The 132,747-nt window shown below is 39.3% G+C and overlaps 1 protein-coding gene and 1 long non-coding RNA gene across 4 annotated transcripts; one reads left to right on the top strand and one right to left on the bottom strand.

Annotated features, from left to right (window-relative positions):
* Nucleotides 1-12,212: 12,212 nt before the first annotated feature.
* Nucleotides 12,213-108,606, top strand: MIB1 (MIB E3 ubiquitin protein ligase 1). The gene is made up of 21 exons (XM_070361832.1): nt 12,213-12,591; nt 30,620-30,791; nt 32,598-32,727; nt 39,362-39,466; nt 40,760-40,826; nt 42,142-42,346; nt 46,858-47,041; nt 48,288-48,432; nt 50,549-50,682; nt 55,611-55,718; nt 64,898-65,095; nt 66,190-66,341; nt 83,188-83,320; nt 85,271-85,357; nt 86,995-87,156; nt 89,248-89,429; nt 90,917-91,109; nt 95,474-95,552; nt 98,427-98,540; nt 99,924-100,024; nt 102,389-108,606. Exons 1-21 carry the CDS (start codon nt 12,363-12,365, stop codon nt 102,527-102,529), a joined length of 3,021 nt encoding a protein of 1,006 aa, XP_070217933.1. The 5' UTR covers nt 12,213-12,362; the 3' UTR covers nt 102,530-108,606.
* On the bottom strand, nt 69,167-76,283 carry LOC138985426 (uncharacterized). Of its 3 annotated transcripts, none has more exons than XR_011462484.1 (4): nt 76,012-76,281; nt 75,310-75,475; nt 73,918-74,149; nt 69,167-70,116 (listed from the first exon to the last, which is right to left on the bottom strand). It is a non-coding gene; the product is annotated as an uncharacterized lncRNA (long non-coding RNA). The 3 variants fall into 3 exon arrangements; XR_011462485.1 differs by lacking the exon at nt 69,167-70,116 and adding an exon at nt 70,150-73,575 and having other exon boundaries at nt 76,012-76,283; XR_011462483.1 differs by lacking the exon at nt 69,167-70,116 and having other exon boundaries at nt 70,150-74,149; nt 76,012-76,243.
* Nucleotides 108,607-132,747: the final 24,141 nt, after the last annotated feature.

Below are 132,747 nucleotides of genomic sequence, written 5' to 3'. Positions count from 1 at the left end.
GGAATAGCTGGGTGCCTTCCCAGCTGGTGCTAGTGGTAAAGAACCTGCCTGCCAATGCAGGAGAGTTGGGAGATGTGGATTTCAGCCCTGGGTCAGGAAGATCCCATGGAGAAGGGCATGGCAACCCACTCCAGTATTCTTGCCTAGAGAATCCCATGGACAGAGGAGCCTGACAGGCTACAGTCAATTGGGTTGCAAAGAGTCGGACACAACTGAAGTGACTTAGCATGCGCACGTGGAATTGCTGGATCATATTATAATTCTTGTTTCATTATCTTTTTATTGTGTCAAATGCACATAGAATAAAATTTATCATTTTAATCTTTTTTTTTCCATTCTAACCATTTTTAACTGTACACTTTAGTGGCATTAACTTCATTTGGATTGTTATTCAACCATCACCATCACCTACCTCTAGAATTTTCATCTTCCTATTAGAATTTCCAGTGAAATAGTGTAAGTGTGGCAGATCATGGAGGTAGAGAAGTAACAGATAAGATAAAGTTTGTACAGTTTAGCACTTGGAATTATAATTGGACTCACTGTCGATTGGCAACTTTTTCTGTGATGGAATGCTTGAGAGGACTCCAAGGGTTCATGGGAACACAAAATACTGCTGGAATTTATGTTCCCAAGCCAACAGGAAGGTAAGGATTGCTCTCTCATCTTTCTGGGAAAACAAAACAAAACACATCTTAAGATTTCACAAGAGTCTTGTTACTTGACTCAGGTTCTCATGGTTGGTGAACCTAATTTGGGAGGACAAAGGAAAAGCAGGGGTATTTGTGGGCTGGGATTGGAGGGGACATGGGAATGATGCAAGTGTGCTTCCGCTCCCAAAGGCATTTTTTTTTTAATTTATTTATTTTAAATTATTTTTGGCTGCACTGGGTCTTTGCTGTTGCTCATAGACTTAGTTGCTCCAAGGCATGTGGGATCTTCCAAGACCAGGGATCAAACCTGTGTCCCATGCATTGCAAGGTAGATTCCTAACCTCTGGACCACGTCGGAAGCCTCCAAAGACAGATTCTGACTGGCAACAGATGTGTGGCAGCTGATATTGTCCTTACTTGTGAGTGTAGGGACTCACAAGTAGAGGGCCTTCAACCCAGCCTGACACACAGGTCAAAGATTTTGGCTCCCTGGAACTTCCCTGGTGGTCCAGTGGTTGAGAATCCACCTGCCAGTGCAGGGGACGTGAGTTCAATCCCTGATCTGGGAAGATCCCACATATTGTGGAAAAAATAAGCCCGTGCACCACAAGTGTGGTACTGAGCCCACACACTGCAACTGCTGAAGCCCGCAAATCTAGAACCCGTGCTCTGCAACAAGAGAATCCACAGCAATGAGAAGCCCACTCACTGCAACTACCGAAAGCCTGCATTTAGCAATGAAGACAGTGCTGCGAAAGGTAAATAAATAAATAAAACATTTTTAAAAAGGATTATGGCCCCTAATATGTGTGCGTTTCTGATAAGTTTGGCCACAGAAATGCTTGAGCTGACTCCTCAGACACCAGCCTTTGGTGTTTCTCAAACCTAAGCATGTTGGGATATATTTTTTAAAAAAGAATCAAAAGCACTATTATGTACAAAGATTATTAACCCTTTTATCTTACATGTGAAGTAACTGAATCAGAGGAGTTAGGTGATTCGCTGAAGCTCATAGAGTGGGTAACCTCATTGTAAGCTTGAATCAGTGCCTTGAGTTCAGTGCTCATTTCATTCTATCACATTGTTTCTCTTCAAAAGGCTGGCCCTATCTAAAATGTCAGATGATTTCCTCTAAATCTGTTTCAGAATGCAAACAATTTCAGCTTAAGCACTGGCATGATAAGTTCCAACAGAGTCATTAGTATTCATTTTCCAAAACATTTTTTTCTTGAGCATTTATCCCATTTTTCTTTGGCACTGGTATCCTTGCTTCTACTGCTTTGGGTAGGGCTGACACCCATCTAACTTATGAGTGACATGACATCCAGATGGATCATGACCTCAGCATTTGATTCAAGGATAAAGTCATTGTCCCACAAGGAGACTTTTGCTGAGACTGTTGGGAGGGGGTGGGGAACCTCTTTTCTGGCTGAACTTCTAGCAGCAAGGATGAATGGAGCCAGGAGCTTGAGGCCACTTTCACTACAGAGGAAGCCAAGAAAAGGAGAAAACGAGAGCTGGAGAAAAACTGAAGAAAGAAAATGAGAGCTGGAGAAAAAACTGAATTCTGAAGATGTAGTTTGAGCTCCTAAGTCAAAACACATATTAATCTAGAACTTTTGCGTGTTGTTTTTTTTTCCCAGTAATATGATCTAAGAGATTTTCTCTTTTGGTTAAGCCAGTTCAAGTTGAATTTTCTGTCTTTTGAGATGAAAAGATCCCAACTAATATAACATTGTTTTGATTGTTTAAAAATAATTTTAGGAAGGAAGAGAATGAAAGTCACTAGAGAGTAACATTTTAAAGTATTGTATCTATTTATGAGTCAAGAGCTTGAATTAGTTAGGGCTGCTTTCAGCTTAAGTTACAAAAACAACTTAAACAAGAAAGATATTTATGTCTTCATAGAAAAAGAAGTCTGTAAGCAGAAAAGCAAGGAAGGGTTGGTTAACTCATCACACCACACCACTGAGGGCCCAGAATCCTTTCTACGGGCATAGATTGGGAATCTCACTTAAGTACTTCTATACAATCAGAGTCTCTAGCTCTGCTAGTCACAGATATGAGTCATCACAGTGAAAAGCCATGGCTTTGCATCCAGTGTGCAGATATATGCCATTTTGCAGGTTCTTGAATAAAGAGGAAGTTGTATCTTCTTGAGAAAGCCTTGGAACAGCCAAAAAATTATCTTATAATACTCCCCACTATTTTCTCTCCCACTCCCCCTCCCAAAACCAGCAGCCATTTTCCCAATCAAGTGGGCACTAGGAAGGGGAAAGTTCTCTTTAACGAACTCCTGTATACTGGCTATGAGTAAGCCCATCCGCGTGGGCACCCAAGAGGACACTGAGACCCACTGATCAGAGCGGTAGCTTATGAAGGTCACGTGGTTAATCAACTCTCGTCTAGAGCTCATTGTACAAATATGTTAGCGAACCATCTATATAGTTCATTCCCTGGTTCCTGAATACATAGTTGGAACAGACATGCTTGGCAACTAGAAGAATATGCATATTGGCCGCCTGATCTATGGAGTGAAACATAACGGTAAGGAAGTCCAAACAGAAGTCCTGTAACTGCCCTTCCTTGTCAAAACAATAAACTCAAAGCAAATCACATCCCTAAGGGAACTGTAGAGATTAGTGCCACTATCAGACTTAAAAAAGGTGGAGACAGTGATTCCTGTCACCCCTCTATTGAACTTTGCTCTTTAGCCTGCAAAGGAAGGTGCCTCTTGTGTATTATTACAAAATTAACCAGGTAGTGACTGAATTGTAGCTACTGTTTTAGATGTGGTCTCTAGTGGAGCATACCATTGTGTAACTCCAGCTATTGCTGATCTACAAAGAGCTTTTTTCTCGGTACCGTTTGACAAGCATCATTGCAAACACATTGCTCATATCCAGCAGGAGCAGCTGCACCCCTTTCATGTCTTTCTTCAAGGTTATATAAAGTCTACTGCTCTCTGTCATAATCTAGTTTATAGAGACATTGATTGTCTCACCATCTTACAGAGAATATCGTGCTGGTCCACTCCAATAATGTCATTACATTAACTTGATTTGGAGGGCCAGAAGTGGTAAGAACCCTAGATGCCTTAGTAAGACACATGCTTACCAGTGGATAGCAGATAATCTCTAGGAAAATTTACATCTTATCACTTTAAAGAAGTTGCCAGGAGTCTAGTAGTCTGGGGCACATCAGAATATCCTGTCTAAAATATAAGGCAAATTGTACCTTTAGCTGCTAAAAAAGAGGGAGAAACACTGGAGCCTTTTTGTCTTTTAGACAAGGTATATCACTTTTATATTGCTTTGTATAAGCCAGTCTTGAGTAGTTCCTAAAACAAGAGAAAACTCTGCAGGGCAAGCTTCTCTGTCATGTGGCCCATATGACCCAGCAAAGCCTGTGTTGTCACGTGTCTGTTACAGACTGTCATACAACATGGATCCTCTGTCAAATGTTAATGGTAGAATCCCAGTGCGAAACTCTGAGAGTTTAGTTCAAAATTAAGTCCTCTTCTGTTGATAAATATTTTTCCTTTTGAGAAATAGCTTCTGCTTTCTCCTGAGTTGTGGCTGAAATGAAATGCTTGACCATAGAACGCAAACTGAGGTATATGCTTTGAACACGTGACCAACATATGGTGCTCCCATACTCAATAGGTTCAGGAACCAAGGCATCAACATGGCTTTACTCATTTTTATACTATTACATAAACATCCTGGAAAAACTGTTTTGATTCCCATTTCTACACCTGTGTATTTTATTGGTTGAAATAACTTATTTTTCAAGTGAGGAATGTTTCCACCAGAGAATACCAAAGTATCTCCACTGAATTGGAGGTTGAGACAGACACTTGAACACTTGGGGTTTTTCAAGACTGAAGACAAAAGGAGAAGGGGATGACAGAGGATGAGATGGTTGGATGGCATCACCAACTCAACAGACATGAGTTTGAGCAAACTCCTGGAGATAGTAAAGGACAGTGAACCTGGTATGCTGCAGTTCATGGGGTCACAAGGAGTCGGACACAACTTAGCCACTGAACAACAACAACCAGTTGACAAGCACAGAAGAGGGTTACTGTATTGACTGAGTCATGGGTTCCGATTACCAAGTGGAAATGGGATTCTTGCTACAGAAAAGGTTAAGAAAGAACTGCGTTTGGAATCAAGAGATTCTTTGAGGCATATTTCAAAACAGTACACATAAATTCTAGTAAAATTTAATGGTAGACTACATGCATTAGGGCTCTCCAGAGAAACAGAGCCAACAGGATGTATATACATGTAAACACACACACACAGCACAGTTCTCAGGGGTGTGGTGGGTCAAAGAATCTGCCTGTCAATGCAGGAGATGCAGGTTTGATCCCTGGATTGGGAAAATCCCCTGGAGAAGGAAATGGCAACCCACTCCAGTATTCCTGCCTGGAAAAGCCCATGGACAGGGGAGCCTGGCGGGCTACAGTCCATGGGATTGCAAAGAGTCTGACATGACTGAGAGACTGAACACACACACACACACACATTTGTCTTCATATAGATAACATATACAAAAATATAAAATATATTATTAATATATGACAATGTGTAATAAAAATACACATCTTTATAATAAAGAGACCGATTATGAGGAATTGGCTTATGGATTATAGAGGCTGAGGAGCCCAGAGATCTTCAGTCAGCAAGCTGAAGATTAAGGACAGTTAATGCATTCAGTCTGAGTCCAAAAGCTTGAGAACTAGGAAAGTTGATGATATGTGTCAGGTCCAGTTTTAAAAGTCCACGGACTCTAAACCCAAGAGAAGTTGATGTTTTGAGCTAAGTCCAAGGACCAGGGGTAAAAAAAAGCAATGTCGCAGCTGAAAGTAGTAAGGCAAAAGGAGTTCCCTCTTATTCAGACTTCTTGTTCTATTCAGGTCTTGAATTGTTTAAAAGAGACCCGCTCACATTAGGGAGGGAAGTCTGCTTAACTCAGTCTACTGATTCAAATGTTAGTCTTATCTGGACACTCCTCACAGAGACAGCCACAATAATGTTTGATCAAATGTCTTGGTGCCCTGTCAACAGTCAAGATGACACATGAAATTAATTATCACAGTAAAATGACCCACTAAGGACTGAGAATAAAGTCCTTCAAAAATGAATACTTGAACCACCTGCCAGGTATGGGACTACAGTCAGTTGACATGTTGGCAGAGGGAAAAGGAAATATGAACTGTGTAATGGAAAGAGGGGAGTTGTAAACATCAAGTATGGTCTTGTGACCAGTAACAGAAATGAGGACAGTAACAGCTATGCTTATTTTCATCCTTGCTTGTTGCATTAATTTCCAAGAGATGCCATAAGAAAGTATCACACATTTGGTAGATTAAAACAACAGGAATTTATTCTTTCACAGTTTTGGAGGCTAGAAGTCCAAAATCAAGGTGTTGGCAGGGCTCTGCTCTCTTTGAAGGGAGTAGGGAAGAATCTTTGCTGGCTTCTTCCTGGTGGCTGGCAGCCTTTGACCTTCTTGTCTTGCAGGGCATCACTGCATTCACCCTCTGCGTCTCTTGTCACAAGGTCTTCTTCCCCATATATCTGTGTGTCCACATCTTCTTTTCTTTCCTTTTGTAAGGACACCAGTCATTGGATTCAGGGCCAACTCCATTCCAGTAGGACCTAATCTTAACTTGATTACATCTACGAACACTCTTTTTTTCAAATAAGATTGTTTCACAGGTATCAGGGGTTATGTTTTTGGAGGACATAGTTCAGTCTGCAACACTTACATATGAAACCAATTATTTTCCTCCTTTTCATTTCCCAGACTAATTTTTTTTATTGAAGTCTAATTGCCATGCAACATTATATTAGTTTCAGATGTACAACCTAGAGATTTGGTATTTGTACATAGTGTAACGTGTGCTAAGTTGCTTCAGTCATGTCCGACTCTTTGTGACCCTACGGACTGTAGCCCTCCAGGCTCCTCTATCCATGGGATTCTCCAGGCAAGAATACTGGAGTGGCTTGCCATGCCCTCCTCCAGAGGATCTTCTCGACCCAGGGATCAAACCTAGGTCTCTTGATTCTTCTGTATCGGCAGGCGGTTCTTTACTACCAGCGCCACCTGGGAAGCCCTGGTGCACCTGGTGCAAATGATTATCAAAGTAAGTTAACATCTGTCACCACCCAGTTACGTTTTCTTGTGATGAGCACTTTTGAGATCTATTCTCCTAGCAATTTCAAATAAGCAACACGATATTCAAAAAGTTTTAAAAATTTATTTAGTTATTTTTGGCTATGCTGGGTCTTTGTTGCTGCATGCGGGCTTTCTCCTGTTGTGGTCTGAGGGCTTTTCATTGAGGTGGCTTCTCTTGCTGAGGACCACAGGATCTAGGACTCAAAGGGCTTCAGCAGTTGTGGCTCAAGGGCCCAGTTGCCCTGAGACATGTGGGATTTTCCCAGGCCAGCGATCAAACCCATGTCCTCTGCACTGGCAGTTGCATTCCTAACCACGGGACCACCGATGACGCCTGCAATATGGTATTAAACCATAGTTGTTATGCTGTACGTTACATCCCCATGACATTTATTTTATAACTGGAAGTATGTACCTGATGCTGGGAGGGATTGGGGGCAGGAGGAGAAAGAGAAGAGGATGAGATGGCTGGATGGCATCACTGACTCGATGGACGTGAGTCTGAGTGAAGTCCGGGAGTTGGTGATGGACAGGGAGGCCTGGCGTGCTGCAATTCATGGGGTTGCAAAGAGTCGGACACGACTGAGCGACTGAACTGAACTGAACTGATGTACCTTTGACCTCCTTTACCCAATACACTCACCCTCCAATCACTGTTTTTGGCAACCTCCAATTTATTTTCTGTACCTATGAGAGCTTGTTTTTCTTCTTCTTTTTTTAAAATTCCATATATAAGTGAGATCACATATTATTTGTCTTTCTATTTAATTTAGCATAATGTTCTCAAGATCCATCCTTCTTGTTGCAAATGGCAAGATTTTATTCTTTTTATGGTTGAATACTATACCATTGTGTGTGTGTATACACACATCACACTTTCTTCATCCATTCCTCCATTAATTGACCTTGTGCTATGTTATATTACACAACTGCACAGACACGGCTGACTAAGCACAGCACGTGTTGTATTGTTGGGTCTGTGTGCTAAGCTGTGTCCAACTCTTTGTGACCCTATGGACTTTAGCCTACCAGGCTCCTCTGGTTATGGAATTCTCCAGGTAAGAATACTGGAGTGGGTTGCCATTTCCTCCCCCAAGGGATCTTCCTGACCCAGGGATCAAACCCAAGTGTCTTACGTCTCCTGTCTTGGCAGGTGGATTCTTTATCACTAGCGCCACCTGGGAAGTGGTGGTGGTTGTCTGAGTCTTCTCTCTTTTCTCTTGGTCTGTATAGGAAAATGTGAATTTCATTGGTGGTTGTTTACATTAAAATGTAGGTTACAGGCTATCTAGGAGGAACTGACTGAACTGGAATTAATATCTCTCAGATACAAATACGGCAATAGACGGGAATTTGTGTCTTCTCTTCTTGGGGGAGAGAGAGATGGTGCAGGTATCTTCATGTTCAACAGAATAGTTGCATCCTGTTAGGCAGATGCTTGATGTTACTTCTTTGTTACCTGTAAGTATTTAAATACAGTAGCGTGAGAATGGTCCTGAGTACTCCAGAGGGTAGACTATTCCTATTATTTGTTGGAGATCACTGATGAGAGAAGTCATTTTGGTTTCCTGCTTCTGAGATGGAGCTTACAGCAGCTTCTGGGTTCCTCCTCAAGCAGGGCGGTCTCAGGGGTTGCAACAGCAGAGTGTGCCTTGCACTCATGGAGCTCTGACTTTGGCAGTGGCAGAGACAACGGTAGGCGACTTTGGGCTCCTGGTCTCCTGCAGCTTCAGTGAGCGTGGGCCCCTGACTTCTTGCAAAATAGCAGTTGTTTCAACACCAATAGCTTCAATGGCACAGTGGTCATGGGTCCTTGGTAACATTATTTCCTCTTCTAGTCCTGAGCGATAGTGTTCTCCAGTATTTTCTAATCTCATCTTGCTTCTGTATCCCTTTGAAAACTTTTGCAAACAATTGACTACATTCATTAAATTCCTTGTTTGAGTATTTAGCATGTTCTGTGTTTTCCTAAGTGGACACTAGCTGATACACTTTTCTTCTTGGGCACCCAACTAAGCTACATTTTTCCTCCCTTTAAGTTACATGTGGCTGACTTCTAGGCGATGGTATATAACTGAGTGATATATGCTATTTGGGTCCAAGACTTTTGAAAAGTGAGTATGCAACCTTCTCTACTTTTCCTCCACTTTCTTAAGTGTGACATAGATAACTTTAGGGGGTGGTAGAATAACAGAATAAGTCTCTGGATGGCCATGTGGAGGAAAGCATTAGGCTATTATATGAATGGTAAACAAAAATTGTATTTGAACCTTTATGTGCTTTGGTGTCCATGAGAACAGATGGTGTTACTCTAGCTGATAAAGTTATTCTCCAAATATTATACATTTTTGCTGACTATAAAGCAGCCACAAATGCATTCATAGTAATAGAGTAGTAGGTGAACAGCAAAATTAGTACATTTCTGGAACAAGGATTTATTTCTCTTACTTATGGTTGGAATAAAAATTGTACTATTTTTGAATACCCCTAAATGTTTCTGAACAAATGGGAAGATAAGCCTACATATGTGCAAAAATGCGGAGAAGGCAATGGCACCCCACTCCAGTACTCTTGCCTGGAAAATCCCATGGACGGAGGAGCCTGGTGGGCTGCAGTCAATGGGGTCACCCGCTAAGAGTCGGACACAACTGAGCGATTTCACTTTCACTTTTCACTTTCCTGCATTGGAGAAGGAAATGGCAACCCACTCCAGTGTTCTTGCCTGGAGAATCCCAGGGACGGGGGAGCCTGGTGGGCTGCCGTCTATCGGGTCGCACAGAGTCGGACACGACTGAAGCGACTTAGCAGCAGCAGCAGCAGCAGCTTACTTTACAAAGTCAACCACAGTGTAACATGCTGTGGCTATATTTTTTTCTAAAATCTTTTTATCAACTTATTAATGCATGTCATGTGATCAATTTAACTGGTTAACAAGAAAAGAAGGAAACCAGTAAAGATCCCAAGAGAGGAGAGTTGGCAGAGAGAGAATAGCACATTTAACACTTCCAGGATGAAAACACTTTAAAATAGACTAGATATTAGGCTGGTCTATTTTGAACAAATACTGTAACTGTTAATTTTCTAAAATAAGCTCTTTTTGGTCTTTGGCATTCCATATTGGTATTTTCCTGTTTTGAACATGAAAAAGTAAGAATATTTATTTTGCTACATTGCTATTCATTGGTTATACTTTACATCTCATTATTTGATTCAGCCGGAGTACTCCTTGCTCCCTTGACTCTCAGGAAAAGTGACAGCAGGCTGACTTCGCATTCTTGCTGGGCTGTGAACCACTTATTTTAAATCCCGTACACCATAATGTCATTTAAGTAAAAGCAGCCAGAGACCACTCTTACAGCCCTCTTATTTTGCTGTGTTTTGTGACTGGGGGCCACATTATGTAACGGATAGGGGTTGTTACAATGGGCAAGGTGCTTGTAAACTCTTTCCAGTAACTTGTGCTGTTTGGGGTCTACTTACCCCTCTGACTCCGTATAAAGGTAAGACACATGTCATTCAGAACCATTCTGGTCAGTTTAGAAACACACCACTAATTACCCATGGTGAACTGAAATGCTTTCAGTTTACATAAACAGAAATATAGGTCACCCTTAATCTGTGTTGTAATCTGTCCTATTCCTCGCCCTGTAAAAAGGAAGACTAAAATGTTCAGTTCAGTTCAGTCGCTCAGTCTTGTCCAACTCTTTGTGACCCCATGAATTGCAGCACGCCAGTCCTCCCTGTCCATCACCAACTCCCAGAGTTTACCCAAACTCATGTCCATCGAGTTGGTGATGCCATCCAGCCATCTCTGTCGTCCCCTTCTCCTCCTGCCCCCAATCCCTCCAAGCATCAGGGTCTTTTCCAATGATTCAACTCTTCACATCAGGTGGCCAAAGTATTGGAGTTTCAGCTTCAGCATCAGTCCTTCCAATGAACACCCAGGATGGACTGGTTGGATCTCCTTGCAGTCCAAGGGACTCTCAAGACTCTTCTCCAACACCACAGTTCAAAAGCATCAATTCTTTGGCGCTCAGCCTTCTTCACAGTCCAACTCTCACATCCATACATGACCACAGGAAAAACCATAGCCTTGACTAGACGAACCTTTGTTGGCAAAGTAATGTCTCTGCTTTTGAATATGCTATCTAGGTTGGTCATAACTTTCCTTCCAAGGAGTAAGTGTCTTTTAATTTCATGGCTGCAGTCACCATCTGCAGTGATTTTGGAGCTGAAAAAAATAAAGTCTGACACTGTTTCCACTGTTTCCCCATCTATTTCCCATGAAGTAATGGGACCGTATGCCATGATCTTCGTTTTCTGAATGTTGAGCTTTAAGCCAACTTTTTCACTCTCCACTTTCACTTTCATCAAGAGGCTTTTTAGTTCCTCTTCACTTTCTTCCATATGTAATCCCAAATTCACACGTAGTACAATCAGGCCACGCTAGAACTTTAATGAAAGACTGACCCACAAGGACTCCGTTTCAGCAGCCCGGGCGGCATCCAGAGCCTCACTTCCTCCAGCCCCACCTCCAAGCTGTCCAGACGTAGTTCCCTGCCCCGCCCCTCCCCTCACAGCCAATGGGAAACGCCGCACCACCCGGGTCCGCCGCGACCACAGGGAGCCGCCTCTCCTTTGCCCCAGACTGGGGCGGGGCATCTACCCCTCCCGCCTCCAGGCTGTGCGCGTGCGCAGTCTCACTGGGCCTGTGCGAGACGCTTAGGGCTGGATTTTCCTCTCCTTCCTTCCCCCACCTAGTCGCGCGACTTTCCCAAAGCCTACATCGCAGTGTTACTGAGGGTCCCTTTCCTAATCCCTCAGAGGACGTGCTGCTCCGGCCTTGGGTGCGCCAGTACCCGGATGTGGAGCCGCTCTCGCCCGGCGGGGACTCTGTGGCGGGGCGGAGCGCGGCGGCGTGCGCGGGGGCAGAGAGAAGGGGGCCCCTGGGCCCGGGCGCTCGCCGGACGCCGGGAGGTACCATCACCGCCCACGGGGGAGGAGGCGGCGCCGGCGCTCGGGCGTCCACCCCGGGGCGAGGGCCCGGGGGAGAAGATAGGCCGGCAGTTAAGCTTGCTCCCCGCCGCCCGCGCCGTCTCCCCAGGGCGAGCCTCCCCCGGCCCCCTCCGCTCCCCGCGCTCCCGGTCGGGGGAGAGCGTGGTTTCCTGGCGGCCGTCGCTGTAGCCCGGCCGGGGAGCCCGGAGGAAGCGGGGGAGTCCCCGCCCACGGCCCCCTCCCCTCTGCCCGCCCGCCGCCGCCTCAGCCTCAGAGCCGCTGCCGTCCGGCCTCCAGTCCGAGAGGGGGGCGCGGCGGCGGCGACGACGGCTGGGGAGCGGCTGCGGGCTCGGCGGGGACCGCGCCGCCGCCCCCGTGAATTATTCCCACGTCCCCCGGGGCTCGCTGCCGCCCCCGCCGGCGCCGAGAGTCCGGCCCGGGCCCAACTCCCTTACGGGCCCCCCGGCGGCGGCGGCGGCGGCGGCGGCGGCGGCGGCGGCGGCGGAGCCCGCAGCTCGGGCCCCGATGAGTAACTCCAGGAATAACCGGGTGATGGTGGAAGGAGTCGGGGCCCGCGTAGTGCGCGGCCCGGACTGGAAGTGGGGGAAGCAGGACGGCGGCGAGGGCCATGTGGGCACGGTCCGGAGCTTCGAGAGCCCAGAGGAGGTGGTGGTGGTGTGGGACAACGGCACGGCTGCCAACTACCGCTGCTCCGGGGCCTACGACCTGCGCATCCTGGACAGCGCGCCCACGGGTAAGGGCGGCCCCCGGGGCTCGGGGCCTGCGCGTGGAGCAGGGGCGACGCGGAGTGGGTGGGGGGCGTCGGGCGGCCTGGGCGAAGCCCCGCGGTCCAACGCCTCCCCCGCCGCGCCCGGCCGGAGGGAGCGGGTAGGGAAAGAGCCAGAGGGAATTTTAGGTTCCTTACCTGGTAAACACAAACTTACAGAAAAAAAGACTCCCCTGCTTCCCTTCCCTCCGCCCAGTCCCCAAGGGAAATGATGGCTGCACCAGTACAAGGATGCTTTCAAACCTGGAAGGCACAAAGCACCGGGAAGACAACAGACCCCTCCCCTCTTCCAGGGAAGGGATCTGGAGAGGCCTGTCCAATTGAATTGAAATAATCAGCCTCCAAGTGATAAGTGTCTGAAGGGAGGCTTGCCTTGCCATATGGTGTTTCGTTGGCCGGTAACAATTACCGAGGGGCCGTTGGTACCTCGGTTTTGTTGCGATTCCCTTTCTTCTTCATCTGACATGCAGAAAGACTTGGAGTTCTGTAGCTGAATGCCACTTGATACCCTGTGGGCTGATTTTTCATCTAAATTGTTTCCTTGTGTATCTTTATAGCAATAGAAGGAAAAACAGTCTCAATATTGAACCCTTTCTTTGTGTTAAATACTCTCTCAAGTGGAAGATAGGCGTAGGGTCACCTGGTATCTTTTAACATCTCAGTTCATCTGTAAGGTTAAGGCAGAGACTTATCCATTAACAAGGCTCTGAGTCATTGTCTTTCTCGATTCATCACATTTCAGGGAACTGTTGGTTACTGATTCTAGAATTTTTCTGTAATGTAATCACCTGAAAGCTTGTTCTCAGAATAATTTAATCGAATTCGTTTTCACGTAGATTTATCCTTGGGACCCTGTTCAGTAGGAAATAGTTTCAGATTTCATATTTGATAGTTTTCAGCATGCTTTAGCTATTTCTAAAGCTTTATGATTGAGTTTGGCAAAATCTAACAGATCCTGTAATGGGTACATAGTTATTATTAGCAGCCAATAGAAAGGAAATTAACACAAAGGCAATTCAGTTATTGAATAGATAATGCCTAGAATTGTGTTTCTTAGCTGGTTGTTTAAACGTTGCAGAAGATTTATGTGCAGGGCCAAAAGAAAAGATTTCCCGGTACAGGAAGGGACCACCAGTGTGTTCTTACAGAATACTCACTGGAAGCATATGTAAATATCAATGTATTGTAAATCTGCAACCCTTTTAAAACAGTGTTAAGAAACTACTGTATTACTCTCTTCTGTACTTCTGCTTCTTATCTTAATAGTACCTATTATTGATTGTTATACTATGCTATGCTAAGTCGATTCAGTCGTGTCCCACTCTTTGCAACTCTATAGACTGTATAGCTTGCCGTGCTCCTGTGTCCTTGGGATTCTCCAGGCAAGAATACTGGAGCGGGTTGTCATGCCTGTCTCCAGGGGATCTTCTCCATCCAGGGATCGAACTTGCATTCTTTATGTCTCCTGCATTGGCAGGCAGGTTCTTTACCACTCGCGCCACCTGGGAAGCCCCTTGGTGATTGTTCCATGTTAGCAAATATAGGTCTACCTTATTATTTTATAGCTGCATAATATTCCAGTGATTGTATGCCGTACTTTATTTAACCAGTGGTGTGTTGATGGACATTTGTATTGTTCCAGGTCTTATTTACAATGATGTTTTGAATGAGTCCTTGAACATGTATATGGATGTGTATTGAGCGCTGCGGAAGTGGAATTGCCGCATCAAAGGGTACATATATGTAACATTTTGGTAGATGTTGACTAAATGCCCTGCAGAGACATTTTTACCAATTTGCCCTCCTAACAACACTATGGGGCATATTCTTGTTTCTGGACACTCTTAATTAAAACTTTATCCTGCTGGCGCAAGCTAATCTTTGACCACAACTCAACAATTTGAAGGCATCTTGGGATCCGTAATGGTAGGTTTATGGGAAACTTTAAATATCTTTCCAGGGTAAAGGTAAAGTGTAACAAATCCTCTACTGCAGCAGGTTTTGAAGGGATATTCCTGTTCCCTGCATGCTTTATAGTATGGGATATATCTGTCCTATAAATAGTTTCATTATCTTATGTAAAAACAGGTATTTTTCAGAGGTTTAAAAATCTTAGTTTACAAGATAATTTTACACATTATTTAATCTATTGGTATGTATCAGTTCATCTTGTTCATCGGATGCTGTTAGCAAACGTTTTTAAAACCCCTATAGAAAATTAGTGTTGCAAATAAAGCAAGAAAGTAAAGTTTCTTAAAGGAGGCAGCGTCTGCTCTGTTAAGATGTGGAGCAGTCCTGTTGACTGTCTGGGACGGGGTTTCTCAGTTTTGGCACTGTTGCTGTTTGGAACTGATTAGATAATTCTTTACTGGAGGGGCTCCCCTGTGCACGCGCCTCTGCCCACTGGTAGTAGCCATGATAACCCAGAATATTTCAGACAGTGCCAGGTGCCCCCTAGAGAGCAGGGTTGCCCCCAGTTGATACTCATTAGTTTCAGGATATGTGCTTATGTGGTAAAAGTATACCAAAAAGTAATAATAAATGCCAAACTCAGGGGAGTGGATATCTTTACATTGAAGGAAGTGTAGTGTGGTAATTTTTTTGGTAAATTTTATGTCGTAAACTGGGTCGTGGGTATGTAGGTGTTTGTTATATTTTTATGCCTTTTGTGTTCTTAAGCTTCATTGTTTTTAAAATTCTTATAATATTTACCAGGACAACTGAGATTGATTATTCAAGTTTTTGTTTCTTATGTGTACTCACAGTATATGAATAGAAAATTTATTGAAGTCTGGGAATTAAGAAATGGGTACGTTTTAAAATAAAATTCTGTGAAACTTCCTAAGAATTAAGGATTCTGGAGTGGTTGAGTCATTTTGAATCTTTCTGTTATTCCTTTACTGTGTTTTGGAGATTTTGTCCAAGGGTTGTATGTGGGGTCTGTCACGTTTTGGCACATAAGCTTTATTTTATTTCTTTCGGGTGTCATATGATAAGTTTGAATTTATGGCTAGGATAGTCAAGCTTTGAAAAGAGGAGCATTTAGTGTATATTTGAATGATATAACTTCTGTCTTGTATCCAGATATATTTGGTTAATTTGTAGTGAGTAAGAAGGTTGTGGAAATACCTAGGTTATTGAATTCGTTGGGAGTTCATTTTGGGAACTGTGTAATCAAGTAGGTATAGTCAACATTTTATCATTTAGATACTGACTTTATAGGATTGGGGAGAAATGTCTTTTTACTCACTGCTCGTTTTTTGGTCACTTGACCTCAGTGTTGTATTGTTACCAGAGAAAGAGTGGAGAAGATAATTTGCGTTGCCCATTAAGGTTCTGTCTACCCTCCTGAGTATGGATAGTGAAAGTTAGAAGTATAGATGATTTTATTTAAAATCAGCTTCTGGTATTGTTGGTCCAGGCTGTCTTGGGGTGGTTCTTTGTCGTTTTCTTCCACCTCTGGCAAAGAGTGCTTCTTGGTCACACGTGGACCAACTCCTTAGACATCATGACTCAGTTGAAGGCCTAGCAGTGCTCACCCTGGTTAAAAAGTGAAGTCAATTAATAACCCTCAGCATTTCCTTTCCGAGCCCCCTTATTTCTCTTCTGATCTACAGGAGAAAAGAGTGTTATCTGGGGAGAGAGCCTTGGGAAAAAACAGGACTTTTGTGAACAGTGTTTGGAGAGTAGGATGCCAGACCTGAAAAGGATGAGATATTGTGAGATGAAAGTGAAAGTGAAGTCGCTCAGTCGTGTCTGACTCTTTGCGACCCCGTGGACTGTGGCCCACCATGCTCCTCTGTCCATGAGATTTTCCAGGCAAGAGTATTGGAGTGAGTTGCGATTTCCTTCTCCAGAGGATCTTCCCGACCCAGGGATCGAACCCAGGTCTCCTGCAGGATGCTTTACCGTCTGAGCCACCAGGGAAGTCCTAACCATTGTGAGATGGTTTTTGCTAAAGGCATCTGTAAGGAGAGCTTGATTTTCCTAAAGAGCCTATCTATTTTGAAGACTTAGATAACATACCTTTTCCTTTTTTATCTTCATCTACTAAAACGATGTTCTAAATGATGAAAGTCCATCTAGTTTTAATACTCCCTGTAGATTGCAACTTGGTTGAACGAGGACCTCAAGAAATCAACTTGAAGTTCTCAAAAATAGTTACCCCTCTATCAGTACTTGTCAGAGAATAAGCATGGCTATGGTTTTTCCAGTGGTCATGTATGGATGTGAGAGTTGGACTGTGAAGAAAGCTGAGCGCCAAAGAATTGATGCTTTTGAACTGTGGTGTTGGAGAAGACTCTTGAGAGTCCCTTGGACTGCAAGGAGATCCAACCAGTCCATTCTAAAGGAGATCAGTCCTGGGTGTTCTTTGGAAGGAATGATACCAAAGCTGAAACTCCAGTACTTTGGCCAGCTCATGGGAAGAGTTGACTCGTTGGAAAAGACTCTGATGCTGGGAGGGATTGGGAGCAGGAGGAGAAGGGGACGACAGAGGGTGAGATGGCTGGATGGCATCACCAACTCGATGGACATGAGTTTGAGTGAATTCCTGGAGTTGGTGATGGACAGGGAGGCCTGGCATGCTGCAATTCATGGGGTTGCAACGAGTCGGACACAACTGAGCGACTGAACTGAACTGAAGCATGCAGGTCACCTGGGAACCTTTAAAAATGCAGATTCTGATTCACTAAGTGTGGAATTCAGCAAGGGTAGTTTAAAAGCTCCCAGGTGATGGAGATGATGTTGGCCCTTGGACACACCTGGTCTTAGTTGTGGCATGTGCTTAGTTGCTCAGTCGTATCTGACTCTTTGCGACCCTGTGGACTGTAGCCCACCAGGCTCCTCTGTTCATGGGATTCTCCAGGCAAGAATACTAGAGTGGGTTGTCATGCCCTCCTCCAGGGGATCTTCCCAACCCAGGGATCTAACCGGGGTCTCCTGCATGGCAGGCAGATTCTTTACTGTCTGAGCCATCAGGGAAGCCCTAGTTGTGGCATGCGAACTCTTGAATTGCGGCATGTAGGGTCTAGTTCCCTGACCAGGGATTGAACCCAGGCTCCCTGCATTGGGAGCACAGAGTCTTAGCCACTGGACCACCAGGGAAGTCACCTGTAATGCTGTCTTAATATATGGTGGTGGTTTAGTTCCTGCTGCTGCTGCTGTCACTTCAGTCGTGTCCAACTCTGTGTGACCCCATAGACGGCAGCCCACTAGGCTCCCTGTCCCTGGGATTCTCCAGGCAAGAATACTGGAGTGGGTTGCCATTTCCTTCTCCAATGCATGAAAGTGAAAAGTGAAAGTAAAGTCGCTCAGTCGTGCCCGGCTTTTAGTGACCCCATGGACTGCAGCCTACCAGGCTCCTCCGTCCCTGGGATTTTCCAATTCTTACAACCCCATGGACTGTGTGGCCTGCCAGGCTCCTGTGTCCATGAGATTTCCCTAGGCAAGAATACTGGAGTGGGTTGCCATTTCCTTCTCCAGGATCAAACCCAGGTCTCTTGCATTATAGGCAGATTCTTTACCAACAGAGCCATCAAACTACAGGCTTATCTCTGTGGTTAGATTAGATATTTCTTTTTGGATGTGTCTCCAGGTAGCCTCCCACAGGTTCTCTCCTCCACCTTTAATTGCTAGACAGTGTGATTGCAGTGTTCCCTGTGCTCCTTTCTGCTGCTCCAGGGATGCTGGTTGTAATTGTCTTTTGCATGAGATGATTAGTTGGGGGGGAAGGAATGTGTGTGTGTTTGTTCCTTGTATCTCCATTTTCTATCAAAACCATAGCTCTGGATGAGTATTTTCTGAATAAATCGCTCTTCTCAAAGAGCTTTGGACTCATTAGATGTACAGGTGGATTCCTAACACAGATAAAAAGAAACTCACGCTTGGAGAGATGAAGAAACTTGTTCAGTCCCAAAGCTGGTGAATGGCAGATTATAGGGACGAAAACTCAGTTAATTCATTGCTTTTCCTCATCATCCTCTCTTCTGTTTATAGTAGTTCAGAAATGATCACCATTTGTACCACTTTTCCTGAGGGAAAGTTGACTAGAAAACTGAGATAAATTGTTCTAGTCTGTGATATGGTTGTTTGATTAACTTAATGTAACACTATGGTTGGACATTAATGGTTTACATGTATCCCACATGTAACATGTAATCCAGCCCTATGGGACCCCTCCTTTAAGCCTCTTACATTTAAATAATCCTGTTTTTTCATTGTTTTCCCATTTTTAGAAGTGGTGGATTTGCGTGGTTTCCTGTCTGCTGACTGGACCCTGATTAATGCAGTGTGTTTACCTAAGTCAGTCTTATGTTTCTATTTCATTTACCAGTTAAGTAAACATTTTTATTGAAATTTAGCTGGTAGTTTTCCATCTTTTCTGATCCTGATCATTTCTTACAAACGAATTGGAAGGTGTTTCATTTTTATATTTTGAATAAATGAATTCAGAATCCACTGAATTTAAGATGAAATAAAATGATTTTCTTTTATGGATGCAGATATTAGAGTTTATTGGTGACACACAGTGTTTCAGCACTAAAGACCACATAATGAGGGAAGTATCTTCAGATGTCACTTTTCACCTTGCTTACTCTAGTTCCCTTTAGACTGCATTTATTTTCTTATTTCTTGTCAGACATCACCTTTACCTGGAGGGACAGATTAAATGGTATAATTAAAAAATATATGTATCTTCTAGGAAGCATACTGTTAGCAACCACTTTTCATTCTAGAAAAGGTGTGCAATTTGGGAATACTTACTCTTATTTTGTAGGAAAAAAAAGAAACTTTAAGCACTTTATCTCAAGATAATCAACGTGTGGTTTCATATCATTAAGATGTATTCTGCAAGTCTGCCTAGCTATGTCTTAGTGTGCCAGAAGTGAGCGACATTGTTAGACCCTCAGCTGTCAAACTCCCACCCATCCTCACTACACCTTGTATTGTGTGTGTTGTATGATTTTTTTTTGTTTTTTAGTGACGCACTGAGGGTTCTAGTATCAGCTGAGTAATGTATAATTACTAACCTAATTTAATTCTTAGATTTTTAGAAAATAGTAAATGTGAACGTTTTAATGGAAGTCCATACCCTTTTTCAGAATGCTTGGGACTGAGTTTATAAACTTTTGGAATTTAGAGCTGTAATATGGTATTCCACAGCATACATATCACCCACTTCCAGGTTCAGAGCAGCACCTGTCATATCAGATACACCAGTATTTCTGCAGAAAGCGTATGAATAATTATACTAAGGGAAAAACATCTGCTTCACTGAATACACCGAAGCCTTTGACTGTGTGGATCATGACAACCTGTGGAAAATTCTTAGAGATGGGAATATCAGACCACCTTACCTGCCTCCTGAGAAACCTGTGTGTGGTTCAAGAAACAACAGTTAGAGCTGTACATGGAACAATAGATTGGTTCAAATTTGGGAAAAGGAGTACATTAAGTCTGTATATTGTCACCCTGCTTATTTAACTTATATGCAAAGTACATCATGCAGAATGCTGGGCTGAATGAATCACAAGCTGGAAATCAAGATTGCTGGGAGAAATTTCAACAACCTCAGATATGCAGATGATATGACTCAAATGGCAGAAAGTGAAGAGGAACTTAAGAGCCTCTTGATGAGGTTGGAAGAGGAGAGTGAAAAATCTGGCTTAAAACTCAGCATTCAGGAAACTAAGATCATGGCATCTGGTCCCATCATTACATGGCAAATAGAAGGGGAAAAAGTGAAAACAGTGGCAGATTTTATTTTCTTGGGCTCCAGAATCACTGTGGATGGTGACTGCAGCCATGAAATTAAAAGATGCTCCTAGGAAGGAAAGCTATGACAAACCTAGACAGCGTATTGAAAAGCAAAGACATCACTTTGCTGACAGAGGTCTATATAGTCAAAGCTACTGGTTTTTTCTGAATATGCATTGGAAGGGCTGATGCTGAAGCTGAAGCTCCTGATGTGAAGAGCCGACTCATTAGAAAAGACCATGATGTTGAGAAAGATTGAAGGCAGGAGGAGAAAGGGGACGACAGAGGATGAAATGGTTGGATGGCATCACTGACTCAATGGACGTGAATTTGAGCAACCTCCAGAAGATGGTGAAGGACAGGGAAGCCTGGCATGCTGGAGTCCATGGCGTCGCAAAGAGTCGGACACAACTGAGTGACTGACTGAACAAAAAAACAACAACATAGCCTTTTGTTCATTCAGATCAGGATTTACCACTCAGTTTGCTGCTCATTTACAAACAACTTGAGAATTTTGGGATTTTGGAATAGATAAGAGATTGTGAGCCTGTCTCTTCCATTTCATAGCACATTCTTTTGTATTTCCTGGGTCATGTACCTCACTTTGGAGACTGTTGTACTGAGTCACCAGACAAGAGCTTAAGCATGTGAAGTATCTGTGGGAAAATGGCTCTTTTAGAACATTGCTCATTCTCCTAAGCCTATTTCTTTGCTCATATACTTTCAGATGTCCCCGTGGCCAGTTTAGCTTGCCCCCCACCCCCTTTTAAACTGGGATGTTTGCATTACAATAAACCACCTCCTCGGACTGAACTAGGAACACAGAAACAATTTGATCTTTTTCCCATAGATTAGCTCTGTGTAAATAGGTTCTTATGAAATAGTCTGGTATCTAAGTTATCTTTACAAGTTCATTTCTGAGGGAAAATGATCCTGAATTCTAAACAACCAGCTTTTAAATGAACTTGTAGAACACAACTAAGATAAGGTGGGGTTTAAACTAATGGAGGAGATAATGGAACGTAGCAGGTAGTCCAGACACTCACTCCTGGCTTGGAGTGACTTTGGGAGTATATTTACTTTAGTAGATGCTTGCTGTGGTTAGGATTAGTTTATATTCTCTATGCACACTCATGATAAGAGTATATGGCTTTCTCCCAGGCGTGGGTTTATTGTCTTGATGATAATTTTGTTCCTAAAAAAGCAAGAAATGGGGTGGAAACTTCTGATATTAAAAAAATCATTATTTGGACTTTGGGAGTTTTGCAGGGCTGCTGCTGCTACTGCTGAGTCGCTTCAGTCATGTCTGACTCTGTGCGACCCCATAGACGGCAGCCCACCAGGCTCCCCCATCCCTGGGATTCTCCAGGCAAGAACACTGGAGTGGGTTTTGTAGGGCTAGTAGTAATAATAAATCGTGAAAGCTTGGGATTGTGATGTTTTACATTATGGTGCCTTGCTTACCTCCCTTTGCCAGCCTCTCTTCATGGAACAGTGGAAAATGCACCGGGTTAGTAGGGAAGTTAAGGTGTTTGTTCATTCTCTGTTTCCTCATGTGGACTTGTTAACTAGAGGATCAGACATTTACCGGACTTGCATCATGTGTCAGAAATTATGCCAAGCTTTTTACATACTTTATCTCATTTAGTCCTCATAAAAGTGTTATTTGATAGCCTTCATTTTACCGATGAGAAAACAGGCTATGGGAAATGAACAAGTTTGCCCAAGATTTCATAAGTAATTGGTTGATGGTTGAGGTTCACATCCAGGCTTGTCAGTTCTCCCCCACCCCCCATACTTTATAACATTAATCTCTCTAAACTTTAATTCTTCATCTGTCAAATGAAGTTGGAGTAGGTAAAGTTACGTAGATGTTTTGCTTCTAAAATGAAATAATGAAGTTTTATCTGTTAGGAGGGAAAAAAGTGGATGAAGTTCTCATTTTTGTTTCATTTCATTTTCTACTCTTGTGTAACAAGTGCTAAAATAGATAGCAAATATATTACTGAAATTGCTAGTTGTGTGCCTAGTTTGATACCTTGTTTCTTTTGTTTGAATTGTGTGAGGCATGATTGTTATGCAAGCTTTTAATAAAGTAGAGTAGAAAAAATAGATGAGAGAATAACTTGTCCAACAGAAAAGATGAGAGAATCGTAGATTTTGAGTGAGACACTTTCAAAGACATCTCCTTAACTCAAAATAAGAGTTGGTTGGAAGTCGATGGTGTTTCACTCTACTACACTATTGAAATTAACTAAGAAATAGATAATTTTTTCATTTTCCCAAGGGGCACTAGTGGTAAAGAACCTGCCTGCCAATGCAGGAGACCTCAGTGACAAAAGTTCAGTTCCTGGATGGGGAAGATCCCCTGGAGAAGGGCTTGGCAACCCACTCCAGTGTTCTTGCCTGGAGAATCCCTTGGACAGAGGAGCCTGGTGAGAGGAGTCCATGGGGTTGCAGAGTCAGGCACGCAGACAATCTTTTCAGTTTTTAAAATGTATCTCTCTGAGATTTATTTGGTTATTAGAATGGGATTCAATAGCTTTTATTTTGAGTGTAGTATGTTAAATGAGAAACATGATGCCCTAGATATGTAATTATTCTTCAAACAAAATCAGAGCTAAGTAAAGAAAAAACCCAGGTGGAGTCAAGAGCATAAGAGGCCAAGCTTTGTAATCAGACTCACATGGTTTGAATTTGAGCCCACATATCCTCAATTTCTTCATCTATAATTGAGAATAATAATGCCTACCTTTTAATATTGTTGGGAAGGTTATGTGATATATGTGAAGCACCTAGCTTGGTGTACTGATTTAAGTAGTAATTAGTATTAATAATAATCTTATTTTCACTAATTTACTGTTTCTCAAGAGTAAGGAATGTGGAGTATACCAAGCAGCTGGCAGGTCACAAAGGCCTCACCCTCATCAGGAATTTTAATTACATTTCAGTCAGTTTCTAAACAATAAGTACTTTGATGGTTCAGGGAGGATAAGATGCATATTCTAGTTGGTTAACCCTCTTTAATCTCTGTAAACTTTTTGTCACCCTGATTTGGCTTAAAATTAAGTGAATCCATAAATCAGAAATAGGAATTCCTGGTTAGTTGAGTTACATCAGCAAATAGTTACGCCACAATAAGTAATTGCGTTTAAACACAGGTTGATGGCTTGTATATTACTTCTTACTGTTAGGTGAAATCTTTTAATTAGGGCAAAAAGGTAGAGGGTTAACTAGGCACTGTACTAGTCTAGGAATGCTTATCTTTTATTTTAAAAGTTTATTACACAGTATTTAAGATATGAACACTGTACTTCTTCCCAATTTCATTCCCTTCCTCTCATAAAGTAACCACTCTGTAGAAATTCTGCTACCACTGTGTAGAAATTAGTAGTTCCTATGGATTTCTTTACATTTATGCTATGTTGTATATATCTGTAAACAATCAACATTTTTGTATTCTTGTATAATTTTAAAATGGAGCATTATGGTTGAAGAGTTCATCCATGTCGAATTGTGTGGCTCTTAAAGGTTCATTTTAGATACTCCATTATATACCTCATATATGTCTGCACTCTCTTGTTAATGAACATTTACATTATTTACTCTTGCTTCACATAATGAACTGCTTATAGTGAGAAACTTCTCTATTTCGATCATCTTTTCTCTCTAGAAATTTAGCAGTTTACTTAAATCAATGCTTTGTGGATTTGAACTGTTTTCCTTGCCTCTTTTAAGAACTTGTGGTTATTGATTTCAATTAGCATGTTTTACCGTTTTCATAAAATTAGCCAACAAAAAGACTTAAGCTATGTAAATTCTCTAAGTTACTGAATTTAGGCGAGATGTCATTAAATGTAGAGCAGATGGTCATTTAAATATTAGAATGAGTCAAAAGCTATCATCAGGTGGTTCATTTAACAGTGGCAGATGTCTTCATAAAGCTTAGCAAAGGGAAAGAGCGTTACTCTCTAGGGTGATGTGGTATTCTATAAGGAGAAAAAACACTAATGGGGTTAGTTAAGGAATTAAATTTCAAGAAAGGGAAATTTTAAGGAATAACTCTTGCTAGGGCTGAGATTTTGAATGGAAGAGGACAGTTTTAGGTGAGAATGAATTGGGTGGATGAAGTAAGGGCAAACAAAAAAGCTACCACAGTAAGAGGTTACTAAAATGTTGGCCTTCTCATTTAAGGCTCTTTCTCCTTTTTAATGTTTTCTTTAAATATCAACTTTTGTTTTAAAGTCAATTCATTGCATTGTCATTAAAAATTCTCTCCTGCTCATTTTGGTGTTGGAGCAGCTGCTTTGTTGACTTTCTCCAGTTCTCAGCATTGGTCAGTTTCACAGCTGTTCGGTAGCTTTGTTGGCATTTGAACTGTGGGAACCAAAAAAGGATTTGGATGTGCTTTTGTGTACGTTAATGGTTTTCTTGAAGTATTCTTAAAACCATGAATTGTAGGAGGGTGTTTTGTTTTTAACCAGTTATCATTGTGTGTTTAAATGGTTCCATTTAAAGAAAGTGTATACTCAGATTATGAGCTGATGAATGTTATCCTTGTACGTGTGGAAAATGCACTTAGAGATGAAAAATATGTAAGTAGGGGACTAGCTGAAACCTGGACTTGTCTTTTTTTGGTCAGGTGGTGATACGTTTTCCCTTTGGCTCTCATCAGTCCACACTGCTTTGAAGAGCTGGGCCAGTAGTTTAGGGTGTGCCTCTCAGTGTGTGTGGGGCCAGTTTGTTTAGTATGCTTGGCTTTTTGTGATGGCATAGGAGACCTATCTTAGACCTTGTTCAGAAATGTAACTGTTGTGTGGACATTTACTGTCACTGCTCTTTGATATTATGCAGTTTTGGGTCCTGGTGTTTTCCTGAGTTAAGACAGATTAAGGAGTGTACGTGTTAGGTATGCATTTTATTTTCATAAGCATGGAATAACTAGGTTAGGCTATGGGTTAAAAGAAAAAAACTTTGAGTTGTTAGGTACCACATTGCTAACGTAACAATTTGAAAGTTGGTTTCTATAAATCATTGGAGTTCCTCGTATTTTTATTTTCAGCTTTTATTTTAATTGTAAGGGACATATACCAGCATTTCTGATGCTTATACTGCATATTAAATGCCCCTTCTTACCCAGCTGCTTCCTACAATTAATATACACTGAGTGTAGAAAACTTGAAAAACCACAAAGGGGAATGAATCCCATCAAGCACATTTTGGGGGTTATCTTTCTAATTTTTCTGTGCATATGTGTTATACATACAATTTATTTACCAAAGTGCTGTATTGTAATTCTTAGCAAACTACTTTATAAAATAATAATATTGTTTACCATCTCAGTAATGTTTCTTCTGCAATGTAGTTTAATAACCACAGAGAATTTTCCTTTATGGATTACCTTAGTTGATGCATAAATTGTCTCATATTTTCAACATCAGTTATGTTAAATTTTTATTTACTACAAAAAATTTGGTATCACTGGGTGTACCTTTTTAAAATTTTCAAGGCGGGGTCAAAATCTTTAAAAAGCATTTAAAACATTTTGCAGGTACCTTCTCTGTAGATACTGTATCAATTTCTGTTTCCCTCGCAACAGTATCCACCTGACTGGCTTTCTTGACACCATCTTCACATACATGGATGTGTTATTTGTAATGTGTGCTGATTCAGGAAGATAAAGTTGGTATCTCTTGTACTTCCTTTTTAAAGTTATGAAATTATAATAAACAGACACTTCTCCAAAAAAGATGTACAGATGGCTAATAAACACATGAAAAGATGCTCAACATTGCTCATTATTAGAGAAATGCAAATCGAAACCACAATGAGGTATCATCTTACGCTGGTCAGAATGGCTACCATCAAGAAGTCTACAAACAGTAAATGCTGGAGAGGGTGTGGAGAAAAGGAACCCTTTTACACTGTTGGTGGGAATGCAAACTGGTTTAGCCACTGTGGAGAACAGTGTGGAGATTGCTTAAAAAACTGGAAATAGAACTGCCATATGACCCAGCAATCCCACTGCTGGGCATAGACACCGAGGAAACTAGAAGAAAGAGACCCATGTACCCCCATGTACATTGCTGCACTGTTTACAGTAGCTAGGACATGGAAACAACCTAGATGTCCGTAGGCAGATGAATGGATAAGGAAGTTTTGGCACATAAACACTATAGACTGTTACTCAGCTATAAAAAGGAATGCATGGGGCTGAGTCAGTTTGAATGAGTGGATGAAATGAGCCTCTTATACAGAGTGAAGTAAGTCAGAGAAACACCAATACAATATATTCATGCATATATATGGAATTTATAAAGACGATAAATTTATAATGATGATCCTATATGCAAGGCAGCAGAAGAGACACCGATGTAAAGAACAGACTTCTGGACTATGGGGGAGAAGGCACAATCATTATATGTGGGATGATTTGAGAGAATAGCATTGAAACGTGTATATTACCATATGTAAAATAGATGACCAGTGCAAGTTCGATGCACGAAGCAGGGCACTCAAAGCCGGTGTGCTGAGACAACCCAGAGGGATTGGGTTGGGGAGGGAGGTGGGAGCGGGGTTCAGGATGGGGGACACATGTACACCCGTGGCTTATTCATATCGGTGTATGGCAAAAATCACCACAATATTGTAATTATCTACCAATTAATTTAAAAACCAAAAAATAAATAATTCAAAAGTGTACAAACAGCAAACAAATGTGGAAGCGCCCTCCCCTTCCTCATCTGTGCTGCCTCGACCCACTGTGTGCAGTTGGGAGGAGTGGCTTGGTTTTCTCCGTTTGTACACTTTCTGTATGGGTGTGCTTACATGGTTATGTGTGTGACTTCTACATTTTGTGTCATGCTTAGACTTTACTCAAGATTATAAAAGATGCTGTTCAACTATTTTTTCTAGCACTTTTATGATTTCCTTTTTTCATATTTAGCTCATTATCCTTATTTTTGCTACACTGTACTCCAGAGAACTATAACAAAGATTGTATCTTATTTTTAACTTGCTTTGTTTTAGTTGCAATGGTTGCATAACAAATAGCCCAAAACTTTGTATTGTGGAAGATATTTGTGTGCTCGAGGCTTAGTGGGGAATGGCCTGCCTCTGTTCCGCCGTTGTCTGGGGCTTCAGGGAGAAGAGTCAACAGTGGAGGGGCTGGCCCAGCCAGGCTTCCTTGGGCATGTCTTTCCACCTCTCTGTGGCAGCTTCAGGTAGCCAGACTTAGTATGAGAGAGTGCCCATGACATGGCACAGTGGGGGCGGTGGGCGCCATGAATCTTGAAACGGGGAGAGAGAGACACATGGACAGACAAATGGCACAGAAATCATGCAGTGTCACTTTCGCCACCTTCTGTTAACCAAGGCAAATGTCCCCTCTGGTTCAGGGGGGGAGGAAAACAGACCTGCCTATTGATGGTCACTTGTTATTCATTGTCCTGTTGTCAGAGGAGCACTTGGGGTGGATATAGTTGGTGAGATTTTCTTTAGAAAATAATCTGTTACACCTTTCCTCCATTTTAAGTATACACTCAGTTTTCTAGGAATGTAACTGATATAAAATCTTAAATCAGGTGTATATCTGTATTTCAGTATTAAAATGATGAATTAAAAAACTGCTCATATAGTGATTTTTGCCATTATTAAAAAGTGCGATTTTTATGAAAATTTAAAATTCGCTTTAGTAGCCTTGCATCAGATATGACAGTTGTTCAAAGTCTTTGTTGATAGGTTTTAAAATTTACCTTAAAATCTTAATGTGAGCCAGGATAATTTCTTTCTTAACTCTGTAGACTTTTGCTATTTGTGTTGGGAGATAATAATTACAAGAATATTTACAAAATTATGTTTTCAAAATGAACACTTTAAGGAAAGGTTATATATTGGTTTAAATCAAAATATAGCAGACTCTTAGTAACCCTTGTGATTAGCCAGATTATGGATTCCTTGCTACTTAGGGGAAAAAAAAAAAACAACCCTCTTCATATGATTGAAAAACACCAAACAAATCCTTTCTCTGTACACATTTATACACCCCAAAAGGAAGAATAGATGCAAATTGCATTTGGCTTTCTGATTTATATTCTAAAAACACTAAAGCGTGCAGTACCAGTGAATGCTGGTAGCTCTGAGTTGTGCAGCCATAAATTTGGTTTTTAATTTTAGTTTACAGTCTGTTAAGCTGGAGTCTAATCTCCTTTGAGCCTGTGGCAGATGATCACTTCCATGATTGAGGCAGTCAGAATTAAGTAGGCTAGAATGGGAAGGGCCGGATGAGCTACCCTTGAGTAGGTCTGTCTCGAATGGCAGGTGTGCCCTCTGTTGCTATCGTGGAGTGAACACAATGAAAGGAACCCAGGGGATAGGTACAGCTCAGGGAAGCTATGAGCTTTGGGGAAAAACCAGAGATAAAATAGTAATTAGTGCATGGAGAGGGTGGGTAATTTGCTAAAATGAAGGTCATCCACACATGAATTAATTGATTATTCTCCATATGTAGTCTCTGGGAAATTGAGAAATTTGTTCTTTAATTTTTGTATAGAGTATTGCTATATTTGCCAAGGATATATGGCAGCTTTGATCATTAAATTAGAATTGGTTGACTAGTACATTTAATATATCTCTATTAAGGTTAAGTGCAGTCTAATTCCTTATATTTGCCTTTTTACTCTAAATGCCTTTCTAAGTATGTTTACCTCTGTTATATCACTTCAGCTTCACAATCTCTCTTTCCATATTGTCCTGGTCTGCTTGGGCTGCCATAACAATCTATCACAGACTGGGGGATTTGTAAACAACAGGAATTGATTTCTCAGAGACTAGGTAGTCTGAGTTCAGAGTGGTGATGGCTAGTTCGGTTCCCTAGTGAGGGCTCATTCCTTCCAGTGTTCATTTCTCCCCACCCCATCCCTCCCTCGCTTTTACATCTTAACCATCTCAGCGTAGGCATTTAATTTAGAATCTGGTTACCATCCTTATAGAGATTTTAAACTTGGATATAGACAAGAGTTCAGTAGGGTTTTTCTCTTTTCCGGGAAGTAGCAGTAGTGTATGAGTTCTTGTTTAGTTACAGCGGTACTACTTTTGTGTTATAGTTCTTGCGTATTCTGCACATTCTCATTTTATTCTTAGAACATACCTTTCCTTTAAAGATCATATCACTTCCTCCAAAGGGAATGAGGTTCTGAGAACTAATAGGACTCATTTTTAATTTAATTATTGGAAATTTTTCTAAATTTATACAGAACAGAGAGTATAATGAACCCCCGTGTTAACTGTTACCCAACTTCAAATGAGCAGTCTTGTTTCATCTCAGCTCACCGTACTTCCCCTCCTTCTCCACTGTGTGTTTTGAAATAAATACTGTAGTTTTACATGTAAATATTTTAGTTAAAATGACTTTTGTGGACACAGAGAAAGCTATTATTGACAGAGCCAGAATTTGATGTAGGAGGGTGTCAGCATCGGGCGTGACCACACAGCATGTCATAAAGTAGTGACACTGATGTTCACAGGCCACACATTGTTTAAAAAACCCCTGGTTTTAATTTACGTGAACAAGTGATCTTAGTGTAACAGAATAGTAAAGGAGCAGTATTCCCTCGTCTTCGTACCATACAGTGTCAGTAGTGGTATTTTTGGTGGAGGTTGTTTTACCAAGTGCTTGTTTTCTTTTTCTAGCATTTATTACTTCTTTTTCCTTAAGGAAACAACAACAACAAACTCAGCTATGTTATTTCCCATTAAACTGGGAAGCAAAAAGTTGTCATTACCTAGGGATAAAAGCTTAAGTTAATTGACTGTTTCTGGTATTATGAGAATAAAACTGTCTTCTTCTTTGGAATTATTTACCTGGAGAATAGGTTTGTGTTGCTCAAAAAGTTTTTAATGTGTTTGAAGTCTGAAACATCTCCTTGATGATAAAGAATTTTTCCTTCTCTCTCTGGATTGAATGTAAGTTTCAGGTTTGGATGAGAGCAAGGAAAGTGCTACTGAGAAGTGTTCTTACTAATGACAAAAGAAGGAATAGAAAAGGTTTAGTCTGTAATTTGTACTCTTTAGAATATTTGCTGTTATCTTGAAACCGTATATGGTTCATTTGAAATATTGTTTCTTGCTTTATTGAGCTATTTTGTAAAATGCTGTGTTCCTATTTTTTCCCTCAGGGAATACTGTTCAAATAAACAGTACTTGAAATTAATGTCAGCATGCATCTCTGTTTTAACAGGCATCAAGCATGATGGAACCATGTGTGATACCTGCCGCCAGCAGCCTATCATTGGCATTCGGTGGAAGTGTGCGGAGTGTACAAATTACGACTTGTGCACCGTTTGTTATCATGGAGATAAACATCATTTAAGGCATCGCTTTTATAGAATTACCACACCAGGGAGTGAGCGGTATGGGAATCAATTTTTCTTTTCCAATTGCGATTCTTTGTCTCTGTTACATTTTTTGTACCATTCAGCCTTAAAAATAGGATTAGGAAATAGCTTCTGACAGCTGGTTTAGTAGGAAGTAGCAGATACCAGGCTAGATGGGGCCACCACCAGGGCCACCACAGACAAGAAGAGAACTGGTGCAGCGGAGCTAGGTGCGTTTTTCCAGGATAATCGGGGCTGTTTGTTCTCTTGTATAGAGACGTGGCCCTGCTCAGTGTTTGGATGTGCAAGGGTGGCCCAAGGAAGGCTGATGGTTTTCTCCATATGCATTCTATCCTGTGAACACTAGGGCACAGTTACGGAATCAAGAGACATTTATTCAGACTATAGAGCTTTAAGACTGTACTTGGGTAAATCTGAAGATAAACAGGGCATGTTATTCTTAAAGCAGTTTACAGGTTAAGGGATTGTCATTGATCAGCAGTGATTATCATGTGATGTTTCGGACTGTATATACAGATACATAAAAAGTGTCTTAGGAGCAAAGAGAGGAGTGTTGAGTGTGAGTGGGTGCAGAGGTTTCGCTGATGGAGTATTCTCAGGGAGCTGTGACTAATGCAGAGAAACGAGTCAAGTCGGTGAAGGGAGGCGGCAACAGGAGTAATAGAAAGATGGATTTTTGTGTCATACTGTCCTGGTTCAAATCCTGGCCCTGCCATTTGTTGAGTCATTTTCTGCAAATTGTTTAGTTTTGTCTTTTGCTTACAGTTTTTAAAGTTGGAGTGTAGTAAAGACATTTTGAAAATGAATAGTGAGATGAAAGTAGAATTTAAAAATCCCAGTTCTGTTTGATTCTTTAGGAATGAGAAAGCTGTAGGAAAATAAGGGATGGAAGGCTTTGGAGAACCATGCTTGTCTAGGTAGCTGCATGTACAGTCTCTTTCAAGGTCCGTAGTCTTTTGTAGGTGTACACTGCTTTAGAGACAGTTTGGTGTAGATCAGATCCAGGCCACAGGTGTATTTTGCTTGACTTGCTCTCAATTTTTGAGCAATTACTTACCTTGTAAAACCTGTGAAAGGTGACTTTCTGTGAAAGGTGATTTCACAGAAAGATCACTTTATGAATTCTAACTCCCCCTCCACCCAGGCTGTCACCGCAGGGCCTGCATTTGTTCCTGGCAGCAGCTGGCTGAAGCCCAGGAGCATCTGTCCCCTTTAGACAAAGCGTCCTCTGGCACTCACCAAAGTCCCTACCACTCCTTATTGTCTTCCTCTGCCCAAGGTCGAGTGCCATTCGTCATTTGCCATTGCCGTGGTGCTGTCTCTCTCAGGCCCTCGTTTGCAGTGTGTGCCTGGCAGTTGTTGGGTTTTGTATAGGCCATCTCTAAAGTAGTGAAGAGTTGCAGTGATACCCTGCAGTGGTCAGACTGGATTCATGTGTTGATTCCATTCCAGTTTAACTTTTGTGACCTTGGGCAAGTTATGGATGCTTACCTCTTTGGGACTTTTTGTAAAATGAGTAATGTAATAAATAGTACCTTTATCTTAAGGTGGGTAACAGAGTTTATATCTCTGTTTTTATGTATAGGAAAAGCTAAGTGAGTATAAACTGTTGTTATTATTCCAACTACTAATGTCTTCATCAGCATACCTTAGGGAATGTGGAAAGTATTCCTGTTACTTTTATGGTGTTAACCAGAGCAAAGAAAAATCTTTTGTATTTTCAAAATAACCTTTTATATAGTCGTTATTTTAAAAAATAAATTGCCACCCATTACCAATTTTATTTTTATATAAAATTGAAAATAGATAATCTTCTTTTAGGGTTCTGTTAGAGTCTCGTAGAAAATCGAAGAAGATCACGGCCCGAGGGATCTTCGCAGGTGCCAGAGTGGTACGAGGAGTGGACTGGCAGTGGGAAGATCAGGACGGAGGGAATGGACGCAGGGGAAAGGTAAAGGTTGTTTCTGATCCGTCATGTTATTCTCGAATACTGTATATTCAGTAGATGTTAAAACTACTGTAATTGAATTTCGTGGCCCATTTTCTTTAAGGCCAATAACAGTTTCTTAAACTTTTTATTTTTTTCCCCTGGGAAGAAAAACGATTGTTCCCTCTCTGCTGTACACGTTGGTGTTCAGTGAGAAGATTGGTGGGTAGAAGGTTTTCTTTTCCTCCTTTAGGTTTCACGTTGCTGTTTTGCTGTCCAGAATGCCTTTCCGAACATCCTTTTTGGGCCAGTCCTCCTTAAGCAGTATCTCATGCTCTAGGCTTTCTTGTTATTAACATTTCATGTGAATTTACTTGCTTTATGTTCCATTCCCTCACAGATGCGTTTCTGAGAGATCATAGGTAGAGTGGTCTGGGGGTCAATTACGGCAGTTATTCTGAAGGGAATTTTGTAGTCTCTTTAATGGGGTGGGATAACCAGAGATATCAGGGTAAGTGGGTTGTTGGTTTTGCTTATTTTGGATTTCGTGTTGCTTTTGCTGATGATGCAGTCGTTGATCAGTCAGCAAATCCTGAACGTATGTTCTGGGTGTTTTGCTCGGTGTACTGAATGTGTTTTCAAATCCTGAATGTGTGTTCTGGGTGTTTTGCTTGGTGTACTGAAATTAATAGCATTTCCCTTTGAGACTTCAGCATCAGTCCCTGTTCCACTGTTACCTTCTGTAAAATATTGTTCTTAGCATTAAGGAATGATGACTTTAAAGTCTGTGTCATCTGAGGAATTCTTCCTAGGGACTTGAAGGCCTCTTGTACTACTTGATGCTATGTAAATTCTTTTGAATTTAAGATTTTTAAACATTTGTCAAATAAAATGTTTTCCAAATTCAGAGTATTGCTGTATTGATTTCATTTTTAAATGATAAGGTCTAATGTTTAACGTTTGGAAGTCAGACAAATAATTTAGTCTTTTATCTTTTAAGTACTTTGATTTTTATTAGGAAGCAATGCTTTTTAAGAAAAACTTCAGTAAATACTTACTGACCACATAGGTGCAGGACTGCAAGGAGATCCAACCAGTCCATTCTAAAAGAGATCAGTCCCGGGTGTTCACTGGAAGGACTGATGCTAAAGCTGAAACTCCAATACTTTGGCCACCTCATGAGAGGAGTTGACTCATTGGAAAAGACTCTGATGCTGGGAGGGATTGGGGGCAGGAGGAGAAGGGGACGACAGAGGATGAGATGGCTGGATGGCATCACCGACTCGATGGACATGAGTTTGGGTGAACTCCGGGCTTTGATGACGGACAGGGAGGCCTGGCGTGCTGCGGTTCATGGGGTCGCAAAGAGTCGGACATGACTGAGTGACTGAAGTGAACTGAATTAGGTGCAGGATTCTGTTCCAGGCGTGAAGGTTGTAGGAATAAACAGAAAAGACGAGGCTCCTACTCTTGGGAGGCCTGTGTTCTCATTAGAGGAGATGGAGAGCCAGAATTCAAATCTAAGTTCTGTGACCAGCAGCATTAGTGTCACCTGACAGCTTGTTACAGGCATGCTAGGTAATAGGTCACCTTCCTCCTGGACTTTCCAAATTAGAATCTTCATGTTAATAAGATACCGAAGTCACTCAAGTGCACGTTAAAGTTTGAGAAGCACATTTCTTTCTTTCTTTCTTTCTTTTTTTGTATTAGGGTATAGTCAGTTAACAATGTTGTGAAAGTTTCAGGTGGACGGCAGAGGGACTCAGCCATATATATACATGTGTCCATTCTCCTCCAAATTCTCTTCCCATCCAGGCTGCCACATAACATTGAGCAGAGTTCCCTGTGCTGTGCTATACAGCAGGTCCATGTTGGTTATCTGTTTGAAATACAGCAGAGTGTACATGTCCATTCCAAACTCCCTAACTATCCCTCATCTCCCCTCCCCACCCGCACCCTGGGCAACCATAAGGAGAAGCACGTTTCTAGAAGCAACACTAGACCACAGACCAGTGTGAGTTTGGGGAAGACACCATCTGTGGCTGAATGGAGTGCTATGGGGGCATGCTTGGCAAGCCAGTGGCAGAGCAGAGGTATCCCTTGGGGGGTGGGCACAGGAACAGCCTTGTCCCAACGCAGAGGGTCTTGGTGAGTGGAACTCAGGCTGGATGTAACCCTCTGCTTTCCTCTTTGGCAAGGCCTTTTGTGCAGTAAACAGCTTCTGCAGTTGTTTACTGCAATCCTGTGTCACATGGGGTGTATAAAACATATGTTGAAGCTTGAAGAATAGTAGTGAAATTTTAAAAGGTAAATTTTATTCCTACTCTACGGATTAAAAAAGAGTGTTACGAATACCTGTAAAAGCCTTCTGTTTACTCTTTCCCAGCTGCAAAGCCCTGCGAGGTAACTAATTCTTCCTGTCATTATTCCCTTGTTTGTCTTTATTACTGTATGACTTAGTGCTCTGTATTACAACATTTAGGATTTAAGTTTTTGAGAAACCAAGTAGCAAGCAGAAATCTAGCCTTTGTAAAGACAGAGCAGAATTGTGCTTTTAGACGAAAGCTTCTAGGGAGAAGATAAACTGAATTTAGTCTCTGGATAATGACATCCCTGGGAGCTTGTAAGAGTCTTTCTGGGGTAGTCAGTAGACACGGTCATTAGTAGGTCCTGGAAAACACGGGGCTCAGCACGGTCAGGACACCAGGAAGGGCAGAAGTATGGACCGCGTGCTGTACACTGAACAGGAATGTAGTCAGAGGGCATGTGTTGTTTGCTTCCAAGCTTACCATGATACACCTCAAAGTTTTAGGAATAAGGCAAAGCAGAATATTCTGTTGAGTGGGATGAGAAACCTCGGCTGGTTTAGGTGGCAGGGAATGGGGGAATGCAGGGGAGAGTGGGAACCTCATCATTACATAGTCCAATAAGCCAAGTTCAGTTGAGAATTTGGGTCCGGCTCACTCAGGCAGTGTGTCCTTAGGTCGATAAAGTGATATGATGGCAGTGGACATCTTGGTAATGAAAGCCTTCAGCATGTCTGGCCCGTGAGTCCCGTGGCTGCAGTCAGATTGCCCTTGACACCTGGTACCCAGCAGGCATCTTGGCAGCCTCTGATGGATGCCTTTGTCTCTCTCCTGGCTGGATCTTGTGTTTTCTGTATCCCATTACATCATCTTCCTTAGTTACTCTTCCTTTTGTTGGAGTACATGTCCTATTAATGTTTTTTGAAAGAGTGCATGAGAAGTAAATTTTTTAATACTTTCATTCTGTAAAGTGGTTTAGCTTTATATTCTTCCTCACACTTAATTATGTGGTCAGAGGGTTAAAAAAAACTGTTTTTCATCACCTTTTCAAAAGCAGTTGCTGCTAAAGCCTGAAGCCACGTAAATGGCACTTTTCGGGATTTGTGTTATATTGACACTTCTTAGGTGAAATACAGAGTAGCAATTTTGAAGCTTTGAGTCATCAGTATTACATTTTTGGTTTGTTGATTTAATACTTGTTACATTTTAGGAACAAAAAGAAAAATAAATGAAACCATCTTGCACATATGACTCTGAGTGAGGGAACTTAATGTAATAGGAAGTCTTCAGGGTAACATTATTTAAGCACATGTTTGAAATGGAATATAATTTTTGTCTGACTCTTTCTGACCCTGTGTGTGAATGAATAAAGTTTTTAATTCCCCCTTTTCCTTCATGGCTGGCGCCTCTCTCTCCCAGTCCTCTGGTGTAACCCACACAAACCTGGTGTAACCCACGTGAAGGTGGTAGTGTATTCTTATCTTTTTTCCTTGGGGTTCAAGATTCCCCATTCTCATTACTCTGTGTTCTCAACTGTAGGGTTAGTTTGAGCCATATTAAGGGATAGATACCAAATTGGGTGATGTTGTATTAGTACTGATACCGTCTATGGCCTGTCAAATGCCTGCATGTACCATGGTGTTTTGCATGGTGACAACAGCGTTAACACAAAAATAAGCAGGTCAAGTGCAGGCTTTGACAGACATGATGTAAGGATAGCATAGAAATGTGTAGTATGGTCTTAACTATCTGTGTTAGTATTTCAAGACTGTTTTCATTTTACACATGCTTTAAATATATGTTAATTGCGTCATACACATACACTAGATATATTTTCTTCTTTTTAAAAAACATTATTATGGAGAATTTCAAACATACACCAGAATGGAAAGCATAATATAACAAATACCTGTGCACCCAACATCCAACTTAAGAATTTATCAGTGTTTTAAAAACTGCCATTTATTTGTTGAAGAAATCTTTGTATTTTTCTGATTGATTCTTTATGGTATTGTTTAACGTGTTCTTCTAACTGTTGTATTTCTTATAACTTGTTAGATGTAGAGAAATGAGTAGATTCAGGGTCAAGTTTATTTTGGCAAGAGTACCTCACTTCTGGTGTGTGTACTTAGATCGCACATGAAGAAGGCCTATAAAGTCTTGATTATCCTATTAGTGGTGTTAAGATTGATCAGTGCACATCTTGTCAGTTTGATCTTTACAGAATTTCTCAGCGACCTTCTACCTAATGGTTTTAGTAGCCATTCCACACATATTTATTAATCAGAATCGAAAGTAAGAAATTAATGAAGTTATTTTCCTATGCTTTCCACTTTATTTCCTCCTTGATAAACTGAATCACATTAACAAATGAAGTGATTTCATTTAGTGATTCACAGTTTGAGTAATGAACTTGCTTATGTTCCAAGTAATTTGAAATTTAGGATGAATTCGATTTAAACAAAATTTGTTTTTTAAAAGTTGATCAAATGCTTTTTTGTCCCTCTCATAAAAGCACAGGCTTATTTCATCTAGCACTGCATTTGTAAAAATAAATGAAATAGAATCTGACTGTATTATAATCAAAAGCGATTTTCTTCCCTACCAATTGCATGTTTCACTTGAGAATGTTAGAAACTCTTGCTTTTGGAGATTATTCAGTGGTTACTTGTGAAAATCATAAAGCAGCATGGCAGCGGCGGACCCCACAGTCAGGATGCTAGTTACCTCTGCTAGGAGGCAGCGGGTGGCATCGATGAGAGGCACGCAGGGGACTCACAGTCAGGATGTTAGTTACCTCTGCTAGGAGGCAGCGGGTGGCGTTGATGAGAGGCACGCAGGGGACTCCACAGTCAGGACGCTAGTTACCTCTGCTAGGAGGCAGCGGGTGGCGTCGATGAGAGGCACGCAGGGGACTCACAGTCAGGATGCTAGTTACCTCTGCTAGGAGGCAGCGGGTGGTGTTGATGAGGGGCACGCAGGGGACTCCACAGTCAGGATGCTAGTTACCTCTGCTAGGAGGCAGCGGGTGGCGTTGATGAGGGGCACGCAGGGGACTCAAAGTACTGGTAGTTTTCTTTTTCTTAGTCTAATGTTCGTTTCATTTTTTAATTATTTTTAAAGTTTGTGTTAGATTTTTATAACATATAATTTATTTTAAAATTAGAAAGAATACTTATTTACTAATGCTTTGAAATATTATTCAAGTATTTAATTAAGTCCTAAGTATAAACACGTTTTATCTCACAAAAGCACTGTAAAATACGTGGCATGCAAAATTGTTTCTTTAGCACAGGGTGAAAATGAAGCGGTCATTATGTGTCTTATTTGAAATAGTAGTTTGGTTTTAAGGGCATACCTTAAAGATTACGCTCAGTATCAGCCTGGCATTCTGAGAAACTATGAAGGGTGGTTGGTAAGTGTCCAGATGGAGAGTCCTGAGTTGCCATGTACAGCCTCCCAGTCTGGGCTGTAGACTGGGTCACTTGAAAACCCCAAGTTCAGTGCGCACTGTGTGTCGTTTTTGTGTAGTTGATTCTTCGCCCTAGATCAATGGCAACTCCAGTTTTTGTTTTTTTGTTAAATATTGACTGCTCTAAAGAATCCATCTGGTCTGGTGGCATGTGGGGCCTGGAGGTGGTGTCTGGGTTTCTGTTGTAGTCGGGGCGTTTTAGCTTGGATGGCCTGCTTTTCAGGGCAGCTGAGGGGCACTGCTGGAGGAACCAGATCTCTCAGGCCTTCTTTAAACACGACCTTTGAGCCTGTGCTCATCCGCGTTCAGCTAACCAGAGAGCTGGGTTATCTTAAATTGTTCTAGGTATTTGGTCAAAGATTTTACATTTTGTATCAAAAAATAGGTTTAAAAGAATAACACTGCTGTTAGAAGGAACCCTTTAAGAGTACAGATTTTAAATTTTGAATTGAATTATGTGTTTGCTGATAATCCATCACTGTAATCACTAAGCCTCTCAATATAAAATTTCTGCTGTAGTTTTAGGGACTTCCCTCGTGATCCAGTAGTTAGGACTCCATGCTGTCTCTCACTGCTCTGGCCCCAGGTTCAATTCCTGGTCCAGTAAACTGAAATACTGCAAGCCATGCAGCATGGCCAAAAATAAATAAATAAATAAAGTTTCTATAGTGCTTTTAGAAATAACCTTATAATATTCTGGAAAAATATCTGTAATTCAACTATATGTTAGAAGTGACATATATTTGGCAAGTAAGTGTTTTTCATGATCCTGTTACACAGGATTGTAACTGAAGTAATTTTAAAGATTTAAATATAATTAAAAGAATCAGCCTTTTCTCTCTTCTTAAAGATTTTTTTTTCCCTCAAAAATTTCCCTTAGGTAACAGAGATCCAAGACTGGAGTGCATCAAGCCCACATAGCGCAGCCTACGTTCTCTGGGATAATGGTGCTAAGAACCTGTACAGAGTTGGCTTTGAGGGCATGGTAAGTGTAAGAACCATAAAAGATGAAAATATTGGATGGGTGAAAGAAAGGAAATTAAAAATAGCCCTTATTGTAATCTTTCATTTTTTGTTGTGTCATTTCCTTTTATCATAATACAGCCATCTGAATCATGAGTATGCAGTAGGAAGGAACATCTGTAAAGTGAGAATTTAATATAATAGGTGTTAACATTATTTTTAAGGCGTTTTTTCCCTGTATTTTTAAAGTATACTGTTGATAATTGAACATGACTGACCTAGAAACATTACTCAAGTGCTTAAGGAGTAGTATTTATATATTGGTTGATTCTCATTCTTTTTTGATGGCTGAGTAGCACTCCTTGTATGGTTATGCCATTGTTTATGATATTTCTGTTGATGGGTGTCTGGGTTGGTTTTTTGTTTTTGTTTTTCATTGTTGCAAGCACTGTTTCAGTGACACACATCCTTGTGCATATGTCTTTGTACATTTATGGGTATATTTTCTTAAGATAGATTCCTAGAAGTGGAATTGCTAGGTTAAAGTACCATATTAAAACAGCTTGACCCATGACTCTTTGGCTAGGATTGAACTAAATGTGAAATCCAGTGGCAAAGGAGGCTGTAACTAACAGAGAGTTGGATTGTGTGTGTGTGTGTGTGTGTGTGTGTAAAGGAGCTCATTTCCTTAATATAGTAAGTATATATTGGTCACTTTATACATATATATATGTGTGTGCATATATATATATATATACATATACACTAAGTCACTTCAGTTGTGTCCGACTCTATGCGACCCCATAGACAGCAGCCCACCAGGCTCCCCCATCCCTGGGATTCTCCAGGCAAGAATACTGGAGTGGGTTGCCATTTCCTTCTCCAATATATATATATAAAATGAGTCAATGCCTACCTTGTATATCTCATAAAATTGATTAGAAAGATCAAATGAGTTGACCTCTTTTTGGTAAAAGAATGGAATATATTTTAAATGGAATGTATTATGTACTTTTTAAATACAAGATTTTTGTTTTAGTTCTTTTTTTCCAACATGTATTTTTGAAAATATTTCAGTGGTAAAGATCCAGACATTTTAATTTTGAACTATAAAGGAAAGCTTAAAGTATGACATATCTGAAGATCAAGTTTATAGTTGTTGATGGGTGTTTATGAAAGCAGTGTTTAGTGTGATTATTAACCCGGAGCTACTTCTGCTGAGGATATGTTCTGAATGAACATTTTTGCCTATTGTAGGTGTTGAGCTATACTTGAAGCTTTCAAGGGTGATTTTTTTGGTTTCTTTTCTTTGTAGTCTGATCTGAAGTGTGTCCAGGATGCTAAAGGAGGTTCTTTCTACAGAGATCATTGTCCTGTGCTAGGTGAGTTAGCAGACGAGAACGTTTCTAAATAATGGGTCAGAGTTCATGGAATCAGAAAAGCGTTTCAACTGGGCTTTAAGAAAATTAGTTATCATTAAAGATTTTTAAAGGCACGCTCTTGGTTATGTTTGGTTTTAAAAGCATTTGTTCCTTTTTAATGATTTATTTAGTCTCTGAAAGAGTTGTCATGTCTTGCTAAATTGATACATCATTTATAGGGCATACCAATACTGTATGAAACTTTTTTGTTTTAATCATGAGCTTGTTGAAAAATTTTGTGTTGTATTACCATACTTATACATACTTACACTGCTGAGAATAAGACCTAACAATTTAATATTTATAAATTCCTTAGAATTTAATTCCTTTGAAAATATAACAGCTCCAAGATTAAGATAATATGATAAATATAATGTATGATTAAAATAAAGAACAAGAAAACCAAAACTACTTTCATTTTATAGATTCTTCATTGTTGCTACAATGAACATTTGCCACATTCTTCCGATTAAGCCTTTAGGCTCTTCTGATTTAGCTGTTTTGGTGTGAACTCTGTGTTCTTTTCAAATCATTTGTTTTCCCTTATTGCCCCAAAGTGCTGTTTTCTTGCAGCATACCTTAATTTTTTAGAAAAAAGGAGAATATGGAAGAAAATCTTACGGTTTTGATGAGAGATGAGATCATCTCTCTTGCATTCAGAAACATTCTTCTTTTGTATTTGGGCTTTACAAGAAAAGTGTAGAATCAACATACACATTTAGGATCCCTCAGCATAGTGTTTGATGATCATGCATCCTTTGTCCCGGAAGTAGCTTTGAAAATAATCTTGGAAATGGGCTTTTAAAATATTTAAAAATTCTCTTGAGGCAAAAGTCACAAAAACCATTTGGTAAATAATAATAGTAAGCACTTCAGAGAAAACAAAATTCCAGGAGTCTCTTTCATATTCTTTAGTTAGCTATTCCGACTCTTCAACAGGTCATCCAGGCAGAAAGGTGAATATTACCAATGCCCAGAGCTTTGTGTTCTGATAGTCAGTGTCTTGTCATCTGTAGATGCTGCTCCTCTTCAGTCATTGTTATAAATCATTACTTTATTTCTTCTTTTGAGTCTGTTTGTTTTCTTTTCTTTCTTTTTTAAGGCTGTATAATTCTAGATTTTTATACTCACATTTTATTCTCAAAACGTTTTAAGATTAGATAGTAACTGAAACTCAACTGTCTGGGGCTTTTTTTTTTTTTAATTTAAAACAGTGCAGTTGCCTGTTGTTGCTGTTGTTTTCCTTGTCCTTGGTCACCTCCCTCTGCAATTACAGGTGAGCAGAATGGCAACAGGAATCCTGGTGGACTGCAGATTGGTGACCTGGTCAACATAGATCTCGACCTTGAAATTGTACAGTCTTTGCAGCACGGTCATGGCGGATGGACTGATGGCATGTTTGAGACCTTGACTACAACTGGAACAGTTTGTGGCATTGATGAAGATCATGACATTGTAGTACAGTATCCAAGCGGCAATAGGTTGGTTGTATTTCTTAATTTTCAGTAATGGCAAGTGAAATTTGTCTACAGAGGAACTCTGAGCCTACAAAAAGCAAATAATGTGACATCACAAAGACTTCTTACAGCTAACTCTTCAGTAGTAGAAGAAAACCCAGAATACCTTGGTAAAGTGGAAGGAAGCAAGTAAGAACTGTGTGTGTGTGTGTGAGAATATTCTGTGCACTTTTTTCTCCCTTTAGTGAGCAGAATACATTGTATCAGTATTGTGTCCAAGTGTAGCTAAAAAGTTGTCTGTTCCTGGTGGACTGTATCAATCTACCCTGAATGAATAGGGTAATAACAGTGAACTCCTCTGGTCCCTGTCTCGTGTTGTCTCATGGTGACACAGCTCTACCTTGCCACACACTCATCGGTATCAGCAACACAGCACTGTGTGCATTTAGTCATTTCTGTAACCTTCCTTACACACCATCCTTCCACGCTCCTTGTCTTCCTCTTCTCTGGATAACTCCTCTGCCTCTGTAAATACTGAATATATGCCTGCCTCCTCTCTCCAGCTACCCTCCCTGGTACATGCATACAATATTTGTCTGTTTAAGCCTCCTGTTATCCACTAAAATGGTTATTTATTTGATCTCTAGGTTTCAGGTTTCTTGGAGACTTGGGCCTGTGCCTTTTATTTTTTTATCCCTAGGGGCCAAAATGTATCCAGTTTACTAATATGTTTATAGTATTTTAGAGAAAAAATAATAGTTAATTGTCAAATCTTTATTACTGCCATGTACTTAAACTAACTCTCCAAGTTTCTTTAGGGGAGGGTTTATATATAGAATAAGAAAAATAAACAAATTGCTAACCAAAGTATAGAATTAGCTCTAATTGTGTTCAGATCTGAAGAATATACGTGATCATATCAAGAGATGCACAAAAAACATTTGACAAAATCCAATATCCTTCATGGTAAAAATACTAAATAAACTAAGAAAAGAAGGGAAATTCTTCAGCCTGATAAAGGGCATCTCTGAAATCCTACAGTGAACAGCATCCAGCATCCTCAGTGGTAAAAGACTGAATGCTTTCTCCTTTAAGATCAGGAACAAAACCAGAATGTCTGCTCTCCCTGCTTTTATTCCATCTTGTCCTAGAGGGTCAAGCTGTGGCAGTTAAGCAAGAAAAAGAAACAAGAGGGAGAAGAAAGAGAAAGAAGAATTTAAGCCACCTCTGTTCACATGTGATGTGATCTCGTGCATAGAAAAATCTAAGGAATCAACAAAAAAAACTGTTAGAAGTAATAAATGAATTCAGCATAGTCATGGGAATATAATATTAATATAGAAAAATAATATAAAAAGTGTATTTCTCTACACTACAAAGAACAACCTGAAAATGAAAATAAGAAAACAATTCTGTTTATAATAGCATCAAAGAATAAAATACTTAAGAATAAATTTAGCCCAGTAAGTACAAGATGTGTACACTGAAGACTATAAAACATTATTAAATAAATTAAAGACCTAAATGAATGGAAAGATGTTTCATGTTTATGGATCAGAAGACCTATTATTGTTTAGATGGTGCATTCGTTTCCTAGAATTGCCACAAATTACCACAGAGTGGCTTAAAACAGCAGAAGTTTCTTCTTTGACAATCCCAGAGGCTAAGAGTCAAGGTGTTGGCAAGACTGAGTCCTTGTGGAGACTGAGGAGAGTCTGTCCTGTGCCTCTTTCCTGGCTTCTGACGTGGCTGTAACCCTTGGTGTTCCTTGGCTGGCCAGTGCGTCACTTGTTTCTCTGCCTCTGTCACTTGGCCTTGTCCCCTGGGAGTCTGTCTGTCCCTTTGTCTTCACATGACCTTCTTTTTTGGGGTGAGATTCCCTGTGTCTTCACATGACCTTCTTCTTTTTTGGGGTGAGATTCCCTGTGTCTTCACATGACCTTCTTCTTTTTTGGGGTGAGAGTCCCTGTGTCTTCACATGACCTTCTTCTTTTTTGGGGTGAGACACAAATTTATTTTTAAATTCATTCAAATTAATCCCTGGTTAGTCAAGTTCAGTATCAAAGATTATCTGCTTCTGAGAGCCACGTAAACTGTCCTCCGGCCCACTATTTTCTTTTCATCAAGCCAACACTTGTAGCTTAGCCATCCGTGAGGAAAGAACCCTAGGGAGGCGTAGAAGAAAGTTAATTGAGCTCATGGAAATTCTAAAATGTTTTACATAGAAAATTATGAAAAGATGGTTGTATATGACCTTTTAAGGACACCAGTCATTGGATTTAGGGCAAAGGATTTAAAAAGACGTTTTTTAACAGAAGATACTAATGTTGCTCAGTTGTATCCGACTTTTGCAACCCCATGGACTGAAGCCCACCAGGCTCCTCTGGCCCATGGGATTTTTCAGGCAAGAATATGGGAATGGGTTGTTATTTCCTTCTCCAGGAGATTTTCCAAACCCAGGGATTGAACCCTGGCCTCCTGGCAGGCAGGTTCATTACCATCTGAGCTACTAGGGAAACTTCTTACAGAAGGTACAGAAATGGTCAATGAATGCATTGCATTAGTCTGCTAGGGCTGCCTTAACAAAATATCACAGACCGGTGGCTTAAACAACAGATGTTTATTTATTTATTCTTTTTTTTTTTACTGTTCTGGAGGTTAGAAGTCCAAGATTGTGCCAGCAGGGTAGGTTTCTGGTGAGACCTCCTCTGGGCTTGGAGAGGATTGCTTTCTCATTGTCCTCACATGGCACCTCGCCTTTATGACATCATTTAACCTTACTTTTCTCCCTAAGGGCCCTGTCTCCAAATACAGTTACATAGAAGCCATAGAGCTTTACCATGTGAAATTTGGAGGGACACAATTCATTCTGTATCACCCTTGAAGAGATGCAGGACATTATTAGTTACTAACATTATTAGTTCACAACCACAATGAGATATCACTTCACATGCTAGAATGGCTAGAATAGAAAGGTAGGATAATTACCGGTGTGGTTGAGGGTATAGAGAAATTGTAACCAAGCCCTCCTACATTAATGATAAGTAGGTGAAGTGGTCTAGATGCTTTGGAAAACAGTAGTTTCTCAAAATGTTAAATAAAGAGTTAACTATGACCCAATATGTCCACTTCCAGGTTTATATCCAAGAAAATTACAATGTGCCCACACCAAAATCTATACACGAATGTTTGTAGAAGCATTATTCATAACAGCCCACATGTGAAAATAAGCCAAATGTGTATTGACTCCTGAATGGATAAGCAAGTTGTGGTATATCCACCCAATGGAACATTTTATTTGGCTATAAAAAGGGATGGAGTACTGACATATGCTGCAACATAGATAAATCTTGAAAAAATTTGTTGAGTGAAAGAAGCCTGTCACAAACGGTCACATACTATCTTATTTTATTTATAGAAAATGTCTAGAATAAGGAAATTCATAGAAACAGAAAGTATATTACTGGTTGTGAGAGGCTGGGAAGAGAGAGTTGATTTCACAGTGACTGCTGATTGTTATGGGGGTATCTTTCTGTGATGATGAAAATAAAATTATTATAGTGGTGGTTGGTTATACAGCTGAATATACTAAAGCCACTGATTTATACACGTTAAATGAGTGAATTGTATGGTATGTGAATTACATCTCAATAAAGAAGGGAAAAAAAATCTTAATTTAAGTTCAGAATAGTGTGTATTAACACATGTTGTCTTAAATGGCCTCTTATTTGGAAATGGTAAATTAACACAGATTAGGATTATTACTTGCAGAATTCTTCCTTGGTCCAAATTCTCTTGGGTACTAGTGTTATTAGTAACATAACATTTGACTTTTAGAAAGAAAATGTTTTTATTCTTTAAGAACATTTTATTAAGTACTTATCCTGTATTAGGGCCCGTGATTAGTGTTAGAATTACAGAGACAGTTAAGACATGGTCCTCTACTTTGAAGAAGTTTCCCTTTAAATTTGGATAGATAAAGTCTGAAATAGCTGCATTGAAATGTTTTAAGTAGTTGTGAGAAGTGAATATTCAGGCTGTTCTGAAGCTACAAAAGAAGAGCGATCATTTCAGCTGGGCAGATTAGCTCTCTGTTACAACCATCACTCAGCATATTAATAGAAGATCTGCATTCCATATACAATGGAATATTAACCGTGGTGTCTAGTGGTGTGCAGAATGGCGATCCAGGTGTGTTTGTGTGCAATGGAACTTTCACTTTACATGTTTCTGACATGTTTTAATCATTAACAACGAGTGTGTATTACTTTTATAACAATTTTTAAAGCATGCAAGTGATAATAAATCTAGACAAAAGGGTATCATACTAGTATGGTAAGATTACGGATGACTGTTCTCTCAAATTTGTGTAATAAATTCTAAAAAGAAATACAGATCATTCAAGATGTAATTGTAGAGGATTGTTTTACACTTTGGATGTGTTATAGTGCTTTTCTCCCTCCAGTGGTTAACTATGAATGTTGTGCTGAAGTTAAGTAAACTTACCGATTTTGAATTTTGGCTTTGGTTTTTAGGTGGACCTTCAACCCTGCTGTTCTCACTAAAGCAAACATTGTCCGAAGTGGGGATGCTGCTCAGGGTGCAGAGGGAGGCACCTCTCAGTTTCAAGTGGGTGATCTTGTGCAAGTTTGTTATGATCTGGAGAGAATTAAACTTCTACAGAGAGGACATGGAGAATGGGCAGAAGCTATGCTCCCAGTAAGTGTATATTAAGTCCTTTGGGAGTCGGAACTATAGCTTGCTTACGTAGTTTTGAAAAGCTTTGATGACTTTAATTTTAGAAACTATAAATTAGCTTAATCCTTTGAGAATTGTACTCTTCACTGGCAGCTTAACATCTGTATGCCTTTTATTTTCTAAATTTACTTCAGTTAGAGTAACTTTGTTGTTGTTGTTTAGTTTTTGAATTTATTATTTTTATTGAAGGGTGATTGCTTCATAGAATTTTGTTGTTTTCTATCAAACCTCAACATGAATCACCCATAGGTATACATATATCTCCTCCCTCCTGAACTTCCCTCCCATCTCCTGCCCCTTCCCACCCCTCTAGATTGATAAAGAGCCCTGTTTGAATTTCCTGAGACATATAGCAAATTCCTGTTGGCTATCCATTTTACATATGGTAATGTAAGTTTCCATGTTACTCTTTCCATACATCTCACCCTCTCCTCTCCTCTCCCCACGTCCATAAGTCCATTCTCTATGTCTGTTTAGTTGGTAGGTTGTATCCAACTCTTTGTGACCCCATGGACTGTAGCCCACCAGGCTCCTCTGTCCGTGGGATTCTCCAGGGAAAAATATGGGTAGCCTTTCCCTTCTCCAGGGGATCTTCCCTGACCCAGGGGTTGAATTCGGGTCTCCTGCATTGGCAGGTGTAGTTGTTGCTGCTAAGCCACCAGGGAAGCCCTTAGATTAGCCTGGGAAGATCCTTAAAGGGCTATAGTTAATATATGATAGATAAATCTAACTTGATAGAGCCTTTAGTGGAGAATGTAATGTTAAGGTGAGACAAAGAGGCTTCCTGATCCTTCACCCCAGAATGACAGTGACTTTCATACTTCTGTCTTGAAATTAGGCTTGATTCCAAAAAGGATTTAAACATAGATGTAAGCTTTGAGCCCTTTTTGGTTTAAGTTTTTTTTTTTTAGAAATCAGATTTTCTTTAGTTACAAGTTTTCTAGAGGTATCTTAAAAGGTTACTTTTTTGAATAAGATTGTCATGATTATTTTTATAATCTTGTGGAAGGGTAATAGTTTTATTAAAATATTTTTTAAAGATACTCTATAAAGTTTGTGGCTAGTAAATAACCCATTTGAATATGATTGTTCTTTAAAAGTTTTTAAAATTAGGAATCAAGTAAAATGAATACTTCAAACATGTAAAAACTGATGATTGATTTCTATAATGTAAACTTGGAAACATAAATCTAATCTTGTTGTTAAGACTTTAGGTAAAGTTGGCCGGGTACAGCAGATTTATTCAGACAGTGATTTAAAGGTGGAAGTATGTGGAACATCTTGGACGTATAATCCAGCAGCGGTGTCCAAGGTGGCGTCCGCGGGATCAGCCATCAGCAACGCGTCTGGTGGTATGTTCTGTTTTGTGTTTCTTTAAAAGCAATGTGGTTTACGTTAGAGCCTGTCCTCATTCCCCAGTTCTGGTACACAGATAATGTTGTATGTAATCTTAATTTTCTCTCAGATCACATTACCTCACTTGTATATTAACTACCTTTTCAGTTCACTTCACTTCAGTTCAGTTGCTCAGTCGTGTCCGACTCTTTGCGACCCCATGAATTGCAGCACGCCAGGCCACCCTGTCCATCACCAACTCCCGGAGTTTACCCAAACTCACGTGCATCAAGTCGGTGATGCCATCCAGCCATCTCATCCTCTATCGTCCCCTTCTACTCCTGCCCCCAATCCCTCCCAGCATCAGGGTCTTTTCCAGTGAGTCAACCCTTCGCATGAGGTGGCCAGAGTACTGGCGTTTCATCTTCAGCGTCAGTCCTTCCAATGAACACCCAGGACTGATCTCCTTTAGGATGGACTGGTTGGATCTCCTTGCAGTCCAAGGGACTCTCAAGAGTCTCCTCCAACACCACAGTTCAAAAGCATCAATTCTTTGGTGCTCAGCTTTCTTCACAGTCCAACTCTCACATCCATACATGACCACTGGAAAAACGTTTTAAACTTGCGCTAAATGTCTCTCTCTTTTTTTTTTTTTAATATGATGAACCACCTTTGTACTGGCTGAGGTATACCCTGTGAAAATTCCATAAACATGTTCTTTTTCTCGGATATATCAAGGGCTTCTCCATGTCAAAGAGGAGATACCTGAAATTCAGCATGCTACTCTTTAGTCAGAACATTTGTTTTCTGCCACAGAACCATCACTTTCTTTGACTGCCTTATTTATTTTTTTAATTTCCAATACTATTGCTAGCAGATGGCTTTCTTTCAGATATTTTTATGTATCAGCCATACCTTTTCTCTTGTCATTTTATGAGAGGTATTGTACAGGCCACAGTGGGTAGAGAGAGCTGTGCTGAGATGTGAGTATGCTGGATGCTTGGGTAGACTCAGGCCCAGAGCTTTTCTTCTCATAATCCAGCTGTATATCTACACTCAGTTCATTAGACAACTGGTTACAACTCACTGTATGAATATAGCTGACATCCAGAAGAGAAGATGGAGCCATAACTGTGCACAGTAAGAAAGTAAAGGAAAACATTGGCTGACCTCCAGCTTTATTTTGTACTGCCTCTACTTCCTCTGCTTGTGTCTCATCTTTCCTGCTGTAATTTGCTAATGTGTTTGAGGTTAAATCAGGTGGTGTTTATTTTTACCTTGTGGTTAGATAGCATCACAGTAGGCTGACTTTTATCAGGCTGGCCCAAAATTTCATCCATAACATCTTACAGAAAAACCCAAATGAACTTTTTGGCCAACCCATTACATATTGAAAGAGTGAAAAATTGTTAATATCCTTTTCTCAAATAATGTGGATTTGGTGTTGGGCCTCACTTTGTGACTTCTTTCCTTTCCAATAAGTAGATCCTAGAGTTAAGGAGAACTGGGTAGATTCTCTACTGATCAATGCTATTTGGAGAAAAAAAAAAGCCTTATGAAAGGGTTTATATAAGCACATATCTGGTTCTTTCTTGTTTTAGTCAGAACCAGTCAGTTGGCACCTTTGAAGTATTTTATTTTAATATTTTCAACTGAAAATTGGTTTGTCCCTAAAATATTTCCCCAGAGACTATAGAGATTATATTGCTTTTGTATCATAATCACTGATTTGTTGCATTGAGGTCTGAGAGCAGTAAGATACGCTCAAGACCTGAAAGGCAATTTGTATCATTATGATACTCCTGTGGTAGTGTGTTCATTTATAATATTTTTGGTATGACTCCAAAATCTTGAATCATAGTTTATGTGTGACTCTTTTTCTGAAATTTTAACTTGAAGTACATGAATTGGAGTAAACCAGGAATAATTGTGGGCTCAGATTGAAAGCAGTTTTATATGGTAGTAATTGTAACTTGCGAGGGTAGTATCTATAGCTTAGTACCAAAGTAATATTAATGATAGACATAATAAAACAGGAAAAGTGTGTATTATAGGCATGTGGGTAATGCTTGTCTGTTAGTAGTTAAGATTTGAGATCCTCCTATATTAGCAGCTTTATTTGATGCTTTACAGAAAGACTCTCCCAACTCTTGAAGAAATTATTTGAAACCCAAGAATCTGGTGACCTCAATGAAGAATTAGTTAAGGCTGCTGCCAATGGAGATGTTGCTAAAGTGGAAGATTTGCTAAAAAGACCAGATGTGGATGTGAGCATTTTAAAATTTATTTGAAGCATATGCAAAAATAGAATAGTTAAAACAAACCTTTTACTCAGCAGTTATTAAGATATTGCCACATGTGCTTCATCTATTCCTTCTTCCTTGTTTTTCTAAGGTATTTTAAAGATGACACTGGGCATTATTTCTTCATTGTGCATTTCTAGAAGATATTGACATTTTCTTATTTTAGTACTGACTTTTGAACTTTATGACGTCAAAATTTACTTTTAGGTTTTTAAGTAGTTGGTGTCCTTTGGGGAAATTCAGTGAAATTTTCTCATGTAAATGTTACAATGTTTTAACAATATATTTTAGTAAATTTTATAAGCAATTATCCATCCTTCTTTTCAAAACATTTAACCTAAGCTTTCCCCCTCTCCTCCTTGTGAAAGTTGACTGTTTCATGGTTCATAATGCAGTTGAATTAGGAGTCATGCATTTTGTACATCTTAATAGTTTGTGTTGTAATGTTACCATTCACCAAAGCCATAGTTTAAATGGGTTCAAACTGCAAATTGTGGTTCTCACTTAGTTATTCACTGGCTTTAGCATCGCTACTGTTCTGGAACCAATACGATGTCAGTCAGTGCTGGCCAAAGGATTGTAGGTTGAGTGTCACTTTGAATCATTGTCACTGTGCAGTCAGGGCTTTCGTTACCATATCTTTGTATGTAAGTATGCCAGACAGTTTGACAGAGATCAGATCTATAATTTATAAGGTGAAAGTGAAAGGTGCTCCATTGTGTCTGACTCTTTGCCACCCCGTGGACTGACTATACAGTTAATGAAATTCTCCAGGCTAGCATACTGGATAGCCTTTCCCTTCTCTGGGGATCTTTCCGACCCAGGGGATCAAACCCAGGTCTCCCGCATTGCAGGCAGATTCTTTACTGCCACAAGGGAAGCCCAAGAATACTGGAGTGGGTAGCCTATCCCGTCTCCAGCAGATCTTCCTGACCCAGGAATCGAACTGGGGTCTCCTGCATTGCAGGCGGATTCTTTACCAACTGATCTGTCAGGGAATCCTGAAATTATTCCTATGATCTCATGTGGCATTTCAGGTTTGTTGGGGATCAGTTGCAGCAGCATGGCACAGTAGTTTCTTGATTGGTTGTGAGCTATGTCACAAATAGTTTCAGATATTAAAGTACCAGATGTTTTTTTGTGTTTGGAACGTAGAGTCAGACTTCTTTTATATTCACTTATGCAGATTTACATTTTATTACACTTAATTTTTTCTTCATTACATTTAGAATGTAGTACATTCTAAAAACTTAAAGGGAAAAATAGTTCTCCAAGATTTGTTAGGAAAAGCAGCATCTCCTTCTCAGTGCTATTTTCCTTTTCTTCAGAGGCAACTATTTTTACCTCTTTAAGCTGATTTCCTTCATACAATTACCTCCTCATCTTTTAGTAACATACTTCTATTGTTATTTCTTGACTTGAAGTTATATTTTGATACTGCTCTGTGAAGGCGAGGATTCCACTTTCCTTCTCCACTTTTAGCCCATCCTTTCCACACACATGCATACCTCTTCCAGGTTCTTAATGTGGTATTGCATTGTAATTTTGTTGATGTTAGAATTAATTTTGCATGTTGTTATTCAAATGGCATGCATATCTGAGCTGTGGAGGATACTCGATTGCGTTTTCTTGCACAACTTTTTGCTTTCCTTGGTGTTCATCAGATCAGATCAGTCACTCAGTCGTGTCCGACTCTTTGCGACCCCATGAATTGCAGCACTCCAGGCCTCCCTGTCCATCACCAACTCCCGGAGTTCACTCAGACTCATGTCCATCGAGTCAGTGATGCCATCCAGCCATCTCATCCTCTGTCATCCCCTTCTCCTCCTGCCCCCGATCCCTACCAGCATCAGAGTCTTTTCCAGTGAGTCAACTCTTCGCCATGACGTGGCCAAAGTACTGGACTTTCAGCTTTAGCATCATTCCTTCCAAAGAAATCCCAGGGCTGATCTCCTTCAGAATGGACTGGTTGGATCTCCTTGCAGTCCAAGGTACTCTCAAGAGTCTTCTCCAACACCACAGTCCAAAAGCATCAATTCTTCGGCACTCAGCCTTCTTCACAGTCCAACTCTCACATCCATACATGACCACAGGAAAAACCATAGCCTTGACTAGACGAACCTTTGTTGGCAAAGTAATGTCTCTGCTTTTGAATATGCCATCTAGGTTGGTCATAACTTTCCTTCCAAGGAGTAAGCGTCTTTTAATTTCATGGCTGCAGTCACCATCTGTAGTGATTTTGGTGTTTATAATTGTTCTTTAAAAAAAAAAAAACAAACAACACCTGAGATGTAATTTACATATGGTGAAATACATGGATCGGTCAGTTTTGACAAATGCATACACCTACATAATCCACAGCCCTATTGAGATGTAGAACACTTCCATTGTTCCAAAGGGTTCACTTGTTTCTGTTAACCCCAGGACATAATCTAAACACTTTTGTTTTCATTTGTTAGTAATCTGTATTGTTATTATTAATTCTTCTGCAGAATTCTCTCTTAACTGTGTAATCTCTTAAGACATTTAGCACATCAGATTATGTATGTGTTTCATCTGAGAGAGATTTCTCTCAGTGCCTCTGACGGGGTCCATCTGGAATGTCTCTTACTCATCATCCTCCAGGTTCCTTTCCCCTCTCTCCTGTGCTGGATTTCTTGTTTTCTTTATCCTCTGTCCCTCTGCCTCTAATTTTATTCTGTTTTTTGTGAAGTATGGCTTTCAGTAGCTTCTTCAGAAAAAGGGTGATGAGAAATACACCTTCAGTATATAACTTTTTTAACCTTACAGTTAAATTTTAGATGGGAGGAGAATTCAAGTTTAGATACCATTTTCCTTCAGAATAATTCCATTTTCTTCCAGCGTTTAGAGTTGCCCTCTGATTCCTCATCCTTCATGTGAGCTGTTTTATGTTTTCAAGCATGAAGATCTCTTTTTTCACCAGTGTCTGAACTTGTACAGTGTTGTGGATCTATCTTCATCCGTTGCTTTTAATGTTTGATCCTTTTATCCTGGAAATCATGTCTTTCATATATGGAAATTTTAGAAAAGTTTTTAATTTTGGATTTTAGTTTTAGAGCAGTTTTAGGTTTTATAAACTGAAATTGAAAGATATAGCGATTTTCCATCTGTTCTGTTTGTTGAGATTGTTTTTGCTCTGTTGTATTACCTTTGCTTCTTTGTTAAAAATCACTTGACTGTATTTATGAGAGGCTGTTCCTGGGCTTCCTGTTCTTTTCCTTTCTTCTGTTGGTTTATTCTTCGGCCGGTACCACACTGTCATGACTACCGTAGCTCTGTAGTATGCCCCGGAGTCAGGCGCCACACTGTCGTGACTACCGTAGCTCTGTAGTATGACTAGTCAGGCGCCACACTGTCTTAGTATGCCCCGGAGTCAGGCGCCACACTGTCGTGACTACCGTAGCTCTTAGTATGCCCCGGAGTCAGGCGCCACACTGTCGTGACTACCGTAGCTCTGTAGTATGCCCCGGAGTCAGGCGCCACACTGTCGTGACTAGTCGGGCGCCACACTGTCGTGACTACCGTAGCTCTGTAGTATGCCCCGGAGTCGGGCGCCACACTGTCGTGACTACCGTAGCTCTGTAGTATGCCCCGGAGTCAGGTGCCACACTGTCGTGACTACCGTAGCTCTGTAGTATGCCCCGGAGTCGGGCGCCACACTGTCGTGACTACTGTAGCTCTGTAGTATGCCCCGGAGTCGGGCGCCACACTGTCGTGACTACCGTAGCTCTGTAGTATGCCCCGGAGTCAGGTGCCACACTGTCGTGACTACTGTAGCTCTGTAGTATGCCTCGGAGTCAGGCAGTGTCAGTCCCCCAGCTTTGTCGCTCTCCTTTAATACTGGGTTGACTGTTCTGGGCCTTTTGCCTTTCCATATAAACTTCCATCCAGTAACTTGCTGGGATTTTGATAGTGATTATGTTGAATCTGTGGATCAAGTTGGGAAGAACTGACATCTTGACATTATTGAGTCTTCTTATCCACGAACATGGAGTATTGCTCCATCTATTTAGTTCCTTAATTTCATTTATCAGAGTTCTGTACTATTCCTCATGTACATTTTATACACATTTTGCTAGAGTTATACCTAAGTGCTTAATTTTAGGGGGTGATAATGTAAATGGTATTGTGTTTTTACTTGCATTTCCTTGTTTTATTAGTAATATTGAACATCTTTTTTATGTTCATGTCACCCATTTGAAATGTCTTCTTCAGAAAAAATGTCCATTTTTCCATGTTGCATTTCCATATCCATTTACACAACACCTGAAGTGAAGAAAAGATTGGATGTTACTGCTTTATAGTAGAACAGTTGTAGAACAGGAATTGGATATTGCTGCTTTATAGTAGAGCAGTTGAACAGTTGTGTATAGCTACCCTGGTAGCTCATTTACGTACCCTTTGTGGTAGTTTGGTTACCATTGACATTTGGCTGTATTTGTTGAATTTATTTATACTATACTAGACAGTATCTTTTCTAAAAGTCTTCCATTCACCTCATTACTTTTTTTTTTCATTGAAACAGACTCTGAGGTTTAATAATAATTAAAGTAGACACATATTTAAAATAAATGTAACTTCCCTTTGTCCCTCCTTCCCTCTGATCCTTTTCTGTTTTCAACTTTGCAGATTGGCTAAAAGTTCTTCCATAACTCTTTTAACAGTGGAACTCTCAGAGTGCCTGAGTCCCTCCCTAACTTAGAAATGTGATACAGATCACGTTTCTGGTGATCTGTATCAGGAAATACAGAACACTAACCTAAATTGTTCTCATAGGATCATTCAGTTTGTTGGGTTTAAACCTACGCCATGTGTATGTATTGGCTCTTCCCTTTTTGTGACATTCCTTCATCCTTTCTTTTTGTGTTTAGGTGAACGGACAGTGTGCTGGTCACACAGCTATGCAAGCTGCTAGTCAGAATGGACATGTTGACATTTTGAAGTTACTTTTGAAGCAAAATGTGGATGTAGAAGCAGAGGTAATTAAGTTTTAAAAATATTTAAGTAAAAATTAATGTCCTAGAAATGGTCCTTCTGTATCATTGAGATGGATTCTTTTTCATGTTGAAATTTAATATTAACTCAAGGCTCTTCTGATTAAAAGGAAAAAAATTTGAGAAAAGACAACGTGAAGCATTTTGTGTTTTTCTGTGATCTCTTGATATTCTAGGCATAACCCTAAGTGAAGAAGGTTGAGTTTCCTTTTGCTTTCGTAGGACTCCTATGCTGTTGAGAGCTCAGCGGTATTTACCCATGACTCATACTGGGGAAATTGAGGAAAGAGGAATATAAATCACATGGGGCAAGATTTTCCCTGATCTATGACACACAGAGGGCTTTCCTTATTTTTTTGTTTTTTCACTAGGGAACCAGTAAATTAGAATTTGTTTAGTCTTACTGCTTCTTAACCTTAATATGGGTTTTAAAAGATTTTACAGTGTGTGTTTATCACACTATGTGTGTATATGTGCTTAATTTAATGTAGAACATGTTCTTATTAAAGGAGAAATTAATGATTCTTACTGGCATTGAAATTTCATTGGCTGGTGTGGGCAGAGGGCTTCCCTTGTTGCAGTTAACTATAACTACATCACTTAAAAATATATTAGAATTGTATTTGTTTTAGTCTAATGCAGAATTATTTAGGAATAAGCCAAATTCTATCAAATTCAAACTGGGCAAAATCTTGCAATTTTGTCCAAGTGACACTCCCATCTGAGGAAGCTATTTAATAAGGATTTCAATGTTAGAGGGCAAAATTTGTGAATCAGCCTGGTTTTACTAATTATAAAAATTTAAAGACATGTTTGAAAATAGAAGTCTTACATTCTTTTTGCCTTTTTCCCCCAGATATGTATATCTTGAGTTGCTGAATAGCTACTAAAGAACCAGTGGTATTTTAGGTCATCCTTGGTGTTAGCATTTTCTTTTGCCTAGAGCTTGAGTTTTACATTAGCATATTAGACATTTGTAAACTATACACTAGTTTTATTACTGTGATGTATTTCTAAATGAGATTATATAATTTGACTTTGCGTTTACAGAGTAACTTTAAGTCACATCTATCTTGGTTGTCAATTTAGGAGCCCAGTATGTGTTATAAGGATTTTTTTTTTTTGGTGATGCAAGAGAGACTTAGTATCATGTAATATTTTGTAAATATTACATTTTGAACATCCCATTTTTTAATGAATCCAGAAACTACAAACTAAAATATTACAACCCTTCTGACTTTTTTTTGGCCACGCCTTGCAGCATATTAAAAAGCAGACATATTACTTTGCCAACAAAGGTCCGTCTAGTCAAGGCTTTGACTGTGTGGATCACAATAAACTGTGGAAAATTCTGAAAGAGATGGGAATACCAGACCACCTGACATGCCTCTTGAGAAATCTGTATGCAGGTCAGGAAGCAACAGTTAGAACTGAACATGGAACAACAGACTGGTTCCAAGTAGGAAAAGGAGTACGTCAAGGCTGTACATTGTCACCCTGCTTATTTAACTTATATGCAGAGTACATCATGAGAAACACTGGACTGGAAGAAGCACAAGCTGGAATCAAGATTGCCAGGAGAAATGTCAATAACCTCAGATATGCAGATGACACCATCCTTATGGCAGAAAGTGAAGAGGAACTAAAAAGCCTCTTGATGAAGGTGAAAGTGGAGAGTGAAAAAGTTGGCTTAAAGCTCAACATTCAGAAAACGAAGATCATGGCATCTGGTCCCATCACTTCATGGGAAATAGATGGAGAAACAGTGGAAACAGTGTCAGACTTTATTTTTGGGCTCCAAAATCACTGCAGATGGTGACTGCAGCCATGAAATTAAAAGACACTTACTCCTTGGAAGGAAAGTTATGACCAACCTAGATAGCATATTGAAAAGCAGAGACATTACTTTGCCAACAAAGGTCCGTCTAGTCAAGGCTATGGTTTTTCCTGTGGTCATGTATAGATGTGAGAGTTGGACTGTGAAGAAGGCTGAGCACTGAAGAATTGATGCTTTTGAACTGTGGTGTTGGAGAAGACTCTTGAGAGTCCCTTGGACTGCAAGGAGATCCAACCAGTCCATTCTGAAGGAGATCAGCCCTGGGATTTCTTTGGAAGGACTGATGCTAAAGCTGAAAGTCCAGTACTTTGGCCATGTCATGCCAAGAGTTGACTCATTGGAAAAGACTCTGATGCTGGTAGGGATCGGGGGCAGGAGGAGAAGGGGATGACAGAGGATGAGATGGCTGGATGGCATCACTGACTCGATGGACGTGAGTCTGAGTGAACTCCGGGAGTTGGTGATGGACAGGGAGGCCTGGCGTGCTGCGATTCATGGGGTTGCAAAGAATCGGACACGACTGAGCGACTGAACTGAACTGAACTGAACTGAGTCAAGGCTATGGTTTTTCCAGTGGTCATGTATAGATGTGAGAGTTGGACTGTGAAGAAAGCTGAGCACTGAAGAATTGATGCTTTTGGACTGTGGTGCTGGAGAAGACTCTTGAGAGTCCCTTGGACTGCAAGGAGATCCAACCAGTCCATCCTAAAGGAGACCAGTCCTGGGTGTTCATTGGAAGGACTGATGCTGAAGCTGAAACTCCAGTACTTAGGCCACCTCATGCAAGAGTTGACTTGTTGGAAAAGACCCTGATGCTGGGAGGGATTGGGGGCAGGAGGAAAAGGGGACGACAAAGAATGAGATGGCTGGATGGCATCACTGACTTGATGGACGTGAGTTTGGGTAAACTCTCGGAGTTGGTGATGGACAGGGTGGCCTGGCGTGCTGCAATTCATGGGTTCGCAAAGAGTTGGACACGACTGAGCGACTGAACTGAACGGAACTGCAGCTTGCAGGGTCTTAGTTTCCGGAACAGGGATTGAAACTGGGCAATGGCAGTGAAAATGCTGAGTAATGACCACTAGACCACCAAGGAATTCCCCAGACTTTTCTGATTAAAGAAAATCAGCTGAGAGGCTTTAAAAATCAAAAAAATTTTTACCTGATTTTTAAAAAAAGCTATACTTTGTGATTCAGCATTACTAAACCTTACAAAGTGAGACTATCCATAAATCTGTGTTTCTAAAGACCTGCTCACATGAGAGGTTGTGTAGAGTAGGGCTGCGGCTAGGGGACTGGGAGTGAAGTTGGCACTATTTTTCAAGAATAGGGTTTTTTTTTTCTTTCTTAATTGAGCTCAAATAAGCAAAACAGTTAGTACTCTCCACGTAAGATTGGAGTTGGAGTGAGGCCAGTAGTTTGTAAATAACATCATTCAATTTGGAAACTCCATCTGTTACTAAACAGATATGTGTGGCCTTCTACCATACTGCCTCTTTTATTTCCATTCTGAGCATTTTCTGTTATAAAAACCATTGTAGGAAGATGTAATTTGTAGAGATAGTGTGAAAAAGGGGTAATTACACATCTGATTAAGTTAATAACACAGTTTCCCAGTGGGTAAAGGGAAAACTACATTTAAAAATTGGGTTGAAATATAAATCATTGCCTAAGACTAAAGCAAAAGTTCAGCAAAGTTTCATATTTCTAGAATGTAAGATTCAACATTGTAATAAATAGCAATATAATTTACTTAAAACAGTGATTCTTAATTGGAGGGCATTTCTGTCCCACAGGGGACATTTTGTGGGCACATTTTTGACTGTCCCAACTGTTTGGTGGGGAGCAAGGGACTGACAGGCGTGTAATGGATAGAAACTGAGGCTGCTACTAAACATCCTTGAATGTACAGGGCAGTTCCCACAGCAAAGAATTATCCAGTGCAAAATGTCAGCAATGCTGATTGGAAATCCTGGTTTAAAAGAGAGAGAAAATAGTTAGTTTTTCAAATGCACTTAAAATTGTGATTCATCGTTTATAAATTAATCAATCTGTTTGTAAATTTATTATTGGAAATTTAAAACATTTGTAAAAATAGAATAGTTTAATGAATCCTGTGTACTCATTATTCCACTTGAGTTATTTTTTCTGGCCAAGTCTGTCTTATCAGTACCCTCTTAACTCTCATTTCCTCCACTGAATTATTTTGAAGCAAATCCAGATATCATATTATTTCATCTGTAAATAGTTTTAGTATGTATCCTAGAAGATAAGTGCTCTTCTCTTAAAACCTTTATTATACCTTTAACACACCTAGACAATAATTTAACAATGATTTTTTAAAAATCCAGTTTTATTAAAAGCTTTCAAGTTAGCTGAAGAATAAAGAGAATAATATATTTTGTTCTCTGGGAATCTCATTGTGCATCCTTTAATTTTATTCTTCTGCATCAGGAAGTGAGCTCAGGATAGTATAGCTCACAGATTGCAATCTATAGCCCGAAGGCCAGGTCCAGCCCTTCATTTCTTTTTAAAAGTATTATTGGAACACAACACACTCATTCATTTATTTTATTGTGTATTCTGCTGTTGTGCTCCAGCTGCAAAACTGAGTGGTTGTGTAGTTGTGACAAGAGATCATGTAGCTTATAAAACTTATATTTACTTTCTGGCCCTTCACAGAAAAGTTTGCTGGCCCATAATATAGATGACTATTTCGGATTTTTTAGTTGATTTAAGCTGTTAGAAAGCTAAATTATTTGCTTTATATTATACCTTTCAAATATGTGATTAGGTTACATTTTTTCCCTATTTCTTTTTCTAAGGGAAAACTCAGAGCTATTTTGGAAAGTTGGTTGTCTCCATGTATGACCTACTGAATACAGTAGGGTTACATTCTGTTTATGTGTAGGTAAAGGCACCGAGGACTGTGGGATTTTAGGTATGTCGATTTGGGTGAGCTCATTTTTTCATCCTCCAGGGACTCAGTATTTTTTTTTTCCTACTGATGAATATAATGAGTAAAGGTGTGGAGGATTGAATGGAAACCCAATTTTAAGAAGTGAATTCTTTATAATAAGTTTTTCAAATATAGTACAAATATATACTGATGATATCAGCAAATTTTAAATGGTTTTATTGTTTAAGATTAATGAAAGCTCTTTTCAATGGAGAATATTAATAGGGAATACTACTAGACTTTTGTCAAAAAACCCAAGTTTGAATGGTATTGTTACTGTCTAAAATAATATTTGGGCAAAAAGTTTAATTGGTTTAACCTTCTGTTTCCTCATCTATGATAATAATTTGAAGGGGTGGAGAGTGAGTAAGGGAAACAATTAAGATACCACTTATAATATAGAACACAATGGAAATTTAAGGTTTCATTATTATCTGTGTTCTTATTAAACATTTCTCTCCAACTAGAGAAAGTTTGGAGAAGGAAATGGCAACCCAATCCAGTGTTCTTGCCTGGAGAATCCCATGGACAGAGGAGCCTGGTGTAGGCTACAGTCCATGGGGTTGCAAAGAGCCAGACAATGACTGACTGACTTCACTTTCACTTTTCTTTTCAGTGAAAGCTAGCAATTTCTCAAAAACAACAACAACAACAAAAACAACGAACAAATCACAGATGCTAATTCTATGTGATTCTGTTTATCTGGTTAATGAAAACAAAACTGTAGAAACATTGTATTTAACTGTAATCTGCAAAGGAACTGGCAAGTAGACTTTAAGACTACTCAATTCGAGGAAATTCTTTTTTGGAAAACAAATCAGGACTCAGAATAATAACCTCCAGAATGGCTCTAGGAATTAGCATACATGGTTCCTAGGGATCCATGTTAGTTCAGGTTGTGGCTAGAGGCTTTTCCACTTCCCTTTCCCTGCACACTCCCCTTACCCCAAAATACTGATAGTTAAAACCACGAAAAGATCTGATTTATTAATAGAAGACCCAGGAAACAGTCCTTAAGGTGCCTTTTGCAGGAAGGCAGAGTGCAATCTGAGATTGCCCAAACAAAAAAGGTCAGATTTTTAAAGGGGCCATATCATACTTTTATAGTCCTCTCTTATCAGCACCTTTATTTAGTTGCACAGGTTGGGTCTTAAAAATCGTCATTGATTCCTCTTTTTCCCCTGTACTCCTTATTTGGAATATCACTAAATCCCGTTGGCTCTGTGAAATTTATCCAGAATTCACGCAACTTTCATCCTTCCTGCTGCCACTGTGTTGTCTCCTCGAACTTCTCCCCAGATGTCTTCAGGGCCTTTCTCACTTCTCAGCTATTTACTCACACCTTCCCTGGGAGGGGTCATCGCTTGGCTGTCTTGTCTTTCTTCCCTGCTATCTTTTCTCCTTGGCATTTCCTCCTACCAAACATATACATTTTATTTACATATTTCATTTTTAATGTTCTCTTTACCCCACTAGAATGGCAACTGAGGACAGGAGTTTTGTCTTGCCTGTTGTTTTATCTCTGTGTCCATCACAGCACTGAGTTCATAGTGGGCACCTAGTCCATGATTACTGAATGAATGAAAGAACACAGCAGAATGTACCATATCCACATAGACTGTTTAGGTTTAAGTATGATCAGGATATCAGCGTCTTGATTAATTGAATCAGTTTTATAGAAAATAAGATGAGGTGCGATGTTACTTATGAAATTTGAGAATAATAAAGTAGTTGACATAATTTGCTAAAAATAAATTAGAAATTAGAGTTAAACTAATTTTGTGTGAGGCAGGGACAGTTTCATAAGAGAAGAGTTGCCTGAACTGAGTTTTAAAGAATGTGTGTTTTCAAGCCAATAACATAATGAACAAGAGCATTTGAAGTCTGAGAGCAGCACGTGAACATCTGGGCTCAAGTCAGTTGGTTAAGTTAGTTTTATGTGTGAGGGAAGATGGCAGCAGATGAGTCTGGAATGGTCCACAGAAGTAGGCTTCAAAGAGGTTTGTTCTTTATAGAGTTACATGAAATAATTTTAAAGATAAATTTTGTGTTTTATAAAGAAAATTCTGTTTTTTGTATGAAGAATAGATTGAAGTAAGAAGGCTGGATGAGCTATGGCAGTAGGTCAGGTGAATGAGAATGCAAGAAGGCCTGAATCACTTAGATGTAGAATTGGACAAGAGAGAACAGAGCCTAACTGAAGAGTGAAAGCCATCGAACTTGGTGCTTGCTTGAAGGGGTTCAGCAAAAGGAAGTAGATGAGCCTTGACTGATAGGTCCTGAATGTGCTGACTGTGGTTTTATCAGCCAGCAGAGGGGAGGGTGGAACAAGAGCAGGTTTTAGAGGTTGGGAGGAAACGAAGGGGGGGAAGAGGGTGGAAAGGACCAAGATCAGTGTTAGATTAAATTTGGGGCCCCTTTGCAAGTCTCTTTAGATCACCTTTTGGAAGTGAGCTGTTGTGCTGGGCCTCAACAACTTGTTTGGTGGCAGTATCAGAGACAGAATAAAGGTCTTGTTGTTTGAAGCCTTTTGAAATACTTAAGATAAGTTCGGAAGAAAGCAACAAAACCTGGAAGCTACAGTCTTTGTGGAAGTGAGGTTTTCTCATTTAGAATCAAAATCTGGAAATTAATTGTTTTCTAGTGCGTGTATGTATTTTCCAAAATCTTTACATTTTCCTTATGTATTTCCCTTTGACATATATATTTGGGTTTTAATTTTTTAGGTATTATTTTTTTTGAACATAAGCAAATTGTTGTTGGAACCTGCATTAAAGTGTTTTTGTAGCAGTTCTCTAACAGTCATTAATATATAGTACATTTCATAAATAGTTCCTATCTTTATTCAGTGAGTGTCAGTGGATGTTCTCATTTCTAATGGAAGGAGTACCACTAGATAGGCTTAAAAATTATAACAGAAAATGAATCTAGACTGGAAGTGAGGAAGATCTTAAATCTAAGATTATGAAATACTGAAATGTGTTACTAGAGAAGTTAACAATATACACACACAAACATAATTTTTTTTTTTTTAAGAAGCTTGTTTTTCCCTGGAATTTTAGATACAATACTGCTGAGAGGCACACGAGTTCAGTCCTTACTCTTTCCTGTAGTGGTTTGCTAGTTCCTTTTGGCTTAAGGTTGAGAAGTAACAAAGACTCCTAACCTTGTTCTGCTGGAATATTAGTAGAGGAGAATTTCTGAATTGTGGTTTCTTGGCCTTTTAAGAATGATTGTCAAGCCATTGTGGACTCCTGTTTGAGCAGTTTTACTTTTAGCATCTATTTGAGAAAATACGCAAAGACCAAAAACTTATTTTGAATTCAGCAACTGTCGTATTCATTTGTTTTAAATGTATTTAACCATGGTGATATTTATCTGCATTATCTTTGGAAACTAGTTCAGAAGCCCAAGTGCAATATGGATTTTCAAACCACTTGCCAAAACTATAGAGTCTCCCAGGGGCTATCATGGGTTGGAGAAAGTCTGAGAGTCTGCTTACTTGAGTGTTAATATTTGAGATGTGTATGGAATAAAGCAGTACCCTTATAATATCCTTTTCCATCTGCATCTAACAGTGAGACTCTTTTTGGTATGGACTATGTATATTATCTTTATGGTTCAGTACAAGCATTTTTTTTTAGTACAAGCATATTTTAAAAAAAGCAGTCTCTTACATTTGAGAAACATTTAAGTAATTGGGTCCTTTTCTATCTTTCATCTTCTCAGAAATATGCTAACATTAGGTGAGGCATACCTACTGGATCCCTCTGAAATAGTTTTGGTGGTTTGGATGTATAGAATTATACTTGTTTGTGTTTCATTTTTATCTTTAGATGAAGTGCTTAATAATTTTTTTCTGTTCTTGAATATATAGAAAAGTGTATGCTCATCAGCTAGAGATAACCAGTGTTAACATGAGGATGTATTTCTCCCCCTTAAAGCTGGTTAAGATCATACTGTTTGGCATTCTTCCTTCTTTTTTTTTAATTACTCAACTGTTAGTATAATTTCTGTGTTATTAAGAAGTCTGTGTAAGATTTTTTTGATGAAAAAACTTCATATATAGTTGTGATCTAACATTTTTCTAATGTTGGCTTACCATCATGGCTGGTAATTTAGGAGTACTGAAGAATCAGACTACTTCTGATGTAACTGTTGGTCTAGTACATGTGTGCATGATATAATGATCCAGGTCATAATTTATCTTTGGAGCTAATCACTCGTCACATGAATTTCTAGTTATCTTGTTGGCTCCACTCTGTTTCCTTTTCTTACATTAATCTGGTTCTTGATGAATTATAGTAGCGTCACTTTTTTTTTTCTTTCTGCAACATTCACTGACTGAGACTTAATGCTGCTGTTTAGGATAAAGATGGCGATAGAGCAGTTCACCATGCCGCTTTTGGAGATGAAGGAGCTGTTATAGAAGTGCTGCACCGGGGCAGTGCTGATCTGAACGCTAGAAACAAGCGCAGGCAGACACCGCTTCATATTGCTGTCAATAAAGGTCACCTTCAGGTGGTGAAGACGTTACTGGACTTTGGCTGTCATCCCAGTCTTCAGGTAAAACCATTAAAGAATTATATTTGTGCAGGTATTTCCAGGATTCTTTTAAATGGCCATACTAGTTTGTGTGGCAAGCATTCCTTTGTTATCAGTCCTTTCTGTATGATCAGTCATAGTGAATGATTCCAAAGGTATGCTGCTGCTGCTAAGTCACTTCAGTCGTGTCTGACTCTGTGCGACCCCGTAGATGGCAGCCCACCAGGCTCCCCCGTCCCTGGGATTCTCCAGGCAAGAACACTGGAGTGGGTTGCCATTTACTTCTCCAATGCATGAAGGTGAAAAGTGAAAGTGAAGTCGCTCAGTCGTGTCCGACTTTTAGCGATCCCATGGACTGCAGCCTATTAGGCTCCTCTGCCCATGGGATTTTCCAGGCAAGAGTACTGGAGTGGGGTGCCATAGCATGCCATAAAATTGGCAGCTATTCCTTCTTAGAAAAGCCTTTGTTAAAGTGTCAGTAAATTGATTTTGTATGGGGGGAGTTGGTGATGGGGACTTGTAAAAATATCAGCTAGGAGTTGATTTAACTTTATTGATCATGACAGTGAGCTTCAGCAATTCGTAATAGTTACTTCAGAGGAGTCTAAATTATTTTAATTGTAGCTTAGTTTATGTTAGATTGTTGGTCTAGTCCTTGATCTAGTCTTGGAAGATTTTCTGATTTAGAAAATATATATGGAGTTTTAGGATTGATTTTATAGTAGGTATGGAATTTTAGGGTGTAACTGTTAATGGTAGGAGTGTGGTATAGCAGCCCATTGTAAGCTAATGAGTTGGGTGGGGGTTAGCTTTTCTATCTCATTAAAATTTTAATTGTATTTGAGGATACGTCCTTGCTTTATTTTTTATTTTCTTTGGAAAACTGTAGCATGTTTATTGTATTGTCCATCTAGATTGACTAGAGATTTCTTTACTATAGTGAGGCTAGTATTTCTTGCCTGCATTTTGAAATTTAACACACAGCATGTTTTATTACTGGTTGTTGGATATGGCTTCTGTTTTTCTTTGCTTAGTAGATCATTATAAGAATTAACTTTACATATAATAATTGAAGAAGAGCTAATGACATCTCTTAAAACTTTGAAAAAATAAAGGATTCTGAAGGCGATACTCCTCTTCATGATGCAATAAGTAAGAAACGTGATGACATCCTGGCAGTTCTTCTAGAAGCTGGAGCAGATGTTACCATCACGAACAACAATGGGTTTAATGCTCTACATCATGCTGCACTGAGAGGAAACCCCAGGTAAAGATGTCACCTTTTACTGTTTCCTATGCAATTTAAAAATAGTTTTCTGTTGCGGGCTCTCTTTTTCTGATGCTTATAAGGAAGTGATTTTGGCTTATTTTAATATTTTAAATCGTTTTAAAATCTGAGGAAATTATGTCTTCATTAAAATAGATTAGTTTTATATGTTTTTTTTTGTTAAACTAATACAAGTATCATGAAATGACTATTTAAAATATGTTAAATATGGGTATAAAATATCAGGAAGACTTGCTTGTATTCTAAAGGTTTAATTAAAATGCATTCCACCTGGAGATTTATGTGTCTTCAAGATCATTCTCAGGCATCCTCTTACCAAAACCTCATGTTATCTGTTTTTTTTTTTTTCTTTATTCCAAATTGTCTATTTGCATGGTAATTATTTTTTTTAAACTTTTGACTAAAACACTTTTAAGTTACCTAATTTTTTATTGATAATATAATTAACTATAAACTTCTAGTACAGATGTCTTCTAACCATTGTTAGGGTAATAGGTAGTCTACTGAAAAAAGTGCTTGTTGGTGAAGTTTGAGAAAGACTTTTGGGAAGTCATAAAATTCATAAAGGATCTGCAGAGTCTCACAGAAAAGAAAAATGCTTAGCTTTGCTTAACGTAGAACTTTCTGTAAATGAATTTTTTGGAACAATTTTACCTTGAGAAGCATTTTGGAAAATTCTGGAGAATTCCCCTGGGATCTAATGGTTAGTACTCTGTGCTCTAACTGCTAAGGGCCTGGGTTCAGCTTCTGGTTGGGGAACTACCTCGTGGCGAGGCCCCCAAATAATAATTATAATAATAGTAATAATAATAATAAATAAACTTTAAAAAAAGAAAATCCTTCATTAGGTGTCTTGTGTTTATAGTTGAATCAAGCTACGTGTGTTGACTGAGGAAGACGTTTACTTGGAAGTTTATTTTGATAATTTAAAAATTTTAAATTAAAAAATTTGAGATGTAATTGACATATGATACTATATTAATGTCCCTTGTGGCTCAGCTAGTAAAGAATGCACCTGCAATGTGGGAGACCTGGGTTCGATCCCTAGGTTGGGAAGATCCCCTGGAGAAGGTAACGGCTACCCACTCCAGTACTCTGGCCTAGAGGATTCCATGGACTGTGTAGTCCATGGGGTCGCAAAGAGTTGGACAAGACTAAGTGACCTTCATTCACTTCACTTTATTATATTAATATCATGTGTTAAAAATAGTGATTTGATATTTGTATATATTGTGAAGTGATTGCCACAATATGTCTAGTTAACATCCATCACCATGCATAGTTCCGAATTTTTTTCTTATGATAAGAAGTTTTAAGATTAGCTCAGCAGCTTTCAGATATACAATTCAATATTATTAACTGTAGACACCATGATTTCTTATTCTTTGGTTCCCTATTGCATTTTTACATCATGTTTCCTTTTACAATAATTTTTTGCTGTTTTTTTTTTAGCTTCTTAAGATCACCACTAGAGGGTGAGCACAGAGAACAAAAGGAGTTTATTCAAGTTGACTATTGGTACTGTAACAATAGGTATATAATCTAGGATGAAATAAATGGCCATATTTTAGGTTATGTCTTGATTTGTTTTTTTCAAATTACAATATTTGAACACTTCAGATATTTAATGTTGACACTGTAAAGGAGAGAAAATAGTATTATCTGTTCCCTGCCTTTTAAATAAAAGGTGGTGATGACAGATTTACCACATGCAAGTAGTTAACATGCATTATCTCATTTAATCCCTTGAACAGCTTTTTGAAGCAGGAAGCAGGTGTTAATATCCTAATTTTATAGATGAAGAATATGAGGCTTATAAAGAAATGAAGTTTTTCAATACTTGTATTCAAGATCATGCAGCTGCCTAGTGGAACAGCTGGTACTTGAGCATGGTCTATTTGACTTTAGAATCATTTGATCTTAGCTGCCTTATATTATTTCCTCTGTATTTTGGGCTGTGAGGTAAGGCTGGAACACATGGACAGTGAATGATTTAACCAAGGGTATACCAGTACATCAAGCTGACTTGTGTGTTATGAGCCTGTCTTTTAAGTTTATAGCCCACTAATTAAAATCTCTCTGCCCACCTTGACCTTCAGCTATACTGTACTACTCTCTCTCCCTAAAAGTTTCTGCTCTTTTCCTTCACTGATTAAGCACTTTCTTTCTTTAAGATCCCCTTAACCGACTTTCTCCCTGAAGTCTTAGATTTCATCTTTGAAATTATTTTCTGTTTGCTCTATACTTCCTTGTTCTGTGTTCTTGTTTTCTGCAGTTATCTTCTTTGTGCTGTCCCTTAGTATGTGCATTTTTATGTTTCTTTCTGTTAAAATTTTGGGCACAAATATTTGTGTGTCTCCCATAATGCCTTGACTATAGGTGAGGACTCAATACATGTTAGTCTTCATTTGACAAGACAGTGTTAGATATCACAAGAGTATATAATCAATTAAAATAAAAATTCTGTAGAGAAATTGTCAGGAGTTCATACAGAGCAAGTATTTCAAGTTAGAATTGGCAAAAAGATTTTCTTGGGGGAATTTAATTTAGGTTATATAATATTTTTAAGTTGTAAAGTTTAAGGTAGATTAAAAACTAAAGTGTTTAGTAGGAGATGAGTAACTTTTAAATATTTTGAATTGTTTAACTTTATTGAGCACATTGAGAGCAGGCTAGTATATTTAATAATGTTAAACCAAGGAGGGGGAAAAAATACTACTTCTGTTTCTTTAATTCCTGAGAACTCCTCCAACCAGATAATTGGTGTCAGGTGACATAAAAAAAGAGAAAAAAATAAACACAACAAAGTGGTGCTTTAGTTAAAGGTATATGACTTTTAATTCCTATTTGCTCAAGACATTTTATGCAGTTGTGACTGTAGATTGCCAGATAAAGGATGATTTTAATTGAACATGAAAGAGTATGAGAAGATGACACAAGTTATTTATTTGTTGTAATTGTAAGCTGGGTTATGTTGAGTTTTTTTTTATATCAGATTTCTTATTCTTAAAATTTTTGACTTTTCTTTCCTGGTACTAACCAGTGATGTCGTAAGACAAAAGAAACCACTGAAACTCAGAATTAAGAGAAAAAAGGTCTTCTCATTTTACAACTGAGGAAACAGGTTTGGAGAGTTGAAATATCTATATAAGTAAAAGGTAGCAATGCTTAGTATTTTGTTCCTTTTTTGAGGATTAAAGTCTTTTGGTTCAGTATCAGAAGAATTACATACTTACTATTTAAGTCTGTCTGCCAAATGCTGTGCAGTGTCATTGTCTCCTTTTCCACCTTACCTATCAATGTTCTGATAAATAGCAGTCAATTAATTGCTAATCATATGAAAGGTAGTGACTCAGCATTTCTGGAGTTTTGTTTTATATAATGTTATGAAGTGAAGTGAACGTCACTCACTTGTGTTCCACTCTTTGTGACCCCATGGACTATCCATGGACTATTCCATGGACTGGAATTCTCCAGGCCAGAATACTGGAGTGGGTAGCTTTTCCCTTCTCCAGGGGATCTTCCCAACCCAGTCAAACCCAAGTCTCCCTCGTTGTAGGCAGATTCTTTACCAGCTGAGCCACCAGGGAAACCCATATAATGTTACGCCTTTCTTTAATTTAAAATAGTGCATGTCCACACTGTGGCATTCCTGTTAGGGTTTCAGGTGACCTTCTCAGATATTTTCTTCCTTTGAAGTTTTGGTTTTTTTAAAACTTTGTGGCACAGTCTGCATTTCAATATCATTTCATTTCTGAAGGACAAGAAATTTAATACAGAGACCATAAATGAATAAAATAATTTTATTTGAAAGCCTTATATCATTCACACAGTTTTTCACCAAACTGTTTATTAACATCATATACTATTATAGCTCTTTCAAGTAGAATTAACAGTTACAAATTATTTGATTTAAACCATAATCTGAATAAGTAAGTTGAAATCAGTTGACATGTGATTAATAATGATAAATGAAAACGCTGGCTGTCCTGTAGTAATCAATGCATAGCTACAGCTGGTTGAAGGGGACCAAATCCATTGAAGAGGCGATTTGGTTCCATTTTACCAGCTCTAGCAAAGCATTGCCGTGCTGCTAGCTGGGGACCTAAAACAGCTGAAATTTTTTTATTTGTAAAATTATGATTATGGTCCTTCCTCAAATGTTAAGAGAATCTCGTATCAGTGTTTCAGCCATGGATTGTAAAACTTTATTTTCTGAAGGCACTTTGCGTGTTTCCCACTCCAGTCGTGCAGAAGTCTTTACCCTTTAGCGCGTTGGTAGTGCATTAAGGAGTTATCAACGTACATCTTTATTTTTAACACCTTTGCTGAATTCTTAAATATAGACAGTGACCTATTCCAAAACCAGCACCATTTAAAAAGAGCATATAGACCTTGATGTGTATCAGAGTAATGTTTTCTGTTTATCTTTGAGCAGTAAACCAAATAAGCAGGTGAAATAGGTTAGGGAAAAATACTGCTAGTCAGTCACACTTTCCTACCGCCACTTCTTTTTTTAGCATAATACTTAAGGACTAACAAACAGCAAGTTGCTGACGGCGGGGGGGAGGGATGAATGGCCTTAAGAAAAGTACCTCTGGTACCCTTTGGTTTATAAATAGATCACACGTGTATTCAGTGTATTGCTTAGACTTGTGTTGAAGGAACTGCCATGCATGATAGCTTATTTTTCTTTCTTTTTGCTTATGTAGTGTCCCTAACCATAGGTTAATAATTGAACTCTTTTAAAGGTCTAGTTCCTTGACTGAATTCTCTGTCATTTCGGGTACAGATTGCCTGGTTACTTCTCATTATCTGCTTAATAATACATTGTGGTTAGCAATAATCATGAATTTGAGTATGGAAATTATCATTAAAACTCAGTACAGCAAGTTTTTGTTAAAAGGGAATTGCAATATTGAGAAGGGATGTCTTCTGAAAATACCTTTTTAAAACTTTTAAAATAACTTTTTAATAACTTTTAAAAACTTTGAACAGTTATAGTTTGCCTGTAAGGTAAGTGCTCTCACTGAAATATAAACAGTAAAGAAATAGTTACGTGTTTTGAACCAAACTGGGAGAAGGTCAACACTAATTCAGGCAATATTCAAACACTTCTCGTATTAAGTATATCCCGCATCTGTTGGCTGAAGGGTATCATGCTGCTGGTGAAATTAATGTAACTACAATTATTTCCATCATTTATTCTAATAGAAAAGAAACAGGTGTTAAATTGCCTGGACTTAAGTGCTGAAGATAGCAATAAAACTGACTTCTATTTTTACTAGTTCTATGGGAGCTGTTTAGCAGATCCAGTTGCTCAAGTGTGCTTTGGATGGCAGTTCAGTTTCATATACTGGCCATATCGGGGCAAGAGAGGCCGGGGGAAAAAAAATAGTACAGCATTTGATAATGTCAGCATCTGTTATCCCTGTCAGAGAGACAGTTGAAATGTTTGAGTTACAACAGTGTCAGCAGATGCCCAGAGTTTAATATGTACTCAGTTAAAAATGAACAGCTGATCTAAGTGATAGATGTGACATTTTAGAGTGATTGAAAATACTCTTAGATATGTTAAGTTTAACTTGCAAGCACTAGGATCAGTGTATAATTATACTTTTTCAAATGAATAATAGATACTGTCATTTTCTAAGGTTTGTAAGCTCTTAATATTGTAGCAACAAGATTCTTAGTTGCTGGAATGTTTTAAAATAATTATTAAAAACTTTTATACCCATAGAATGGTGAATATAATTGCTTATTATAAAGCATAGATCTAGTAATACCCTTTGAGTAGTTTCATAGAGGAACCTCTATTTTTGAGGTGTATATTGTCAGTTTTTAATGTTTAGGGCGTGTGTAGTTAAACTTAATGAATGGAATATGAAGCTTTGCCATCCTTTTTGTGGATAATCAGGATGAAGGTCTATTCTTGAGTGAGTTAAGCTTTGAACTGATTTTTTTTTCTTTGAAAATGTAAAATTTTAAAATTAATGAACTTTTGTAATTTACAATAAATATTCTATAACTTCTATGCTTGTATGTAAGTCATTCTCTCCTTTTTAATCTGATTAAATGAAAATCACCTTTTGACAATTATCTAGTTGTCTTATTAAACAAAATTAACAATTCATGGATAACCTTATGGCCATTTCTACTCAACTGTGACAAAAAATTTAGACATGTGATGACATATGTCTGAATACTCTAATCAAAAGAAATGATTAGAATATATGAATATTAATATTTATTTTCTAAATCTATTATAGTAGCTTAAAATAGTTACTAATAAATTGTTGCTAAGAGCTTTATCATTTATAATATTTATCAATATAAGTATATATTGTACAAAATAAATTTTACATAAAATACAAAATGTATTTTAATATCTCTAGCATACTATAAATGGTAGGCTATCATGTTTATAAAAAATTGAATTGTATTTGCCTAGTACCAATAAAAGATGGTTATTCTTTCTGGATACATTGGTTTCATGATTGTAGTGTTTCATTTTATGTGCCCTCTTTGGAGAAAGCAAATTCAAGGATAGTATAGGTAATAAATTAATTTATTTTAATATTTGGCAGTCTGTGACCAGTGTGCCCTATTGATTTATACCTATTTCCCAGAATTTTATCATTTTTCTTGAATAAAGTGTATGTCTTGATTTAAACTAAGTACTTACATAGCATTGAAAGTGGAAACTGGATTAGGGAGAAGGACAGGGACCACTTTTTTTTCTTTGAGAGTAGAATTTTACTTGAAAGATAGTCTTTTAAAATTATAACTATGTCTGTAGCTTTGAGAAAGAAAACTTAAAACACCAAAACTTGCTTCAGGAATTCTTACAATATTGTTAAATTATAATTACATTGTTAATTATACTTATTCTTCATATCAAAATATGAAGAATAGCTGTTGAAATGCAAATGAAGTCAGCTTTTGTTAAATGTCAGCCCTACTAATGATACATTTAAATTAAAATTAAATTGTGGAGACAGAAAATGGGTCATGTGTATCATTTTTTTGTACTAGTATCACTGTTTTCTCTTTTGTATTCAAATTTTAATCATGTGAGTACTTAATTTAAAAATGTAGAATGTCGTATGCTTTAAACTTAAAGGATTTAAAAGGAATTCCATGTTAATTTTAAATCTACTTCAGAAGAACTTTTTTCCTCATGAAATATAAATCAGCAACATTTAGTTTCCATCTGAAAGAAATAGGTACATTTTCTGGTGTTAGTATTGCCAAAGGTCATCTCTTTGATAGGTTAATTTAACATACGAAGGTCATTCACATAGCTGCAGTCTAGTTTCCTCTTGGTGGTTTATTGCCTACCAAAAATACATACTTCTTTACATTCCATAGCATTGTATGTTCATATGGGTACATAAAGAAGTATGTACTCTGAGTAGGTATTACTAACTTGTTAGCTGTAAAAACATGAAATGTTTTATTTTCCCATTTTTTAGTAAAACTTTCAGCTTACTGATGGAGAGCAGTGGTAGATTGTTTGCAGAGAATATCAAAGACTAAACTTTATAACATTTACCTGAGGCATGGCATTAGTGCTGTTTATGGTTCCTTGTTCTTGGTGGACATACACTTCTAAACATTGACCAGTTATCTGTTGAACTTTGTCTTGGTTTGGTTCTTTTTGAGAGAGATCCATTGAATCAGTGGGGATTTACAGAGTGTATTTCAGAAATTGGTAAGATCAGCCTAGTGTTTCTTCATAGTCTTCAGAGCAAATTTCTTCTTATTTTGTAGTTTGCTTCTAGAACCTACAAGTAGACAATAATTAATTTGGTGCATGTACTTTTTACCAGCAAGATATCTTATTAAAGACTTAATAATTAACCAATTAGTACTACTTCTGATGTTGATTCTAAAGTTGAAAAAACAGAAAAACTGGATCTTTTTAGAGTATGAATGAACTGAATTTTTTTTAATGATAATTTTTTTTGTTAGTTTTGTTTTTAAGGTCACAGATAAGAACTCATGATCATTTGAAAACCTCTGTGTTGTTCCTTTGTTATTAGTTACTTACCTGAGTTTTGCAGTTTGGTGATCCTGTCTGGGTTAAATATAAATTTAGATAAAAGAATTAATATCTAATTTTGGTGAGTTGAGTGGTTCTGATACTTTGATTTTTTTTTTTTTTTTTTTGTCAATATGAAGGATAAGTACCAGAACAATCAAGTTTTCCAAAGTCACACTTAAAAGAACTGGAAGGTATTGGCTAGTGAGCAGTTGTGTTTTAACTTGATCGTTTAGCATGAAAACAAATTATAGTTGGTGAGTTGCCTTTTATTATTGTGGCATTAAGAAGTTAATTTATAAGAAGACCATAAGAAAATTTCAGATCTGAGAGAGGAGGGGGTGTAAAAGACACGGAAAGTAGAATTCCTGCAGCCCGTTGTAAGAAGTGAGTGTAGCTCACAGAGAGCAGAGGACCACGTAGCGGGAGATGGCCCAGTACTACAGCAGTTTCAGCAACGCAGCATTTGAATTTCACCATCCGTATTCTGGTTTAATTTTGTGCCCAGCTATCAGAGGAAGCATTAAAAAGCATTTTGTGATCTCCAAGTTTCTTTGTTGACTAAACCTTGAAAGAGTTAATAGTTTTTAAAAGATAGTATGCTCTGAAGGCAGGTGGCCATTTCCTAGGGATACAGAATCACCACTTAATCTGAAACAGTAAAGACTGACTCTTTAATAATGTAAAAGACAGGAATGGACTTGTACAGGTTTGACATTGGATCATCTGTCATGATATTTGAACAGCATTCCTTTTTACACTGCATAAGGTCTCTGCTTGAACTGTGAAATGGCTTTGCCCAGGTAGAATTTAACAATAAAAGCATGTATTGAGTCGATAATAGGTAAGCATGCAGAAAACCATAAGCCTTCATTAAAGTACTGTCCTGTGGTGCTGTGTTACCTGTGAGCTTAGTGTCATGAGCAGGGAGAGAGAGAATGACCCAGAGAGTCACGCCAGCAGCAGCCATCTCATCTTGATCGGCTCTTCACTCTATTTGCTGAATCAGCGCTTCTTTTCATGAGCCGGGGGAAGTAAAGGGGAAGTGTCAGTGAACACAGGACCCCACCTTTTAAGATAAATTTGAAAAACAAGTGAACAAACAAAGTATATCAGCCATCTTTTCCCTCTCCCTTTCCTTATGCTTAAGGGAAAAAAAAAAAAAAACATTTCAATAAAATTGAGTCAGCATTGGCCATTTGATTTGGAATGTCCTGTTACTGGTGTTGAATGGATATGAGTACCTTGTCTCTGGTGTATAGAAAGTGAAGCACCGGGGAAAGGTTGCTTCAACGGCCAAGAAAATGCACCTCACTAATTGCTCAGATGGAATGCTTCAGAAATGGGGAAAAAGTTGTAGAGGAGGTTACTTTTACAAACTAAAAAAGACACACACACACACACACAAACCCAGCAAAAACCAAAACACACCTCACTCCCCCCCACCAAATAACTGTAAACATTCACCCTGTTTCCTTTGCCCACCAGAGGACATTGGGGTCTTCTGACTTCTCAGAAAATAATTCTGCATCTTTCTTGCTGTGGAATTTTTGTTTGTTTGTTTTTAGTTGCCAGGATTAGATGGTAGATCTGTATTGACGCTACCTTGTCAAATCCAGAGGTCAAGTCTGCAAGCAAGGTCGGGACTTCCACATGGTCACTACAGAGGTTAACTTATATTCTTCCCTCAGTGGCCACAGGCTGAACTGTTCAGCTTTATAGGCAGCTAAGCATTTGAAACATGCACTCCCAGGCAAACAGGCTCTCTTGTGCCTCTCTCTTCCCTGACCATATTTAGTCAACCATAGCAAAAAATAGTCTCTCAGCTGTCGATTGTCGATCCAAAAGCTGAGGAAGCCTCTATCTTGCTTTCTGCCTATTGATTGTTCATCCTGCGGTCCAAACACTGCCTTGCCATTTGTCCTGCATTTTTTTTTTTTTTCAAAGCACTGCCAAATAAAGCGGTCTCTCATGTTTCCACTTACACATCCCAGATTTATACTGAGCTTGCGCTGAGGCTAGGAAAGCCTGATGCGGCTGCCACTATACTTAGAAGCACTGCAGCGAAAAAAGGAAAGAGAAAAAATATTACCCTGGCTAGTAGCAAGACAGGCTTTGGACAGATATGGAACAAGTAAAGTCGCTGTGCTGCCAAAATATATTTCATAACCTGTTTTTTTAAATCAGTAAACAAAAAAATCAGGATAATGATATTTTACATAGCTCAAGGCCTGAAGGGATTTTGTAGTGTTACCTTTAGAGCTCGTTGTTGCTATACATTCTTTTTAAATTTAATAAATAATAATTGAATGGAAAAATATGTAGAAAGAGTAAGTAGAACCAATATATTGAAGGTGAAGAGATCACTCAGGAGGAAAGGAGGAATGTGTAAATGAAATCTTGGAAGTGCTACTTAAAACTTTTAAATTAAAAAAAAACTTTTAATTCAGTGTCACTTTTAATAAATTTTTTAGTAGTGCTTAGGTGAGAAACAGGGTCTGGAATGCTTTTTAGTAATTGTGTTACTTTTCTATTGAAACTTTGTAGTTATATAACTGTTATAATGCATTAATTAAATTCTACTTTATTTTCAAATGTGAAGTGGTTTTTTCCTCCTTTCTACATTGCTGTTCCACTTTACTTTTCTGAGATAGCATTTAGGCATGATCATTTCACACTTTATTACAGACTCAAAATAGTCACTAACCTTTCTGTAATTTCTTGTTGCTCTTCAGTCACAAAGTCCCTGACCCAGGGATCGAACCCGTGTCTCCTGTATTGCAGCTGAATTCTTTACTGCTGAGCCACCAGGAAAGCCCTTCTGTAACTTTGTCACATAACACATGTTATAGGGGAAAAATACTTTTGTTCTAAACTTTAATAGCATATCACCATAAATTTTAATGTTGAGGTTTGTTTTTTAACCAAGGAGAAAAAAAAATTTAACATCAAATTCCGCAAACCTATGGCGGTACAATTTAAGATCTAACAAACCTAAGAATGCCTAGGAAAAACCAACTATACCTTGTTCTTAATTCATATATAGTCTCTTAAGTATTGATTCAGTTCAGTTCAGTTGTTCAGTCATGTGTGACTCTGCGACCCCATGGACTGCAACACGCCAGGCTTCCCTGTCCATCACCAACTCCCGGAGTTTATTCAAACTTATGTCCACTGAGTCGGTGGTGCCATCCAACCATCTCATCCTCTGTCGTCCCCTTCTCCTGCCTTCAATCTTTCTCACATCAGGGTCTTTTCCAATGAGTCAGTTCTTTGCAGAAGGTATCCAAAGTATTGGAGTTTCAGCTTGAGCATCAGTCCTTCCAGTGAATATTCAGGACTGATTTCCTTTAGGATGGACTGGTTGGATCTCCTTGCAGTCCAGGGGTCTCTCAAGAGTCTTCTCCAACACCACAGTTCAGAAGCATCAATTCTTCAGCAGCCAGCTTTCTTTATAGTCCAACTCTCACATCCATCGATTCAGTTAAGAACCAAAAAGAACTGTTAACAGTTTTCTGAGCTCATTCTCCTACAAGGGAAATTTGTCCTTGACATCCTTTTTGTCTTTAGCATTTTTTATAACATAGCAGTTTAATTATTTCTGAATGGCTGTTTTAAAACAGTGACATAAAGCATGCTTCTAGATACTGAAGTAATTTTAGACACATTGTGAGAAGATGATGCATCTCAGAGTACAAGATAGGTCAATTTGAAGACTTTTAAACTACCTCATATTTCCTGACCATTTTGTAGCAGTCAAAGTCCTCCTTTCCCACCTCTCAAGCAAGCACTTACATAGTGTATGAAAGGACAGGCACTTTTCTAAGGCCTTTAAAATCCCCATAACAGTCCTACGAAATAGGACTTGTGATTCTTTACACATTTTATAGATGAGGAAACTGAGGCATAGAAGGCAAGTACCCTGCTCATGTCACCAGCCCTTTTGTTTGCTGGTACCAGAATGTGAGCCCAGGTGGTTTGGCTTCAGACTTAGATATTTACCCCTGTGCCTGTCGCTGCTGTGGTTGATAATAATGCAAGCAGTTAGGGCCTGGACTCTAGGGGACTGGAACCTGTACCAGGAATGTGGCATATTGAGCATTCTTGGCCCCAGTATGCTGAGAAAAATGACCGTTTGTTTGATTGTTTCTTCCTTTGTTTCATTCAAGTAAACTTTGAGCACCTCATACTAGGTGCACACAGAGGGAAGAAAGATGAGTAGAATGGTGTCCCTGGCTTACAGTGCGGAAGAGATCCTTGTAGTTGTCCTGTTTTAAGAATGATCGAATCCTCCTGCAGCCTGTATTGTCATTGCATATCTGTCATTTTGAGCTAATTTCTGCTGCATTACCAAATTCCTAGTAAATGAATTCAAGCTAAATTAATGAACCTTTTAATTACAGTATCTGTCAAAAAAAAGTTTGTGGGGAACAAAATTAAGCACACCAAAAAAATTAAAATTTAACATTTGAGTCATGTCTGTGTATCCCTTTAAATAGATGAAAGAAAATAAAAACTGTCCATATTCATTTGCTAGAATGATTATTACAGATAGCATTCTTGTCTCCATCCATTTAGATAGGGGTGGGTGTGTATTGAATAAAGATGTGTTCAAACTGTTACATATTAACTTGCTCTTAGCATGGCCTACAGAACTTCTGCCTGAGATTTATCAACTTTCTTAGCAGGTTCCTTTATGGATTCTGTACTAACATGCTTAAATTATATTTGAGGGATTGTTCAATATTCAGAATTTATTGAACCCCTAATATGTGCTATTATCTCAATGTCTTTTTTACATTCAGTAATACTAATATGTAAGGCCTCCTCAGTTTAGCTACTATGGTTTGTTTGGAAAAATGTTGCCCATCTCTGAAGAAAGATTGCAAAGCATGGCAGGTCCTAAAAATGGAGCCATTGCCATTTGACTGTTACATACCAGTGCAGACAGCTGCTCGTCCCCTCTGCTTCTTAGAGCTCATTTGCTCATCATTCAGCGAACGTTTGCGTGTTCCCATGTGCCAAGGATTATGCTCGGCACCACTATTAGTTGTTCCGGAACTTAATGCTTCTTTGGCACTATTCACAAATGCCTGCTTAACTGGTAGTAAGATCTTATCCTTAAACCATCCATGTCCTTAACCTTTTGGAAAACAACCAGATTGAGAAATAAAGAAGAATGTTTGAACGTTCGGGAAAGTATCTTCAAATCTCATACAGTGCTCCACCAGTGAGAGTCTGTTGGCTTAGTAAAATTATTGATTTATTGAACTGGTAACATCCTTATGCCAGGAACTCTAAGGGCCTCAGTGCTTGCAGCATAACAACAGAAACCTCTTAATTAGCTAAGGTGCTGTGGGAACAGCTGACCTTCGTTGGTTGTATTGTGGAGTCCTCAGATTGCCCCACAGGAGGAAAGGAGACAGACCATTCAGAACTACTCTGGACATGAAGGGGAGGGGACCAGAGACTGTTGTTTTTTTTCTCTTAGCTCATACTGCAGGCTGGGCCCAAAGATTGACTTTTCTTGAGGTGTTGTATTGTTTTTGTTTGCTTTTTGTGAAGGCAGTAGGTCAAGAACTAACATTAATTAGCAGCTTTCCTATTAAGATGAGAAGGTTATCGATTGCTCTTAAAATTAAGCTACCCCAAATCTCCAGTATAGGAGAATTCCAGATCATTTATGTGAATACTCTATCTTCAAGGAAGTAGAATATAACTTTCCACCTGTTAAGAGTAGGCTACCTATAGTGACTTCCTTCCAAAGAGTGTAGTAGTATTCTGTAGTAGAGAAAGGGAGAAAAAGAGCAACTCTACAGTGGAGAAAGTGGACAGATGCTACCTCAACCAGATGGCTATGGTTAACATTGAGAGGTAAGTCATGCTGATAGTGTGCACCCTTAATGTGATGGAATGGCACTGTCTTTGAGACTTCCTCCTCAAAACTCATAATCCCAGTTGTAATCATCAGAAAACATCAGACAAATTACAAGCAAGGAACATTCTATCAAATAACTGATGAGTACTCCTCAACACTGTCAACATTCTCAAAAACAAGGAAAGTCTAAGAAACTGTCACAGTGAAGGGGACCCTCAGGAGCCACGACAGCTAAGTGTAATGTGGTAGAGAAAGTACGTTAAATAAGGACATTGGAGTGAAGTATGGTCTTTAGTTAATAACTGTCAGTACTGGTTCCTTAATGGTAACAAATGTATCATCCTAATGTACAGTATTAACAGGAGGGGTGAGGAACTCTCTGTACTGTCTTCACAATTTTCTGTAAGTCTAAAATCTAGAAGTTTATTTAAAAATGGCAAAACCAAAAACTAATCTGACCACTCCTAGCTAGCTGTTGACTTTTGCATTAATTTTGATTTCGGGCTATCTGCAGTATTTCTCCAAAACTTAGAGCATTTAATCAGGAGTTGATTTTGTTGTTATAATTCAGTTATCATAAGGTAAGTTTAGTCTTATATTCTTTTAAAAGTATATTAAAACAAAAAGTATATTTCAGAATAAATTTTATCAAGACCAATCTTAAAAAGATTTAGTTATGTGAAAGGGAGCCTTTTTTATTTGAATGCCGATGACTTTGAATTTGTGAAAATGGTGAAAGGGGTAGATTTGTGTGAAAGGGGTATAAGGGCTAGATTTGGAAGGGGGCTGTTACAGATGTTCAGAGGAAAGGTTATGAAAGTCTATATAAAAGATATTATATAGGAAATAATAGTTTAGTTTTAAAAGGGAAAGTCAGCAGAACAAAGTGAATGCAGGAGTGGGAAGGGAGGAGAGGGTCTAGAATGATTCCCATATTTCTGACTGGGGTGGCTGGTTAAATGATAATAAGAATAACCAAAATCAAGAATACAGGAAGAATTCTTAGGAAGGAGAAAAGGGAAATTTGTATTGTGTACTTCATAGGTCTATAAACTTAGAACTGTAATAACACTGTAATATTGAAGAGCTTTAGACTATACTAAAACATTTTATTACATTCCCTCATTTAGTTCTTACAGAACTCTTTTCATATGACTTTATAGGCCCATAGAGATGACTAACACTAACATTAATAAAAATGTCAAATTGTTTTTCATATGATGATGTACCGTTAAGAATTTGAGTCAAAAATCTACATAATTTCTAGTATTTTATTTTAATCCACTAAATGGGGAAGTCCTTACAATTACTGAAAATGAACTAAAGCAAGAATCTTCGGCTTTGTATGAGGTCCGTGAATGGAACTTAGATTCCCTCAAAATTATATGTAAAGATTTTTATGTGCATTTTTGGGGGAGGGAATGGTTCCTGGCCTTCCACAGATTTCCAAAGAAGTCTGTCATTCATGGACAGTGATTTTAACTTTAGTAACAACCACTGAAGGCTGTCTTTTAAGTTTTGATTCTCAATATGCCTTGGGTCATTAACCTGTTTGAAAATCTGATAAAAGCTACAAACTTCCAGATATGAGTACAATTTTAGAGATTCGTGGATTCTTTAGAGCGTGTTCTCAGATGTCTTGGACTTCCTATGTGGGATTCATGGACCACTGCCATTAAACAAACATGTTCTGTATCACGTTAGGTCTTAGTTTCATTATTTAGAGACTTAACAATTTCTTTTACACACATTCTTATTCTGCATCTTCAGACTGTTTCTCCATACGTTTAAAATATTTGTTTCAGATTTTTCTCTCCTGTGTGTCCCCTTAGGAAAAACTATCCCAATATGTATCTTACTGTTAACTTCTTGCCCTTTTATACTCTAATGACAGAATTTTAAAAGCTTTTCTGCGTTTACTGCCTTTTTTAGGTATGGGGGAACATTCAATATCTAATACATCTATCAATGTTGTCTGTGCCAAGTCCAGTACTGTTTATAGAAGCCGTTCATTATCTCAGGTGTCAGTCTTTAAAAAAAAAAAACAACAACAATTAGTGGACAGATATTAAGGGAAATTTTTCCCAAATTTTTTAAAAATAAAAAAAAATTATTTTTAGATTTTTCCCGAATTATGAGTTTTCCACACAAGATCTTTGTTAGGAGAAGTTACCAGTGAATGGTAAGAAAGTTGCTTCTTCTTTTACTTTCCTTTTTGAGGGTAGGCTAGCCTTTTCTTTACAAAGCATGGTTTCTCAGTAATTAGTTCCCCTGATCTTTCCTGGTTTAATCTTTGGTGCTCTTTAGGATAACTTTCTCTTTTTTTGCTTTGGAGATATTTGGTTATCATATTGTAAATTTTAAATATTCGAGTGCCATTTTGTGTGTTTCGATATCAACTAGATTTAGCACTACTAAATGACATATATCAGATTTTTAATCCCACAGAATTCATGATAATCTGCCGGCCACATAAAATTTGTCTTAATTATCACTATTTTTCCCAATTAACTCTTGTTACCTGATTGTTCTTCATTAACTCTTTCATTAATATATACTCCTCTAATTGAACCTAAGAGATTCCACAGATTCAAACGATATCCTTATTAGGGTATATTTCACCTTTGGGTTTTTTCCCTCTCAGAATATTTCCCTTTGTAGCACTCCCATTCTATTTTGATTCTACTCTCCAAACAGTGATAATTTGTTTACCTCTTAAAATGTCAAAGGGCTGTGCATTTGAGATTTAGAAATTTTGAATTTCTGTTTGTCTCTTAAGGGCATAATTTTCTTTAAAGAGGAATATTTTCATTTGATTTTAAGAGTTTTTTGGAATATTTTTATAAAAAGAAAATAATAAGATATATAACTAAATATCAAATTAATATAAATTTGCCTTTCAGCGCAATGCGTGTTTTACTGTCTAAATTACCAAGACCGTGGATTGTGGATGAGAAGAAAGATGATGGTTATACTGCCTTGCATCTGGCTGCCCTTAATAATCATGTAGAAGTGGCCGAACTGTTGGTGCATCAGGTAGGAAAAGCATTTCAGTAATTTTTAACAATTTTGGGTCATTGCTAATCATTGATTTATTATTACTTTATCAACTACTTACGGATGAGACAGTTGGATGGCATCACCAACTCTATAGACGTGAATTTGAGCAAGCTCCAGGAGTTGGTGATGGACAGGGAAGCCTGGTGTGCTGTAGCCCATGGGGTCGCAAAGAGTCAGACATGACTGAGCAACTGAACTGAACTACTTACTAGTAGATTACAGTAAAATCCCATGGTGATGCAAATTCAGCTGTAGTATGAACTTAGTCTTTAGTGGTGCTTCAGTGGAGGGAAATAGTAGTGGGGGTGTGGGTAGGGTGGGTGTGGATTCTTAACACCTCCAGTATTCTCTCTGCACAGCCTTCCTGAGTTGGTCCAACAAAATAGGCATCAGCTTAAAGGGATTTTCCAGATTCACTGCCACTGTTGTGGAAGTGTCACTCAGCTATGTCATCACGAAGCAGTATGTTGATGTCTAAATCAGTGTGGCAAGTTGCTACCAGGTGACACCAGGCTGCAGTTAGGACCTAGGGACTGAGTTCTCAACAACTGCTGGACCCCTTAAATCTGTGTGGATAGCAGGGTAGGCTCACATTAGTTATTTCATTTATCTTAGGAATAAAATACCTCTACATTTTTATGAGCTTAGATTTTGAGGGGAACCTATTGATTGCAATTTTATGATGTTTTGGTATATTCAGCAAAATTTTTAAATGCTTCAGACAAGCATATGCCATAGGGAAGCAGTAAAGTTTCCAAAGAATTATCTGTGACTCCTGACTTCAAGGAACTTACAGTCTAGTTAAGAAGATGAAATGGCAAGGAAACTTAGTAGATAGTACATTATGTGTAATTGGGTCTTATATCATAAGATGGACAGTCTATACAAAGACATTTAAAGAAAGAAACAGTTCAAAAGCTAAACTGCCTTTCCCCTGCCATTATAAGCCTTTATTATTAAAGTTAATTCTCTTAGAAGTGTTGTTAACTATGATAAGTTCCTTTTCATCCAAAATCCAAACTACTGACCTAAGCCAGTATCACACTGTCTTGGTTGTGCTTAGTCGCTCAGTTGTGTCCGACTCTTTGCAACCCCATGGACTGCAGCCCACCCGTCTCCTCTTATCCATGGAAATTCTCCAGGCAAGAATACTGGAGTAGTTACCATGCCCTCCTCCAGGGGATCTTCCCAACCCAGGGATTGAACCCAGGTCTCCTCTATTGCAGGCAGATTCTTTACCAGCTGAGCCACCAAGGAACCCAAAGAATACTGGAATGGGTAACCTATCCCTTCTCCAGGGGATCTTCCCGACCCAGGAATCTAACTGGGATCTCCTGCATTGCAGGCTGATTCTTTATCAGCTGAGCTGCTAGGGAAGCCCACTGTCTTGGTTACTGTTACTGTTGCTTGGTTACAGTAATCAGTAACTGAACTGAAGTAATAACTATAGTAACTATAGTAATCAGTAACTGAAATCAGTTACTCAGTTGGAGTAAGTCCTATAAATTTGTTGTTTTTTCTCAGACCTACTTTAACATTCTAGGTCTTCTGAATTTCCAAATACAATATGAAGACTCACTGATACATTTTCAGGAAGTACTTACTTAAAATGAGCTGATTATGTCTGTGGCTCTGTAATGGAGATTAAAAGGGAGCTGTGTTTGACTCTGTATTGTCCTTTGTCCTGTAACTGTCCTTAGGTGGAATCACCACAGTAAAAATAGTTTTAAATTTGCCGTTCTATTTCAGAAAGTTGGCTGTCCCACCACTTCTTCCTGCTATTCACATCTGTTACCATATATTACAAGGTCTAGCCCTTGGAGGGGGCGTGCTCAGCAGCATCCAGTGTTATGGCTTCCTCATAGAGAGCTAGGTTATGTGCTTCCCTCTTGTCACATTTAACTGTAAGCCTTGTTCTTCTTTCAGGGAAACGCAAACCTGGACATCCAGAACGTGAACCAGCAGACGGCCCTCCACCTTGCCGTGGAGCGGCAGCACACCCAGATTGTGAGGGTAACGTGTCTACTAAAGTGAATCTTACCCCTTTAAATTATATGTTGTTAGGCTTCTCCGAAGGCGTACTTAGAGGTAAAATTATGATTTTAGGCTGGTATTTTAATCAGTTGGATAAAGACTTTTAATTTCTAATAGGAAAAATCTTAACTCTTATATTCAAAGTTTTTATAATTTTGTTGTCAGGATTTGTAAATTCCTGGAATATTAAATCAGAGAATTTCAAAGTAACATATACATTTTTTTAAAAGTATACTTCCTTTTAATTTTTATAATTGAGAGTGAACTGTAATTAAAGCCTTTGGCTAGACATTTGCCAGACATTTCAAAGAAGCTGGCATATGTAATTTTATTACTAATCTGGTGATTCCAGATCAAATACTTGAAATGATCTGTTTAAACTTTTTTGTAGAGCAGTGGTTCTTAAAGTTTGGAGGCTGAGCAGCAGCAATAGCATCGCCTAGGGCTTTGGCAGAAAAGTAAATTCTTGGGCCCCATCTCAGACCAACCAGAGCAGAACCTCTAAGGGTGGAAACTAGCAATCTCGGGTTTTACAGGCCCCCACGTAATTCTGATGCCAATTTAAATTTGAGAGACCGATCTACAGAGACGTTTTATATAATCTTTTTGAAGCACAATGGACAAAAAAAGAGCAAAATAGTAATTTGCCAAAACAGGTAGGACTGTATGCTTGAGATTGATTTCTTTGTATGGTGTTTTTCTAAAACTCTGATAACATTTGCGGAAAGGTTAGGGAACTAGTTAAAGCAAAGTTTTATATTTACTGCTTAAAATATCTGTTGAGGTATATCAATTATGCATTATATGTAAGAGATTATAACTTAGCAAACATTTCACATTTATAAAAAATTCTCTTGCCAGAAATTCTTCATTTCTCTGATGTTTGGACTTATAACCCTTATAACCACACATTTGGAAAAAAGTGACCACAGGGGATGGAAAAAAATAAATGCATATTTATTTAAATAATAGAAGAATTTTGAGGATTGTGATTTGGTCCTATTGGAAATACTTAAAATATACCAACTCACATATCTGAAATTAAAAGAGGAAAAAAATGTCCTGAATTTCCTCCAGTTATTTTGATCTTAGAGTAGAATAATTAACCTGCATATTGGTTCTTGTTTTTTTCTGCTGTCCCTAGTTCAGTATGTTTGAATAATCAAGCTCATCATTATTTGTAAGCAGTCACAGGGATCAGAGTGGTGGTAAGCAAACACATAAGTTAACTTTCATGGCAGCCCCGTCAGATAGGGCTCTCACACTGTTACTTTAATTTTACTTTTTTTAGCTTTATTAAGTTATAATAGACAGATGGAAATTGTATACATTTAAAGTGTACAATTTCGTATTTTGATCCAGGTGTACATTGTGAAATAATCACTATAATTAAGCTAATTAACATAGCCACCATCACACATAGTTTGTGTATCTGTTTGGTGAGAACAGTTAAAGTCTGCCTTCTCAGCAAATTGTAAGAACATGATACAACACCATGCAAAGGGGGGCTCTCCAGAACAAATTCATCTTATGTAACTGAAACTTTGTTACTTTAGATGTATTATAATTTCTTGTGGGTGGAATACTTAGGAAAAAGAGACATTTTTCTCTTCTAGCTTTTGGTCCGTGCAGGTGCCAAGTTAGATATTCAGGATAAGGATGGGGACACTCCTCTGCACGAAGCCCTGCGGCATCACACTCTGTCTCAGCTGCGTCAGCTTCAAGATATGCAGGATGTGGGGAAGGTTGATGCTGCCTGGGAGCCATCCAAAAACACGGTGAGCAAAGATAATCGTCACTTCTGTGCCAGGAGGAGCATATTTTAATGCAAGGTCTTATATTTATGGCTCATAGAACCTGCATCTGATCAGATATTTCATCAAAAGTACAAATGTAGGAATTTAGTTTATGAGCTAAACACTAGTCAGTACTGACTGTATTGTTTGCATTCTTACCAAAAGTTGTTTGGTTCTCCTTATGCAATTTAAGCCATTCAAGCAGGAGTGCTGTGGTGTCTTGTTGTGGTTTGGGGTTGCATTTCCTCATGACTACTGGTATTGAACGTCTTTTCATTTGCAGGTTTACCACCCATATATATTTGACAAAGCTGTCACTTAAGACCTTAATTTATTATGTTGTTGAACTGTTTTCTTACTACCAGTCTGAATCAAGTTCCGTATCAGATATGCGATATGCACATACATTCTCCCAGTCTGTGGCTTGTCTTTTCATTCTTTTAACGGTATTGTTTGAAGCAATAGTTTTTTTTTTTTTTTGTCTTCAGACTTTAAACTTTTTATTTTGAATCGGCGTTATAGCCAGTCAACAGTGTTGTGGTGGTTTTAGGTGAACAGCAAAGGCGCTCAGCCACACCTAGACATGTATCCATTCTCCCCCAAGCCCCTCCCCCTCCAGTCTGGTGCATGACATTGAGCAGAATTCATGTGCTATACAGTAGGTCCTTGTTGGTTATCCATTTTGAACATAGCTGTGTGTACATGACCTTCCCAAACTCCCTAAGTATTCCTTCCCCCCAGCAACCAGAAAATTTTCTAAGTCTATGAGTCGAAAAATAGTAATTTTAATGAAGTCTGATTTAGCAATTTTTTTTCTTTTATTGTTTGTGTCCTGAGAAATCTTTGCTAAATCTAAGGTCACTAAGGTTTTTTCCTGTTTTGTACTAGAAGTTTATAAAGTTTGAACTGTTACATTTAGGTCTGTGATTGATTTTGAGTTAATTTTTATATACACAGTATGAAGTATGGGTCATCTTTTTTTGCTTGTGGATATCATCACTCCAGTCCCATTTGTTGAGAAGGCTATCTTTTTCTACTGAATCGCTTGTTGTGCCTTTATCTAAAATCAGTTCTCTTCTGTTAATCTGTGTCTTTAGCTCTGTAATGCCAATGTACTGTCTTGATTACTGTAGCTTTATAATAAATGTTGAGGTCAGTCCAACTTTCTTCCTGTTTTTCAAAGTTGCTTTACAATTCTAGGTCCTTGACCTTTCCGTATGAATTTTAGAATCATTTTTAAGAATGTAAAAGGATTCTGAGACCAAAGTGTTTGCTAATTGCTGCCTGTCTTTCTGTATGATCATGGGTAAATACTCTAACTCCTATGTGCCTTGTTTTTCTCATTTTAAAATGAGGGGAAGGGAGTAACTACCTCCATAAGGTTGTAAGGATTAAATGAGTTAGTTCATGGAAAGTGCTTAAAATAGTTCTTAGTCCACTGTAGATGCTCCATCAGTGTTAACAGTTATTATGACTATTTTCACACAGGATGTGAGTCAGTAGCTCGGATGACAGTAGAACCTGATTTGTCTCATTCTCCACTTTGTGTCTTAATTCCTAGTTCTTGGTTCTTTTCTCAGTTATCTCTCCCCTTATTGTTTCAAGTTGGTTGCTAACAGCTCCAGGGCCAAGTTGTTAGAAAAGGTAGTACTGTTTCCTCAATATCTAAATCAGAAGTTCCATTCTTGAGTCTTACGGGCTTTAATTAACTTGATTTACATTATGTGTCACCCCTGAACTAAGCACAGATGAAGTGGGTATCTGACTGATTTGGACCATCTTTGGTTCACTTCTGAACCCGGAGGATGGGTCAGTCCTCATACTGTACACCTGAGGACACGGGGTGAGTGAGGGGGGAATGATACTAGGACTGTGCCCCGTAGGTGTCCTCACGTCTCTGTAGTGTGTATGCTCCTTCCAGACATTTTCTTATTCACACATACGTATTCATACATACATGCATACATATATACGCAAGCACACACACACACGTATGTATGTATGTATATTTGGTGATAAGAAATGATAACAGATTCCTAAAGGAAAATAATGACTCTTTTCATATGATTTCAGTTAATAATGGGACTTGGTACCCAGGGGGCTGAGAAGAAGAGTGCGGCATCTATTGCCTGTTTCTTGGCTGCTAACGGTGCTGACCTTAGCATCCGAAATAAGAAGGGTCAGTCGCCACTTGATCTCTGTCCTGATCCAAGTCTCTGCAAAGCCTTGGCAAAGTGTCATAAAGAAAAAGTCAGGTTTGTATTATTTATTTTTATAAAACCTAATATTCTGTACATAAAATATTCTGTACGTAAAGTGTCATGTCGTTTCACAATTAAGGACTTGGTTCTTGTCATTAAACATTTTAGTAGTTGTCCCTTGAACTTTGTACTTTCTTTCTTTTCGTAAATTTATGTATAGTGATGAAATGACACCTCTTTGGAATCCATACATAGAGCTGTGTTACAGGGAAATTAATATAATGAAGTATTTTCTTATTGAAGTATAGTTGATTTACAATGTTATTTTCTGATGTACAGCAAAGTGATTCATGTATACATATATATACATATTCTTCCATTATGGTTTATTACAAGATACTGAATATAGTTACTTGTGCTATATAGGAGGACCTTGTTTATTTTATATTGAATATGTAGTAGTTTGTATCTGCTAATCCCAAACTCCTCTAATTTATCCTTTCCCTACTCCTTTCCCCTTTGGTAACTGTAAGTTTGTTTTCTATGTCTGTTTCTATGTCTGTTTTGTAAGTCAGTTCAGATTGTATCATATTTTAGAGTCCACATAAGCAATAGATGATATTTGTCTTTCTCTGATTGACTTTGCTTACTGTGATAATCTCTAGGTTCATTCATGTTGCTGCAAATGACATTCTTTTTTTTATGGCTAAGTAGTTGTATATAGAGGTATATACATATCTTTAAGTATATTCTTAAGGAATGTAAAATTTTATTAGAGAAAGACAATGTATCTAAAAATATATGGATAAAGGCACCGTAATTACTGCAATAATAACTTAAACACTGGGGTGCAGGGGAAATCACTTTGTGAACGTGTGAGCGTGCGTTTCCGTGAGTCTCTGAAGGTTGTAGTAGAAGCAGTGTATCCCTTTTCTGTTGCTGTGGTTGGTTGTGCATATGTATTTCTGTGTCGTGGATATATATTTATGGGTGTGTTCTGGCTTTCTGTAATAGAATCTTTATGCTCCTTAAGGATAAATTTAAAGAAATGTCAAAACAGCAGCTGCAGTGACCTATTTTTCACAGTTCCCTGTCTGTCGTGGACTCTGATGATGCTTCCTCTGTCTGTACTTAGGGCAACTAACATGGGCTCTAGTTAGGATTTTTGTTTTATTCCTATGTCCTGTGTCTTCCTCAGCTGGTTCTGTATAGATAAAAAAAGATTCTGAGTGAAACTGTTCATGTTAGTTTTTTTTTAAGCTAGTGTATTTGACTTCTGTGTTAGAAGATTCACCCTTTTTTATTGGGTGAGGATTTGTTCATTGAAATTTGAATTGTGCTATATGTACTAAAAAAATGCAGAGAGGTAGAAGAATATAATATATACAGTGTTTTATATACAGATGATAAGGCTTAGTTTTTAAACATAACTCAAGTTTTTATGCAAACGAATGATGCTCTAGATGTTTTAAAACATTTTAATTAATGAATTTCTGACAGATATTCTGATAGGTTTGATTAGAATTATTTTCTTTTATTAGTGGTCAGGTGGGCTCCCGAAGTCCTTCTATGATCAGTAATGACTCTGAAACCTTAGAAGAGTGTATGGTGTGCTCCGATATGAAGAGAGACACTCTATTTGGCCCGTGTGGGCATATTGCTACCTGTTCTCTGTGTTCGCCACGAGTCAAGAAATGCCTCCTCTGTAAAGAGCAAGTTCAGTCCAGGACCAAGGTAGTATGTTTTTCATACAGTGTTTTATTATTGTTTGATCTCTGAGACTACAGTTAATGATAAATAAGATTATATGATGCCGTGTGTCTGTTTTAATTTTGTTCTTCCTAAGCAAGATCTAAACATGGGAATGTATTATTTATACATTTATCAAGACACCAGTTGAAACATGTAAACTACACTATTAGTTAAAAATAAAAGTTGTCTACTATTTTACTTTCAGAGTCTCTTATCACCTAAAGATGTGTTTAATTCCACTTTGTGGTTTTAGTTACTTGTATATTACACCTTTTTTGAGCACATGAAATGTTTTGTATTCCTCTTTGTAGAAGACCAGTTGATTTTTTTTTCAGTAGAATATAGTCTGGATTTATTTGATTGTGTTATCATGGTGTTCTTTGTTTCTATATCCTTTGTATTTCTTTGAACTGGAAGTTAGATCTCACAGCTTGATTAGTTTCAACCTAGACATTTTTGGAAAGAAAACTTTGTAGATAATGCTACTCGTTTGATATTGTGTCCCAGTCTTCATTAGGCAGATGAAGTCTGGTAATCCTGTAATTCTTTATGGCCAAATTCTGTATCTCTGAACTTTTTATCTCATCTGACTCCTTTTGTTTTTTGAGTAACAGATTCTTTTCTGAGTTTCTGGTTTCTTTCTTTTTTCCCCATGTAACTTAGTGCTTTATCATCTTACTCATTTTAGTTTATGAAATAATTGATTTTCTTTAGTTTTTCTTAATGTGTGTATGTGTAAAGTGAGGTTTAAGTTTCTTACAAATAATCTTTCAAAGTGAGTAGCTTAAATCAAAAGATACTTTGGTTTTCTTTGGCTTCGTTTATGAAGGTTATACTCTTTTCTCGTTCCCTTGTTCTTTTTATTTTTCTCTAGATATTTCCTAAGCTATACATTAACATTCATTATTAGAAACAAGTTAGCACTAATTCTCATGATGAACTAGCTGGCAGTGACTTGAAAGGTGAAACCTTGCCAGTGCTTCTTGCATTTTCATAGGGCTTCTTCTAAGACTGTATGTTTTTTATGATTCAAATGACTATATCATTGGTAAAATTTTAGGCACAGGAAAAAGTTCCAGGAGTTATTTTTGGGTGAAAGGTATTAGATTAACATATGTGATGGTTTAACCTGTTTATAAAGGGGAGGAGGATATACTGGCAGCACTCACTGTATGCCAGGCACTGTGTTGGCATTTCAGATGTATTATGTTGGTGTCAACCTGCTTTAATAAATTAATGTGAATCGCTTTACTTGGTATTTATAATTTGCTTTAGTTACCTGCTGACAGAGTAACAGTTTGGGAAAGAATCTGAAAGGATGAAAATTTAAGTAATTCTCTTGTTTTTAGATTCTGTGTATTCTGCTGTTGTGCTTGAAACTTTTTGTTAGATTAAACCCTATTTCAAAAATGTTTCTTGAGCACTTGTTTTCTAACCAAGTGAGAGATGTATATGATCGTTCCCTGCTATAAATTAGTAATCTCTTGACAAACTATGACTGACCAGTAAAAGCTACTCTTGTGTATAGGGACGTCACCGGTGCTGTAAGACAGATGTGAAGTGAGTTCAGATCCCAGGGTTGTGTAAACCGGAGTCTCATCTTGTAACTCTTATTGATCCTCTAGTCGCTCTGGTGTTTTCAGTGGAAAAAACTGAATCTCAAAGAAGTACACTGACACTTGGGTCTTGAACTCAGTTTTCTTGATTCTTAAGTCCCTGCTCTTTCCTCTGTGTTATGATATACAAACAAAATTAAAAACGGTGTCCACAAGAGAGGGTTGACAGAACAGGAAGGTAGAAAGGAAGGAATGTGTTGTTACTCCTTTTTAGCCCAGTCCTGAACTCCAGGAATCAGAAAGCTTTCTGTTTGTATTTTAAGTTACGGAATTTTCATTCCCGTGCAAAAGTACGAAAACTTACACATACCCTCCCAAGAGGTTTGTCGAGTTGGTTGTGGAACCTTTGAATATAAGGAAATAGTGACCCCAAGTGGCTAAAGGATCATGAACATCTTCATGAAGATAAATTGTAAAACTATTATTTGGATGAGGAAGAATAAATGAGCTTGGTCTGTTTAGCAATTAAAGAAATACAAATGTGAAATTATGAACTATTATTAACCATTTTCATCAAATTAGCAAAAACAAACTTCAAAAATTGCTAGCCAGGGAAGTGGGAAATGAGTACTCTCTTAACACTGCAGTTGGCTGAATCACTGGGTTCACTTTTTTTTTTTTTGAGAGACCATCCTGACAATATATATACAAACCTTTACAATAAACATGCTTTGATATAGTAATTCCACTCCTGGGTATGTAACCTGGGGAGAAAATCCAGAAGGGGTAACATTTATGCTTGGAAAGCTCTTTTTAAAGAGCTAATAGCTGAATGGGTAAGTGATTATTATATTGGTTTGCTAGATTATTTTAACATCTTTATAAACAATTCAGATACATAGACAGTTGTGTTGGGAATCAACACATCTTTTATATAGTGACGAGCAGAGAATCATCATGTGTTAGGCACTGATTGTATATTAAGCGTTGAACTAAACACTTTACGCATAGTATCTAGTTTATTCTTTTTTTTTCAACTGTCACATTTTAATGTTTGGCCAGTATTTAGCACATATAATTCCTACAATATTTATATGAAGATACCCCTTACGTAGAGATGGCTGAATCAGTCAGAATTCTAGCTGCTGATGTTTGGGATTTTCATTTCTTCTTTCACCCAGATTGTGCCTGCTTTTCTTTTTAGCTTACTAGCCAGCAGATAGCTAACGTGCACACCTTTGAAACTTACCATGGTCCTCACTCCTTCCTTTAGAGAAAGGAAAGACTTTCTTGGGTGCTATGAAAAATATACCTGTCTCCAGGGTATGGGTCCCTTAGCCACTTTTCCAGAGTCTTCCTGTTTTTGCTCCCCTTCCTGTGGTTGTGCTGGTGCACTGCATTGTGTTAGCAGCTAGGGGACTTAAGGTTATCGTTCCCTTCTTTGTAGTCAGATCTTGAACAGGCCTAAAGCCTGGATGTGTAATTGTAGACTTGGAAAGACCACCCTGGTCTTGCATCTTATAAGCTGTAGGAGACTGAAATTTGTTTCTTTCAACTGTTTTAAATCAAGTTAGAAGCTTAGCAGATATCTTAGATTTCTTCTTGTCTATTCTGTACATTTTATTAGTTTCCAAGTCTTCTTAAATATTTCTAATAACTCTTTCTGCTCCTCTGTCTTATTCTGTCTTACTTCAGATGTCCACCGCCACTGCCCCCCCCCCATCTGATAGTTAGAACTGTCGTGGGGTACACCTGAATAAGGGCCACCTAACTCCTCTCCCTGTCTTCTAATTGACTCTTCCTACCTTGTGAAGAAGGATTGTTCTTTATTGTTCAGAGTTTTTAAAAGCTTCATCTCCACAGTGTTAGGTAACTTGTTAGTACTGGAGCTGGAATTGGAATCCAGGAACATTAAGATTCTGACCATGTCTTACTGCTTCCCATGACGTTACTATGTCCATAGCAAGGTCTAAGTTGGGAAGGTCCAATATTCGGTTGTTTAGGTGAAGAGGTGATCAGTGAACAGTATTGTTAAGTGACACAAGTAGGGGTGAATGTGTGTCAGAAGGAAGGAGGATGAGTGAAAGGTGAAGGTGGAGCCAAGGGTGGTGGGCAGGTGGGGGGTCAGAGAACCAGAGCAAGCTTAAGAAATCATTATACACGCAGAACGCAGATTAAGTGGAGAAGAGGAAGAAAAACAGGGAAATCATGATTACTCTGTGGAGGGCTCTGGCTTTAGAGATCAGGGGAAAGACTAGTTCAGAGCTCTGGGCTTCAGCCAGTGGCTGGGGGGAGGGTCCATGTTCTGGGAAAGGATGTGCTAGGTGGCAGTCCTCAGATGTGGGTCAGTAAACCCCTCCCTCCTCCTCCTCCTCAAGCTTTAGCAGTCTGGCTAATCTGGTTAGATTTTTATGAATGTTAGAAATCTATCTTATCTCAGTCGTTTGTCCTTTTAATGTTTCTTTCAAAAGTAGTTTAAGCACAAAAGAAAACTGAAGTCTAATCTGTTCTCCCTGACCTTGGAGGAAGTGGAATTTTCGGTGTCATTCTTTCAGACAGGTAGGGAGACTGAAGTGGAACGAGGCCAGCTTAGCTGGGGTGTTTAAAAAAAATGTGAGAATAAGTGACCAAGAGACTAGATCGAGGACAGAGGAGAAGCCTGTGGTAAATTCCTCTGTGTGGAAGTGTTTCCTTACAGAGGAGCAATGCATTTGGATACAAAAGGAGCTGTTAGAGTCACTCAGTTTATTTGTGGATGTTCACGCTTATGCTGTATCCTCTTTTTCACAGATTGAAGAATGCGTGGTATGCTCTGACAAGAAAGCAGCTGTTCTTTTTCAGCCGTGCGGACACATGTGTGCTTGTGAGAGTAAGTAGCCCAAATAGAACTTCCTCAGAATTATCATAAAAATAGAAAGCGAAGCAAATTATATCTTTGAATTTTTTAAAAAAGTAACTCACGAACAGAGGTGTTGGTAGCCTTTGAGACTCCCCATTTGTACTCAGTACAGATGTCACCACTCTCCCTCCTTAGTCCCAAGTGTTAGCGAAAGCTGGATGCACTGCATTCCCCCAGCTCAACTTTTTATTTCATTTATGTGTGAGCATAAATGAAATAAAATGACCTCTTTGTTTCCAAAAATGAGCGTTGAAACATTTAGTATGGCCTTTTTCCACGTATAAAATGAACACGTCTGCATTTGTCTGCACCTTTGTGGAGCCTCTCCTGTGTACACTCTCCACTGCTGAACCACTCACAGCAGCCATTTGGGGCGATAATTTCTGGCTTTCTTAACCTTCCTTAACCTCTATGTCAAGAGAGCTTATAGAAATCTTTTCTTTATGGAGGTAATATTAAAATTTAAGAGGCGTTTTAACCTTTGCTTTTACATATCTCCCTTGTTCTTTGCAAGTTAATATATTTAGTATTAATGTTCTCCCTTTTAATTTTTACTTGTCAGTGAAAGATTTTAAACATGTTTAACAGTTTGTACTTAAATGGGCCCAAGCTAAAATATGGTGTTTCCTCTTATGAAATAGTTCAGTCACTTAGGTGTTGGTTTTTAATATAAAATCTGACTAAAGTAAAAAACTGTGTGATAGATTAATCTCATTGGCACAGATTTGCTTCAAGCATTGGTTGTTTTTTTTTTTTTTTTTTTTTGGCCGCTTGTCAACTAAGAAATGATCAAGGTTTTCTGCTGTAACATTCTGCTCCAAGTTAATTGTTTCTGTTTACCAGAGACTGGTATAATGGCTATTATCAGCTGTCAGAGGGCAAGAAAAAAGAGAATTCTGTCTTAAGTAAAAGAGCTCAGGTTATGCAAGTTTTCATAGCCCGGGAGTTAGCCAACATTTTCTGTAAAAGGTAAACTAGAAAACATTTTTGGCTTTGTGGGCCCTGTGATTTCTGCAGTAACAACTCAGCCCTTTCCAGCTGCTTGCTTCTGTCATTGTAGCGCACGAACAGCCTTAGACAACATGTAAGCAAATGGGTGGGACTGTTTTCCATTAAAACTTTATTTATAAAAGCTTAGTGACCAGTTGGGTTTGGCCTGCAGTCTGTGGTTTGCTGACCCTGTCATAAAGCTGGTTATAGTTAATAGTTGGTAATATGGACTCTAGAGCCTTAGTGTAATATTTTCCCTCAGGAGTTCCCCAAAGTTTTTACATTATTTTTGCTTTAGAATATAATGAGAACAACTGCTGATTTTATTGCGTTCTTAATTTGTGCCAACTATTGTAATCTCTTTTTGAGTATTTCCTCATTTTCATAAGAAACCTAAAAAGTAGATTGCTTTTTCCATTTTACAGATATATTGTTATTGGTAAACATATATTTGCTAGAGAAGCTGAAATTGCGGGGAAAAAAATGTCCCTTTCTCAAGGAATATATAGTACAGCAGGTGGTCCAGTCTCCACAGCACAGTAATCAAGGAAGGAGAAGTTACAGCCCTTTGGACAGGCTGAAGAAAGATTTTATATCAATAATATAACAACCTAACTTAATAGTTACAGGAATTTGAAATAACTTGTTGCTCAGTTGCTAAGCTGTGTCTGACTCTTTGTAACACCATGGACTGTAGCCTGCCACACCCCTCTGTCCTGCCTTATCTCCTGGAGTTTGCTCAAATTCCTGCCCATTGAGTTGGGGATGCTATCTATTTGAAATAATAGTGGCTACATATTACATACTCAGGCTGTTAAATTATAAACTCAAGAGAAAAAAGTCTGCCCTCAAATTGAAGACAAATCCCAAACCAGTTGTCTGCTAGCAATAGCTCCTACCTGGTTCATCTTGCCTAGGCCAGCATCTGACCCATCTCTTTTTAGGCCTTGGCAGAAGATCGACCTTGACAGAGCATCTGTCCACCAGCATCAGCACTGTTGAGAGTCTATGACCCCCTTGTCCACACTGGTGATTTTATGCTTTGTTAAGGTTTACTATCATATCATAAAGATACCCTGCCACAGTTTTTGTTATTTTTCCTGTTTTTGAATTGACAAAGACACTTGGTACCATAGGCTAAGATATGGAGTACACTTTTCATAATAAATGCTAATGGGAAAGGTTGTGTTGAAGCACTGTGTATTGTTTTATAATTAATTAATAACTTTAGGTGTAACATTAATAGTCCATAACATAGAATTGTGCCTGAGAATGTCTTCTTTGAATGGGAAAGCATTCTACCTCTAATATAGAGGTATTAGAAAGATAGTCCATTATGATGAATTGTCCTGACTGCTAACATTAAAAAAGTAGTCACTAAGCAATTTCCTTGTTAGAGTGCATCAATTTGATAGGAGGAAGAGAATTGTATAGTATATTTTAGGAATTTAAGAGACTAGTGATAAAATACTTACAAAAGAAAGTAGTCTTTAAAAATATCATGCTGGCAGCCTTATAATTCTTGTTGCAGTAGTTAAATTCATGAAAGGTCTCTCCCTCCTTTATTCTTAAGCCTTAAGATCTTGAAATATTTATGTTACATATTTTAAAAAAAATTTGAACCTTCCCCTCAGTTTATTCCAGTGTATTAGAAAATGCCGTTATTTTCATAATGATGAACTTTCTACTCTAGAAGCTACCAGTGAAAAATATGCTTTCTTCGGTGGGTAACATCTTGAGAAGGTAGAACTGTGTATTGCTGTAACTTAGTGTTTATCTCACTGTTAAATGAGTGGAGGGAGGCACCCCTGTTGACGTTTTCTTCTGTGAGATGCGTTGTGTTGCCATTTGCAGACTGTGCCAGCCTGATGAAGAAGTGTGTGCAATGTCGGGCAGTAGTTGAGCGAAGAGTGCCCTTCATCATGTGCTGTGGAGGGAAAAGTGCAGAGGACGCCACGGACGATATCTGTGAGTGGGTTTCTTACTTTGCTGGGACTTTCACAGACACACCTTCTCCTAGCGCGCTGTACTGTTTGCTTGTAACACAAGGTGTGTGACTCGAATCTACAAGGAACAGGTGCACTTAGGAAACCGGAAATTGTATTTTTCTAACTTGTAATATTTTGGAGCTTTAAGCATTAGTCTTTTTAAGGAAGTATCCATGTGTGTTTTATAACAAAGTATTGTTGTGTTTTTAAAGATACTTTAACTATTTTTAAGATGAAATTTATTGTGTCTCAGGGCAGGAGGATATCATATTAAAAATTATTTTTTCAGTTTACACATGTATTAACCTTATTCCTTTATGTAATAGGTTTACCTAGTGTGTTTAATTATTTTATGAAATCTCATTATTTGTGACAGAGTAACTATAGATAAATGGAAGTGTAACCCAGTGAATAGTGGAAAGATGAAAAGTAAGTTATTTACCTTCAACCTTCTGTACAGTTGACCCTTGAACATCATAGATTTGCACTGCCAGGGTCCACTTAAATGTGAATCTTTTTTTTTGGCCACACCACATGGCTTGTGGAATCTCAGTTCCCCAACCAGGGATTGAATCCAGGCCACAGCAGTGAAAGCCTGGAATCCTAACCACCAGGCCACCAGGGAACTCCCAAAACTTGGATATTTTTTAGTAGTAGATACTACGGGACTACATGGTTCGTGTGTGGTTGGTCGAGTCCAGTAATGTGAAGAAACTGTGGATTTGGAGGCCTGCTGTAAGTTATTTGTTGATTAACCCTTGTGTTGTTCAAGGGTCACCTGTAGCATAGCGGTATAAACATAGTTTTCATCTCTGCATGAGATGTACACTGGATGGTCTCTTTGATTTCTTTGTTCTGTGTGGGATGAGGAATAACGTTAGTGTAGCCACTTTGTGTTTATCCCCAGTAGAGCAGGGTAAAAATCCTGGGGACAGATTAACCAGAGTAAAAGTCCAAGTATCTAGAGAATAGGAAAAGTGAGGTAAAAAATTTCCCTCCATTGAGTAGGTATCATGGACCTACCTTTCTTTCACAAAGTTCCTCATCTCGGATCAGCAGCAACAGGAGAGCCTTGGAAAACCCAGAAGTCTCTTTGTAGCGTGGATTATTGTCCGCCTGAGTTAAACATAACTAGAAATTAATGTGTAAACCTATTTCTTTTTGAAGATTATAAATGAAGAAGTTTAACATGAATGTCACTGCTGTATCCGTTGTCCACGTGGGAAAAAAGTTTTTTAAGAGTATTCAAATAATAGTATCATGTTTTTAATAAATAAAAGTAATAATTTTGAAATAAAAAAATCATTTTTGCTTCACAACAGTCATAACACTGATTCTTTGTGTGTGGGATTCTTTATTTTAGCCAGTGGGAATATTCCGGTGCTGCAGAAGGACAAGGATAATACCAACGTCAATGCGGACGTGCAAAAGCTGCAGCAGCAGCTACAGGACATCAAAGAACAGGTAACGGCGCTTCTCCACAGTGAAGAGCGACTCCCAAGAGCGCCAATGCATCCTGTTCTAAAAAAGTACTAGCATTGTCCATAGCAAGCGTGGTCATATTAGTGTGTCACTTGTGGTCTTTGCATATTTGCAGTCAGCAAGATCTGATTAGAAGATTTCTTCAGGTGCTTGACAAACTAGGAGATGCACCACACCCAACATGAGAAAATGCTCCGTCACACGTTTCCTGCCTGTCAGATTGAGGGGGGGATGTTAGAAACTGTCAGTATCGAGTGTTCAGGCAAAGTACATAGCAGCCGCAACTCACACAGTGCTGATGGGAATATTAATTAGTAAAAACACTTTGGGAAAGTTTGTCATCATCTCATAAAACTAAATGAGATTTTGTTTGGGGATGAAAACTTGGAAAAAATAATCACACAGATAGTGTTTAAAATCGAAGGATGGTGGTTGGTTTTGGCTGGGACATGGGGGCAGTTTGATGAGTAGTGATGGTTCCGTTTCATGACCTAAGTTATTTACTTACATTTGATCAGTTTGTGAGCTTTTATTAAACTGTACATTATGACCTGTCCACATTTCTCTATAGATGTGATACTTCAGTGAAAAAGAGAAAAAGATACACACACACATACCCTCCATAAGAAAAGCAAGGGAAAGATAAATGTTAAATTCAGACACGTCATTATCAGTGAGGGTTGGGGAGGGCATATTCATGCCTAAGCTCGGTGGTGGTTATTTGTTTCTTTATATATTATATACACCAACAGAAGTACTCTTTCATATCTGCTTAATATTTAACAAAAGCAACATTAAAATGAAGACGTTACCTAAAACTTACAGGTTCTGGTTTAAAAAAAAAGTCTTTTTTTCCCTCTTATCTTACCGTTTGGCCCAGCAATTAAATCTGATTTAATTCAGAGGGTTGAGCAGGAAGGGTATTCTTTGGTTGGCAGTCACATCAGTGCTGCCGTGCAGTTGTGCAGAGTTCCACTCTTGTCTTTTCTGTCTGAAGTTTTTTCTTTCTTAGATAATCTTTATGTCCATGTTTCATCACTAAAGTATTTAAGTAGCTAAAGCTCATTTTCTGTGGCATGTTGAGGTTTCTTACCCCTTCAAGGTTACCAAGAGAAAGCATCTGAATAAGTCTCTTTAAATTTTAAACCTCCAATCTCTCTCTTACCCCAATGTCTCTTTAAAAAACAAAGATTTATTTTATATGCCATTAAGGCTATATTAATCCAAAGTAACTTACCCTGGACTGCACAGATGTGTTTACTTTTGGAAATAAGAGTTATTAATTAACTACATAAACCTCTGGGAAGTTTAATGAAAAAGAAACTATTTTAGTTTTAAAAAGCTGCTTTGGCTTTTTAAAATAAAAACTGATTTTTCTATCCCTTTTCTTCTCAAAACTTCGAAGATAAATGTGAAAGTTTACCTTGGAAGAATGGAGCCAGCAAGTGAGACTGTAGTTCTTTTTTTCTATTGGTTTTCTTCACGATGATTTCTGATATTGTCAGAGTTGGTAATACATTTTCCTATAGGCTTTAGGCCTGATTTATTAATCTGGACATTTTTATTTAATTATTTCATTTCTGTGTTATTTGGGAAAGGTATAATTCAGAATGAAGTATTAAGATATATAATGTTTTTATAAACATACAATGTACTTTGTGAGTGTGTGATTTTTTTTCTAGAAAATTTCATAGAAATATACTCCTGAATTCTTCTAAGTTGATGAAGTTACATTTAGCAATAGCTAAGGTTGATTGTTTTTAACCAGAGGGTCTATACTGAAGGCAGTGCAGTGCAGCTTCACATCTAAAAGCAGGAGCTCTGGGGCCACACGCACCCGAGCTCACATTCTGGCTCGTCTTTAGCATCACTAAGCCTCAGTTTCCTCTTTTGAGGTGAGAGTGATACAAGCTTTGGGCCTGGATCACATCTAGCATCGTGCTTGGCGTGTGTGTATGTTCTTAGCAATATCCCCCACTGCTTCCTGCAATACACTGTGTAATTTTCATACAAGAACAACGTGGTACCTAGAGTTGAACAATCTGAGTCAGACTAAAGGGGCTATTTTCATCCTTTTCGTATTAGATTTTGGCATTTGCATTTTTAATTTTATGTACTATTTATTTTATATTGTACCATTTTATACTGACCTGACAGTACAGCCAGTATTTCTGTTTTTATAAGGATGATACCTTAAAGATTCAAAAATTTAAAAGTGTCCAGCAGCCAAAGATTATTTGACTACAACAACAAAAAAATTAATGACATTGCAGAGTTGTCAGATTATACTTTCAAACTAGAAAATAGCTCAGCATTTATTACTTTGTTTATTATCTCATATTACAGACAATGTGCCCTGTGTGTTTGGATCGTCTGAAGAACATGATCTTCCTTTGTGGCCATGGGACGTGCCAGCTCTGCGGAGACCGGATGAGTGAATGTCCCATCTGTCGAAAAGCTATCGAACGGAGGATTCTTTTGTATTAACTAAGAAACCCCCTGTGTTCTGTTAGCTAAAATATTTTGGCCATGAGAGCTTAGTGAGCTTTTCAAGCTAGTTGGAGGTTCTAATGAATTACTTTTTAATTTCATAGTTTCTTTGCTAGAGTGTAATTAGACTCTAAACGTACCAGAACAACTACAACAAAAAAACTCTACAAAACAGTGTTTGAAGCTGTGTATTTTTTGTTTTCCTTTCAATTGAAACATCAAATCCATGTAATTCATATATAATTTGCCTTCTGCATCTAAGGGAGAAAGTCCTTTAAGCATCTCCTGTTATTTTTTGTTTTCATTGCATTTTCTCTCACAGTTTATAAACATTAGACCTCAAAAGATATACTTCCTTATGGTCAGCTGTCTTTCAGTTTATCATGATTTTTACAGTGAGTTGACACAGGTACCCAGAAAGGTCATGCATCATATGAAAGGTGCAAGTCAAACTATTATGTTTCATATATTAAATGATAAAATTATAGTACAAGTTCTGCATGATTAAAGGAATACTGAAGCGAGGATTCTCCTTATAAGGTTACTTAAAATTATCCAAATGATTGTCTCTAAATTCTCAGAGTAAATGAAGATACAAAATGAGAGAATAGTGACTTTGCATTTAACTTATTTTCTGGATTCAAAGGAAAATTGTTTCACTTGTTTCAAAATGACTGAGACATGAAAAGGAAAACTAAGCAGTCACAGTGGGGAACTGAAGGCAGGGCGGGTGGGGGCATCCAATAAAAGTGCTTTTATTGGATAAAAAGAAAAACTGTTATAATTGCCCTTGTTACATTAATTTGTACACTGTTCAGCCAGCTTGTGAAAAACTGACGGTGAAAAACGGGCCTCAGTTTCCCCTGTGGTCACTTACTCAGGCTTGATCTGACCAGTGAAATGGTGTTGCCCTGTTTGGGCCCCGGGGTTCAGTTTACCTTTCCCAAAGTGCTGAGTAGCAGGAGCCCGGGAAGGGAAAAGCGCCGTCCTCAGTGAGGCGATGGCCTTTCTCCTCTGCGTCAGTTCTGCCACCGTCACTGTTTCCGTCTTCCTCAGAGGCCTCGCTTCCATCATCTTTTAGATAGTAGAACTGACTATAAACAAAACAGTCTCTCATCATACCTAACAATGGGGATATTATTTAACCTGTCAGCAATATCCAAGACCTTGTAAATAACTGATGATAGACACTGAATTTAGAAAGAATGACTAGGACATTTACAGAAATATGTCTGATTATCTGTGTTTTTGTTTTGTTTTACTCTGGAGCATCTAATTATTTTTTTCTCTTTCAACATCTGGAATGAATATACACATAAGTAAGTGTTTTGGGGTTCATTGCTGCTAGATTATACAAATATCACCTGTTTACAGTAGTATCTACTATATGTGTATAAGTTGACTCCTAAGGATAAGTATCTTTTTTGTGGGTTTTTTCCCCTTTGACTCTGGTTCTTATTTCATTTCTCCTGCTGCAACAATTAAATTTGAAAGTACAAGGTCTCTAGCCCTCATAATACCATGTTTCTGGCTCATTAATGCCTGCTGCCTCTGCAAGCCGTGGTGAGAGCAATGGTGCACTTTGCTGCCTTTCTAGTCTCGGTAATTCCATATCTGTGTTTAGTGGAGTGACTTACCATTTAGAACAGTACAAATTTTTATAAATTTTAAATTTGAAAATTTATATTGACTCTACTCAGTTACCTAATAACAGGCTACTGAGGCTGTTGTTGAAGCCATATTTTGAAGTTATAAAAAGAACATCTGTCCAGTGATGTTCACATAGAGAGACAAGACTATTTTCTTTCAGATCTGTAAACAGTGTCAGTCAGGGTTTTCCTCCGTGTGCTGCCCATCTCTTTTCCACAAGGCCGACTGTAAGGAGGGAGCACTGGCTGACTCATGCTTAGCGTGACCAACCAGAGAATTGTATAGTCCGGAGCTTTACTTCACTTATTGTTATAGGTCTTCTGAGCTACAGTGCTTAAGCTTACATCCCTAAAAGGCAGTTTCATCTTCCAGACTAGCTTATTTCCTCCATATTAAAAATATAATACCCTGTAAACTATTATAAAAGTCACAAAGTCACTGTAACTGTAGTGGTGTACACTTGTGGATTTTCTCCATTTGTACCACTTTGAAATTTGTCTAGTGAAAAGAAAATGTTTTTTCATTCGTGTTTTTAAGCACCTGAAAAATAATTTTAAATTTATTTTTGGTTTGTGAGAGAGAATAAGTTTAAGAGCATCATTTTTTAAGTGACTTTCCTCTAATTCTATGAAATGGCTACCTCTTATCATACGTCTCAGCAGTACTCCCAGTTAGGACGTGTCCTTGTCATGATCATCTTTTTATCTTGTGCCTCGAAGGAGCTTTTGCTTTTCCTAGAATTGTTAGGAAAGAAAAAAAAACACCACCACCAAAACTGTCATGCATTCACTCAAAAACGTATTTATTGGGCTTCAGGAGCAAGATATACACGGTGAAAAAATTGTCATCTTCTAAGCACATACAGAATTTATCATGCAGCCATTGCGTATTTGAAGTATTCTTTTCAAAAAGAAGGGATCTAAAGATACTGATAGCATTTCTTCCTAATGTTTTGGAAGAGCTGTCATTAGGGTTCCCTCTCTGTACCCTCTCACCTCTACCATATTTTTTCTTTTATTCTAATATTGTCAGCTTTGTGACCCAAAACATACACACAACTTAACCAGATGGTGCTATTCTAATAGTTTTTCTTCCCATAATTTAACATTGCTGTTTAAACTATAAACATATTTCATTTTGTTGGGAGCAAGGAAGTTTTTCAAGAGAAGGTCATTTTGTATTAGTATTGGAATATTATATTACATAAGTGTTTTAGTTTAGCTGGCCAAATTATGCTTGATTGTAAATTTAAACATTGCAGATTGACTATCTAGCTACTGAGGCACAAAATTAATTGATAATGTTGAAAATAACTTTCTTAAATTTATGTCTTTGATGGCTTTAGCCTGTAAGAGCATTTAGCAAATTGCAATGCATGCTGCTTAAGATGTGTCCAATTCAAATTTCAAAGCTTGCTAGGTCATTTTTACGTGGCAGAAATAGCTGGTCTTGTATTGTAGTGTAATGTGTTGCCCAGTGCTGTTTTTTGTTTATTGTGAATTTTGGACCCTTTTGGACTAAGAATTATTTAAACTTATGAACTTGGAGAATTGGTGATGGAATTGGATAGAGGGGATGATAGGGATTGCAGCAAGTAGAAAAAGAAAAGTCAGTTTTTGAGTTTAGAGAAAAATGGAGATCATGTAGATTTTACCAAAGCAGTAACTGTAGAAGTATATTCACCTTTCTCATTTTGCAAATTGAAACTGTACCCCCCAAGCAGCAGTCCTCTTCTCCCTCCTCCAGTGGAGTAGCATTTTGATTAAATATAAATGGAGAAACACCTGAATATCTTAAGAGTTTATATTTGCAAGACCTACAGTGATGGTGAATAATCAAGTTTGGGGAAGACAGAATTTCTCTTCTCCCTCCCAGTCATCATCAGTCGTAATTGAGTAGGTTTTAAATATCTGTTAATTAGAAGGATTTATTTCATTTTGAGTCAGAGGGGAGAAGCACACTTTTTAAACATTGTAATTAGGTTAGCTTTGAATTTATACTAATTGACAAGGTATTAGAACTTCACAAATTTTATGTGCCTTGTTGTTGAAAAAGTCAGTTTTCTTTAAGTCTACTTTTAACTGTTTTCAAGATGTTTTTTTCCTCTCAAAAAGGCATCTTAATTTTATTTGCTTGAGTATTATAATAGGAATACTTACTGATATTACTTGATGAATCATGTATAGCCTTGGAACCTTTACATAGATGTAAAACTATAACAGTATTAATTACAGTTGTACTTCTTTAAAACACTAACATTGAGGAAAAGCTATTTAATGCTGTCTCATGTATACATTGCTTTGCTACAGCGAGGGGGACATTTTAGGTTGAGCTTCAGTTTGCTGGTAAGTGGCTGGTAGTGGGTGAAACTAGAGCATAAAGATATGAAGTAGATAGTAGAACTGGTGAGTTAAAGTGTAAGCTGCTGCATGGGTACGTTCTGCCTCCTTTTCTGCCGGAGTGTTTTCCAGCGTTTATTCATATTTGTGACTAAGGAGGAGATGGAAACCTGAGGTTAAAAATGGAGATTTTTATTTTGTTGAGGAAGCAAAGATGACTTGCCACATCAATTTGGTGCCTAAATCCGTAACTGCAAGTTACAATTAATAATGAAATGGGTAAGAGAGATAATATTGGTGAATATTTTTTTTTCTTGTGCAGTCTATTTAGTTTTGTTTCATAAACATGACTTCTTCCCTCCAAAAAGCAAAATGGTCTTGTAATTTTCTATAGAATAAACAAATGTGCCATTTTGTCTGAAATCAATAATTTCAGGAAGTTATTGAAAGTTCTGACTCAGGGCTTTTTAACAGTTTAAGCAATTGTTAGTTATATTTTGGGAAAATCCATCTACATAATTCTTCAGTGCCTTGAAAGAATTATTAACTTGGCAGCACTACTAAAACTTTATAGAAGGTGGTCTTTGGTGTGCATTTGTCATCATACACACATTGATAAGTTGTATTTCTTAGCCCATGTAATAGCGATACTGCTTGTGTGCTGGGTTTGGGTAATTCTTTAAAGGAAGTTTTCTTAGATTTGCACTTGATCATCTTTTTTAATGGATTATTTATGGCCATGACACTGTTACCAGGAAAGTACTTCTATGTTAAGTCATTATGCCAAGTCCTGTATCAGTAGCACCTGGGAAGAGGAGCTAGAATTCATACCTTTTGCTATTTTAGCAAAAAAGGAGAATCTGTTTGGAAAACAGATTGTCTTCCCCTCAAATGAAAAGAAGACCTTTTGTTTAAATGATTCGGTTAAAAAAACTTCTTTTTAAGAAAATCATGAATTGCATGACACTCTTTAACGCTGGTCTTACTTAGACTGAATCCACAGAATTTTCTGTTCAGTGAACTTGTGTCATTCTAGATACATTATATTTAGTGATAGAAGGCAGTTTAATTGACTCATAGCAGTGATTTGCTTTATATTTTTTCCAGTGTTTTTTAGCTTTCATTTGATTAAAGTCTTGTTTGTGAATATAGTTTTTGTATGGCAAATGATTCTCATTTATTAGCTTTCTCTTAAAAAGTGCTTAGCAAGAGCTAAGCTTTTAAAAATAAATGCAAACATTTACCATTAATAAAGTGTATGATGTAATATCATTATGTAATGCTTTTCGCTGATCTTTTAAAACTATTCTCCTTAGATGTATACATGAATTTTGATTCTTTATGGCATTTGAAAACAAATCTCAATACATCAAATATTTTTATTGGGAAGGAAATTATCATGTCTTTGAGAAACAAGGAACTATATCTCCAACTCTATACAAGACATGGGTGCTCATGTCTAGAAGGCTGTCATTGCAATTGTTTACATTTAAGGTACCTCTCTATCAATGGGGCCAAAGGTTTTCCTATTTTAACACCTCACATTCTCAGGATTAAGAGATACTGTAAAAGTAGTCTAAAGGATAAACTTGATAGAAAATAAATCTACTAGTCATGAAAGACTCAACTTCTTCTATAAAAAGTTTATTATACTTCACAACTCCAATGTAGATTTCATTTTCAAGAGGTAAACATTTTAAAACAACGATTTACTTGACTTTGTTAGCATTTTGTGACTAAATCAGTAATAGAAGGGTTTGTGGGTTATTTTATTTTTCAAGTTAATAGAAGTACTTATTTGTGAAGTTACTGGGAGGTTGTCTAATTCAAAAATTAAGTATGTATATAACTCAGATGTTTAAGAGGAAAACCATCTAAAACAAAAACCTTTTAAAATTGTTTATTTGAAAAAAAAAAGCATATGTATTCCACCTTTAAAATTGTGAATTTTTTTTATAACCTCTAATTAACTGTATTTGGGGGTTTATTTCTATTGCTGTATAATTAGTCATTTCCTGGCAATATTTTTTATTAAATTGAAACTCTGTATAGGTTTTTAAAATAAACCCATTTTAGAAAATCTGATTTCTACTTTTTATCATTGATAGATATTCATTCTTCAGAGAAGTTAAAATTGTTAGTCATACAGTGTAGCATTTCCCAGACTGACTAATAATGAAAACTTTTAAATGATACATTGCAGGGCAGTGATAGGAGTTTAAAAGATAGAACGAGTGTGTGGATTAAAGTAGAACACCAAAAATGATTCTCCCATAAATTAATTGCTAAAGAATGATCATCTGGCTAATAGTTTTTTTCTCCTTATAACAAAACTAGTTGAGAGATTTATTTTTATCTTAAGGATAAAAAGATGATAAACATTTATATGAAAAGATAAGACAAGACCTGGAACAGTGACTGTCAGTCCCGGAGTTGATGCTGTGTCCCTGCAGCCACTGGGCAGTGCTGCCTTTGCACTGATTTTAGAATCGGATACCATGTACTCAGGCTTAAAATGCCCGTTCATGTTAGTTCTCACTCTTAGATATGGCAACTCTCTGAAAGGCAGATTTTCAATCAGTATAAATATTATTTCTCATTCGTTTAAGACTGTTGACCTTACTTTTAGTTCCATAGAACAGGTAATATCTTGAGTGAAATATTGATGTACAGTTTGGGAAAAGCCTTTATAGGTGAAGTTAACCCTGATTTAATACAAAAATAGACAATTGAATCAGAGTATCTTTGGCTGCTGACCATGGCCAAACCACACTGAAGAAAGACTGAAGTTCACAAAGATTACATGCCTTTAGTATGAATGTAATGGTGCAAGAGTGTTGTGTTCGTTTCTTATTGCTCTGCAGCAAATTACCATGAATGTTTTGGCTTAACACAGTAGGAGTCTGGAAGGTCAGAAGTCTGACTTGAGTTTCCCTGGGCTCAAATCAACCTGTTGTCGGGGCTTTCTGGTTGCTCTTAGGGAAGTTCCATGTCCTTGCTCTTTCTAGTTTCTGGAGGCAGCCCACTTTCCTTGGCCCTTGTTTGTCTTCAAAGCCATCAGTGGCCAGCTGAGTCTCACATTGCATGTGAGTCTGACAAGCAATGCCTCTTCTGCCTCCTGAAGTTTTCCACTTTTAAGGATCCTTGGGACTTCCCTGGTGGTCCAGTGGTTAAGATCCTACAAGCCATGTCGCATGGTCAAAAAAAAAGAAAGAATCCTTTTTTTTTGCCCATGGCAAAAGAATGAATGGGCAAATGAATTGGTGAGAACTTTCAGCAAACTAGGAACAGAAAAGAACATCCTCAACTTGATAAAGAACATCCTCAACTTGATAAAGAACATCTACAAAAAACCTACAGCTGACATTACTTTGAGACTTAGGAACTAGGTGCTCTTTCCCCATAAGGTTGAGAAGGAGGCAAAGAGGTCCCCTTCTAAGGTCCTAGCTAATGCAGTAAGACAAGAAAAGGAAGTAAAAACTATACAGATTGGAAAGAAAGAAAACTGTGTCTGTAGATGACCTGATTGTCTATTTGCAAGTTTCTAAAGAATTGACAGGAAAACTCTTCGAATTAATAAGCAATTATAGCCAGGTTGCAAGATAAAACGTTAATGTACGAAAGTTAACTGCTTTTCTATATACCAACAATGAAAAGTTGAGATTCGAAATTTAAAATAATATCATCTATATTTGTTGTTTAGTCACTAAGTCCTGTGTAACTCTTTTGACCCCATAGACTAGCCCATCAGGCTCCTCTCTCCATGGGATTTCCCAGGTGAGAATACTGGAGTGGGTTGCCATTTCCTTCTCCAGGGGATCTTCCCAACTCAGGGATTGAACCCCTGTCTCCTGCACTGGCAGGCGGATTCTTTACCACTGAGCTATCAGGGAAGCCCACCACTTACATTAGCACCAAAAAAATACTTCTGTATAAATATAACAAAACATGTGAAAGATCTATATGAGGAAAACTATAAAACTCTGATAAAAGAAATTTTAAAAAATCTAAGTAAATGGAGAGAGATTCCATGACTATAGATAGAAAGAATCAGTATTGTTAAGATATCAGTTCTTCCCAACCTCATCTATAGATTCAGTGCTGTCCCAAACAGAATCTCAGAGAGTTATTTTATAGACATCACCAAACCAGTACTACAGTTTATATGGGAAGGCAAAAGACTTGGAATAGCTAGAAAAATATTAAAAATGAACAAAGTCATAGGACAAACAATATCTGCCTAAAGACTTACTATAAAGCTAAAATAAGATATTGTAGATCAACTATCTCAATTTTTTAAAAACCCATCAAGACTGTGATCCTGGCAAAAGATTGGGCAAGTGGATTGATTAAACAGAGAGCCTACCAATAGACCCACACAAATATAGTCAACAGATCTTTGATAATGGCAATGAAATGGAGAAAGGGTAGGCTTTTAAAGAAATGGTATAGAAACAACTGGCTCAGCAGTAGAGAATCCTGCCACTGCAGGAGACAGCAGGTTTGATTCCTGGGTTAGGAAGATCCCCTGGAGAAGGAAATGGCAATCCACTCCAATATTCTTGCCTGGGATATCTCGAAAAGAGTCAGACACGACTTAGTAACTAGAACAAACCAGAAAAACCCCAGCAACAGCTGGGCATATACATGTAGGGAAAAAAAACACCTAGATTCAGACCTTACACCTTTCACAAAAATTAACTCAAAATGCATCATAGAGCTAAATATGAAATGCCAAATATAAAACTTCTAGAAGATAACACAGGAGAAAATCCAGGTGACCTTGAGTTTAGTGTGTATGTATTTTATTCTACTTCATTTCATTCCATCCCTTTTTGCTTTATTTTTTTGCTGCATGCTTGCAGGATTTCTCTATCAGGGGTTGAACATGGGCCATGGGAGTGAAAGTGCCCAATCCTAACCATTAGACCCCTAGGGAACTCCCTAGTTATAAGTTTTTAGATACCACACTAAAAGCATGACACATGAAGGAAACGATTGTTAAATTGGTCTTCTTTAAAATTAAAAACTTACACTTTGCAAAAGATATTTTTGAAAAAATGAAAAGTAAGCCACAGGTTGGAAAAAAATACCTGCAAAACACATAAAGGGGCTTGTATACAGAATGTAAAAAGAACCCTAGAACTTGAGTATGAGAGCATCCCAATTAAAAAAATGAGCAAAGATAAAGCTCAGTAAGGAATATATTGCATATGGCAAACAAACATAAGTGTTTCACCTTTTGAGAAACTATGCTAGACACAAAAGGTCACATACTGTATGAGTCCGTTTAAATGAAATGCCCAGAATACAGACATTATTCTATACAGACAGTAGACTTCGGTGGCTGCCAGCGACTTGGGAGAGGGGTGAAGGGGGACTGACTTCTGTAATGGGGTTTCTTATAGGGGTGATGAAAATGTTCTGGATTGAGTTGCATAGTTACCTAAAAACCACTGAACTTTTAATACTTTGAAGTGGGGAATTTTATGATATGTGAATTGTATTTCTATTTTAAAAAAGAATATTAGTGATCTCCATAAGTAATCATGTAGAGATCCCGTTCGCTGAGGCTCTTCTCCAGGAAACGGACAGTTTGGCTTGAGAGTCTAAGCATCATCTTAGCCTCTCCAACCTGGTAACCAGGATTTGTTCAGCTCCTCCCATTCCCAGCCATCAGATGGCCGCTCTCTCCCCGTGATGTTAAAGTGAAGCCAGGCTTTGCCTTGACACAGTATATTTACTCAGAAGACCTGTTTAAAGAAAGGCAGAGGCTAATTATTTCTGGTATAATCGATTGATTGCATGAGTAACCTTGGGAGATAACAAAGGACAGGGCAGCCTGGCATGCTGCAGTTCAGAGGGTAGCAGAGTCGGACATGACTGAGAGACCGAAGAACAAACTGATTAATGAGTTGTTTCTCTGTATCTTCCAAAGATGCCCTGTTCTTTTTTTTAAATGATATTTTAATTTCATGGATTTAAACATTTTATACATTTTATTAATAGTATATTGCAGTTACACTGTACTCTTTGGCGCTCACACTGTCCCATCTCTGGTCAGTGGAAAGTTACTCAAACTGGCTCCTGAGTTCTGTTGACTCAAACGTGTTCCTCATTGGGAGTCTTCTTGCTTTCTGAAATGACAAGATTTCCAGTCTCATCCTGTATATTCTCTGCACAGACGTGGAATAGAACATTTCTCCAAGGACTCCTGACTCTGTTTAGTGATAAGTGATATCTAGAGGCCATAATTTGGGCGCTAGAGGTGTCACTGCTTTGGGGTTGGTCATGGCTTCTTGGCCTTTTCAGTGGAAAGAGCTAGGAACATGTTTAAGAGACATGCTATGAGTTGAAACTGAAGAATCGTGGAACTCAAATTCAGGACCACTGGGTGTTTATTTAGCCTTATCGGTTTTATGTCTACCTCTCTTTTCAACCAGTTAATAAATGTATTTGCTTTATTGCACAGTCACAGTGTTATCACCAACAGTATGATTTCTGAAAACAGTTAAAATATTTTTGCAGTTTTTTTTTTTAAACATTACAGTAAATCCCACTGGGGATGTTTTAGTGAAATGACTGTGTTTTGAAGACCCTGGAGTAGCTCTCTCTGTATCATTATGTTATCAACTCACTTTCAGATATTAGGAATTGCCTTCATCATTAATTTTTTAAATTTCATTTTATGTTACATGAAATATGTACATTTTTCAAAGTCAGTTCCACAAAGCAAGATATAGTCCAGGAAGTCTAGCTTCCTTTTCTATCCCTTCCATCCTCCATTCTCCTATAAATAATATTATGGTTTATTTTCCTTCCACTGCTTTTATTTTAATACTACAAAATACACGTAGATATTGATCCCCTCTTGTTTTGAAAAACACAAATATGCATACTCTGCGTGTGGTCTCTGCCTAACCTCTTACATCTTAGTAAAAACGACTTAATATTATATAGAATGACTTTAAAGAGTTGCTCCATAGAGAATGGATACATGTTTACGTATGGATGAGTCCGTTTGCTATTCACATGAAACTATGACAGCTTTGTTAATCAGCTACACCCCAATACAAGATAAAAAGATCAAAAAAAGAAAAATTGTTCTGCAGAGGGAAACAGGAAAAGGAAAAGTAGGAGAAGTTGCCTGTTATTCCAGAGCTGAGAGAGGGTGGCCTACAAAGTCTACTTCTGGCTGCCTGGCTCGGTGAGTGGGAGGTCAGAGTGGCCTGGAAAGTTATGGGCGTCATTCTGGGGCTCTGGCCAAGTGATCCTAAGCCAGGCAGGTTGGTTTCCCGCTCCCCAGACTCTGGTTTAATCCAGCATCTTATCCTCCAGCCCCATCTCCCCTCCCCCCGGGAAGAAGGGCAGTGTGTGGAGTCATCGGCCAGCCCCTGGAACCTTCTGAGGGGGAAAAGCACACTAGCTGATGTCCTGCACCATGCCCCCCATCTCACCCCTGCTCCCCCTACTGCCAGGGAATGCTGAGGGCTGCTTACCCTGGAACACAAGGAACCTCAAACTGCAGGTTGGAAAAACAGGAATTGTCTCCTTCCAGTCTCAGCAAAGAGTATTTACTTCTGAGTGGGACCTCAGGCATTTCCTATGGGAAGATAAACGCAGACACACACCAGAGCCCAGGACAGTCCTGGCCCCGCTGGGGAGGCAGGGAGTGGGAGGGGGGCGGGTCTCTCTGTGCCCCTTCTCTGGAATTCCGCTCACACCGGGGAAACCAGGCTTCCTGGACAAGAGGTGTTCTCTGTGTGTATTGTCAGAGGCTCTGTCAGACCTGGTCTCAACTGAGGAAATTGTTCACTGAAAAGAAACTTCTAGATTTTTTTTTTTCTCTTTTCAAAAGATGTTCTATACAGGAGTGTGAAGTGACTGTCCAGTGAGCATCAAGATGATGAATGAATATGACATCCTTATCTTTAATGATAGCAGCCTACACTGTCATTAAGCACCTACCATGCACATCAAACTCACTAACAATGAGTTCATTTTACCTGTGAGGATGGTGAGACTCAGAGACATTAAACGGATTGCTTAGTCTTTCATTTAGTCAGTAGCTGTGCTAGGATCCAAAACTGCATTTCTTTTTCTTATCTGCCCCCTACCCTTCCTTACATCGTTTTTTTTTTTTAAAAAAACAAAAGTATCACAACTTGACATCACACATCTCCTACCTTTGATGAGAGCCCTGATATGTGTTGGGGAAAAAAAGTTGATATGAGAAATAACTGAGAATTTCAAGTTGAATGGGAAGAAACTGGGCAGTTAGTAACATACCTCACCTTCCTGCCCCCTGATTCTTTTCCCTGAAGGACGGTAGAAAAGTAAGTTCCCCAAACTGGGATCTCTCTGGGTGCACCCATGTTGAAGGACAGGGAAGCCTGGCATGATGCCATCCATGGGGTCTCCAGTCAGACATGACTGAGCTACTAAACAAACAGGTGCACCACCTTCTCTCTTCCACAAGGGGTCAGTAAAATCCTCTTAGTGAGCTGAAGACCCGTTACTGCCATTAACCACTCCAGGACAGCACTGGTCCACGAGGATCGTTCTATTACTGAACGGAGCTCTGACCTTCACTCCTGCAGTATCTTGACAGGAGAGCAGGCTATTTTGACTAGGTGTTAATGAGAACCAAATCTTTGGTTTACCATTTACATGTCTGATGAGTGGAAGAATTTTTCACAGGCCAGTCTAGGGCTGCATTCATTTCAACCCCCCCTTTTTTTCCCTCCTCCACAGTCTGTGTACCTTAAGTACCAAGTGCCCCAGGAATATTAAGATACTCCTTTCAGCCCTGCTTTTCCAATCATACCACCAGGTGGGGAGAGTGATGGGAAGGGTCCTAGGAGCCATGACCATACCAGGAAGGCTTAGCAGTAACATAAATACACAGAGGGGCTTCCCTTGTGGCTCAGCTGGTAAAGAATCCGCCTACAATGCGGGCGACCTGGGTTGGGAAGATCCCCTGGAGGAGGGAAAGGCTATCCACTCCAGTATTCTGGCCTGGAGAAGTCCATGGACTGTATAGTGGTGTTGGAGAAGATGCTTGAGAGTCTCTGGACAGCAAGGAGATCCACCCAGTCAACCTAAAGGAAATCAGTCCTGAATATTCATTGGAAGGACTGATGCTAAAGTTGGAACTCCAATACTTTGGCCACCTGCTTCGAGGAACTGACTCATTGGAAAAGATCCTAATGCTAGGAAAGACTGAAGGCTGGAGCAGAAGGGGACGACAGAGGATGAGATGCTTGGATGGCATCACTGACTCGATGGACATGAGTTTGAGTAAGCTCCGGAAGTTGGTGATGGACAGAGAAGCCTGATGTGCTGCAGTCCATGGGGTCGCAAAGAGTCGGACATGACTGAACTGGACTGAACTGAACTGAAATATACAAAGAAGTTAACTGCAAGTCACCAGGATGTATCTAAATAAACCCCAAATAAATGCATCCTTATTGTACACCCTCCCCATCTACCTCATCTCAAAAATGCAGGGCTACCTCATGGCCACCTGACACAGAGAAGTGAAAGAAAAGTGGGAGGAGAAATACTGAGTGGTCTTAACTGATTGCATTTAAAATATGTTACTTTTGCCTGTTTTGCAAACAACATGACCACATGAAGGTACTCCTGGACCTGTCCCAGGACTGCCTGTCTGGTGGGGCCTGCAGCTCAAGCTTCTTCAGTACTAGGGGGAAGGACCCTGTGGACACCCAGCTCACGCTCAGCCTTGCCACAGCTGGTGGGGAGAGCAACCCCAGCCCACTGCCGGCAAGGATACGTGTGGCATCTAGTGACAGGCCCTCTCCAGCAGCAGGCAGGCGGTGACAGGATTCCCCCATACCCCTGAATATTGCAGTCTCTGCTGCTTTTTTTGGGGGGGGGAGGGGGCCGGGTCCTCCATTATTTTATTTGCATTCTGATCTGCTCTGTGATCACTTAAATAAACTCCTTGCAAGTTAAGATACATTACCAATCAACAAGCAGTCAAGAAAATAGAAAGTAACCCAGGGATGTCCTGGTGGCTCAATTGGTAAAGAATCCACCTTCAATGCAGGAGATGGGCGTTTGATCCCTGGGTGGGGAAGATCCCCTGGAGGAGGAAATGGCAACCCACTCCAGTATTCTTGCCTGGAGAATCCCATGGACTGAGGCACCTGGCAGGCTACAATCCATGGGATCACAAAAGAGTCGTCGACAGGACTTAATGACTAAACCAACCCCCACCCCCGACCCCAGGAGTGCCAGAGGCAATGGAACCACCACCCTCCCTCATTGCTCCTGCAGCCCAAGGGACTTGGTCGTTTTCTATACGTATTTATCTTTGGTGACAGCCCCCAGCTCATTTGCTCCTGCATCCCTTCCAACAAAGTTGTAGCTGGTTCCCTGTATTAAATCTTCCTCTGAAATGCCTGAAGTGCTTTCCATTCTCTTGGCAGACAAACTCTGATTGGAATGAAATGTAATTTTGGGGAGGTTGTGGGTCATTACATCAGGAAGGAAGGTCTGGGGAGACTCCCACGCACAAAGCACGACGGAAGTGAGCACGCTGATGGAGACGTCAGGCTGCGCCGCCATCTTGTGTTGTCCAGTCTCCTAGGACACGCACTGTGAAAGCTTTGCTCACGCGCTTCTCCTTGGCCTGAAACCTCCACCCAGCACACCTCTCACATCCTGACCCAGAGCCCTGGAGCTTCCCAGGAACTCCCAGGCCCTCGAATCTCTCCTCTATCTGCACTCCTACAACTTTTAACAAGCAATTCCCACAGCAACTATTTGTTAAGGTTCCACTCCAGGCTGGCCTTCGGGTAAACCTTCGTGTACTGCTTACAAAGCATTTTATGTGAGTCCATCTCTGTTGAGCCAGATTATAAACAAATTGGTGACAGGGACTAGGATTTCTCACGGGCCTATCACAGTTCTGTGTGCATGTCAGCACTGAATAAATACTCATTTGATTGATGCAGTTCTGCCTCCCCTCTGAGGACCAAACCTCTTGGCAGTTTCTTCCAAGGAGACTGGAGACTGGGTGTTGAACGTGGCGTTATCTCCTGTAGAAATTCTAACGGGATTTACCCCATCTTTACTAATGGGCTCTTGCATACTCCTCAGCTCAGAGCAGAGGCAACTGTCCTCCAGTAAACCGGTCAGCAGCTGTGAGTCAGGGCAAGATGGCAGCCTGAGTCCAGTTACTGACACCCCTCACCCCGGATTTCTTACTTTGTGAGGTGGCAAGTTTGGCGGGGGTGGGGGCGGGGGGGGGTGTCACCTGTAGCTGGATCACACTCACTGTCCCCTCATGCCATGGTCACGCTGCGTCTGGGTATCTCAGATCCTCCCTTGTCCTGTGTCTGTCCTGGGAGTCTCAGCCTCACCCAGGTTTAGTGTTGGCTTTGCCCTCAGCAGCCAAGGCGGGTCTCAGGAGTTCCCTCACCTCCCCAGGCTCTGCTTTCCTCCCATGGAGACTGGAGTAACCTTCGAAAATTAAATAGCACTGCCTGCTTTAAAAAAAAAATTTTTTTTTAAATTTCATCTACTTTGCACATTTAATTTAAGATCCAAGATTCTGAGGCTCTGCCACTTGCCAAGTCCTTATCTACCTCTTAAGGAAGTGAGGGTTCTTTTATTTGGGGCTAGTTAAGCTTAAACTCTGTGTCTCAGCTTCCTCATCTGTGAAATGGGTGCATTCATGACCTATGCCTGACAGGGGAGTTTTGAGTAAACATCTTCCCATCTGGGTAATTGCCAAGTCTGCCTTCCCACTACCAGACCCCTAGGTACAGCCTCAATCATCCTTGGTTTCTCTTTTTCTCTTTGCTTAACCCCAACTCATCAGCAGATCCCCTCCCATACCCTATTTTCTTGTTTACTGTTTTTCTCCCATAACCAGAACATACATTCTGGGAGGGTATGGCCTCTGCCAATCCTGGTCACAGTTGTATTCTCACAGCAGAGTCTGGCACATCATGGTAGGCATTCTTTAGATGTGTGCTAAAAGATTGGAGTGAGTGCCATAACATGAAATTGCTTCATAAATTAAAAGGGATTATCAAAAGTGAGTTTTCACCAATGCAACAATAGCTAACAATTATGGATGGTTTACTACTGCCAACCACTGTGTTAAAGATTTAGTATCTATTATTATCTTGTTTCATTCGCACAGCAGTATACGAGAGATCTATTATTATTTATGAGTTTTAGTCAAATAAATTGTTTTTTTAGTAGCGTAGGTATTGATAAGAAAGAAGGGAGATAGAGTTACCAGTTGGTTAAACTGTGATAAACCCACACCTGGAGGAACTTGTCATTCCTTTTTTTTTTTGAAAACATGACATTGTGATGTCAAACTTGTGTCTTGTTTCCCGAAGCAACTCCTCTGAACTCGGCTGGGCTCTGCGTGAGGACGTAGGGTAAAGTAAATGGGCCCTTTAGAAATATGCTGACCTGTCATTTCACTCACCCTTCTCCCCTCCTAATCTTCTAATAACTTGATCGCTGGGAAAGGGGCCAAGTATGGAAAGCCCTGCTGGCAGGCAGAGAATTTCTGCTCCAAAGGGAACTTTGGGGTCATCGGCCGGCCCCCTTCTTTTGACCCAGGAGGACATTCAGTCTTCAGGAAGATGGTCTCCTGATGGGACAACATTGCTTCTCCTAGCCAAACTCCTTTTCCCAAATCAGAAGATGAACCATACACTTCATCAGTATGTCCTGAACTCTGCTAGCTACGCGATGATTTTAAGGAACAAGGGACCACCACTCGTTTCCTTTGCTAACTTCTTCCTGCAAAGCTGGTATTTTACTTGGATCCTTTAAAAAATATTTGGGATCCCATTATTCCCTTGGGTGATACATGGGTATCTGTTCTGATGACAGCAGAATAATCGTATACTCAGGGAAATGAAGTGCTGGGGTTTTACTGTATGGTTTAGAGGTAGGTCGTCCAAAAACCTGCGGGTGGAATCTATCATCACAAATCCAAAATCCCAACCCAGGGTGGAAAATATTTCTGGAGAGACTTGTAGGCAACGGGCAAGACAACTTTGTTCTGAAGATCGGTTTACAAAAGCATTCTTCTGGGGGCACAGTACTTGAGGGACTGGCCTACTGTGTTCCCCCTTTGCCTGGCAAAATAATAAAGCAACTCTTTCTTTCTCCTCCATTCAAAAAAAGAAAAAAGTTCTTATTTATTTGTGAGTTGTATAAGAAAGCAAGAAAAGCAGAGTGAAGACAAAGTTCTAATATTCATTTTTATTAATTCTAGAAATGTTTTATTTTAAAATATGTGCTTGCCATTGCTTTCACTGAATAAATGAAAACAATTATAAAATGTAGCCTATGTTCTTCCAGAATTCTTGCTGATTGTCAGAAACAGGAAAATATTGTAATTTCCCACGAAACGCCAGCATCAGCATAACAGGTTAGTACCATGCAGTGCCATGCCATCGTGCGTTTCCTGGGCCCCTCACTAAAATGTTGTTTTAAAAAGACATTCCGACTGCCTCTAGTGCCAAGTGGATGCTGCCTGGATATTCCGTGATGGTGATGAACAGCCTTCTAAGTGCATGTACTGAATTTAAGAAACACAACACCACAGCACGTAAAATCACATGCCAGATCTCACACGGCCGCCAAATCACATCCGCCTCTATCTCTCTGGATGATCCTTCCCCAAAATATAGGCCTGGCACCTTGCCCTGAACATCAGCCAACTGGACATTAGCAGACCAGGGTAGAGAGGGAACTCTAGCTCTGTTCTCCTATAAATCTCAACCAGAGCCAAACCTTGATTGTCCGTGGTTGCGGGCAGAGGAGAAGGGTGCTGTGGGGCCATGAGTAAACAGAGCTTGCTGATAAACTCAAACCTTATTTTAGGCAATTGGAGAAAAATTAATTTCCAAATTATTTGGGTTTTTTTTTTTTTTTTGAATGCACTAATGAAAAGGGTAACAAGTAATGACAATTATATGCAGAGTCTTTTCTTTCTTTCTTTCTTTTTGTATTGGAGTATAGCCATTCCTGGGGCTTTCCTGGTGGCTCAGATGGTAAAGAATCTGCCTGCAATGCAGGGGACCCAAGTTCGATCCCTGGGTCAGGAAGATCCACTGGAGAAGGGAATGGCTACCCACTTCAGTATTCTTGCCTGGAGAATTCCAGAGGAAACTTTTGGGCTACAGTCCATGGGGTCGCAAAGAGTCGGATATGACTGAGCAGATAACACTTTCACTTCTCATAGTGATTAACAGTCTTGTAGTTTCAGATGAACAGTGAAGGGACTCAGCCATACATATACATGTATCCACTTGCTGTGAGTCTCGAGTCTTGGAGTCTTTTCATTATAACCATTTTACTTTCTGGGTTAGGCACTGAGGAGAGATAACATAAGCCAAACGTGGTACCCAGGTGGAGCTGGAATAGCAGAAAGGACTCAGGAGTTCCCAGACTGGAAATCAAGTCCCCAGATAATTGAAATTTAACTACGATACTGATTTCTTGTGTAATTACCCTGGAGTTAGCTTCTACAGTGTAAAGGGCACAATCTGCAGAGATTAAGTTTTAATCTAGAGGTTCACATTAATATTTAAGTCCCTCAGGTCACATACTTAATCCTTGAATAAGAAACTGTATATTTAAAAGTCTGTTACAATATACACATAGGCAAGCAAATGCTCTGAACACAGCCCAGCAAATAGCTAAGAGGATTTACATTTGGGAAGATGGAAGGGACCAGTAGAAAATAGGTATGGGAGTGGGGTGTTTTTAATTTTTGGCTGTGCCACGGGCACATGCAATCTTAGTTCCTGGCTAAGGATCGAACCTTTGACCCTGGCTGTGAAAGTGCAGAGTTTTAACCACTGGACCACCAGGGAAGTCCCAGAAGTGGGATGTTTTTTAAAAAAGTTCTTGGCTTAAAATTTTAAAATGAGAGTATATTCATGTAATACACATAAAATAGCATTATGAAAATGAGGTTTTTTTTTTTTTTTGGTTGCACTGGCTTCTGAGATCTTAGTTCCCTGACTAGGGATCAAACCCATGCCCGCTGCAGTAGAAGCTCAAAGTGCTAACCCCTGGCGACCAGGGCAGTCCCCTACTCAAGATATTCAAGTGAGGTATCTTGAGTCAAAGCTTCTAGAGGGCAGAGATGGGTCGTGCAGCCCCATGTCCATGGTACATCAATATATTTGTGCTGACCCAGCCTGAAAGCCCTCTTGACAAGTTTCTTTTTGAAGCTGTATTTGTCTCACTGGGGTAATTTTATTTGCTGAGAACTGAAATTTGCAGTATCCTTTGTGATTTGACATTTATGCAGTCCTTGTATTATGACAGTGCTTTAAAATTACTTGCTGTTTCAGTACCCTTGAGACAAAGCTGCCACCTGCTCTCTTTTTTTGACAGGTAAACAGCTGAAACAAAAGATGAAAAGTATCTTTGCGAGGTCTTATAACAGTAAAGAGTTAGCAAAGGCTAGGAATTGTTTTTGATTTCAGATTATTTGTGATATATTGCTTTCCCAAAAGTCTTTTGCGTGTGTTAGTCACTCAGTCATGTCTGATTCTTTGCAACCCCGTGGACTATAACCAGCCAGGCTCCTCTGTCCATAGAATTCTCCAGAATACTGGAGTGGGTTGCCATTCCCTTCTCCAGTGGATCTCCCGGACACAGGGATCGACCCCAGGTCTCCTGTATTGCAGGCAGATTCTTTACTGTCTGAGCCACAAGGGAAGCTCTTTCCAAAAGTCTTTAGTGTTGTAAACTCTGATGGGATCTGGGTAAAGTCTTCACTTTCCTAAATGTTCCATAATCTAAAGTAAAACCTCTTCACTAGTCAGGACTGGGGACAGAGACATGAAGAATCGGGTTCTTCTTCTAGGGCCTTCACAGAAAGAGTCCCTGTGATTTCCTCTGGGTTCTTCACTGGAGACTGACTCAGGGGCCCCAATGTCATGACCACAAGGGTGGTGTTAGGGTCTTGGGTAAGCATTTACATGTTGTGTGGGCACAGTGCCAAATGCAGAAACGACTTCCACTGTGGGGAATATTAGAGAGAACCTGTTGAATTTTTGAGGGGCAAATTAATGTGGCTCATTTCTTCTCAATGTGGACTTTGCTTCCCCTCTCCTGCCCAGCTCAAATCTGGAATTTATTTTCCAAGAGTAGCCAACAATGTCTTATAAAGTTGAAAGAAATCGAGTTGTTATGTTTCACCCCCAACTAAGTGGTCTATATTTTCTTTTATGAATTAGAGTTTGCAGTAATAGAACAGCAATGATAATACTTTGTTGTTCAGTTGCTAAGTTGTGTCCGACTGTTTGCAACCCCATGGCCTGTAGCGTACCAGGCTTTCTCATTCTTCACTATCTCCCGAAGTTTGCTCAAATTCATGTCCATTGAGTCGGTGATACCATCTCCTCCTCTGTTGCCCGCTTCTCCTCCAGCCCTCAATCTTTCCCAGCAATGGTAATATACAGAGGAGGTTATGCTGGTCCAATGAAGAGAATACATTTTCTTCTTATTCTTCGTCTTTTTTTTTGGTTGCTCCACTGGAGAAGGAGAGAGAATCTCGGTGGAGAGAGGCTTTGACAGGTACAGTATAACTTATCAGGCTTTCAAGTAACTAGCTGAGGTTAGCCTCAGTTCAGATATGTCAGAGCTGTCAGAGGCCAGGCCTGAAATCTGTAAGGCATTACAGACTGAAAACCCAGCGAGGACGGCTGAAGGTCTCAGTGGGAATTCCAACACACAGAAAGAGTCTGGAGTGTCTCCATGCTTGGGCCTGACCCTTGATAATACTTGGAGTTTGCTTTTTTTGTTGTTGTTGCAGGATTACTAAGTTCCCTGGGTTTTTGTTCTTTTGGCTCCTGAAATTGGTCCATTGCGCCTCTGGGACAATTCGTCATTGTGTGGGGAGAGGCGAGGGATCACCTCCACAGGGTCTACCCCCACCCCCCAGAGCTGGGGGAAGCTTGGCTATTAGAGATTAGCAGGCAGAGCTGACACAATCCTCCGTGTTAGCTGGGGAGAGAATGGATGCATGCGAGCAGAGATAAAGTTTTCAGATGCCTTATGTTGTTACTACTGGTTTTAGAGATGCTGGTGGAAGCCAGCAATGGTAACGAAATGCACTGCCTGAAATGTGGCTTCTTTTTCTACCCCGCTCACCAAAGTGAGTGAACGAAATGCTCCCCCAAACAGGCAAGGAAAAATACTTGAGTAGAAAGAAGTGGGATTTGAAATTGAAACTTTGGGCCAAATTGACCAGCGGTCCTCAGCCATCCACATAACCTCTTTGACTCTCGGTCTTCCCACAGGTACAATGGTGGTGACGAGGATACTTTATTTGTCAGCTTGATGAAGGACCATGTAGTGATGTTGTTGTCCATGAGGTGAAATTCCAGTGTTGGTTATTAATAGAGACTTTAGGGTAATTATGAATCAGCACAAACTTTGTGAAATCAACAAAGGATGGGACTGCCAGTGAGTTACTCTAATCAAAGTGAGATGGTAGGAAAAAATGCAGGCTGCGGGAGAAAATGGTGAAAGGAATACAAATCCCCAAATGAAAGAGTATCTCACAGGGATGTAAGCTGGTCTCCTTCTCTCCACCCCTTGCCTTATTGGAGGGTCTTATAATCAAAGGAGGCTGGAAAATAACTGTCCAACAAAATGAGAAATGCCTACCTGTCTAATCCAGCCTTGTGTGTATGGAGGAGGGGGAGGAAGATTTGAATTTCCCTGGAATAAAGCTCAGTGAAGAAATTTTATTTTAAAAATCCTCTGGTGTGACAGGATGGGTTTATTTCCTACCTGTGTAATCTTGGCTTTTTCGCAGTCATTCCATTTTTAAGTAATACCCCAGTTCAGTTCTCTCTGAGAGAGAGAGAGAGAGCCTGCATTGCACAGATTCATGTTTTGATTTTATTCTGTAACTGAAAATCTAATTATCTCTCTGTCTCTGTCTCTCTCTGATTGTTGTTCTTTTATTCTTGTTTATCCCGAAGTCAAATTGAAGACTCCAAAGTGCTGCTTCCAGGCTGATCCCTGAGAACTCCATGCTGGTTTTGTACGGAACACAGCAGAGGTCAGGATGAAGGAAAGGCACAGTGAACGGAATTAACTCAGATCCACTCTTGTTTTATTTTCCATGGAGTTTCACTGAAGTTTGTGTTTTGAATGTAGTCAGTTACACAAAGCCCCATGAAGTGAGAACGTAGGTGGGCCTGCTTGTTTATGCCTTGAAGCCATGCATTTTTCAGTTCAAGATATAAATGGTCTCTTTTCTGGGTGAACATCCCTTTCAGTAGAGCTTCCCAGGTGGCACAGCGGTAAAGAATCTGCCTGCTGATGCAGGAGATGCAAGCAACACGGGACAGGCTTGTACACTACACATAAAACAAAAACAATTTGCTTTACTTTTAAATTTATTCATTGTTTTACTTATCCTTGATCTGAAAATGCATACTCCATCTCCAGTACTGAAATTCTCTCCTTTGCATCATGGAAAGCCAGGCTTCTTTCTCTCTCTGAAACCTACCATGCTTCACGGTGAAGCCATCTTGGACCAAACCAAAACTCATGGAGCTCCTGTGATACTACTCAGAACATAACAAAAACTCAAAAGACTGCTGCTCTGCTACTGGGTATCGCAAAATCATCACAACTTATTCATGTACCATTCACTGACAGGTGAGATACTTCTTTTATCAATATTCTGTGTTGCCTTCCTCCTAGAAAGTCTCATTTAGTTGGTAAGTGGTAAGGTCCCTGCTGTTTAAAATTTTTTTTAAAAATTTATTTATTATTTGATGGTGTTGGGTCTTAGTTTAGTCATGTGGGATCTTTTGTTGCAGCCCATAGACTCTCTATTTGGGGAGCCGGCTTAGTTGCCCAATGGCCTGTGGGATCTTGGGTCCCCCCCAGGGATTGAATCTGTGTGCCCTGCATTGAAAGGTAGATTTCTTTTTCTTTTTTTTTTACTTAATTATTTGGTTGCAGCAGGTGTTAGTTGTGGCCTGAGGAACCTTTAGTTCCGTCATGTGGGATTTAATTCCCTGACCAGGGATCAAACTCAGGCCCCCTGCATTGGGAGCACAGAGTCTCAACCACTGGACCCCCAGGGAAGTCTCAGGCCCCTGCTTTTTCCCAGAAGCTTTTCATATGGTTCTGATATGTGGTCAGAGCTAGGAAGCACTGAGTTTGTGATACTCGTACGGTTCTTTCATTTCCATCCATGAATGCCTTCCATCCACTTACTGTGAAATTCCCGAGAGGCTGAGGTTTCTGTGCTTCTTGCTTTCTTGTGTCTTCCGCAGGGTCTCACATCCGGGGGCCATGCAGTGAATTGAATGAATGAGGTGCGTGTGTTGTGGACTGAGCTGCATCTATAGTGAGAAAAATCACTATAAACGAAATGGTTATGTCAGAAACACGTGGCTTTTGTGGATTGTAGTGACACGTAGCACTTCCTCTGTGCCAGGCATGTAACATACTGACTCATTCATCCTCACCATAACCCTATATGGTAGTTACTTTATTATCCCCATTTGACAGATTAAGAAACTTGAGGCTCAGAGAAGTTGGTGCAGTATTAAAGGTGACGGCAGGGTTATAATCCCAGTCTACACATCATTATACTACAAGTGCCTTGAGGAGACCAGCAGATAACACAGTGCCTGGAGCAGGGGATGAATAAATATTTGCTGGAGGCGTGTGTGAGTGCTAAGTCACTTCAGTCATGTCCGACTCTTTGCAACACTATGGACCATAGCCTGCCAGGCTCCTTTGTCCATGGGATTTTCTAGGCAAGAATACTGGAGTGAGTTGCCATGCCCTCCTCCAGGGGATCTTCTTGACCCAGGAATCCAACTCGTGTCTCTTAGATCTACCCGCATTGGCATCCCCAAGTGCCACATGGGAGGGATAAATAAAAATGTATAGAATAGTCCAGACCTGGACATATTAAATTTTCATAGAGAAGGGGACAATCTGGAAAAGTAATCTAGGTTGAGTTGTGCAAGGCATGACTTCTATGGGCTGGGAATTGGGGTCCCAGGATCCTTCAGGTGTGTTGACAGGATGACCAGATGTCCTGTTTGCCTGGGCCAGTCCTACCTGATGCCTGTTATAATTACTGCTGCTGCTGCTAAGTCACTTCAGTCGTGTCCGACTCTGTGCGACCCCATAGATGGCAGCCCACCAGGCTCCCCCGTCCCTGGGATTCTCCAGGCAAGAACACTGGAGTGGGTTGCCATTTCCTTCTCCAGTTGTAATTACTAATAATTACTAGTAGGGTCCTCATTTCAAATGCCCTGTTTGGATGGTAAATTATATCAGCACCTTAAGTCTACAAATGATGTGAAAAGAGACAGACTCTCTGAATACAAGGAGGAGCATCAGATACTATTTCCTTAACTGGTGCTCCCAGAAGGTCAGCTTCTTTCCCTTTCTGTGCATGAACACTGTGATGGTTCTGTACCTGAGGGTGCTGACTGCCGCTGTGTCTCTACTCTGCAAATCCCAGGATCTAGCTTCCCAAGAACGCCTGTATTTTTTTAAATTCTTTATTTTTGACCGTGCCAGGTCTTCGTTGCTGCCAGCGGGGTTCTCATTGCAGTGGCTTCCCTTGTTGCAGGCACTGGCGCTAGAGAGTGGGCTCCGGAGTGGTGGTACACAGGCTTAGTTGCCCTGAGGTATGTGTTATCTTCCCGAACGAAGTATCTAATGTCCCCTGCATGGGTAGGTGGGTTCTTAACCACTGACTACCAGGGAAGTCCGCTCTGTAGTGTTGATGACTACATGAGATTGACCCAGGCAGCTGGGGTTTGGGTTATCCTGCCACATCTCCCTCAGAAGGTCATCCATGGTGGGACCTCCCCTGGTGGTCCAGTGGTTAAGAATCTACTCCAATGCAGGCGATGCAGCTTTGATCCCTGGTCGGGGAAATAAGCTCCCACATGCTCCGGGGCAACTAAACCCAGGCACCTCAACTATAGAGAAGCCTAAGCTTTGCAAATAAGACCTGATGCAGCAAAAATAAAATAAACGATTTTTTTTTTTTAATAGCACATCTGTGGTCATCACATCTCATGGATAGTTTTGGGTTTGGAAAATATCCACAGTGTACTGATGTGTATAAGTTTATCACCTATAAGAACAGAATCTTTGCCTTAGTATTTGTTAGTTTTGTCACTTCACTCGCTTTTTCTCCCTGTGCGTGCATAAAATCTTTTCTGTGTAAAAACAAAACAAACTCACAAGTAGTATTAACCATAGTGTTGTTCTGGGAATGTAGACTTCTGGCAAAGTGATGAAAAACCACTTTCCAAATATAAAATTCCATGCCAATGTTCAATGGAAATTGCTGGCATGGAGCATGTGCTGGGTACAGCTCCAAAGACAGGCTGTTATCTTAAAACCCAGTTTCCCTAGAGATGACCTTGCTTCCTATTTACCTCCTGGGTCAAAAGAGCTTGAGTTCTTCTGCAAACTCATCTGAAGATACAAATCCCTGAATGTCACTGAGGCCAGGTGTTTTCCACAGAAGAGTGGAATTTCCCAGCTGAAAAACTTCCTTCCACTCTTGTTCTGCCAAAGCTCTGGGTTACTGACCTATAGGAGGGCATCTTAGGGGTCTGACTTTGCCCCCATCGAAGGCTTGTCCAACATGAGGGGAGGGGCGAGAGGAGAAGAGGAGAAACTTTAGTCACCCACGTGTTGGAGGCTATTGTGAAAACTGGTATCTTAGTGATGTAGGAAATAACCTACTGTATACTTTGCCCTCTTGGTGATTTTTGGGCTTCCCAGGGGGTGCTAGTGGTAAAGAACCTGCCTGTCAATGCAGGAGATGTGAGACACGTGGGTCCATGGGGTTGCAGAGAGTCGGACACGACTGAGCACAGCACACACGTAGTGGACTGTAGCCTGCCAGGCTCCTCTGTCCATGGAATTTCCCAGGTGAAAATACTGGAGTGGGTTGCCATTTCCTGCTCCAGGGGATCTTCCCGACCCAGGGACTTGGGTCTCTTTCATCCCCTGCATTGGCAGTCAGATTCTTTATACTATACACCAAGGCACTGACGGCAGCAGCCTGTGGGGGCTCACTGTGGTCCCTGGCTGGGGCAGGCCAGAGGGTGGACTGAAGAAGCCGGTAGTGATTGGGTGTGTAGGAGCATTAAAGGGAAGGGCTGTAGGAATCAGACTGAAGCTTTTTAGCAAAACCCCAGGGCTCTATGGTCCTTTTTGGATGTCTGTACCTTTCATGCATTTATGATGCCGGTAGAAAGAAAACCAGAGCTGGCTATTCCCAAATCCTTTAAAACCAGCCCTTTGGAGTTCTGTGTGTTTGCAGATGTAAATACTAAAGGTCACTAGGGCTTAAAGCACCCTTTTCCCTCCAGCATCTTCCTCACCCCTAGGGGCCAGAGCTGATTCGGGAGAAAGTCCCCTTGCAAGAAATCCGGGGGGGAAGCGCTGTAACCCACCTCCCTCCCTTCTATCCTCACTCCCAAAGCAACCAGCTGCCTGGTGCCCTGGCTTTTTACTCCTCACTGTGCCCAGAGGGCTGAGCTCTGGTTTTGGGGGAGGCCTCTTTCCCGGCTGGTTGCTAAGGCCGTTGCAGACTCCAGGCCTGTTATCGGGAGGCGCACAGTTTAAACAGGCCTTATCACTGTGTGTTCAATCAAGGTTTATGAGGGCTGATAAAGGTGTCACCTAGTTGCTTGCGGGTTCATTAAAACTCTATTCCTTGCTGGGATGGAAATGCAAGAGTGTTTGTTTCATTTTAATTTTTTAAACACAATTTTGGGAATAAATAGATGCTGTTCTGGTGTTAAATACGTCACTGTGGACAAGCTCATCTGTGTCATCAGATACATTTGTGCCGGTGAAGGGGTGGATAAGGGCAACCTTCATGGGCAACTCTCTTGAAAACAATAAACCCAGCTTCACCGACACAGCGGTCTTCAATATCATAGGTTATCATAATTGCTCATTTAATAATTCAGTACACATCGCTACCCCTGGCTTAGGGACACCAATAAGCCATTGTGTGCTTTTAATTTTGTGTCCTTTTGTGTTACTGGATCATTATAGCAAAAAAGATGTTTGCTTTAGTCTTTTATTTTAATAAGAGATTTCTAACCAAATGTGTTTGACATTGTTCCTCTATGAGTTTTTCCTCTTCTGTTAGAAAGAAAAAAAGAGCAAGGTAGCCCATGTTACCTCTATTCACCTCGGATTGTGTACAAGTCATAGGAGCTGCAGGAGCATAAAACAGCTTAAGAAATAGTCTCCACTCAGAAGGGCTTTGTGCTCTGTGAGCTTTATTACTGCTTCTGGGTGTGTGTTAATCACTCAGTTGTGTCCAACTCTTTGTGACCCCATGGACTGTAGCCTGCCAGGCTCCTCTGTCCATGGAATTCTCCAAGCCAGAATACTGGAGTGGGTAGCCATTCCCTTCTCCAGAGGGTCTTCCCAACCCAGGGATGGAACCCGGGTCTCTAGCATTACAGGAAGATTCTTTACTTTCTGAGCTGCAAGGAAGCCCATTCTTGCTTCTACTGAGACCTAAATATTGGCCCAGAATTTGCACAGAGAGCACTTCATGGCTCATTTAATATTTTTTCTGTCTATCAATATTAAGGCAGAATTGCAGAATAAAAGGTAAGAAATGTTTTGGCTTTTTGTGTCTCCCTGTCCCCTCTTCCAGTTCAAAAAATGCCATTGCTTTATTATTATTATTACTTTATTTATTTATTTATTTTTGTTTTGTTTGCCCGTTTTCTATTTTTTGGCTGTACCACTCCGCATGCAGGCAGTATCTTAATTCTCTAACCAGGGATCAAACTCATGCCCCTTTCAGTGGAAGTGCGATGTCTTAACCACTGGACTGCCAGGGAAGTTCCTATTTTTATTTTAAATCATGGTGAAATACACATAAAATTTGCCATCTTAACCATTTTCAAGTGTATTATTCAGTAGAAAGTGAAAGTCGCTTAGTCATGTCAGACTCTTTGTGACCCCATGGACTGTAACCCGCCAGGCTCCTCTGTCCATGGGATTCTCCAGGTGAGAATACTGGAGTGAGTAGTCGTTCCCTTCTCCAGGGGATCTTCCTGACGCAGGAATCGAACCAGGATCTCCTGCATTGCAGGCAGCTTCTTTACTCAAGCTTACCAGGGGTGCCCAGAAATAATAAATGATTAAATCATATATTTTGAAAGCATTCAGTAGAAGTTTGGAGTAGACACTGTTAGTGTTGCACCTATTGCTTCCTGCCCTCCATTTTCCAGAACATGCCTCCTGATGGATTTCGGGTTTGGTCTGTGCCTGCTTAGGGCAGGACAGAAATGGTGGGGAGCTCACACCCCTGGGAGCAGCAGTCAGCCAGGGATGGAGGGCGTTGGAGGACTAGTAGCTCTGAGGCCAGTTCTTCGTCATCTCCCAGAGCTCCCCAGGGAGATGGAGGGCCAGCTGCCCCCACCAACAGCCTGGTCAAACACCCTCGAGAGTGGCTTCCTTCTCCTCTGCATCTCGTCTCCACCATCTGACTGACACTTCCTGAGAGTACCTCCTAAGTAAACCGCCTGCATGCAAATCTCACTTCAGTGCCTGCTTCTGGGGAGCTGCAACCTACGGACCTTGGAGTGTGCGGCCATCGTCAGACTCAAAGCGTTCACGAGCTTCTTTCTCCTGTCCTCGCCAAGAGAACATCTTTTCTTTCCCAGGATTTGAAACCAAAGTTGCCTTCTCCTGCCTTATGCCTCTGTTCCTTGTCCAGCCTTCCCTTTGGCCTCTCTAACTTTTCCCTCTCTTCACCATTAGTCTTCTCACCCCTCCCCATCCCAAACTCTGCTTCTTTTCCCTCCAGCACCTCCAAGAACTGCATTGTGGGATATGATGAACAGACGTTTCTCTGTATAAAGTCTGACCATCTGTGGTGGAGAAGAGGTATGTCCCCAAGTATTAAATTTAATTAATTAATATTAAATGAACCAGTGATTTTATTCCTAAGACAACACACAGCAGAGATGTTCAGAATGTCTCAGGATGTGTGTAGCAAACCAGTCGCCTTCAGTGGTTAAGCAGAATTGTCAAAAATCATGGAGATGTGAAGAATGGGCAACAAGCGTATGAGACAAGCTCACCATCATTAATTATTAAGGAAAGGCAAATCAAAACCACGGTGAGGTATTATCTTAGTCATCTCAGGGTAGCCTAACAAAATACCGCAGACTGGGTGGCTTATTAACAACAAAGATTTATTTCACACAATTCTGGATGCTGGAAGTCCAAGATTAGGGTGTCAGCACGGTCAGATTACAGTGAGGGTCGTTTTCTAGGTTGCAGATGGCTGCCTTCTCATCTGATTGGCACACAGCCGAAAGAGCTCAAGCTAGCTCTCTGGCCTCTTCATATGAGGGCACTAACCCTGTTCGTGAGGCTCCATCCTCATGACCTGATTACCTCTTTTTTAAAAAATGTATTTACTTGGCTGTGCCAGTTCTTAGCTGTGCCATGTAGGTTCTTTGATCTTTATGACACTCAGGATCTTTAGTTGCAGAATGGGAATCTAGTTCCCTGACCAGGGGTTGAACCCAGACCCCCTGCACTGAGAGCATGAAGTCTTTGCCACTCAGTCTAAGCCACTTCGTCTTAGTCACTGGGCCACCAAGTAAGTCCCTGGTTAACTCTTAAAGGCCCATCTTCAAAGACCATCACATTGGGATTAGGGTTTCAACACAGGAATTTGAATTTGGGGGTGGGGAAGAGAATAAATAGTCCATAACAGATATCACCTCACACCCATTAGGATGGTTGCTATCAAAAAGACAGAAAATAAGTGTTGGCAAGAATGTAGAGAAATTGGAACCCTTGTGCGCTGTTGATAAGAGTGTAAAATGCTGCAGTTGCTATGGAAAACAGTACCATGGTTCCTCAACAAAGCAAAAACAGAACTATAATACAATCCAGCAATCCCACTTCTGGATTCCCTAAAGAATTGAAAGCAGGGACTAGAACAAGTGTTTTGTACATTCATGTTCATAACAGCATTATTCACAATAACCAAACATGGAAGCAACACAAATATCCATCCATGGATATCCATGGATAAACAAAATGTGGTATATATACAATGAAAATAATACAAAGAATGGAAATCCTACCTCACGCTACCACATGGATGAACCTTGAGGACATTATGCTAAGTGAAAT

This window comes from Bos mutus, chromosome 24 (assembly GCF_027580195.1).
Source record: "Bos mutus isolate GX-2022 chromosome 24, NWIPB_WYAK_1.1, whole genome shotgun sequence".
NCBI lineage: Eukaryota > Metazoa > Chordata > Mammalia > Artiodactyla > Bovidae > Bos > Bos mutus.
Note: the sequence above shows the minus strand (reverse complement) of the source record. Positions and strands in the feature narration are given on the sequence as shown.

What these genes read in the sequence shown, in the direction of transcription:
- MIB1 (XM_070361832.1), top strand. Translation starts at nt 12,363, where the DNA reads ATGAGTAACTCCAGGAATAACCGGGTGATGGTGGAAGGAGTCGGGGCC. An exon ending in CCTGGACAGCGCGCCCACGG is followed by an intron (nt 12,592 to 30,619) that starts GTAAGGGCGGCC and finishes CTGTTTTAACAG; the next exon opens with GCATCAAGCATGATGGAACC. An exon ending in TAAAAAGACCAGATGTGGAT is followed by an intron (nt 50,683 to 55,610) that starts GTGAGCATTTTA and finishes TTTTGTGTTTAG; the next exon opens with GTGAACGGACAGTGTGCTGG.